The sequence below is a fragment of the Crotalus tigris genome, unplaced genomic scaffold, assembly GCF_016545835.1.
Source record: "Crotalus tigris isolate CLP2741 ecotype Arizona unplaced genomic scaffold, ASM1654583v1 scf7180000017663.5292952, whole genome shotgun sequence".
Lineage (NCBI taxonomy): Eukaryota > Metazoa > Chordata > Lepidosauria > Squamata > Viperidae > Crotalus > Crotalus tigris.
This window is the reverse complement of record NW_024096550.1, coordinates 1,898,448-2,016,147: the sequence shown is the minus strand read 5'-3', so window position 1 is coordinate 2,016,147 and position 117,700 is coordinate 1,898,448. Positions and strand designations below refer to the sequence as shown.

Here is a 117,700-nt window from a genome sequence, read left to right as displayed (position 1 = left end):
CCCAGTCGTTGGATAGTGTGCTTCTCTGACGGGAAGGTACCAGGGGTCATTGTGGAGTTTAACCTTCTTGCTGATAAATTTAGCGAGAACCGCGAAAGGGGGAATTTTGTTTTGACTGTCTTCCCCATAATTTTGAGAAAACTCGATCCATTGTTCACATATCAACTGTGTAGTTTTTGGATGATAGAAGTTTGTATTCTAAGCAGGTCGAGGCAAGCTAATCCCGGCAAGGTAGGGTCCTGTTGTGCTGACCGTAGTTGAGTAATGAGTGATGAGAAAGTCTTCAGCTGTTTGTGGTCATTGATTCTTATGTCGGGGAAATTAAGAACGCAGTCCAGAAGCGAGGACTCCGTCACTGAGGGATCACTGTAGTCCTCGTCAAGTGCGGCCCAAGCCTCTGCAAGGCTGATGTTGGGGTCGCCCAAATGAGATGCAAAGATGTCGTTCACAGTGTTTACAGATTCTGGGCCTAACCATGCTGTCAGCTGAACAAGTTCCTCGTCTGGCCCAGTCTTTTCTTCGTTGATGGCGTGCTTGAAGATATGTTTCCACAACAAGTAGTCTCTTCCAGCTTTGTCAGAGAATTTCCGTATCCCTCTGGCTGCTAAATCCAACCTTCTTCCAATATACATTGGGGGATACATCGATCCCGTGTGCGGGCTGTAGCTTGGTGGAGGTGGTGGATCCCTTCCATGAGTGGGGGTGTGCTCCATGGCTGGCTGACAACTTCCTTCGGCGTATTGTTGGCTGAGGGTATTTTGCCATGTCACATGCAAGGGACCTTGTTGGCTTGGTCTGAACTCCTCTGCTGTGGCATTGAGCTGAGGGAGCCCAGGCTCCTGCTTGCTTACGTGTTGGAAGATCTGTGTTTCTGGTAGAGTGTAGCTACTTCCTGGTAGGCTGGCAGAGCTGATGCTCGAGGCTGTCCTCTGTAGTCAGGACTGGTGGCAGTTCCTTCGGACGCTGCCTCCTGTTGGCGCAGCAGGGACTCTAGTGACTTTAGTGTGGCTCTAACTCTTTCAACCTCTTCCCTGAGCGATGGCTGGTTCTGCTGTAGGGCCGTTGGCGCTACAGGTGGATCCATCCGATTGCCATTAGTGGTATGGTTTGGTGGGTTCTGTGGGGTAATAATGGTGGAAAGATCTTGTGGCACTCCCTGCTGGGGTAATAATGGTGGAAAGATCTTGTGGCACTCCCCGCTGTGCAGTCATTGCCATTGCTGGTAATCCCATCAGGTTCATGTGGCAGCAATGGCGGGAGGATCTCGTGACCTAGGTGTCGTGACATCAACTCTGTGGTTGACCGGCGAATCAGGTTGTTGAGATTCCTCTGTTCATCTACTCGGTCTTGGGGGGCTTGTGGCTGGCTGTGGCACTCTCATCTGTGCATTCTGGAATGCGCTTTGGTTGTCCACATAGGCCTGTACACGGCTGTGAGAACTTTCCCTTCCTAGACTTTCCAACTTGGGCGTTGACATGGCATCTTCTAACTCTCTCTGCAGGATCGCTTCTATTGTGCCTCCTTTAACCACTAGGGGGCATCTGAAGAAAGGCCAGCCAAATTCTTCCTATTACCACGTTACTGCTAGTGGCCACTGAGAGAATGTAGAGGTACAAACTCCCACCTGGCACTGTACTGCTAGTGGCCGCTGAGAAAATGTAGAGGTACACACTCTCATCTGACTACCTTTGAGTGCAGGCTGTGATCCTGGGTCATCAGCTGTGATAATAAGCAAAGAGACGTGGCTTTGATTTCTTCTGCCTAAGTTCCCTCAAGCTGGAACAGCTTAGTGCTCAGCTTGAGTGAGTGAGTGAATGCTTCTGGTAAGTTCACTCTGTGCCCTCTAGGGGGTGTTGGTAGCTTGGGATAACTTTAAGTAGCTTGCACTTTAACTAACAGATTTGCTCTGTTGTGTGCTAAATTAATTGTGGCTGTTGTAACTCAGCTAAAAAAAAAATTGCATGACCACCAGGGGGTACTTCTGTGATGATTCCTCCTTATAACATTGGCTGAGATTCCGAGCATCCCTAGGGGCTGTGCCACTATGGCAACGGATGAGTTTATTGAAAGGCAATCAGCCTTCCTTGCTTTTGTCTGAACTTTAGAGGCAGTCATTAAACAGTTCTTTGTTTCAGGCTGTGTAATTCACTGGCAAAGAGGGGAGGGGGATAAAGCCCAAGCTCCTTTTGGTGTTAAAATTCAAACTTTTCATGCAAGGAACAAAAGTGTAGATTTTTTTTTCTTTCTCTTCGCTATAAACATTAACTTGTGAACAGGTCCAAGGTAATTTTGAATCAGATACAAGGTACTTTTTACTTTGAAGCGTTGGCTAGCAAGCGAATTAGCATAACAAAACCTCTGAATCATTCCTTGAAAGCTGTCTTTTACACAGACACGCTGGCTTTGCTTTGCAGGCTTTTAAAGGCATCAAGAGAATCTTTACTTTACTTCCTTGAGGGTTAATGTAGAGAAAAGGCTAACCGATTTGATTCTCTTTCTTCAAACTGTTGCAGCTTTGAGAGAAGAATTAATCTTTGCCAATTTACTATTTGCTTTGAAAAGATGGCACAAATTATGACAACACTTTCTTACTATTCTGACACAAACTTAAAGTGTTCTCTTTTAAATCCAGTCAGATAGTTAACTCAAAAGAAACGATCTTATAATAAACAAAATATATTTTAATGAGAAAGATTATTTGTGTTCACGTTGTGATTGGTGCTGCTGGAAATACATCTTTGTTCATCTTTTAGATCATCCCTTTAGGTAAGAAAGTGTTGTTGCTCTTCATACCATCTTTATGCTTATAGTGTGACCTTCCATGGCCCATGCTTCTTACAGACAAAGAGATTCCCATGTGGCTTGTGTCCAGGAAGTCTCCCAATGACCTTTGGAACTCCTCCCACTATCCCATCCACATACCTAGCATTTAACCCAATAACTGCCAGACACTCCAACATAGAACTATATGGTGCATAGAGCTATATGGCCCATAGAGCTTTATGGGCCAGAATAAGGAAGTTTGAGAAAGAGATTTTCCCCTTTGCTATTTTTATTTGATTAATTTAGTTTGTTTGACTATCAGTTATCTAGTGGAGACACTGATTCTCAGACTATTGTGGATCCTGTTAATATTTTAAGGGAAGATATGGCACCTGGATCCTAAAAAGTTATCTTGTATGTACCCGAACCTGCAACCTAAATGTTGGAGATGTGGTTGCTTGGATGCAACCTATTTTCATGTTTGGTGGACTTGTAAAAATATTAAAGCCTTCTGGATTATGATTTGGTGGAACATTCAAAAGGTTTTTAAAAGGAAGATTAAGTTTACTCCCCAGTTGTTTCTTTTGGGTATTTTTGTGGATTTTGATGCTAAAGAAACTATCTTAATGTTGAATTTAATAACAGCAGCAAGATTATTGGTGGGTCAATATTGGAAGAAGGATTCTCTGCCTTCTTTAGAAGAATGGGTATTTAAGGTTTCTAATTTAGCAGAAATGGCTAAAATTTCTGCTTATTTAAAGGACCATTTACAAGAGAAATATTTTAATGTATGGAGAAGATGGATAGAATATGTTCAGAAGAAGTATGGAACTACAAAGTTTCACTTATTTTATGAGTAATGAATTTGTTTATAAACTTATGATGTTAAAGTTTGAAGAAAGTTAAGGGTTAGTATGATTTTGGTTATTGTATAATTAGTAAACTTAAATAGATTATGTTTAATATGTTTGTATAACCCTGTACTTGGCTCTGGGAAGTCAGGGGGGAGGGGGAGGGGGGAGGGGGGTGGGGGGAGGATGGGTTCAAGTTTAAGTAGCTCAGATAAGTAGAAATAGTTTTATTGTATATAATATTGGTGTTTTAATTTGGAGAGAGGAATTGCTCAGGCATTTCCCCTGGACTACATCCGGAGCGAGAAGATAGGAAGAAGGGGAGAAGCAAGTAGGGAGGTTGAGGAGAAGGAGGAGAGGGGGAGAGTGAGGAAGAGGAAGAAGAGGGAAAGAGGGAAGTAGGTTAGAGGGTGGATGCAGTTGGGGGGGAAATGGGTGAGCAATACCGAAGGTTGTATGTATTAATTTGCTTTATTCTTTATCTGAAGTATTTTTATGAATGTAATGTATTGTAAAATTGAAAATAATTTTTTTATATAAAAGAAGATATTTTAAGGGAAGATGGAAACAGTATAAAGAATAAAATATATTTTGATATAAAACTTCTCACAAACTCTTGTAAACCAAATATCCTGAGTTTTGGGGGAAAACTTATCTCTATACTGCAGGTACTTGTGTTTGCAAGCCCTTCAGGTATTTGTGGGTCATTAGCCTGAGACAGGATAGTCAGTTCCTTCAAAAGAGATTAAGACCTCTAGCAACTGATATCTCTAAATTCAGAGATCTTAAGCATTGGATACAATAGATGGTCTTCAGGTAGAATTTTCTAGGGGCTAAAGGCATAACCAGGCATATTGGAAGGCTATGCCCACAGAGCAAAGTCACTTCTCCTAGCTTGTGAGAGAGGAAGTAGCAAATAGAGTTGCCATTGTTTATTAGCTAGTGCAGGCATGGGTAAAGCTTTCATGTTGAGGGTACAGTTGATTTAGAGAGAGGGGAAGACTGAAGGCTCCAAAGCATGGGGACACATCATACATTTGAATGATTCTGCTTCTTGTGGGACATTTGGACACTGTTGCTTTTTTCTTGTGCTTTTACACATGTAGGGTTGACCCCTATCAAAATATCCAGTAGAGGAAGTGACACTGTCAAACCACTCACAAAAAGTATGGCATTATCGTTTGCTAAACATAGTACAGAACATTGGGACAATGATTATATAAGTGCAGACAAAATGTTACCACCGTAATTGCATAAATTCCTATTTCTTCTAAGAAAATGGCATGACTGTTAGTCATTTGAACTAAAATGTGAGAATGAGGGTTTTTTTTTTTTTTTTGGTCTTATATAAGAGAGTTTTAAAATTATTTCCCAACTTAAGAAAGCTTAAGAGCAGTTGATGAGGTCATTATTTCTGCATGTTATGGTTATAATCTAAAATTGAGATTCTGGGGTTCTTCCATTAAAATATGAATTCTTCCAGTGATGTTAATGCAACAGTATGCATACATAGACTTTTCAATATAAGTAAGCTGAAACACACATTTTCCACTAAAATTATAAATCTTATTTCTAAACATTCCTGATAAAATACAATAGGATTCATTTTTTTTTTAAAAAAACCCACATACATATTTTTACCCCACCTCCCTCTGGGCATATACTATCTCTCAGAACCAAAAGAAATAGCTCCAATAAAACTGAATGCCAGTACAGAAACTAATTTCCCCCTTAGCTCAAACGAAGAAATATCTCTAAATAATGAATGAGAATTAACAGGGACTGAAATAACCTTTGCAAATGTGTAAATGGTCTTTCCTAAAGCCAAACCAAGAAATTAATCCAAATACATTCTAGAATATCAACCCAAGGATATCTTTCCTTAAAAATTTTAACCAAGCAATTTCTTTGTGCCCAATGCCCAAATGCGGTATTAGTCTTTTTCTGGCTTACTCATATATATTGTATTATAATTTTTAATGTTTGCTTTATAAATAAAGCAAAAATATAATGCCTCTTCACATTTCAAATTTCAGCAGTCTCTAAGTTGTACCCTCTAACACAAAATGGCATTTGTTAATTAAAGGAACAATAATGACCACTTTATAAGCTAACTGCCAAATGATCTTATATATTTAATGTATGTATCTATATGATCCCCTTCCCTCATGAAATAAAAAAAAATCATTCAAATATGTTAATGAAACCTTTCAACAACTCCACTTTACCTTTTCAAACTATGGCTAAGAATAAAACAGCAATAAAAGCACCATGACAATATCAGGTAGGAAGATAATTAGTTAATTTCAATAATGAATATATTTATTTTGTATAGTTTATATATTTGTATACACTATACAAAATAATAGTAGGCACCCAGTCTTCAGAACAGTTATTTTAAAGTGATTGAATTCTACCAGAAGATTGTGATAAGATGAGCTCTATTTAATATCATGGATTCCTTGTCTTGAAACATACTTTGCAATTATCGTATAATGACAGAATAATTACCACTCGAAGGAAAGGTTATTTTCCAATAATGATTTGGGTGATGAGAGAGGAAGTATGAGAAGATAGAATTTGACAAAGTCTGAAGATCTAATGGAACAATTTTCAAAATGGGAAGGGGAAATGTAGGAGTTCTACTTTTCACATGACAAAAACTCATGGCATTATGCTAGAAATAGATTTGATTTACAACAAAGGCACATGCTTTCACTTGTAACCCTGCTTCCTATTGTTTAATAATAGCCCTAAAATTTTAAAAAATATTGCTTAATATTTTAAAACAGAGTTCCCCAACCTTTCCAGCTTTGCAGACCAGCTGGGAGAAGGAGAAAGGATTAGTTTCACACTAGTGGTTGGCAAGCATGCACACCTGCCACTCGCACAAGTGGAGTGATACATGTGTGTTTGCCCACTGCTTGCCCAAGTGGAGATGCATACATGTGTGTTCCCCCGCCACTTCAACAGCCTGGTTCCAAATGGCTCAAAGCCCAGTAACGGGCTGTGACCCAAGGGTTGGGGACCCCTATTTTAAATCATTATAGGTATCCCCATATTTCTACCTGTCTGATTGTTCAAGTCCCTAATTATTGTTTATTATCACAATAAGTGGTGTACTTATGTTTGCCGCTCAGCAGAACATCCAACCATTTCTTTATCGAATGCCAACTTTTGGGTGGAAGACAAATGCTTGCTTTACTCTCTTTGCAGAACAATGAGTCTTGATGGGATCTTTGTAGTCATATGTTTGAATTAATTAATTAAATGTAATAAGGCTGTCCACTCTAAAACAATTCTAGGTGTTACATAGTTAAAAATACAGGTAGTCTTTGACTTACAATAATTCATTTAGGGACCAAAATTACAATGGCACTGAAACAGTGAGTTATTATTATTTTTTACATGACTGTGGCACCATCCCCATGGTCACATGATCAAAATTCAGATCCTTGGCAATTGGTTCATATTTATGATGGTTGCAATGTCCCAGGGTCAAGTGATCACCTTTTGTGACCTTCTGACCAGCAAAGTCAATGAGGAAGCCAGATTCACTTAGCAAGCATGCTACCAACTTAACAACTGCAATTATTCACTTAGCACATGTGGCAAGAAAGGTTGTAAAATGGGGCAAAACTAATTTAGCAACGGTTTTCCTCAGCAACAGAAATTTTGGGGCTCAGCTGTGATCATAAGTCGAGGACTACCTGTATTGATAAAATAGAGATGGGAGTACAGACAGGAAACTTTAAATATCCAAAAGTAATAATCATTCTGACCAAAAGAAATACAAGCCAAGTGTGCAAGGTTCTTTTAAGCCCAGTCAAGTTGGGGGTTGAATAAATCTGGGTAAGGGGAATGAAAAATGATGTTACCAAAAAGCAATTGCTGTAACAGAGAATGCACCTTCTTTATTAATCCAAATTTGTATTTGCAGATACATATGTAAATATACAGCAAACTATTGATTTACATAGACATCTTTATCAACTGAATTATTTTGAAGAACAAGCGTTCACGAGCATTGAGTCCCCAGATAAAATCCAAGTGGGTCCAGTCTGACCAAGAGCGATGATAAACCAGGTTAACAATATGAGAAATTAAGAGCTTTATATCTTCTGGGTCTGCAATTGGGTCCTGTCCTCCAGACCACACTGCAGTTGGTACCACCATGTCTTTTATTTGATATGAAGGAGGAACGTTCTAGAAAGTAAAATCATAATATTGATAATTGTAATGCAGAGTTGATATTGAGTCACAATCACAGACTTCTGGAAACAGTTACATTTTTCATATGGATCGGATGTTAATTGTCATTTAAATGGTATGATGGGGATGAGAGGAGACAAGAGAAAGAAGATGAGACTGAAAAGGTTATTTTTATTTACTCTTTCATTGTTATTTCCATTGTTTGTCATTGTTATCTTTCATGTCCAATGGAGGAATTCATAGTATCTCCTTCTTAAAAAACTATGTTTTTTTGAACATTGAGCGCTATCTAACAAGATGAAATTTAATGGTGAAAAGTAAGATTCTATATATAGACAAGAAAAACCAAAGGCACAGGTACAGTATCGGTGGTACATCATTCAATAGTAGTAACCAGTGCTTTTTTTCTTTAAAAAAAAAAAAAGGTGCCGGAACTCACACACATCATGCAACCCGCCTTGCCTACCCTACAAGATTCCATCCAAAAAAGGTACCGGAACTCCGTTCTGGGAGTTCTATGAGAAAAAAAGCCCTGGTAGTAACTATGAGAGGAATCTTAGAGTCCTAGTAGATAATCAGTTAAATATGAGCCAGCAGCATGCTGCCAAAAAAGCAACAAAGTTCTAGGCTGCATTAACAGAGGGATAGAATCAAGATCACATGAAGTATTAATACCACTTTACAATGCCTTGGTAAGGCCACACTTAGAATACTGCATCCAGTTTTGGTCACCATGATGTAAAAAAGATGTTGAGACTCTAGAAAGAGTACAGAGAAGAGCAACAAAGATGATTAGGGGACTGGAGACTAAAACATAAGGAACGGTTGCTGGAATTGGGTATGTCTAGTTTAACGAAGAGAAGGAGGAGGGGGTACATGATAGCAGTGTTCCAATATCTCAAGGGCTGCCACGAAGAAAAGGGAGTCAAGGCGCCTGAAGGCAGGATGAGAAGCAACAGATGGAAACTGATCAAGGAGAGAACCAGCCTAGAACTAAGAAGAAACTTCCTGATAGTCAGAACAATTAACCAGTGGAACAATTTGCCTCCAGAAGTTGTGAATATTATAACACTGGATGTTTTTAAGAAAAGATTGGACAACGATTTGTCTGAAATGGTATAGGGTTGAGATGTGTTTGAATATTAGTAGCTCGAGTTGGTAGTTGGGCTGTTGATTTGATCTTTGAGCTTGGCAATTTCGCTGCAAACATTTTCTTTCCATTTGGGGGGACATCTTCAAAGCGCACTAAAGATGTTCCCAAAATGGAGATGAAACATTTGCAGCCAAATTGCCAAGCTCGGAGATCAAACCAACAGCCCATGGTATAGGGTTTCCTGCCTGAGTAGAGAGTTGGACTAGAAGACCTCCAAGGTCCCTTACAGCTCTGCTATTCTATTCTATTCTATTCTATTCTGTTCTGTTCTGTTCTGTTCTGTTCTGTTCTGTTCTGTTCTGTTCCGTTCCGTTCCACCCCACTCCACTCCACTCCACTCCACTCCACTCCACTCCATTCCATTCCATTCCATTCCATTCCATTCTATTCTATTCTATTCTATTCTATTCTATTCTATTCTATTCTATTCTATTCTATTCTAGTATCATAGCTGGTTATATTTATGCATAGCTGTATGTGTGCATTCCTTTTAATAGAAAAGAGCAATAATAGGAATAGACACAGTGAAAATATTCCCTAAGAAGGAAAATATAAATCAAAGTCATAAATCAAAATACCTTTATCTAAGCAAATCACCTTTATATAAACAAAGTACCTTTACGTAATCAAAGAATCTTTTTTTAAAAAAAATGGGTATAACCATGTCAAAGTTAAAAACTATACCCATAGTGTTGGTTTTTAATTACTATATTTGGGGTATTTTTTACCCAAAATCTATTATAATACAGGCTCTTGATATAATATTCTAATTATTTTAAACCATTGTAATTATTTTCCAAAAGCTTTCCTACTTACCTGTTTATATATCATCTGATTTTTGTTCCCATAATCAAAATAGCGGAACATTTCTGTATCCAATATCTATCAAAAGCATCAGAGAAAGCATTAGATACTATATACAATATATCCCCATATCTATGATTATGATTATAGTAAATCCAAAGAACAAGAACTAAACAGTAAAAAGGAAAAAATACAGAAATACAATGATATATATTTTAATATTGGGACTGGGATCTAAAGAACTGTTATTTCTCATTTGTGATCTAAGAAACTTCAGAGGAAAAGGGAAATGTGCTTTAGGTAAAACAATAAAAATATTTATTGAAATCAAGAGAAGGTGTTTACCACTTGTAAGGGAAAAAAAAGATTGACCTTGATAAATAGAACTACAGCTTGCAGCCTTGGTCTTGATAAATAGATCTATATTTTAAATACTTTTAGCTGAAGACCACTTATAGGACAAACATAAAATTTAAGTGAATAATGCAGACATAACATTCCTTAATATGATAACCTTTCAAACTCTGGTGCTCTTCTACGGCATTGGACCATAAATCTCATAAAACTTTGAATAATATTTGTAGATTAGTACATCCAGAAAAATGCAAAGTTGGGACAGGCAGCCCTAGACAATCCTGAAAATTATCAACATCAGAGCCAATGTTATATTTCAGGGGACCTTGATGGTTAAAATGGCATACAATTTAACCAAATTTATTAAAGACATTATACCTGTTTCCAGTGTAAGACGGTTTTAACTGATGTTCTATCTGGATAGTGAGCTGCATATACATCAATTCGGCTCTGTAGAGATTTGACAAGTCAAGTGGATTATTGTTTTTTAAAGAAATCAGACAACTGATGAAAGGAAATATTTACTAGCATTGCTCATTTTTCAAAGAAGATATAACATCCTACCTTTAGCAGAGTAATAGTTTTGTCATCACCTTAGATAATCCTTAGGTTATGATGGCAATTTGTACTGAGAACTCTGTCAGTAAGTGTGATATTGTGTGACTGTACCATAAAAACACAGCTCACTTTACACTTGCATAAATCTCATTATCTCACACCCAACAATGAAACTCCTCCAGATTGCCCACAGGTTCTGGTGTTTAAAATAAGAAAGTGTATCAACCTCCATAAGCTAGGTAAGGTTTCGGGTTATGATCCACCTTACTTGGAATGCTAAAATCTTGGCTGAAATAGTTTCAGCTTTGAAATTAATCACATTTGTTTGTGGCTTTTCAGGGGTCAGAAATGTTTGAATGTTGTTGGACATGAATAAATCAAGAATACAGCATTCTAGAATTTTGGCTGCTGTATTCATTTGCCAAAAAGATTTCATTTACAACTCTGCTAAAAGACACATTAGACACATCATGAACTTTGCTGATTGCTTCATAAAATGACCATTTCCTGGCTGAATGCATGAGTAGGGAAATATTTATAAAATGCACAGTACAATCCAATATTATGTTTCCAGTCCAATGTACATTATCTTAATTTGGCTTATCATTCACAAAGGACTTCATTATTAAGTATTCTTATTTTATCTTTATGATTTATGGGGTTAGATCACTATCATGAATGTGTAACTGGGGGTGGGTGGAGGAGGAAGGATTTAAATTGTTAGCATATTCTTGATCTATATTGTCTTCATTGTTCCTTCTCCAGTGAAGTCAGAAAAAAGCAGAACAACTGCTTCACTATTATTTTTCATAGATTTGAGCTCCTAGTACAATGCTATATCCTGGCTGTTATAAACTGTAGTGGTTTTTAACTAAAACACCTCACTTCTCAGCCATTTCAGCTAGCAGTTCAAAAGCTGGGCTAGTTAACTAAAATAGCACCATACCCTAGAAATGTCAAAAACTGGGAAAGTTAGTCCTATTGGAAATTAAGTAGCCTTTAAGGAATGAAGGACTGAGCCAGATTGAAACATTTCAGAATGGGCTATTCTGAGCTTCCCATCTTTCATTGTACCCAAATTGTACACTGTAACGGAAATACTGAAATGCTAAAGTTACTTTGGGGAATATATTCTATAGGCCAGCTTTACTGATAGAATGAAATCTATGAGCCATCTGATTAATGCGAATACACATCCATGGATGGATGGCCCCCCTTTGTGGGGCCTACACAAATTATTTCTGTTGCCTTTTCCCTAAAATATTCTCATTTTTTTTTAAAAAGGCGTAGCATTTGAAAAGGGGGTGAGTGGGGGAAGCAAAGGATTCTATTCTTTGAAATCTTACTTTTTGCCTTGATGATGAAACCTTTGTAAAATTTAGAGAAACACAACCCAATACCATATTCAGAGAAATATATTTCATAGGAAGACTTACTTACCATGTTTAGATTTGTTGCATTATAAGTACCAGGTAAGAAAATGAGATGTGAACATAATTGATGCATAAATTCAATTGTGCATAAGTTCTTCATGAAATATTTCATAGGCTTATGAGTAAACATAAAATCTTTGTTGCCTAATATTTGCTGTAAAAATAAGAAGTAAATTAACCATAGATGATGATGATATGTAAGGCATGCTAAGCTCCTCTGGTTCCTACTGAGTTTTTAGCCAGCAATATTTAACTTATGCAAAAATTTCACTGACTATATATTACAACAGGTAATTGCAAACAAGAGCTAGGTCAGTGCAGCAGTTAAAGGTCCTGGACTGGGAGTAACAGACTTGAATTCTAGCCCTTTATGGAGCATGAAATCAGCTTTTTCTCAGTTTTTTTCTTCACCCTGGAAGAAAGATTTCCAACCCTCCCTTCCTCTCTTCCTCCCTCCCTCCCTCCCTCCCTCCCTCGCTCCCTTCCTTCCTTCCTTCCTTCCTTCCTTCCTTCCTTCCTTCCTTCCTTCCTTCCTTCCTTCCTTCCTTCCTTCCTTCCTCTATACTCCTGTAGAACTTGGGGATGTTTCAGATTTTGCCCATGATGCTCCATATCTCCCCAAAGTTCCAGGTTTCATCCACTTGAACAGGATTGGAATTGCCCAAATCACAGAATAACAGAGTTGGAAGGGACCTTGGAGGTCTTCTAGTCCAACCCCCTGCACAAGCAGGAGACCCTATATCAGGGATGTCAAACTGCTGGTCCACGGGCTGGATGTGTTATGCGGAGGCCGCGCCCACCCAGCTCCGGCAATGTGAAAAAAGTTGTGATATGTCGTGACATGTCAAGTGATGCAGCAAGTTTGACACCCATGCCCTATACCATTCCAGACAAGTGGTTGTCCAGTCTTTTCTTAAAAGCCTCCAGTGATGGAGCACCCACAACGTCTGAAAGCAAGCCATTTCCCTAGTTAATTGTTCTTACTTTAGAAAATGTCTTATTAGTTTTAAGCTGCTTTTCTCTTTGATTTGTTTCCATCCATTCTTTCTTGTCTTGCTTTCTGGTGCTTTGGAGAATAGCTTGACTCTTTCTTCTTTGTGGCAACCACTCAAATATTGGAACACTGCCATCAATTCAGCCTTCCTTCCTTTCACTAGACTAGACAAACCCAATTCCTGCAACTGTTCTTCATATGTTGTATACTCCAGCTCCCTAATCATTTTGATACTCCTTTTCTGCACTTCTTCAACATCTTTTTTATAATGTGGTGATCAAAACTGGGTGCAGTGTTCCAAGCGTGGTCTTACTAAAGCTTTATAAAATGGTACTAATATTTCATATGATCCCATGCTTCTGTTAATGCAACCCCATTTTAATAATCCCATTTTTTTAAAAAATCTGATACCCTAGAAGATATCATGTTTATTGAAGAAAGTTAGAAAGCCATAACCAGAAAAAATTGAGCAACTGCACTTTTTCAGATATCAGTATGATTTATATAGAGACAACATTCCAACTTTGTTGCTTTTCCTTTTCCTCCCTATCTTACATAAAGGACTATACAACTCCAGTTTTTGAGGTGGGCTGGTTTACACCTGGCCTTTTTGCATTGCTCAGAATTACTCTTATCTTGAATAAGCCTATATTTAACATGTAAATAAAACTCCATAGACAGGAGGATCAGACCAAATAAATAAACATCTTGTCTACTTCCCTATAATTCTTAGTAAACATAAGGCACCCTTCCTATTTCAAATGTATCTTTACTCAGTACAGACTAAATTTACAATACGCTACAACACAGAACAATCAAAATGTGTCAGTTGACTAATGATTTGTTGTGCTGTTAGTTGAATGAATGCATATACAAAGTTCATAAAATATGAGCCTATATCTAGCGTGGCTAGATACCATATTTATCTTTGTGTTTTGTGCAAAATAATATAATAAAAATGATAGGTGCCTACTCTAATTCTTATTGATGTGTGGCAGTTGGAACCATGGGAATGTCTTAATATTTTTTGTCATCTTTCCTTTTTCAGTTCCATCAGTCATAAAAGAATGATTAATGAATTAATACCTTGAATAGATGTTGAGGAAAAGAGGCCAACAATCTCAATAGAAGATCTGGGACATGTGTAACGTAGATCACAGGAGCTAAGGCAAGGAACATTTTGATTTTATGAGATAGTTCTGGCATGGCTGAAAATGCTATGAAACCTAAAAGGAAAAAACAAGAAAAAAAAGTGGCCATTTAGAGCTAAGTAGAATCTATTAGTAACCCATTGGCCTAATTTCATGTTGTATTCAGATTCATTCTGAAAGGTCTCTAGAAGTTGTAGGTTTCAGTCCTCTTATTTAAAAAGGTCTAATTCCAAGAAAGTATGAAGAAAAATAAAGGGAAGAGAGTACTGGAAGAAAGAAAATGGAGGAGGGAGGGAAGAAAGCCAGTATTGTCATATCTCAATATGTTATTGAGATATAGTCTCTTAGAATATATTATTCCAATGGAAATACAGCTCTAGTCAAAAATCAAGGGCTGTGCTTTCTTTTGCTACAATTTGTTGAGGGACTTACTGCATGATAATGGTTACTGGGATTGAAGCACATGGTGGCCCTGGAAATATCTTTCAGTTAACCCCCTTTCCCTGTGTTTCCATTTTAATTCATCTTTCTTGACAACCTAACTTAACAGGCTGTTGGGAAAACAACAGATTACCCTAATCAACCATCTGAATAAATCCCTTATAATTAGGTTTGGAAGGTCTCTGTGGAATTGTGAAGTAGTCTACACATTCCTTCAACTCCAGACTGCCATCATTGTCCTAAGTAACTTTAAGAGAGAGAGAAACTGGATTTATTTTGTTTTCAGGCTATTTTTAAACATTACCATATAAGATTGTAGATGTAGCTTCTTGTGATAATATGTAAGAACTTTTACATTATCACCAAGAGATAGACAGAGACAGAAAAGGAGAAAGAGAAAGAGGGGAATAAAATAGAGAAAGAGAAAAGGGTTTTCATTTCATCATACCAATAGTAGCACCTTGAGAATGGCCAACATAATACAATTGTTTCTTTTTAGTTTTCTTCAAAATAAAGTTTATTGTTGCTGGAAGATCATACATGGCCATTTCATGGAAACTGAAATGAAATAGTAAAAATTGAAATTGTTAATAAATAAGTAAACAAATTTCACTTACCGTGTTTCCAAACATTTCAATAAAAGCTGCCTTCCACCCCTAACTCTCAAAGCCAGTCCAGAAGGATACCATAAGCCACTGAGAGAATAAGGAGCATTATCCTTACCCAAATTAGCCTCAGGTTATCAACAAGCATGACAAATGCCATCTCCATACTTAACCTCACCCTAAAATCCAATTAAAATGACCCAAACAATCTGCTTTCTTCAGGGTTCTCAGTTTCCATCACTTTCCTTAAAATTAGAATACTGGCAACCACTGGATTCAGCGATCATGGATCCATCATCACTTCTTTAAGGGCTAATTGAATCACACCTTCAATGAAAGAGGTTAACACCCTCATATGGACCCAACCATAAGTTTATTTATTTATTTAATTTTATTTATATGTCGCCCAATCCCAAAGGACTCAGGGCAGCGTACAAAATTAAAACAATCATCTAACAATAAAATAATACAATCATACCGCAAGTCCGATCATATCCCGCCCCCCCCCCCCGGGGACATCAGCCCCAGGCCTGCCGGAACAGAAGAGTTTTAACGGCTTTCTTAAAGGCCGGCAGGGTGGGAGTTGTTCGAACCTCGGGGGGAAGTTGATTCCACCAGGTTGGAGCCACCACAGAAAAGGCCCTTCCCCAAGGGCCCACCAGCCGACATTGTCTGGCCGACGGGACCTGAAGGAGGCCCAATCTATGGGACCTCACCGGTCTCTGGGAACTGTGCGGCAGTATGCGGTCCTGTAAGTAACCTGGCCCTATGCCATGAAGGGCTTTAAAGGTGATAATCAACACCTTGAATTGGGTCTGGAGACCCACAGGAAGCCAGTGCAGCTCGCGGAGGATAGGTGACACGTGGGCGTACCTTGGCGCGCCCACAATCGCTCTCGCGGCTGCATTCTGAACCAACTGCAGCCTCCGAACGCTCCTCAAGGGTAGCCCCATGTAGAGCGCATTACAGTAATCCAGTCTTGAGGTGACAGGGCATGAGTGACTGTGAGTAAAGCCTCTTGGTCCAGATAAGGCCGCAACTGGTGCACCAGGTGAACCTGGGCAAAGGTCACCCTGGCCACAGCCGATAGATGTTGTTCCAAATTTAGCTGTGAGTCCAGGAGGACACCCAAGTTGCGTGCCTGCACTGAGGGAGGTAAATTTGCCTCCCCCAGGACTAATGATGGACCATCTAGTTGACCTTTGGGAGGCAAGACCCAGAGCCACTCGGTCTTGTCAGGGTTGAGTCTAAGCCTGTTCACCCCTATCCAGACCCTCACATCTTCCAGGCACTGCTTCACTGAAAGGACACGGGGTGGAGATATATAATTGGGTATCATCCGTGTACTGATGATACCTCACCCCGTGTCGCCGAATGATCTCACCCAGCGGTTTCATGTAGATGTTAAAAAGGAGGGGGGACAGGACCGAGCCCTGAGGCACCCCATGATCGAGGCACCTAGGGGTCGATCTCTGTCCGCCCCAACACCGACTCGACCTGTCAGAGAGGTAGGAGGAGAACCACCGCAATACGGTGCCGCCCACCCCCACCTCTCCGAGACGACGCAGAAGGATACCATGGTCGATGGTATCGAAAGCCGCTGAGAGGTCAAGAAGCACCAAGATAGAGGAATGACCCCTATCCCGGGCTCACCAGAGGTCATCGGTCAGTGCGACCAAAGCAGTCTCAGTGTTGTAGCCGGGCCTGAAACCAGATTGAAAAGGGTCCAGATAATTAGTTTCATCCAAGGATCGCAAGAGTTGGGACACCACCAACTTCTCTACAACCTTCTCCACAAAGGGGAGGTTGGAGACAGGACGAAAGTTCTTCAAAACAGCTGGGTCCAGGGAAGGCTTCTTGAGGAGGGGCCTCACCACCGCTTCATTTAAAGGTTGCGGGAAAGACCCCTCCATCAAGGAGGCATTGATTATTGCCTGGAGCCAGCCTCGTGTCACCTCCCTACTGGCAGAAACCAGCCAGGAGGGGCACGGGTCCAATAAACAGGTGGCGGCATTCATTGCCCTCACGGCCTTGTCCAAGTTAATTCTCATGCAGCTTTCACCATCCAGGAAGGAGCTGGATCTAACAAGCATGTGGTCAGGCTAGTAGACTCCCTTTTAGTGAGTCACAGGATCAAACTTTCTTCAGGCAACCATACAAGATTTTGCCTAGAATTGATCAATCAGAGTCCAACCCAGAGTTATCTTATCTGTCATATAGTAAGACTATTCCTCGCAGTGGATCTGGAGATGATCCTTCAGTCCTAGCAAAGACCAGGTCACCAGGTCATTGGGCAGCTACCAGCAGATGCAAAAAAAAAGCAAGAAAAAAAGAGCTTTCACTGGCCTTATTGCCATGATGCAATCTCTAATATGGATTATTACTTGTGCTCAGTTGGATTGCAATAGCTCAGCAGACCCTCGAGAAAAATTGTAAGCTCCCTTGGAAAGCCCTTTGGGTCCATCAGTCACCTGGAATTGGTTAATCTTTGTGTTGGGGAGCCAGTGTGATCTAGTGGTTAAGGTACCAGGCTAGAAACCAGGAGACTATGAATTTTATTTCTGCCTTAGGCAATAGGCATGAAATCTGGCAGGGTGACTTTGGTCCAGTGACTGTCTCTTAGCCCAGAGTTCCCAACCCCCAGGCTGCAGCCCACTACTGTGTCTTGAACCTTTCAGAACCAGACTGCAAAAGTGGTTGGGCAAGAGCACGCATGTGCTCCATTTGCAGTATTGGTAGGAGTGCATGTCTGTTGCTCGCCTAAATAGAGCTGCACATGCACACATGCTTGCGCACCGCATGCATAGATATATTATTTAAAAATCAAGCTCCTTAGCATTAACCCTGAAAACCATACATTAGCAACATGTAACTAATATAGCTCAGTATGGGAATAGAGTTTCAAACTGTGACTCATACTACCTGAAATTCCAAAAATCCTCTTGATCCACTGAGAAACTCCGGTGCCTTTGAGACCAGCTTGTTCCTCTGCTGTTTCCCAGCCAAACATCACAGTTTTCATCCGCAAGTATAAAACCAAGACTGTTGTTGGCCATGTTCTCCACCCAGTGACTGGCTTCTCCAAAAATGCCATGTTGCAAAAAGACAACAGGCTTTCCATCTGTAGGATTTGTGGATTATATTTTTAAAAAATAAAATGTTACAGAGTTGAAGTTTCAAGCCATGGCAACAAAACATTTTAAACAAATCTTACATTTTTCTCAAACATTCATAATACAGGTAATCCTCAAGTTATGAGAGTTCACTGACGACTGTTCAAAGTTAGGACATACCCCCCCCCCCCGAGTACTTATGACACAGTCCCGAAGTTATGAATGTTGCAGCACCACGGCAGTGGTTCACCCTTATGAACAACCACACAAGTGCTGCAACATTTGCCCTGCCTATTTCTCCCCCCCCCACACACACACACACACTGGGTCTGCACAGGCACTGGGCTGTGGATACTCACCTTGCAAAAACCTAGCAAGCCTTCAGTTTCTTGGCCTGTTTTGGTGCTTCAGGCCTTTGGTGCATTGGCAGAGAATGGAAGCCTAAAGTAACACAAGATCACGTGAGATCAGTAGCATGAGATCCCATGGTACTTTAGACCTTTATTTTCTGCAAACAGAGGCTATAAAAGGAGGAGCGGGAGTTGCACTATATGTAAGAGAACACTACATATTTGTAGAAATGCACATGATTCAAGACAAAATCTCTCCAGAAAGTATATGGGTAAATATAAAAGAAAACAAAAGTGACATTGCCATAGATGTTTATTACAGAACACCCAACCAACCAGATGAAATAGATGAACTCTTTACCAATCAACCAACAAATGCATGCAGGAAGCACACCACTGTAGTAATCGGAGACTTCAACTACTCAGATATCAACTGAGAGACAAACTCTGCAGTGAGCGGGAGATCAAACAGATTCCTAACCAACTTAACTGACAATTTTGTCACTCAAAAGGTGGAGGAGGGAACTAGACATAAAACTACACTGGACTTAATCCTTACAAACAGAGAAGAAGTGATAGAGGGAATCGAAATTACCAGAACCCTGGGCGAAAGTGACCACATCATAGTAGAATTTAATATAATGCAAACACCAGCAATAGAAATCAATCCAACCAAGGTCCCAAACTTCAAAAGAGCCAACTTTAACAAACTAAGAGAGAACCTAGAAAAAATCCCATGGATGAAAATCCTAAAGGGGAAAACAACCCAGGAAGCATGGGAAACCCTGAAAAATGTGATCACAAAAGTCCAGACCAGCACAATACCACTGAGAAAGAAAAACAAGAAATCCAAGAAGCCAATTACCAGCAGACAGACAGAGCATGCAAAGACGAAGTCAGGAAAGCAAAGGCTCAGAATGAACAAAGGCTAGCAACAGAAATCAAGGACAATAAAAAAAAGCTTCTTTCAACATATTAACAACAAGAAAAAAATCAAGGAAACTGTAGGCCCACTAAAGGGAGAAGATAGCAAAGAAATTACAGGCAACAGGGAGAAAGCAGAGCTGCTTAACTCATACTTTGTGTCAGTCTTCACACAAAAAGATACTACAGCCCAACACACACATACAAAAAAACCACTGCAAAAGACATACCAGAAACAAAAATTAAAACAAGCAAGAAAATGGTAAGGGAGCATTTATTCAGCCTTGATGAATATAAATCACCGGGACCCAACAGGCTACATCCCAGAGTTCTGAAAGAGCTGGCAGAGGTTATCTCAGAACCATTGCATCACATCCTCCATAAATCCTGGAGCACCGGGGAAGTACCAGAGGATTGGAAAAGGGCTAATGTGGTCTTCATCTTCAAGAAAGAAAGAAAAAACAGACCTAGGAAACTACAGACCAATCAGTTTAACATTAATACTTGGGAAAATCCTAGAAAACATTACCAAAAAAACAGATCTGTGAACAACTAGAGTCATAACTAGTAACCAGCATGGGTTTGTCAAAAATAGATCATGCCAAACCAATCTCATCTCATTCTTCAATAAAGTGACTAAACTAGTAGACCAGTGCAACTCAGTGGACATAGTATACTTGGACTTCAGTAAGGCATTTGACAAGGTTGACCACAACCTACTCCTTGGTAAACTAAGAAAATGTGGGACAGACAACATCACTACCAGATGGATCTGTAACTGGGTAACAAACTTATTCAACGAGTAGTCCTCAATAGCACTATATCCACATGGAGAGAAGTGGATCTTAGGCCCAGTACTCTTCAATATCTTCATTAATGACTTAGATGAGAGAATAGAAGGGGAACTCATCAAATTCGCAGATGACATCAAATGAGCAGGATTAGCCAACACCCCAGAAGACAAACTCAGGATCCAAAAAGATCTTGACCAACTTGAACAATGGGCCCTATCCAGCAAAATGAGTTTCAATATGTAGAAAAGCAAAGTCTTATATTTAGGCAGGAAAAATCAAAGGCACAAATACAGATTGGGCGAGATCTGGCTCAAAAACAGTAACTGTGAGAGGGACCTTGGAGTCCTAGTGCAGGGCTTTTCAACCTTTTCACAGATTGTACCACTTTTAGGACATGACAATATTTGAGTACCACCAATGATTAGCATGGTGTCAAAAATGTGATGACTTTAAAAAAGGGGGGGATTTTGGGTTTTACTGATTAGATTCATTTATTGTTATAGAAATGGCTAGTTTATAATATTATGGAAAAGTAAAAAGTTGAAGTTCAATGTTAATGCTTCCTTCTACTGCAGCAGAGGAAGTCTGTTCTTTTTCCCTTCTCCCCCTCACTTTCCCCCCCTTTTCCTCCCCATTGTGCCCTACTATTTGCTTTTGCATTTTTGTATTTTATTCTATAATCTAATAAAATATTACAAACTGTAGAAAAAAGGAAAAAAGTACCAGTTTTAATTTCTTCAGTGGTTGTTCCTTTGCTGAATCACTTTCCCTTTGCACTGACAAATGTATGATGAATTTATCCATGTTTATTAATATGCACCACTACCAGTTAGTTCAAGGGTCTTCAAACTTGGCACTTTGAAGACTTGTGGACTTCAATTCCCAGAATTCCTCAGTCCTCATGGCTGGTTGAGGAATTCTGGAAGTTGAAGTCCACAGGTCTTAAAATTGCTAAGTTTGTAGACTCCTGAGCTAGCTGGTTTGCCTGTCTGAGCTCTTCCACAGTGTGGTAAGAATGCACCCCCCCCCCAATCTCTTCCCTGTACTCTTAAAGACACAGGAATCAAGTGCAAAGCAAGAAAATAAAGAAACACAAATTCCGTTTTTTTTTTCTCTTTAAGCTGTCTCAGGCGTGTCACATGTCACAGTGTTGCAATTCTAGACTGAAAGGCTCCCACAATTGTGAAAAGCTTTAGCTTTACATTAAGCCAGTTTACCTTCAAAGAAAACTTTCTAAAAGTCACAGACAGACTCAATTAAAGGGGGTAAAACTAATTACATTTGTTTAAGGGATTAAACCTTTTATGTTGTCTTTTTCCCCTTCCCCCACCCAAACCACATTCTTTTATAGCCTCTCCTCTCTCCCCGCCCCCTTTTCTTCAGTTCACCTCCAGCTCCAGCTGCTTCCGGAAGCGTCAGTCAGTTGGAGCCAATCAGCTGGAGTCCTGCCAGCTCCTGGGGCTTCTGCCAAGCCCAGACAGTCCTGTAGCTGCATCTCCCTCAGGCTTGGCTCACTTCAGTCTTATTCCCCTCCCCTGCTATACTTGACTAGCAATCACATACCACCTGCCATGTGGCAAAGTACTACAAGTGGTATGCATACCATCGGTTGAAAAGTCCTGTCCTAGTGGACGATCACTTGACTATGAGCCAGCAGTGTGCAGCAGCAACCAAAACAGCTAACAAAATCCTGGGTTATATAAACAGAAGAATAGAATCAAGATCACAAGAAGTACTATTACCGCTTTATGAAGCCCGAGTAAGACCACACCTAGAATACTGTAGCCAATTTTGGTCACCATACCACCAAAAAGATGTTGAGAGTTTGGAAAAAATTCAAAGAAGAACAACTAAGATGATTAGGGCCTGAAGACTAAGACATACGAAGAATGGCTATGAGGTTTGGATCTGGCTAGTCTAAGGAAAAAAAGAAATAAGGGAGACATGATAGCAATGTTCCAGTATCTGAGGGGCTGCCACAAGGCAGAGGGGGGCAGGTTGTTCACCAAAGCACCAGATGGAAGGACGAGAAACAACGGTTGGAAATTGACCAAAGAGAGAAGCAGCCTGGAACTAAGGAGAAATTTCTGACAATGAGGACAATCAACCAGTTGGACAGATTACCCCCAGAAATCATGGGCGCTCCATCACTAGAGATTTTAAAGAAGAGACTGGATATCCACTTGTCTAAGACAATATAGGTTCCCCTGCTCAGGCAGGGGACTGGACTAGAAAACCTCTATGTGAAACCATAGTAGAGAGGCTGCAGAGGAGACAGCTCCCTTGATCATCAAAATCTATGTAAGGTAAATGACTCGGTGGAGCAGGATGGGGGGAAGGGGGAAACATGAGATATCTCAGTGGGGTGGGGGGGAAGGATTGGGTGGTCAGAAGCACTAGGCCTCCCCCTTGGCTTTCCCCATTCTGAGACACCTCGTTCACTTAATCACCCACACGTTTGATTAGCAAATGCCTGGGTGAAAGCAGGGAGTGATCACATTCAAGTTACATGATTCACTCCTACGAATCCTCAGGTTAGGAATATAATTGGCAGGCTCTATTACATTCGTAACTTGAGGATTATCTGTATTGTAATATTTATAATTAATAATTTTATTAAGCTTTGTTCATATATTATTGAATTCTAGACAACATTATCCAACCAAATTACCAAATTGCATGGATCTGACCATTCATTGCAAGAGAAGCTTATTTTCTAATATTACCCATGAGGTACGTATAATAATATGTTTTGGGACCCAGATGTTTCTGAAGTTGATTCCATTTTAATATGTTAAATCTTGGGAATGTACATGTATCCTTCTGCATTGGCATAGCTATTAAACATTTTATATCAGCTTCATAGATCCAAAATTGACTTTGACTTTAAAAAAAAAGAGATACCTATGTCTGCAATGTCTTTTCTTCCCCAGGGAATTCTGTTTATTGTCAGATAATAGCCATCCTCTGTCAAGACTTTATATTCTTCACTTGGGTAACCTTGATGAGAAATCATCTGACTCTGGGAGAAGAAAACAATTAATTCCTACAGTGCATAAGATTAAATATTTTTTTCTCTAAAGCTAAAACCAAGCATCAGTGGGTGGATCATGTACAACACAAGATCTCTCTCTCTCTCTCTCTCTCTCTCTCTCTCTCTCTCTCTCTCTCTCTCTCTCTTTCTCTCTCTCTCATGCACAAAAAGAGACACAGACAGACACAGACACACACGGTGATAAAGAGATGGAAAAGACCAGGTTCCATCAGGACCAGATCTGGATTTGTATTCACTGGGGAAGGACTACTGCTGTTTTCTGTTAAAATGAGCAATGCTGAAATAGTGATCCTTAACAACAAGTATGTAAATATGTGTGTTGATGTAGTATTAATGGTGATATAATTTTTCTTATACCAGTAACCTTGACTGCAGTTTTAACTAGGAATTCTGACCAGTGTGATATCAACATTACACAATGACCTAGCTCTTTGGAGAAGACTCGAGTACTTGGAAAGTTGGAAGGAAAGAGGAGGAGAAGATGATCAACAGTAGGGTAGATGGACTTAGTTACAATGGCAATAGGTGCACTGTTGGAAGACCTGAAGAACCAGTTTGTGACAAATCATTGTGGAGAAAATGTGGTTGCTAAATATCAACACTGATTTGATAGCACACAATCAATAAATTGGTATCAATATATTTTGAGGTTGGGAAAGAATTGTGTTGATTTAGCCATAAAGGAAAGAACAAGTGGTCAATATTGTTACTCAGGAGTATGTTTCAGACCCACTTCTACTTCATTATTTATAAAATATAGATCATATAACTTACAACATTCATATAAACTTCAGGATTCACACGTTTTTGTCCGATAAGTTCTTCATAGCCTGTCAATCCTCGTATTAGGTATGCTAATACAATAATCCTATACATTTTCTTTCTCTTTTTTTTAAAGAGGACAAGAGAAACAAAAGAAATGAATGTCAAAAAATCAATATAGTTGACAAAATACATACATTAATTTAAATCCTGACTGTAATTTTGAAGACACTGAGGACTATAGATGATCATGAACTTCTCTATTAGGACAACAATAAAAGCTATGAGCTGCCGCAATTCTTATCTTTCCATTTAACATCAGCATTCTGAAAACACCTCTCTCACAATATTTTCTTAGCTATCAAAACTACAGAACGTTTTGCTGAGAAATAACTAATGGATAGTTGATTTTCTCATAAAGCCTACCTACTCCAAGAAAATGAATCCCATCAGAAAACTCAACTGAAATGTGGAAGAAATAAATATATTACCACCCAAAATTGTACTGCTGCATTATGAAGGAGAAAAAAAATATTTGGAATAAATATTTGGAACCTCCTTAGAATAATAACTGCAAATAAATACCTTCTTAGTTGACACCAGCTTAGTTTGTTGCTAGAAGTATCTCATGTCATGTTTTACTACACTGTCATTTAAAACCACGGTAGCACAAACAAATACTGTGGGTGGTTTCTTCAGATGTGGGTGGTAAAGATGCCACACTTGTGAAGAGCTTCATTGGCAACACCCAGTTAATATAGGGCTCAAAAGGAAGAAGAGAAATGGATGGAATTGGTGCACAGATAAAATAGTATTGTGATGTTCCCATATTTTATCTTGTCATTCACAAAGACAAGCTCCATGCCAGGGAAAAGTGAATAATTGCTGGGGAAACTTTTTGTCCTGTTTTGATGTACAGTACATCTTGCTATACACTGAGAAATGCATGCTTTAAATCAACATGATTTAATTTTTGTAATTAATTCATGAAGGTGCTCTGACTGCATGGTGCACAACTTTGTACCTGCACAGATATAGTGGTTATAATCCAATCAAAATATATAAGAGCTTAAAGGTTTATGTTCTTTAACTTATGTCAGACTTCTTTGGATAGAACTGAGTTGTGTTTTCATAGAGGCCCAAATGAGAATTTATCATTTGTAATCTTGGCTAAAGCAAATTTTCTGGGGTGAGTTCCTGCCTCAATCTGTCTCGCTGATCAGTTTCTTTGGATAAGTAACATAACCTTCTCAAACTGTTCCATTGTGGCCTTTCAGTATTTGACTTCAGTCAAATCCTATTAAAGCTTAAATCAAAGAAAGCTATGTCAAAGATCAAACCAACTTACACCTGGAGAATAACAGGTGCTAAGTTTCCAATTGTTGTTATGGGGGCCTTTATGATAGACTTTTTACTATTTCTAATTAGTTTTCCTATCTTCTCCCCCTCTTACATAGAACAACATTTACCCTAGTGAGGTTTGATATCTTATCTTCAGGAATATTGGAATGGAGATTCAGCAACATCCTCTATTTGGAACGATTGTGTCTATTGTCAGGCAAGGCCATCAACAGAGCTTTGCACATCTTGTTGTGTGGCCCTTTTTATCACACTTCATACACTCAATTAATATTTACTCTTCTTACTAAAAGAAGATTGGCCCAAAATGGAAGTTGTGTTCTTTTCCTTAGCAGACTGAACAACTGAACTGGAAGTTGCTAAATTTTGGGTTTATATCTATTCCATATTCTCAATATGGCACTTTTAATATAGTAACTTTTAAAAGCAATATTAGCCTTAACTTTATTGTACTGTAGAAAGACATGCCATCCAAATTTCAGGTCTAAGATTCTTTTATTTCTCATCAGCAGGAACTACTCCTTCATCAAAACCAGACAGCAGGCTGATAAATATCTAATCCTCTTTGTTCCTTTATATTTTAAAGGTATTTAAATTTAATCCTTGCTTTTTTCCTTTGTCATACAAACATAGATATATCATTTTTTATTGATTAAATGGAACAAGAGTTGTAAAATAAATATTTGTTTTTGAAACATAAACATCATTTTAGGCAACATATTCATTTTTGTCATGGAAATTCTCCCCCCAAATGACGATTGTATTTTCTCCCTTCTTAGCGTAACATTCTTAAATTCATTCTATCTTATCATAATTGTTCTGAAATAATATACACTTTATATTAGTCATAGTAATAGTGAAGTTTTTCTCTTTTTTCTCGATTTTAAAACCATTTTTTTTTCATTGATTCTTTTTGCACTTCCAAGGAAAAAAAATCAATGATTTTGTATTTAAAGGCTGCTTATAAAAAGTAGAATTAAGAATATGGAAGCTAATGTGTGGCTTAAAAGTAATTTACTTTTTTATTGTACCTATGTATAATTAACCCTTTAAATTAATCCTTAATTTTAGTCCACATGTCATTATTGATTCCCACATATTGACATGTGGTATATTGTATGAGATATATGCTTAACATTAGGTCTCTAAATCATAGGTTTATTCTGCATTCATTCAGAGAACATCAGATAGACTATATTTACTCAGAAGACAAATATCCTCTTTGTTTTTATTTAGCTGGTGACATCAAATCTATCACAGGATCACAGGAATTCAACAACCAGCTGTTTAGCCACCTATATAAACAGCATGAACAGGAAAAATACACTCTGTTTTCTCACAGAAAATTTATAGCTTTCCACAGTACAGTAATTTTAAACTAGAAAGCACATGCCTACTAATGTGTTCATTGTAAACACACTAGTCAATACATTTTTCTTTCACTGTCAACTTATTTAGGAACTATTCAATAACTCTTTTGGAAGCAAGAAAGAGAGTTTTATGGATTTTACTATGATGTTGAGCTAATTTAGCTAATTTAGAATGGTTCTCCTAATGAGTTTCATCTCCCCACTTAATAGCTTTGCCCTATTTAAAATGCAGTATGGTAGAGATCATTTAGAATGGTTCTCCTAATGAGTTTCATCTCTCCACTTAATAGCTTTGCCCTATTTAAAATGCAGTATGGTAGAGATAATTTTCTTCTATTCTTACAACTCCTCCTTTCATCATTATTATTTATTTCTTTGCATTTTGGTCCACATAGTTGTTGGGGGTATTTATCAATTATTGTTTATACAATAGATTGTTGTTACTTTTGGCCAAGATTTTATGTGTGACCTCTTTCTTTTTTCATTTTTCTTCCTGTTTGCCCCTTAATGTACAAAATATGTATTTCACAAGATTGGGTATGCTTTGTGTGTATATCTAGACAGATAAATAAATAAACATATCCTTATCTTCATCTCCATTATATTGCTGGCAAACTAATATAGACATGTCTAAACTCAAGAACCTCAGCAAGTTGCATCCCATGGCTTACCTCAATTCCAGAAAAGTAAAAACCGTCAGGTCTGATTGTCGTTTGATGGAGATGATCAGAAGTTATAGAATTATAGGCTAGATTGATAGGATTGAAATCAGCTTGGAAGATGGAAATGGCAAACTGCTTCCATACTGCTACCAACAGGACTATATGTTTACCAGGATCTCAGCATGAGTCAATACTTTATATGGACACAGAATTCTGAACATATCTAACAATTTGTTATTAAAGCACAAGTTGATCTTGCAAAAATTATGGCTTTATCCACATGACCCACAGATAATAAAAAAGATAATTTATTTTTGAGAATAAAGAAAGAGAACTTTGTGAGGCAGGAACAGAACATTACTTGACATTAAGTTCTCTATTACTTGTTTTCCTCAAAGCCCAGAGCCCAATTCTTTGATTTTCTAAAGATAAAAAAGCATAGAATAAGTCCTTCATTTAATTTTGGAACAGGATTACCTTGCTGAAGGAAAGAGAATTTTTGAAACACTCCAGTGTTTCCTTGGTTATTTAATCAGACTGCAATTAAGAGGACGTGAAAAACAATTCCCTTCTTTTCTCTGAAAAGCAAGAACCTCAGAGGTACTTCGGATTCTTTCATGGACCTTTCATAAATCTCATAAAGAGTGTCCTAATTCCAATGTGTCTGGTGACTCTTTTGCTGTTATTTGCCATGTCTTTCTTCAAAAAAAATATTGTTTAGCCTCTTCATGAAGAGGAATAATACTTTGTCTGCATCAGAAGTAATAACACATGAATTCTAATGTCCTTCACGTGATAGCACACAAATGCTGATATGCAGACAGGACTGAGATATTTATCACATGCTACTGTAATTGCAAAACATGATACAGGTCATGTTATTAAGTGCTTAAGTTATGGACTATATTTACACAGAATGGTTTCTACCTTACAAAGATTCAGATGGAAGACATACTTCAAAAGCAAAAGCTACTTTATTAAAGTCAAGTGGCTATTCTCTACCATCCTTCAGCCAACTCACAATAAAACTGGAGACTGTAGTGCAGTGGTTCAAATAATCTGTATAACTTTTCCTTGTCTAGCGACAATCCTCCTGTTGAAAAAAGTGAACTAGTCCCATCAATAGGCAACAGAGTGAGAAATGGAAAGAATTGTTGGATGACAGAGATTAGCCTACTATATTCACTTAGGACTGTGTCACCCGGAGTAATGAAATAAAATTCAAAAATCAATTCTTCTTAGCTTCTTTATGAGAAGGACACCATCAAGTAGGGAGGCGGAACCGATTAGGTGGTTCCGCCCCAGGCAGTTAATGGACCCGGAGGGGTTCGGAATAGCGCTTGGGGGTTTTCCTGATTCCCTCCTCCACGAACCGGCTGAGTCCTTGGTTGCTGCTTGTAATAAGGCAGCATCAGGGGCATTAGGCCGGATCGCGCCTTTGCGACCTCTCCGTGATTGTGGATCCCGGAGGGCATCTTGGTTTACCGAGGAGCTACGGGAGATGAAGCATCAGAAGAGACGTCTAGAGCGACGCTGGAGGGCTAGTAACTCCGAACCCAACTGGACACTTTTAAGAACCTATATTAGGATTTATTTAGTGGTGATATGAGCGACAAAATGTTTGCATTTTGCTGCACTTATTGCGTCTGCAGAATCTCGCCCCGCCGCCCTGTTTAGGGTGACCCGTTCCCTACTTAACATTCGGTAAGCCGGGGAGCCCTTACAGGGTAGGGTGGAAGAATTTCTGCAGTTTCTATCAGACAAAATCGCTCGGATTCGGACAGACCTAGACTCCGATTGGGCAGGGCCTTCTGAGATGACCGGGGCAGGTCTTAGCTCGGTTTTATAGGATGAATTTGAGTCTGTGGACTGCTGAGGATGTTGACAGAGCGGTGGGAGCGATGACCGCCTCCACTTGTTTATTGGACCCATGTCCTTCCTGGTTGGTCTCGGACACCAAGGAGGTGACACGAGGCTGGCTCCAGGTGTTGATCAACACTTCGTTGAGGGAGGGGTCTTTCCCTCAACCCTTGAAGGAAGCGGTTGTGAGGCCTCTTCTCAAGAAGCCCACCCTGGACCCGGCTGATTTAAACAACTTCCACCCAGTCTCCAATCTCCCCTTTTTTGGGGAAGGTTGTAGAGAGAGTGGTGGCACTCCAGCTCCGACGGTCTCTGGATGAAGCGGATTACCTAGACCCTTTTCAATCTGGCCTCAGGCCCGGTTTCTGTACAGAAACTGCTTTGGTCGCGCTGATGGGTGATCTCTGGCGGGCCCGAGACAGGGGTTATTCCTCTGTCTTGGTGCTACTTGACCTCTCAGCGGCTTTTAATACCATCAATCATGGTAACCTTTTGCGACGACTTGGAGGGGTGGGAATGAGAGGCACCGTTTTATGGTGGTTTTCCTACCTCTCTGGCTGGTCGCAATCGGTACTGGTGGGGGGGCAGAGGTCAACCCTGAGGCCCCTTGAATGGGGGGTGCCGCAGAGGTCGGTCCTCTCCCCCCTCCTATTTAACATTTACATGAAGCCGCTGGGTGAGATCATCAGACAGCACGGGGTGAGGTTTCATCAGTATGCTACCCAGCTATATATCTCTTCCCCGAGCTCTCTCAGTGAAGCGGCTGATGTGATGGGCCGTTGCCTTGAAGCCGTGAGGGTCTGGATGGGGGTTAACAGACTCAGGCTCAATCCTGACAAGACCTAGTGGCTTTGGATGTTGCCTCCCAAGGATCATGTTAACTGTCCAGTGTTGACTCTAGCAGGGGAAAATATATCCCCTTCGGAGTGGGTTCGCAACTTGGGTGTCCTCCTTGATCCACAGCTGAAATTGGAACATCATTTGATGGCTGTGGCTGGGAGGACCTTTGCACAAGTTCATCTGCTGCACCAGTTGCGACCCTACCTGGACCGGGAGGCTCTCCTTACAGTCACTCATGCCCTTGTCACCTCACGTCTGGACTACTGCAACGCACTCTACATGGGGCTACCCTTGAAAAGTATTCTGAGACTACAGTTGGTCCAGAATGCAGCCGCGCGAGTGATAGTGGGTGCTCCTTGGTACACTCACATTACACCTATCCTCCGTGAGCTGCACTGGTTCCCTATTGGTCTCTGGGTCCAATTCAAGGTGTTGGTTATTACCTTTAAAGCTCTATATGGCTCAGGGCCAGGCTATTTGCGAGACCGCCTACTACCTCATAGTTCCCTTCGTCCAGTTAGATCCCACAGGCTGGGCCTCCTTCAGGTCCTGTCAGCCAAGCAGTGCCATATGGCGGGGCTGCAGGGGAGGGCTTTCTCTGTGATGAGGCCCACGTCTTGGAATCAGCTCCCCCCGGAGATTAGGACCGCTCCCACATGGTTGGTTTTCCGCAAGCTGCTTAAGACCTGGCTTTTCCGGCAGGCCTGGGGTTTATAAAATCTGACCCCTGGATGAATGTTATTGTATTGTTTGTTTGTTAAGTTATGTTGTGTTTTTATTCTAAACCGCCCAGAGTCCTGCGGGAGTGGGGCAGTCTATAAATTTTAATTAAAAAAGTAACAAAATGTCTTTGCACTGTGATTAAAAGCAGTACAGTTAACTATTGTAACCCTAAGTTTCCCATGTATTGTACAGATCCTTTATAAACTTTGGGTCATGTGTCTGATTAACGAAACACTTCAAAGAACTTTCAGGCATTTTTTTAGCCTAACAAGCCTTTATTAGTATTACAGAGATGTCAGCACGGCATGGTGGAAATGTTAAGATCTGAATTTCCATTCCTTTGCACATAACATTCCAGGCATTTCCCCTCCCCTATTTTGGGGTCATGATTCACATCTTCCAATTAACTTGGAGGGCAAAGATTCACTTCCATTTCTTTTTCCTGGGCTTTTCTTATATTCTCCTCCCCTTTCACTGTCAACTGATTTAACTCTAAAAATACCAAACAGTTCTGCATATATTGTCAAAGCAAGAATATTCAATATTAGCAGTGTTGACATCCGCCCCCCCTTACAAAAAGGACAGATCCTGTAATGTAGCCAAAGCATATGTTAATGACTAGTTCTCGGTTTGTTGGGGTATTTTGCATGAAACCTTTTGACGAGCCTGTCAGCTTTCACCTCACTGGATTTCACCCAGGTGGCTTCAGACAATGGGTATCCCTTCCGTTGTACTACGTACTGCAATTTCCCTTTAAAAACTCTAGAGTCAAGAATACATTTCACTTCATAGTGGGTCTCTCCTGCAACTATGATGGGCCCAGGTGCCTTCTTCGAGGGAGGTCTTAGAGTGGAGCCCTGATAAGGTTTCAACAAGCTACAATGAAAAACTGGGTGAATTTTCCCTAAAAGTCTAGGGAGTTTTAGTTCTACTGTGACCGAGTTGATGATCCTTACTATGGGGAAAGGCCCCAAGAATTTTGGTCCCAATTTCTTGCTGGGCAATCTGAGGCGTAGATATTTAGTTGACAAATAAACCTTTTCCCCAACTTGGAATGTTCTTTGGGGAGCTCTCTTTCTATCAGCCTGTTTTTTATAGGTTTCAAAAGTCTTTGTTAAAACAGTTTTCGTGTTTCTCCAAACTTCTTACCACCCTCTCACCCATTGGTCAAGTGTCTGGCACTCGGAGGGCACCTGAGGGTATTCAGGTATTGGGCTGAACTCTTTTCCTGTGGCCACTCTGAAAGACATGAAGCCAGTGCTGCTGTGCACACAATTATTGTATGCCACCTTCGCAAAAGGGAGGAGGTCAGTCCAGTTTTCTGCTGGTAAGAAACGTAGCATCTAAGATATTGCTCCACCATTTTGTTAGCAGATTCTGCAGTCCCATTCATGGAAGGATGAAAAGCAGATGATAAAGCTTGAGATGATCCAATTAATTTGAGGAAACTCCTCCAAAACTTCGCTGTGAACTGTACCCCCCTGTCCGAAATTATTCACTTAGGGGCACCATGCAGCCAGTAGATATGTTTCAGGAACAATTTGGTCAGTTATTGGGCAGATGAAAATGAGCAGGCAATGAAATGAGCCTGCTTTGAGAACAGGTCTATTACAGTCCAGATGACAGTGTTTCCACTACTTTCAGGTAGGTCTACTATGAAGTCCATAGCTATTTCTTCCCATGGTTGAGAAGGGTCTGCTATGGGTTGCAGTAACCTAGGGGTTTTCCTTGGGATTCTTTTTATTGTGGCACATACAGTACAACTTTTTACATAGTTTTCCACATCCCTTTTCAGCCCCGGCCACCAAAATTGCTGGCGGGTGAGGTGTAGGGTTTTCAAATATCCAAAGTGTCCAGCCTGTTTTACATCATGGCTGTGTTTGAGAGCATTAAGATGGAGGGCTTCTGGCAAATATAGTTTCCCCCCTTTGTAGGCCAAGCCATCCCTGCACGTTAGGGAGATGTGATTGTCTTTGAACTATTGGTCGGTGAGGAGCTCTCGTTTTATTTTCTTTACTCCAGGGTCATCGGGATTGGGGACTCTGCGAGGTGTAAGTTGAGCAGCAGTTTGTGGATTGGGGATAATTGCCTCGTCAACCTCCTCCTGTTCGCTTTTGCATTGGGGTAACCGGGATAGCGCATCAGCTAGGAATTCTTTCCTCCTGTATGTACTTTAGAGTGAAGGTGAAGCAGTTAAAGTACTGTGCCCAGCGTACTTGCTTTGGGGACAATTTGTGGGGAGTTTTCAGTGCTTCTAGATTTTTGTGATCTGTCCATACCTCAAATGGCACCTTGCTCCCTTCTAGATAGTGTCGCCAGTTTAATAGCATCCATCTAATCGTGAAGGCCTCTTTCTCCCAGATTACCATCTCTGCTCACTCTCAGTAAATTTGTTAGAGATGTAGGCACAGGGTTACAGGATCCCACTTTTGTTCTTTTGCAGTAACACAGCTCCGACTGCCACATCGCTGGTATCGGCTTGAATCACAAAGGGTTCCCCTGGGCAGGGGTGCTTTAGGACCGGTTCAACAGCAAATAGTCTCTTTAAATTCTCAAAAGCTGTTTGACAGCCCATTGTCCATGCTAGTGGTTGGTCCGGTCGTGGCTTCCCTCCTCCTTTGCCTGTTTTGAGTAGTTCTGTAAGGGGTAGGGCAATCTCGGCAAAAGAGGGGATGAATTGACAATAAAAGTTGGCAAAACCCAGAAAGCTCTGGAGTTGTTTGCGAGTCTTTGGGGGCTGCCATTCAATTATAGCTTTCACCTTGGTTGGATCCATTTCAATACCCTCACTTGAAATTCTGTAGCCAAGATAGTCTAATCAGGTTTGGTGAAATTCACATTTCGACAATTTGGCATAAAGCTTGGCATTCAATAGTTTCTTTAACATTTCTCTCACCAGCTTTATGTGATCAGTCATATTTGTGCTGTATATCAGGATATAAACAAGATACACCAAAACCCCTTTGTACAAGTGATCATATAGGACCTCATTAATCAACTGCATAAATACGGCTGGGCCCCCCTGTAGTCCAAATGGCATGACTTTGAACTGATAGCTCCCCACAGGACAGTTGAACGCAGTTTTCCACTTGTCTCCCTCATTTATTCTGACCCGGTAATATGCCTCTCTTAGGTCTAATTTAGTGAAGACACTCGCCTTAGCCAGATGGGTTAATAAATCCTTTAGCAGGGGGAGGGGGTATTTATTTTCCACACTTACAGCGTTGAGATCCTTATAGTCTACTTAGAGACGAAGAGACCCAACTTTTTTCTCTTTGAACAACACAGGGGCTCCCATGGTAGATTTGGCCCGTTCGATAAACCCCCTCGCTAGGTTTTTGTTCACGTATCGCTGCATCTCCTCCACTTCAAGGGGGGACATGGCATACATTCTCGGTCGTGGGAGTTTGGCTCCTGGCACCAGTTTGATGGAGCAGTCATTGGGTCTGTGAGGGGGCAGGGCATCACATTCTTTTTCACTAAATGCCTCCACCAGGTCCCAGTATTCATTGGGGATGACTGGTTCGCTTGGAGGCAGTGAGGCGGCCATGTGCGCTCGCTCATTGGGTGGCCGCAGATGCCCAGCAACATCTGTTGAATCAACGGGGAGATTAGGCCCTATAGGTAGTCTCACAGTTCTCATTCCTTTCTCCCACCAGATAAACGGCTTCCATTTGTCTAACCAAGGTAGCCCTAGGATCACCGCCTCAGTCATTTTTGGAGCCACCAGGAAGCGAATGAACTTCCAGTGTGCATCTATTTCTAGGCGTAAGGGCTTGGTTAGAGTCCCTCCCATCAGGGAGCCATCGGCTTGCTCAAACCTCACCGGTTTAGAAAGCTGTTTGCCCATATGCCCATTTTCGTGGCAAACGGCAGACTAATAATGCAGTCGGTGCATCCAGAATCAATTAGCATGTTTAAGTCCATTTGTGCCCCAGACCTAGGGATTATAATTTGGTGGCCAGTGAAAAAGGCAGGATTTATCAACTCACCATTGGGTCATTCTCTTCTTCATCATCACTGTCAAAGGAGGGTAGAGCAGGGACAGGCCCACCCAGAGTCCCAGCATCCTCCTGTGTGGGGGGTGTAATCTGGGTGACAGGTTCCTGTGTGAGCCAGTTGGATTTTTCTCTCGTTAGCCGCTGAGCAGGTTTCTTTTGCATTGCTGGTTCTGGTCTGCTCTGTAGTCGGGGGTAGGGGACTGGACAGGTGGCCGCTTGATGACCTTCTTGTCCACACTAGAAACACTTAAAGGAAGGGTGTGTAGGTGGCCTGGGTCTCTCAGTCATTGCAGTAGTTGAAGGCTTTCGTGGGGTTGATTGCTGTCCGGGTAGCTCTGGTTGCTGCTCGGGTTCATGTGGGGGAGGCTTCTTATAGTGAAAGAGCTTAACATCTAGCTTCACTGCTGTCTGGTACCACTCCTGTAACCGATCAGGTACTTCTTGATAGATGCAGGCCTGAGAGAGCTGATCGTCTAATCCCTTGATGAAGTATTGAATCAAGAATTGTTCGGGCCACCCCTCTATTTGGCCTGCTATCTTGTGGAACTCTCGCATGTACTCCAGGGCAGGCCTGCCAGCTTGTTTTGTTTTGTGGATTTGTTTTGCTGCTTTAAGGCCTATGGATGGGTCCTCAAATCTTTCTCTCAGTCCTAGGAGGAAAAGTGGGGATCTCCCAGTTCAGGGGCTTGCTCACTATATAGATTGTTCAGCCATTCAGATGCTTCTCCTTCTAGGTTGGACACAATGACATTGACCATGGCACCTGGTTCCAGGTAGAGATAGGCCCAGCGATTCAAGTGAGAACGCACTTCATTCAGAAAAAAAATCAGCTTCTCTGGGTCCCCATTGAAGGTTGCTCTGAAAGGTTGTGCCAATACAGGCTGTTGCAGCCACCACTGGGGCTGTTGGCCCCATCCTGGCTGCTGAGCTCTCTGCTGCTGGCCAGCGGGGGCTTATGGTGCCCCCTGCTGCTGTAGGCCTCTCAATGGCTGATTGATGAGTGGGATTTGTTGCTGGACCTTCCTCATCTGCGGGCCCACCAGCTGTCGCTCTCCTGGCTTTTCCACCACCCCAAGCTGCTGCAAGGCCTCTATTAGCTGTGGTATTCTCAACTACTGCTGATCATTCATCTGCTGGGCCATGGGAGGGGTATAGGCACCTATCTCCAGGAATTGAGTTCCGCTTTTCACTTCTGGGTTTTGAAATCTTTCTAGCGACTCACCCAAAACTTCATTATGTCTGCATTCTGCTTTTGAAGTCTTTGCTCTCAGCTGGGCGATCTGCCAAATTCTTTCTCCCTCAGCTGGCTGGCTGCCATTCCACTGATTTGTATTTGTCTGCCAAAATTCATCTTCCCACAGCATGCTGTCTTCAAGTAAACTCCCTTTTCTCATGATAGATTTTTTTTTCTGATTTTTTACCAGCAACTCTCAAGCTTAGAGGCAGTGGATGGAGTTCAGGACCCCAGGTCGTTTGAAAAGGATTTGAGATCTTAGCATGATGTCATGTGTCTGATTAACGAAACACTTCAAAGAACTTTCAGGCATTTTTTTAACCTAAAAAGCCTTTATTAGGATTACAGAGTGTCAGCACAGAATGGTGGAATGCTAAGATCTGAATTTCCCTTCCTTTGCACATAACATTCCAGGCATATCCCCCTTCCCTATTTTGGGGTCATGATTCACATCTTCCAATTAACTTGGAGGGCAAAGATTTACTTCTGTTTCTTTTTCCCAGGCTTTCCTTATATTCTCCTCCCCTTTCACTATCACCTGATTTAACTCTAAAAATACTAGACAGTTCTGCATATATTGTCAAAGCAAGAATATTCAATATTAGCAGTGTTGACATCGTGCTAACTCACCAGTTCTTGTACTTGCCAGAATGTGGCCCCACTCTTGGGAAGGAACATCCTTGGTAAACTGCAAAAGGGGGAAGATAGATGAAAATACCCCAAGAAGAAATATGGAGAGCAACTGCTTTAGTAATAAAGGAAGAAACACACACACACACACAATTCCACCAGAAATAGAACATGCTGTGAGGCAGCCAGGAAAGGCAGTTTTTGCTGAGCCAGTCACAGTTGCCTTAGCCCTGGGAGGACAAGTGGCCAATATAATGCAACATAATATTAAATGGGAGGCAAAGCAAGGTCTTCTGCCCATAAAAAAACTTCCTAGAATGGGGACTTATAACCCAAACATCTTCACCTTGGAACACCTCAGTGCTACTGTTAAGAAATCAGATGGGTCCTTCCATTTTGTACAGGTCCTGACGGGGTGAACAGGAATACCCTCTCCCTCTATGCAGTAGTACCCAACTCATGTACCTTGTTGGCACAAATTAACCCAAAAGGTAAGTGGCTTATGTTATTGGATTTGAAGGATGCCTTTTTCTGCATCCCATTGGCAAAAGAGAGCCAATCAATCTTTGTCTTTGAATGTCAAGGCCCAATATCAGGCACCCCCATACAATATACGTGGACTAGGTTACCACAAGGATTTAAGAATAGTCCCACCATCTTTGGCCAATACCTGGCTAAAGACCTGTATAACCATCATGGGTCAAGGAATATTTAATTTTACAGTATGTGGACGATTTACTTTTGGGTGTCGATATGAAAGACAAATGCATAGAGGGGACCATATTGCTCTTGAATTGGCTGGCAACTTGTGCTATAAAGTGTCTAAACCAAAAGCTCAACTAGTACAAAAGGCGGTTAAATATTTGGGGTATGGAATCTCTGAGGGACAGTGGAGTCTGTTAGCCCCAAGGAGAGAATCTATCTGTCAATTGAACCCCCTGGTTAACAAAAACAGCTAAGAGGGTTTCTGGGAATGCCCACTTATACAGAATTTGGATGCCCAATTTTGGACAAAACCCCTTTATGAAGCAGTCAAGGGAGGGGACAAGGAGATATTTGAATGGACTAGAGCAGGGGTCAGAATCTTAAACACTCAAAGAGCCACTTGGACCCATTTCCCAGAGAAAAGAAAACACCGAGAGTCACAAAACATCTGTGCGCGCACAAGGGGGGGAACTTGATTAATTAAAATGAAATAGAGGCTGCTGTGCATGAGAGAGTTCTCTCTCTCTCTCTCTCTCTCTCCCTCCCTCCCTCCCTCCCTCCCTCTCTTTGTCTCCCTCCCTCTCTCTCCCCTCTCTCCCTCTCTCCAATCTTCTGTTCACCTGGCAAGCTAGCTTCACACTGTTCTCTGACAAGTTGATACACATTCTTATTGGGCTGGCTCTCTCCTGCTCTTAGTCTGCCAGTCCTCTTTCCCCACTCAGTCTCTCTCTCTCTCTCTCTCTCTCTCTCTCTCTCTCTCTCTCTCTCTCTCTCTCTCCCTCTCTCTTTGTGTGTGTGTGTGTGTGTGTGAGAGAGAGAGAGAGAGAGAGTTGCTACTTCCTGCTTCCTGCTGAGATGCAGCAAAGACAGGAGCCCCACCCAATAAGCTTGTCAGCTTGTCCGAGAACAGCATGAGGCCACTCTCTTTTTTATACACACACACACACACACACACACACACAGAGAGAGAGAGAGAGAGAGAGAGAGAGAGAGAGAGAGAAGAGAAATGCAAGTGCTTCTCTCTTTCTCTCTTTCTCTGTCTCTCTCTCTCTCTGCAAATGGCAGAGGAGGCTGGGAGCTGCAGGAGAAGGTTCAAAGAGCCACATGCTGCTCTGGAACCATGGGTTGCCAACCCATGGACTAGAGAATGCCAAAAGGCATTTACAAAGGTTAAAAAAGAACTTATGAGATCACAGGTTTTGGGACTTCCAGACCCCACTAGACCCTTTACAGTTTTTGTACATCAAGGAAAGACATCACAGTAAGAGTTCCCACTCAAAAACTAGGCTCATGACAGAGACCCCTGGCATATTTCAGCAAGCAAATAGCTTTGGGGATGGCCCAGCTGTTTGTAAGTGGTGGTGGCAACAGCCCTACTAGTCGAACAACAACTCATAGTTAAGGTCCTATACGGGGTTCAACAAATTATGGAAGTAAAAGAAGCATTTTGGATGAACAGGGATCATCAAGCAAAATGCCAAACTCTCCTGTTTGACTCCCCTACTATACAATTGGAAGTGTGTAATACACTTAATCTGGCCACAATTTTACCCCAGATAAACACTGATCTCCACCATGATTGTGTATAGGTTGTAAACTCAGTCTACGCCAATAGACCTAACCTCAGTGATGACTGCGAATGGTTTGCAGATGGTAGTAACTTTATGGTGGAAGGCCACAGAAAGGCAGGGTATGCAGTGGGTATACCATGGGAAATTATAGAAGCTATGCCATTACCAGTCAATACTTCTGCCAATGGCTGAGATGATTGCTTTAAGTAAGGCCTTACTACTAGCCAAGTTTCACACAGTAAATAGCTATACTGATAGCAAGTATGCCTGTGGAGAGAAAGAGGATTACTAAATGCAAACATATTAACTATACTTAAGCAAAATACCTTAAGAATAGCTGCCAAATCTTAGAATTGTTGGAAGCAGTCTGGCAGCCAAAGCAACCGTTTACTGTCATTTACAGGAGACAATCAATTCCATGGCTTTTATAGTCTGTGCAATGCAAAATGAGATTGAGCAGCTGGACCAAATTACAGCCCAGCATTGGATGGCATAAGACTATCTGTTAGCATGATAGGGAGGCTACTGCCATGCCATTGGTCCAGCATATCATTTTTCTTTCCAATCCCTGAACAAAACAATAGAACAACATTTATGAGAGATGAAACAATCAGCTGGGAACAATCGTTTTGTCTCTCTGAGCAAAAGTTAGTGGGACTGGCTGATGGGATGGCTACCTGACCTCAGCTGGTTGAAAACTTCATTTATGGTATATCTCTTTTATTCTGTTAATCACCTGTTGTGGCTTGCAGTGTCTTCAGCTTTGCCTTTCTGCTTGTAGGCAGACAACACAGTTTCTCTGCATACAGATATTGGTATTAGATGAATCTTGAAAACGTAGCCATTTTCAGATTCAAAGGGGGGAAGGATGAGCCATTTGCTGTAGGGCCATTTGCTGTAAAATGCATGAACCCAGAAGAAAGTGAGGAGCTATGTATTTGCAAAGCCTGCATAACAAAGATAAGGGAAGAGGAAGTGTGGACAGGTGGGACCCTTTCAATGTGGAAAACAAGAGCTGACTGGCAGGCATATCATATAAGTCATATTGCTAAGATAAGGAATAGGGCTAAGGCAAAGCTAATAGAAGACTTGCTAAAAGTCTTTTAGGATGCCTATTAATTAACTATTAGGAATAGGGTTGAAGTAGAGCCAATAGAATACTTGTTAGATAACTTTTGAAGTGTTTATTAGTTAAGACTTAGAAATAGGGATAACGTGGAGCCAATAGAAGACCCTTTAGATAACTTTCAAAAAGCCTATTAGACAATGTTTCTTTATCCTGTCTTGAAAAACTATCAAAGCTTGTTGAATCCTTTGTTTTGGGTCCTAGCATTTTGCTGACTGGGACCCCTTTTGCTGAAGCACTTCAGTAAAAGGAAATCAATCCTGTACCTTGTGTCTGGTAGTCTTCATTGGCTAAGACCTTAAATTGGGGACAACGCATGATTCATTTGACATTCCTTGCTGGAAAGAAGATGCCCTACCACTAGCATTCCACAGCTGATCCTCTCCTCCACTGGTTCTCCTAGGTCAGTGGTGGTGAACCTATGGCATGCGTGCCAGAGGCGGCACCCAGAACCCTCTCTGTGGGCACATGTGCTGTTGCCCCAGCCTCACATCCCTCCCACAGACCCCTCCTCACCAGCATTCCCCCCAGAGGAGAGTCACCCCGGGCATTATCCACGTGGAGCAGCGCGGCCAAGGACATGGCAGCCAGGCAGCAGGGACAATACTCTGCCCTCATGCTGCATTGTGCGCAGATTATGCTGCAGGGCACGGGTGAAGGACATGGCTGCCATGGTGCTGCAGGGCTGCCTGGGCAATATGCGATGGGCCATGGATGTGGTGGGCAGTCCTGTGGGCGGATGGGGCAGAGTGGGGGGCAGAATAGGGAGGTGGGTGGGTCGGGTGGTTTTGGGGCACTCAGTCTCTAAAATGTTCGCCATCACTGTCCTAGCTGGAGAAGAGGAATGTCAGATGGGACATATTCTGGATTCTAGATGCAGGAGGGGGCATTTGGAATATTTAATTTACTGGAATGGATACTCTGATATTGAGCAATCCTAGAAAATGGCAAGAGGCATTCATGCATCATAATAAGTTGTCTACTTATTCCACTTGAAATACAAAGTCCATCCTAATGAACTGCCTCCAGACTTGCCAAATAATACTCTCTGGGAAGAAGAAAACATCTTGCTTCCTGCCACATTGGATTCCATGGAATAGTAAAGGAGAAAAGACACTTTTCAGCTCCATCTGGATCTTCGTTATCAGAATTATTGATTGACCTTAATGAGTTGCAAAGGCCATCTTTGTCCATGAGAGAAGGGGTGATTCTAATGGAAGGGTACAAAGGAATGGGATAAGGGAAAAACAATTAAGGAAGGAGTTTCAGAAAATATTACTCAGTTCTGGGAATGAAAGAAACATCTACCTTGGAGGCTGACATAACCATCACTGCTGACCAAAATGCATATAGATCTTACTAAATGTCTATGGAGATTCTCAGTCATCCAGATTATAATTATCCCAAAGATGCTTTTTCATAAGGCAACTGGACTTTCTTGTTTTTCTTTTTTCTTTTTCTTTTTCTTTTTCTTTTTTGACTGCAGGAATATAAATCTTTCCATTCCCCACCATCCAGTCAGAGCTGAAAAAGTTTCTTGGATGAGAAGTGAAAGGTCTTCAAAGAAAAAAAATCAGGACAAGAATCAGCAGTCCATCTGCATTTAAAAGATAAAGGCAATGTTATGGTTCCGACAGATTAAATACTTCAAAAGAATTTTGAGGTATTGTTTACCTTAAAGAATCTTTATTTTGAATAGCATAACATTGGCACTGCATAATCAAAGCCAAAAACTGAATTCCCCGCCCCTGAGCACATAGTATCAAAGCACAATTCCCTCCTCCAATTAACAGTCATAAATCACATTCCCCAATTAGCTCAAAGTGCGGGCTTCTTCTCCAGTTCTCCAGCCCACCAATTCCTTATCACAGCGGTTCTCAACCTGTGGGTCGCAACCCCATTTGGGGTCAAATGACCATTTCAAGGGGGTCGCCAAACAAGGCTGTCCGTCATTTTTTCCCCTTTTCTTTAGCTGTGCTACTCCCTCTTATTCTATTGGCTTTTGAAAGCCAATAGAATAGACTCTATTCAAGAGACTCTATTCTATTGGCGTTCGAAAGCCAACAGAATCTATTGGCTTTCGAAAGCCAATAGAATAGACTCTCTTGAATAGAGTCTAATTCTATTGGCTTTCAAAAGCCAATAGGAATTGTCCAGGCTGTATCTGCCCTGATGAGCCCGCCAAAAGCCCCAGTCTGCAAACAGTGCTGCAAGGTGAACTTTCTGGAAAGCTTCCCTCCCTGCTGAGCAACTACTAAAAGTAAGTAAAGGAGGGCCAGGAGTGGGAGGTGGGAGGCCAGCGGGTGCAGGGAGGGTTGCTGGCATGCGTGGGGCCTGGCGGGTGCCTTACCTGCCTTGGGCTTGGCCAGCTGGTGGCCCAGCCGGTGGTCGGCCTGCGCCGTCTCTGCCGCTTGCCAGCTATGCCTCAGTGGGCGCAGGGGGCGGCACCACGCATGTGCGGCGCTCCCGGTCAGGGAAATACAGGTAGTCCTCGACTTACGACCAGTTGCGGGGTCACGGCATTAGGAAGAGAACCACTGCCTTATCAGCTCCCGTTACAATAACCTTGTTTCTCATGCTAGGTTTAGTGTTGTTATGTCTAGTTGGACTCTTGTTCACATCTCCCTCCCAGCATCATCTAACTCTAAAAGCAAAAGGTAAAAGATGGCAACATTTCCATCTGTTGTCAATGCAAAAACATCCAATGGATATAAATCCTGTAATATAAACAGAAGCACAGGTTAGGGATTGCCTCTTAGTTTGTTAAGGTATTTCTTATAAAACTTAGTAATGAGTCTATCAACTTTCACATTGCTAGACTTCATCAAGTGGCTTCAGACAACGAATATCCATTCCATTGTACTAAATACTGTGATTTCCCTTTAAAAATTCTAGAATCAAGAATACGCTTTACTTCATAGTGAGTCTGTCCTACCACCACGATGGGTTCAGGTGCCTTCTTAGGGGGAGATCTTAAAGTGGAACCCTGATAAGGTTTCAACAGGCTGCAATGGAAAACAGGGTGAATTTTTCCTAAGAGCTTAGGGAGTTTTAATTCCACTATGACTGGATTAATGATCTTTACAATGGGGAAAGGTTCCAAGAACTTCAGCTCTAACTTCTTACTACGTAATTTGAGCCATAAATATTTAATCGACAGATAAACCTTTTTCCCATCTTGGAATGTTCTTTCAGGAGCCCCTTTTTATCTGCCTGATTTTTATATGTCTTGGAAGCCTTTTTTAAAGCAGTTTTTGTGATTTTCCAAACTTCTTCCCACCCCTTCACCCATTGATCAAGTGTCTGGTAAGCAGAGGGTGCTGGGGGGTATTTGGGTACCAGGTTGAACTCTTTTCCTATGGCCTCTTTAAAAGGCGTGAAGCCAGTGCTGCTGTGAACAGTTATTGTAAGCCACCTCTGTGAAAGGGAGGAGATCAGTCCAATTAGTTTGTTGGTAGCTGACATAGCATCTGAGATATTACTCCACCATTGAGTTTGCGGATTCAGCCACCCCATTAGTAGATGGATGAAAAGCAGATGATAGACCTTGAGATGAACCAATTAGTTTAAGAAAACTTCTCCAATACCTAGCTGTGAACTGCACTCCCCTGTCCAAGATTATTCATTTAGGTGCGCCATGCACCAGTAGATGTGTTTCAAAAACATTTTGGTCAGTCATTGGGCAGATGAGAGCCCTTTGCAGGCAATGAAATGAGCCTGCTTTGAGAACAGATGACTGTATTTCCTCTACTTTCAGGTAGATCTACTATAAAATCCATAGCAATTTCTTCCCATGGTTGGGAAGGGTCTGCCACTGGTTGCAACAATCCAGGGGTTTCCCCGGTGGCACATACAGCACAACTCCTGACATAGCTTTCCACATCCCATTTCAATCCCAGCCACCAGAATTGCTGGCGGATGAGGTGTAGTGTTTTTTTAAATATACAAAGTGTCCAGACTGTTTTATGTCATGGCCATATCAGAGAGCATTAAAAGGGAATGTCTCTGGCAAGTATAACTTTCCCCCCTTGTAAGCCAAACCATCCCTGCATGTTAGGGAGGTTTGATTGTCCTTGAACCATTGGTCAGTGAGGAGCTCTTGTTTTAATTTATTTACACCAGGGTCATCAGGGTTAGGGTTCTTGAAGGTGGGACTCTGCGTGGCATGAATTGAAAAGCTGTTGTGGATTTGAGATAATTGCCTCATTAACCTCTTCATGCTGGCTTTTGTATTGGGGAATCTGAATAGAGCATCAGTAAGAAGTTTTTTCCTCCTGGTATGTACTTTAGGGTAAAGTTAAAATGGTTAAAATTGGCAAATCCTAGGAAGCTCTGGAGCTATTTGCAAGTCTTTGGAGGCTGCCAATCAATTACAGCTTTCACTTTGGTTCGGTCCATTTCAATGCCCTCGCTGGAAATTCTGTAGCCAAGATAATCCAATCGGGTCTGGTGAAACTCACATTTTGAGAGTTTGACATAAAGTTTGGCATTCAACAGTTTCTTTAGCACTTCTCTTACTTCATTTCTACATGGTCAGTCATATTCATGCTGTATATCAGGATGTCATCAACATACACCAGAACCCCTTTGTATAAATGGTCATGTAGAACCTGATTAATCAGCTGCATGAAGACAGCTGGGTCCCCCTGTAGTCCATGACTTTAAATTGATAGCTCCCATGGGACAGTTAAAAGCAGTCTTCCACTCAACTCCCTTCTTTATCCTAACCCGGAAATATGCCTCTCTCAGGTCTAACTTAGTGAAGACACTTCCCTTTGCCAGGTGGGTTAGTAAGTCCTTCAGGAGGGGGAGGGGGTATTTATTTTCCACACTCACAGGTGTCAGACCTTATAATCTACGCAGAGATGAAGGGGCTAGTCTTTTTTTTTCTTTAAACAGCACCCGGGCTTCCACAGCAGACTTGGCTCATTCAATGAATCCCCTCTCTTGGTTTTTGTCCACATATCGCTGCATCTCCTCCATTTTAAGGGGGGACATAGCATACATCCTCCGTCATGGGAGTTTGGCTCCCGGTAATAGTTAGATGGAGCAATCATTGGGTCAGTGGGGAGGCAGGGTGTCACATTCTTTCTTACTAAATGCCTCCACTAGGTTCCGGTATTTGCTGGGGATGAGTGGTTCACCTGGTTGCAATAAGGCAGCCATATGCACTAGCTCATTGGGTGGGCTAAAATCTCCTGTAACGTCTGTTGAATTAGTGGGGGGCTTGCGTCCTATAGTTAGCCTTACAGTCTTCATTCCCTTCTCCCACCAGATTAACAGCTTCCGTTTGTCCAACCAGGCTAGCCCTAGGATCACAGCATCAATCATTTTTGGAGCCACCATGAAATGAATGAACTCCCAATGCTCACCTATTTCTAAGTGTTGGGGTTCAGTCAATTGTGTGATTAAAGTTCCTCCCATTAGAGAGCCATTGGCTTGCTCAAACCTCACGGGTTTGGACAGAAGTTTTGCTCATATGCCCATTTTCATATGAGGGCAAGTGACAAGCTAATAATGCACCTGGAGCATCCAGAGTTGACTAGTACTTTTAAATCTACCTGTGCCCCCATCTTAGGGATTATGAGTTTGGCAGGTAGTGAAAAAGATGGGACATGTCAACTCACCATCGGGTTGTTGTCCCCTTTGTCATTGCTGTTGTAGGAGGGTAGAATGACGGCCGGTCTGGCTTGGGTCTCAGCATTCTCCTGCATGAGGGATGTGACTTGAGCAACAAGTTCCTGTACGATCCAGTTGGATTTCTCTTTTGTTGGCTGCTGGGTTGGTTTCTTCCTCGCTGGTGGTCCCGGTTTATTCTGCTGCTGGGGGTAAGGGACTGGGCAATTCACTGCTCGGTGTCCCTGCTGTCCACATCTGAAACACTTGATTGACAGTCCAGCAGGTGGTCTGGGATTCTCTGCAGCCACAGCAATTGGAGACTTTTGGGGGGGTGTTTGTCGCTTGGGTTGATTTGGCCTCAACTCAGCTTCCTGTGGGGGTGGGGCTCTGATAACAGATAAGCTGAACATCTAGTCTTACTGCTGCCTGGTACCACTCTTACAGCTGATCAGGAACTGCTCAATAAATACAAGCCTGGGAGAGGTGGTTGTCTAGTCCCTCCCTGAAATGATGAACTAGGGATTGCTCAGGCCACATCTCTATTTGGCTGGCCATCTTCCAAAACTCTCATACATATTCCAGTGCAAACCTGCCTGCTTGATTTATTTTGTGGATTTGCTCTTCCACTTTGAGGGCAATGGATGGGTCCTCGAACCTTGCTCTCAGTCCTAGGAGGAAGAGATGGGAGTCTTCTAACTCGGGTGCTTGCCAATTATATAAATTGTTCAGCCACTTGGATGCTTCTCCTTCTAAGCTGGATGCAATCATGTCGACCATAGCGGCTGGGTTCAGATAGAAATAGGCACAGTGGTTCAAGTGAGAATGCATCTGATTGAGGAAAAAGATCAGCTTCTCCAGGTCCCCATCGAAGGTGGCTCTAAGAGGTGGTGCCATCTGTGGTTGCTGGCCTCCCCACTGTGGGTGTTGCATCCCCAACTGTTGCTACCCCCCATGATGGCTGCCACATTCCCAGTTGCTGCAAGCCTCCCAACGGTTGTTGCACGCCGGGGGATGTTGCCACCCCTCCTGCTGTTGTTGCATTGCCAGTGGCTGTGGCACTCCCAATTTTTCTACGACCCCCACCAATCCCAGCGGTTGCTGCATGTGTGGGGGCTGCTGCCATCCCCATTGCTGTTGGCCTGCATGGGTTTCTGGCACCCCCAGTTGCTGCAGGTCATCCTGCAGCCCCAGAGGCAGTTGTTGCTGGATCTCCATCAGTTATGGGGGCCTCAGCAGTTGTTGCATGTTCGGGGGCGGCTGCCAATCCCATTGCTGTTGCACTGCTCCCAACGGTTCCTGACCCCTTGGCAGCTGCATCATCCACGGTTGTTGCAAGGTCCCCATCTGCTGCTGCACTTTCAGGGGCTGTGGCCATCCTCAATTTGGCTGCGGCACCTCCAGCAACTGCTGGCTTCACAGGTGGGGAGGCTTTGACATTTTCCATTGTTGTATGGGTCCCTAGCTGGGTGGCTTTGAGGACTGGGAGGCTGCCCAAACTGTATGGGGGGGGGCTGGGGGTCTCCCTTGGTAGGAGTTGGTGGCTGCTTCTCTGATCATCATGATCACTCACATATGGGGAGCAGGAAGGTTGTTCTCCATTCTTAATTTCTAACTCCTCAAATCTTTCCACCAACTTATCCACTGATTGGCTATGTGCTGCAGACAGGTACTTCCACTCACCCGAGTCCTCAGCAGTAGACAGTTTTGTGGTTTTCTACTGGTCTGGGAAACATGAGGTATGGTAATCCCTTCATAGCAGCTCATCCCCATCTGCCTTTGAAGCACTTGAGGGTGGCAAGGCTGTCTCGAGGTGTCTGAAGTCTTTGCTGGGTAGGGTCCATTCTGACAACCAGATCAGTTGTCCTCATGGTTTGGGATTTGCCCCCAGCTGGGAGGCCTGAAAAAGTTCCTTCTCCTCCAGCGGGCTGGCTGTTGCTCCTCCCTCTAGGGTAGCAGCTGCTGCTGGGGTGCTGCTTTCAGACGTTCTTTCTTTCTCCATGCTGAGATTTTACCCGAATCTTTGTCAGCTTACCCCTCCTTTCTAGGGATAGTGACTGGGGCTCAGGACCCCAGGATAGTTAAGAAAAGTTGGAGGTTTTTGGCTTAATGTCATGGTTCCAACAGATGAACTCTTCAAAAGAACTTTGAGGCATTGTTTACCTTAAAGAATCTTTATTTTGAGTAGCATAACATTGGCACTGCATAATTGAAGCCAAAAACTGAATTCCCTCCCCTGAGCACATAGTATTAAAGCACAATTCCCTTCTCCAATTAACAGCAATAAATCACATTCCCCAATTAGCTTGAAGCGCGGGCTTCCTCTCCACTTCTCCAGCCCACCAATTCCTTATCAACTCCAGTTACAATAACCTGGTTTCCCATGCTAGGTTTAGTGTTGTTATGTCTAGTTGGACTCTCATTCACATTCCCCCTCCCAGAATCATCTAACTCTAAAAGCAAAAGTTAAAAGATGGCTACATTTCCATCTGTTGTCAATTCAAAAACGTCTGATGTTAGCAGCATTTACAGGTGACTGTTTCGAAGACAGCAAAGTCCACATTTTGGACAGAGAGGACCACTAGGTTGAAAGAGGGGTCAAAGAGTCCATCTATATAAAAACTGAACAGCCCTCTCTCAACAGAGGGGGAGGGATCCAATATCATCTATCTCCAGTCTACAACACAGTCCTTTCAACAGTTCCAAGAAGGCTCCACATCAATTTGCGCTACTCAGGTGATCCTGAAGACATAGATAAGCCTCCAGCTAGCTTTAATGATTCACTAAAGAAATGTAAATGATCAGATGTCTGCAGGAGTATAAATCTTTCCATTTCCCTATCCAGTCAGAGCTGAAGAAACCTCTTGGATGAGAAGCAAGATGTCTTCAAAGAAAAACAAGAAAGTCCAGTTGCTTCATGAAAAAGCATCTTTGGGATACAGATCTTACTACATAGCTGAAGTTGGCCTTATTTAAAGTATGTTGAAAGCCAGCATCCATGAAAGAGACAGTTTGGTCTCTTTGCATATATATGCATAGTTTTGCAGCTCTTTCATTTCTTTCTTTCATCACTTCTAATATGATGCAACTTACTGTTACAAAGATTTTAATTTTCCTGGTTATCATTACAAGAAATAATTCTGTTTCTATTCCAGTGGAAACTATTGAATCTTGTGAATTTTAAAAGTTTTCTCACTCACAAATCCAACTAATGTCATAGACTCTATATTTCAAAAGATCAAGCCTCAAATACTTTAGAATTTGGGAATCAATAGCAATATTGAGAACAGCAACAGAGAGAATAGAAAGAATGACATCATTGAAATCCACTCCCTATAATAACAAGTTGGGACACCAAAGGGTGAAAGGACTTTAAAGGCAGCGTTCACTCAATCTTCTCACTTTTACTTATAGCTGTGAACATTTCAACTTTTCCAGACCCGGAAATTCCATCCAGGACAGCAAATAGATTCTGGTAAAGATTTCTTATTTCCTTGGGGTGTTGATTATTGTAGAACAAAACACTTACAATGTTATGTCTACTCAGCAACATTTTGAGGATCTGAGAGCAAATTTAGCTATGATACTGTAGATTGTTGGCTTCTCAATAGGTGCCAATATTGCAATTGTTTGCTTTCATTTAAAGTAGTATTTTGGCACGTTTAAGATAGTGGACTGCAAGTCCCAGAATATCCTAGTCAGCCTAGCTGGCTAATTGGGGAGTTCTGGGACTTGAGGTTTACACATCTTAAACTTGCCAAGTTTGAGAAATACTACTTTAAAAGGAACAAAGATTCCATTTTATTGGAAATACAGAATATGTTTTTAACTCAGGTTGTGAGCCTTTGGCATACAAGGGAATACTGTTTTTATATTTTTAGAAAGTTTTTTTCATGTCATCTACCTGTCAGAATCCATTAAAAGGTCAACAAAAACCCTCCAGGGGAACATGGAATAACAAGTGAAGAAAATCCTTTGTCAGAGAAGATGGGTAATGACTCCCCTCTTCAAGCCGCCTCCTCTGACAAATGGCCACCAATTGTTTATCTAAATTCTTCTATGGATGCATCAGAAATGTTTTTTTTTTTTTAAAAAAAAAATAATTTAATTCAAGAAGCTGTGATACTCCTAAAATAATCTATTAAATGGACGTATGCCAGATTTATACTAACATCACTGACAGCATTTTTATTCTCTCAAGTTTATTTTGCTTAAAAAAATCATTGCACAGAGTTTTAGCAAAAGAATATTCACTGAATCAGTAATAAACACCGGTTTATGTTACTGTTGCATGTATTTGCTTAATTTTATTGCATCAGCCCTAATATGAATTCATCCCTCCCCTAAACGTAAGTCCTTATTACAGTGCTGAATTTCTTGGAGAATTTACATTTCCAAATGCCAAATTTAAATCAAAGTAAAAAAGAAAAAAAAAAGAAACATAAAACTAAAAAGAAATTGGTACACCTTTTCAAGCCCAAAGAAAGACTGATCTGTATAAGGGTGGGGTGGGGTGGGGTGGGGTGGGATAGAACTGGACAACTTGGAATGATGTGTCCAAAGAGTAGCCAAGTTTCCTGCCAGAGAATTTTTTTTAAGACGGTAAATAAAAATAATCTGGAATTTTCTGTAGGAAGAGTGTTTGGCTTAAGGACAAACCACAGCAGTTTTAAGATTCCATTGTAAAGCAAAGGAATGTTTTAGCAATCTTTGGATTGCTACACATTTGATATTATATAGAATGGTTCTGAGATTTTGTTTTACTTCATAAACAGTTTGAATCAAGAGGTTCTATGCTTGTTCCTCACTTTCCCCAATTAAAAAACTTATCTCATGGTAATTTGAATGTTTTTTGGGAGCTGGGGATATAGAGTAAATGCTCCTCCAGTCTCAATGCTTGTAAAAGTATGTGGGAACCACCATGAGAGGCAGGAAGAAGAGCCATAGCCTAGAAAAGCTTTAGCACATGGCAGGTGGTACGTGACTCCTAGCCAGGTGTAGCAGGGGAGGGAATGAGCTAAAGTGGTGCCACACAAACCTGCAGGAGATCAGCTGGAGCCGCAGGGTTTGGCAGAAGCCCCAAGTTCTGCGCATATGGCTACCTGCTGATTGGAGCTTTCGGTGAACCTGGAAGAGAAAATGAGGAGGCAGGCAGAGAGAGGAGGAGCTATAAAAGGAGCAGGTTTTGGCAGGAGAGGAAGAGAAAAAAACACATGGAGAAAAAGAGAGAAGAGAAGAGACTTTTGTTAGTGAAGCAGTGAGGAGAGAGAGAGAGTGGCCTTTGCGAGGAAAGTATGAGTGATTGAGAGAGCAAAAGAGAAAGTTTTGCGAGCAAAGTGTGAGTGAATGAGAGAGCAGGAGAGAAGCTTTTGCGAGCAAAGTGTGAGTGATTGAGAGAGCAGAAGAGAAGCTTTTGTGAGCAAAGTAAGTGAATGAGAGAGAGAGAGAGAGAGGTTTTCACTAGCAAAGGGTGGGGGGGGTTAGAGCAAAGAGTGAAAGAAAAAGGGGGAAGGGAGGGGAGAAGGGAAAAAGAAAAGAAAAGGCATTGACCTATTGCAATAGGAAGGAAGTATTAACACTGAACCTCAACATTTTACTTTTCCATAGTATTATAAACCAGCTATTTCTATAACAACAAATGAATCTAACCAGTAAAGCCCCAAATCACCCCCTTTTTTTAGTCATCAAGTGTTTGACACCTTGCTAAGCACTGGTAGTACTCAAATATTGTCATGTCCTAAAGGTGGTACAATCTGTGAAAAGGTTGAAAAGCGCTGGCCTGGATAACAAATTTGAATCCAAAGGATGGGTGAGGGTGGAGAAAGTATTTCAGAAGAGACCCTCCCAAATTTTCAAGATAGTAAAAGTGAGGGACAGGAGAGGTGCTTTCAGACTTGCAAGATTATGTTAATGTAACTGTAAGGACCCACCCCACTCTACATCTTAAGAAGACAGAACTCTTGAAATATCTCTTCCAACAGGCATCTTTATTAAGATAAGATGGTTGCAGGCATTCTAGACAGGATCTGGGGCCCAAGCCCTACCATTCAAGGTTTTAAGTGTTCCCAAGCAGCCCCCACCCCACTGTCCTTCCAGCGACAATCCCAGGATCACATTTCCACCCCCTTTTCCTCTCGACTGGCTGAAGGGAGACTTCAGAGAGTAGTAGATGAAAGCTGATGGGCCATATTGTTATGGTCAGTCCTCTTGGTGAGATCAACATTCAGTCCCTTTGAAGTTTTAATGAAGGAAGTGAGAGCCATAAAACCACTTTGCTCATCCCCCTTCCCCTTCATAGTATAACAGAATCCAGAGAGGGCAGAAATGGGGTTTTCCATAGTCGATAACTAGAAATGAAATATAATTGGATTCTGTCAGTAACCTTAGAATAAAGACAGAGCTAGTGCCTCTGACTGTGCTTCTCGATTGAATTACCTCACAATGTTAACATCAATCTTACACATCTGAAAGTTCCCCTCCCATCTCGCACTTTTACCTTCCCTTCTTGTAAAACTAGGAAAGATCGTCTCAACTGTCCTATGTAGCCAAAGAAACTCCTGGGACATTATTTTACCAAGATTATATTACTGATACATCCATATAGGCACAGTAGAAGCAAAACCAGTTCTGAAATTTTCATGCAAAAAACTGCATAGTTAAAATCCCCCTTCCCCCCCCCCGGCCACCCACTGTCCATTGTCCACCAATCCAATGCAATCTCTTTGTTTAGGAAACAGTCTGCTCGGTTCAGAAGGCTCTTGTTGTTCAACTTTGAAGTATTGAGATTCTCCCAGACCACAGATGTGAACATGAATTCTTCAATTCCCTCTCAACTATCCATACATTCCAATCCCGCCCCTGTCCCTCCATGGTTTCTGTTGTCTGGCTGCGAGCAAAAGTGCATAGCAAGTAAGCCATGACAGATCCCTTCTGAGGTATTTTCATTACCCTCATCCCTTCTTCTGATTCAAATTTTTTTATCAAACCATTGTCTAGGCCAGGGGCCGGCAACCTTAAACACTCAAAGAGCCACTTGGACCCATTTTCCAGAGGAAAGCAAACACTGGGAGCCGGAAAACTTGCGCGCGCAGGAGGGGGGGGAGCTTGATTGAAGAGTTTAATTAAAAAGAAATAGAGGCTGCTGTGCATGAGTTCTCTCTCTCTCTCTCTCTCTCCCTCTCTTTGTCTCCCTCTCTTCCTGCCTCCCTCTCTCTCCCCCCTCTCTCCGATCTTCTGCTCACCTGTCAAGGTGGCTTCATGCTGTTCTCCGGCAAGCTGACATACATTTTTATCGGGCTGGCTCTGTCCTGCCCTTGGTCTGCCAGTCTTCTTCTCCCACTCAGTGTGTGTGTGTGTGTGTGTGTGTGTATGTGTGTAAGAGAGAGAGAGAGAGAGCAAGAGAGAGAGCCCAAGAGAGAGAGAGAGAGAGAGCTGCTGCTTCCTGCTGCTTCCTGCTTCCTACAGAGACGCAGCAAAGGCAGGAGCCCTGCTTAATAAGCTTGTCGGTTTGTCAGAGAACAGCATGAGGCCACTCTCTTTTTTACACACACACAGAGAGAGAGAGAGAGAGACAGAGAGAGAGAGGGAGGGAGGGAGGGAGGGAGGGAGACGAGGGAAGCACAAGTGCCTCTCTCTGTGTGTGTGTGTCTCTCTCTCTCTGCAAATGGCAGAGGAGGCTGGGAGCTGCAGGATAAGGCTCAAAGAGCCACATGCGGCTCCGGAGAAATGGGTTGCCGACCCGTGGTCTAGGCTGTAACTCTTTTTCCTGTCTCCCAGAGTTGTTCTCACATATCACAAACCATTATACTGTAGTGCTCTAATCAAATGTATGACCCCCCAAAAGCTACTTACAATTAAAAGACAGGTATTTGCAGATAATAATAATCATCATCATGCATTAAATTTATATGCCATTTGACTCCCAGCAGTCCAGTCCTGGAATTCTTACAGATTTCATCCTCAAACTCTTATGAATAGGCATAAGACTGCAATAATCGTAAATATCAGTGCACTTTAAATTGCTCTTTTTAAGAGGGACATCCCCAGAATACTAAGCCCTTAATTCTAGTAGTTAGTTACATAATGATTACTTAAAAGATTCTGTTCTCATAGCTTACAACAATAAATAACATTCCTGAACAATCCTGTTGCTTCTATTTCTTGACCTTCTCTTCCTCAAAGGGCTAATGGAAGCTGAAAATGACTAGAAAAAAATACAAATAAATTATAAAATTTATTTATTTATAAATAAATAAAACTAAGTCTTTCCAGGGACATTAGTTATTTCCATTACGGATCACTAATGATTTTCCAGGTTAAAAAGGGCTAGGCGTTTTATTGATAATACATACATGTTCTCACTTTTAAGGTAATACAAACACATGAATTCTTTCAATCCTTTTCACGTGTGATATTCCATATTTGTTAAGAAAACAAAGAATCCTTTAGATATTTCCAGACTTCTTTTAGGTGATTCTACACATTAATAATGCACCAGTTGACAAGTAACATAAAAACATGATGCAGTTATACTGAAATTTCCTTCAACAGAGTGAAATCATTCACCATAAAGGATACCAAGTTGAAGAATATGAAATAGCAACTTCTGATGGTTACATTCTCACTCTTAACAGAATTCCACATGGAAGAAAACAACATTGGAGCCTATGTAAGTAAAAATAAATAAGACTATACATTTTAAAAAAATCTTGGGAGATATTTATGAAAAGTTTGTTTAGAAGATTTTGCAAAAAACCTGTTCACATATGTCTACCTTATCCCATTATATAACCAATTGTCTTCCTATCTCAGAAAAGACACAATTTTCAAATGTGCTTTCAAATGATCATAAATCATAGGGTTGGAAGGCAGCAGGGAGTTCTTCTAGCCATCACCTTTCCCAGGGCAGGAATAAGACATACTTCCCAATTCCTATGATTCTTCCATACCCTTTTGAAGATTGAAGGATCAAGGTAGAACTCAGAAATGTACAAAGGTAGGCATATAAATTTATCCCTAGGTATTTAGGAGGCATTTTTTTCAATTTTAGGTTGATATGTTTTGACACCTTGATTGGAGTTGACCTGAGGTAAATTAAATTGATTGGGCATGATTTGAAAGGGCACACATCTCTCTATAAAAGGCCTCACGGCTATCAATGCATACTATAGCAGAGCAAAAGCCATGAGGTCAAAGGAACTGCCTGTAAAGCTCAGAGACAGGGTTTAATTTAATTTACCACAGACTGACACCAATCAAGGTGTATAAGCAACAATCAAGAAAAATGGGAGGCAGCAGAGCTAAATTTCATGGGTTGTTGCAAAGAGTCTGAATACTTACACCAATGTGATATTTCAGTTTTTCTTTTTAATAAATTTACAGACGCTTCTAGAATTCTGTTTTCACTTTGTCATTATGGGGGTACGGAGTGTAGATTAATGAGAAAAAAATGAATTTCACCAACTGTAGAATGAGGTTGCAGCATAACAAAATTAACAAAAGTGAAGGGGGTCTGAATATTTTCTGAATGCATTGTAGTGATGATGGACACAGGGTGGAGTAATATGCCTGCAGATAAAAGAAAACTACAGATCTATTCTCAAAAGGAACAGGAAAGAGATTATACAGAAAGGAAAAGGTTCTGTTCAGAATTTTGACAAATAAAGTTGCAGTTGAGGACAGCTTCCCCAGAACTATTAAACAAGTTTTCAGTCCAAGATGAAAGGCAGAGTTCTATTTTTAGAAGAAGGAATCCGATATATGATTGTCTTTTCACTTCCCCACAGGTCTATAATGCCAGATATTTTTAAGATCACTTTATAAGCCTCAAGGTCTTTTCAATTAATCCTCCAATAATGAATCTATTTATTTCTCCTCATTGTTAATGTGAGGAATAATCCCACTCCCCAAAGGAACAAATTGTAACAGTTCTTGATCTTATTCTTTCTGTCTTCCTCCAAGGGGATGCTTATAAGCATAGAGAAGCAACCTAGAACTAAGGAGAAACTTCCTGACAGTGAGAACAATTAATCAGTGGAACAGCTTGCCTCCAGAAGCAGTAAATGCTCCAACACTGGAAGTTTTTAAGAAGAGACTGGACAGCCATTTGTCCGAAATGGTGTAGGGTTTCCTGCCCGAGCAGGGGGTTGGACTAGATGACCTCCAAGGTCCCTTCCAACTTTACTATTATTATTATTATTATTATTATTATTATTATTATTATTATTATTATTATAGAGGTTGAGTTACTCAATCATGCCTGCTATCTTGACTTTTTTTGCTTCCACTCCAATACTTTTGTTTACCTCTATAGGAATGAATTGTTGTCAAGGCATCCAGGAACCAAGAAAGACATGCAAAATAACTTCTGAATACTTTCCCTCATTGTTCCCCACCTACGCACAGAAAACTTGCCAAATGAAAGCAACTGTTTTCTTCATTATAGATATAGTCTGAGAAATGTTTAGAGAGGAGTTGTTAAAATCCTCTTCATCCCAACCAAACTTTCCCTGCTTCACTGCCTCTTTGCCCTCTGTAATGCAGCCCCTCCCTCCTGGGAATCCAGAATCCATTCTACCACCTTTGTCACAAGCATGCTGACCAATGCTTGGTATTTATTTATTATTAGTATTTGCAGTGGATAAGAAAATTAAAATCCTGAATCCTGGGGGGGGGGATATCATTTTTTGTGGGATATCATTTAAATACAGTTGTATTTTCTCTTCTACTTCTGTGAAGATTTGGTAAGAAGAAATCAGAAGAAGCCTGGGAGTTTTTCTAGTAGAACAGAAGCATACAAGTTTAGTTTCTTTCTTAAACAAGGTGTCATTCTGCTCTGAATGAGATCTCCCCTTTCAAGTAACAGCGGTCAAGCCTCTTTGGAAAGACAACTGTAATGCAACTTCAGACTTTCCATTAAGTTGCTTTCCATGATAGAAGAACTGGAAAATCTGGAAACTGAGCTAGAATGAAAATTGCCCAGCATCTGGTATCCTTAACTCTAGGCTGTAGTTGAACCCTACAATGAAATTCAAGCAAGCTAATCATCAAAGAAAAAATTATCACTGTGATTAGAACTATGTTTTAAAAAACTAAAATTCAATTTAAACTACACCTTCACCCACTTTTATGGATCTCAGTGACATCTAAAACGCCTTTTTAAAGTGATCAGTTCAATTGGGGGAGGACAAGCAACAGAGAAAAAGAGAGAGAAGGAAAGTAAGGGGAGAAAGAGGAAAAAGAAACAACCTCTGACCATTTTGGATTCTAGCTTCATCATGAATTGCCTTTAATATCTTTTATCCTAACATGTAACCCCTAACAGATTTTGGGAATATGATCCTCACTGGAAAAATAAATTCCATTTCATGATGGACAAGTGTTATTTTGTATTACTATTTAAAGGAATGATAAATAATGGATTGAACAGAGTGAATCATTAATATAATGACCAATTGATGAACTGTTCCCATGACCCCTTAATGATAAGCAGCAATCCTTTTATAGATACATGTACTATTGGCCATGGAAGACTAAAATCACATAAATAATTTGTACTTTTCAGCAAATTATGAATATTTTGCTCGGTTTTGAGTAGCAGCCTAGATTCTAATATTCATTTGGGATTAGGGATGAAGAACTAAGGACCTACGTTAGTACCGAATCTAGAATTGCTCCATATGCACAAGATAAACAAAATTGGGTAGTCCACAAAATTTCAGGAACTGATATGAACCATTATCTTTGTGGTATCTTTTTACAGCAGGAAAACCAGTTGTGCTTTTGCAGCATGGCTTATGTCTAGAAGGAAGGGTATGGGTTGCAAACATGCCCAATCAAAGCCTTGCATTCATGCTAGCAGATGCAGGTTATGATGTCTGGATAGGGAACAACAGAGGCAATTCCTGGTCTCGAAAACACTAGCACCTTACATTCAAGCAAGACCAGTATCATGCTTACAGGTAATTTAAAACAAAATGCATAGACAGTATCAGGATATATATTTTTTGTTTGCTTTTAATTACATTTTTTAGACTTCTTGTGGAACAGCTTTTTACTAGATTGCAATTCTATTCACAAATCCATGTGATTTAGCTGCATTTCCTATTTCTTAGTTCAAAATACATGTTATTAAAATTTAAGCCTATAGTATGAAGGAGAAATGTTTGGCTTTTTACTGTAAAATACAAGATTTAAACATTCAATGCCAAGAATGGAAGAGAAAAAATTTGAAAACAAACATTGACAAACATTATGATATGGGATTCAATATATCAACTTAAAATATTTTCTAGGAGTCATTTTAGGGATGTGTTACAATTTTTACCTGGAATCAGTGGAATGAAAAGTTCCATGTACATGTGGAGACTGATAGTGATATGAACTATTTCCCTGCCCATGAATGTATGTGCAGAGTTCACAGCAGAGGTGCTCACAAGGAAGATTAAAAAAATGACAGTTGCAACAGCATCTGATCCCTCTTTTATTATATGCATCACATATACGATACATGTAAAAAACAACAACACAGGACTTCAGTCATGATTGTGACCATCCTATCATCTTTTTAGAATATCCCAGACACCTTTCGTTCAGAGTATGTTTATTTCTACATTGGCTCTCAATACTTATTGTCATCCATCTTCGCAAGGGCCAGATTCAATCTACCTATATTATGTTGAAATTCTGTTGATTAAATTAGAGAGTTCATAAAAACAGTGCCAATTATCTTATTTAATATCAATTCTCTATTATATTTTACAGTTTTGATGAAATGGGCAGATATGACCTCCCAGCAATGATTTCTTTTATTGTGGAAAAAACAAAAAATTCAAAGATACATTTAGTGGGCTACTCTCAAGGTGCTGCTCAAGGTATATTATAGAAACCACTACTATATAAACTGTAGTTGTGTAGCATGTATGTTAAAGAATTTTAATTTCTCTATTGGTGAAAAAATAAATCAGAAGCTCTCACAGCTGACTGCATTTAGCTAATTCAAAATAACTTCTTTATATTCATATAAAAATATTTATAATACCATACATTCTTCTTTACAGCAACATAGTTCAATTGAAGACTTCTTACAGAGAGATACAGAGAGAAATCTGAGACTGGAAATCCAGCTCCTAACTCAATACCCTTTTTTGCACAGACTCAGTAGCACATCCTTCACATTGGCTGACTGAGTTACCACATGACTCTTCCTGCTCATGAATATTCCAACACTCCTCCCTTTAATGACAGGAAGAGACATCAGGCCTATTGACTTAACACATTGTCCATAGTAAACACTACCCAATGGTTTAGTCATCATGTCTGCCAAATTATCCTCCGAAAAACAATGATGTAAACTAATCTATTTTCCTTTTACAGCTTCCCTGACGTTACAATACTTAATGTCTACATGTTTACTTCTGTTCTTCACCCTGTCATCAGTTGCCATTTTTTATACAGGCAGCATTGTCTTCAAATACCTTTACAGAATCTTTTACATTAATATTTAAATCTTGCAACAACTGTACATACTTATTTGGCAATATCTTTTTCTTATATTCCCACTTACAACCCACAGCTTTGGTTCCCTGTGGCAAAGTCACTGATTTAAATACTTCATGGTCTCCCATGGATTTCATCTCTTTATCCATGACCTCCTTCCATCTTTCCTGTTCAGCTTTTGGTAATGCCAACACTCCTTTATAACTTCTTGGCTCATACCACACATTGCAAACCTTTATCTTGCTGGCAGAATAACTGTCAGGCAGAATTCCTTTGTTACATCTCTCTGACCTACATGGTAATAACTGCTCCTGTGTCTCAAGTCTTTCTGGTTTCATGTCTTGTTCAGCCTCTCCTCCCTGAACATTGACATCTTCAATAATCATTTTTTATCATTAGATGAGTTATTGTCATTAAATAGATCACCATCATTAAGTGAGACATACCCAGAATTTGCATTAATTCTGTCCCAATTTTGTTCTACAAAATTAGCAGACCTTGAAATTACAATTACACTTTTTGTCTGTACCTTCTCTCTACAAAACATACCCACTGTTTGAATTATTGTAGCACCTCTGTCTTTGCTCTAAGTAAGTAGCAAAATGAATACCTGCTATAATCATCAACAATTACCAGTGCATATTTTGCTCCTCCCAAACTGGCTTGCATAGGTCCTACCAGATCTGCATGGACCAGCTCTAGAACTCTTTTTGTTTGTCTTGTGCTATATTTACTAACTGGGAATGCCTTTGACTTCGATGCTTTGCATACTGCACAGTCCAAATATGTTTTGCATCTCTTCAAATTTAGCCCTTCTGCAAAATTTTGCATTTGCTGCAAAACTTTAAAGCTTGCATAGCCAAGTCTTCTATATAGAAGATGAACACATGAATCATGCTCTGCAACATTCTTAAATATATGGGAACATTGAATCTTTTGTCCCTGCAATACATATAGATTATCTTCCTTTATGCCTTCTGCACAAATATTCCCATTCCTTTTGATGAGACACTTCCCATTTACAAAAATGATCTCAAAACCTTGTTTGTCTAAATTAGACACACTTAACAAATTATGTTCCATCTCAGGTACACAAAGCACATTGGTAAACTCTGATTCCAAATATGGAATTTTTACATCGCCTCTTCCAATGACTTTTGCTTTCTGGCCATTTGCCGAAGCCACAGCTTCTTGTGTTACTGGAACAAACCTGCAAAATAATTCAGAGTCATTAACAATTGTTTGACTTGCCCCACTATCTATTAGCCACTTGTCTCTGTTGTTGCTATAGCAAACTTTTGCAACACCAAAATGTTCCTTTTGCAAATCAGTCCTTTTTGGTTGCACAAATGTCCTTTGCTGCAAATTGTTCCTTTGCAAACAGTTCCTTTCCAGATGATTTTTTGCTCCACAAATGTAGCAATTCTTTTCTTGATTAGCTCTCTGCCTGCAAAATGTTTCTTCTTCAGAGACTTGCAGTCTGGACCCCCTCCTCAGGAATTTCACCTCCTCGTGGCTGCTTCTAAAATGGTGCTTTTCTTGTTCATTAAGCAAACATACCTTTAAAGCCTCAAAATTTAATTCTTGCTCTTCTTTACACTCAAATATGGCAGTAACTGTGTCCCAGGTTTTATCTAAACTGTTCAACACCAATAAAACCTTCTGGGATTCAGGGAATTTAATCCCACGTTGTTCTAAGTCCAAAACTAAACTTTGCATTTTATTTAAATGCTATTCCACAGATTCACCTGGTTGCAAACAGGCCCTGTAAAGTTTTCTTGACAATTGCACTATATTGCATGTAGAAACATTCACGTGCACAGCTCTCAACTTCAACCAAATCTCCTTTACAGTCTTTAAATTTGCAACATTTAGAAATTGTTCATCATCTAAATTCAAGATGAGATAAGCCATTGCTTGATCATGACTCTTCTGATCAGCAGCTGCAAATACTTGTGGTGGATTTTCTACAAAGCTCTTTAGCTTTCAGCAAACATTCCATTTTTTACAGCCCATATAATGTAATTCTTCTGGCCCAAACAAGGCACACAGCTTTCCTTAAATTCCATTGCAGCCATTCTGCTAATTCTGCCTTGTTCTTATACTTTCTAAACACAGGCAATTTCTTCCAGCTTTCAATTACAATGCAGTCCTTAGTAAGCTCTGGGCCCATAACCTTTTAGATAATTTTAATTTCTCTATTGGTGAAAAACAAATCAGAAGTCTTCAATTGAGCTATGTTGCTGTAAAGAAGAATGGTTGGTATTGTAAATATTTTGATATAAATATAAAGAAGATATTTTGAATCAGCTAAATGCAGTCAACTGTGAGAGCTTCTGATTTGTTTTTCACCAATAGAGAAATTAAAATTATCTAATAATGTATCTATGGCTTCCATATGGGCAGAATGGTAGGAGATAGACAGAGATGGAGATATTATAAAATTAGAATGACATTAATCTATGCTTATTTCACACATGCCTTTAGATACATTGCCACTGAAAATCCAGAGTAGAACAAGTTAATTTCTTTAACACAGGATAAAAGCTTAACCACGCCTTTCTGATTTGGATTTAAAAACAATCTGCTTATTAGTCTTCAGGAGGACACTTAAAAATGCTTGATTTTTAATGCAACTTTCTGAGATTAAATAATATTATGCTGCTAAAAACTGTACTTATAAAGAAGATGGTAATTGCAGAACAATTCAGTGGGTAGCAACATATTGCCCTGGTAACCCTACAATATCCTCAAGTAGCACTAGCAGAATTCCATAACCAAGTCATTTTAATGTGGCCTAAATCTCACGAGAGATTGCTAAACAATATTTTAGACAAAAATGTCCCAGTCTTATGTATTGAATTCTCAGAGTGCCATTGCACAAGGTACATAAACTTGTGCAATCTCACCAATTTTAATGATCTCACGAACTGCTGAGTTATTTTTACATTTTTTTTAAATTTTCATTTCTAGTTTCTGTGTCATTGAGCAATGTTACATAATAGTATTTGCTGCCTGAAAAGTATTTGCGGAGGCTAGAATAGTTGAATTACATTGGAGTGGTTTTGAAATAACATTTCCATTTTTAAAGAATTCTGCTATAGATTATGCTGTAAGCAAATCTGGGCATTTAATGCCAGTGATTCCTTGGCAGGAGAAATGCAAGCTAATCTTTGTCCTATTCTAAAGGATGAGAGAGAGTATGCTTAAGAAGTGATGGAAGGAACTTTTCATTAATAAGTAAAAATATCCCTGCCTTTCTAGATTAGGCATGTGATCATATTGCAATATTCCATGTTTCATTAGCCTTTTTTCATCCTAAGAATTTTTAATTTAAAAAACCTGCATATGAATGTCAAGAATCTATTCCCCCAAATAAATCTGTCCTGGTTCTTTTACTTCTATTAATTGTACTTAGAATTTCATCTAAAATATGGACTCTGGAAAAATATGGTTTCTTTAGGATAATATTTTGTGTCTGTATTCTCAGGTTTCATTGCACTTTCATCCATGCCACATATGGCTGAAAAGATAAAAATGTTCCATGCCTTGTCTCCAGCAACCACACTGAAAAATTCTCAAAACCCACTAATCAAATTATTATTCCTGCCAGATGCTGCAATAAAGGTATTTGACATATAATGTGATGGTAGTAGCAAAGAAGAGGATTTCAATAGATTCAACTTAGGGCACATAACTTTTTGATTTTGGATTCTTTTAATATCTGTTGTCTGGTCCCCTTGCTACATAAGATGGTCACTCAATCCTGGATCATTCTTCTAGAAATAGTGAGCTTACTGGTCAAAAACTAAAATGTGGAAATGCATTTTAATACTCTCCTATACTTTTGCTGCTCTGAATTTTCTTGAAATACAATATTGGCATAGATGGGCCTATATTAAGAATTACCAACATCAAGAGTTAGCTACTAACATTAGAATGGCAACACATTTTATAAGTTCACATCTGAATATACTTTTCTCTAACTTTGCATTTTTTGACTAATAGAAGAAACACAACTTATTTGTCATTCAATATGTCCATCCTTCTAGATTTTGCACTATAACAAATTCACATTAAAATATCTTGAAGAAAGAGCTATTAAATGCTTTGTATGGGGAAACCTTGCTTGCAAAAATGCCAGAGGCTTAAAATGCTTCCCTTTCAAGAAATGGAAACCAAAATGCACCCAAATTCTCAAGGCTGAGGGACCAAATTTAACAGATCTATAGAAATGAGAAACTAATAAAAACCAACACAATTATAACCCGCAAACAAACCATAGATGCAAACAGCTTTTCTCTTAGAAGGAAGGAGACCAGCCTATGCTCATATGGAAAGTGGATAGCTATTTGTTATCCTTCTTGTAGATAACTCTTACTCAAGTAGGCTGGAAGGCTGACTTGTTTATTTGGCCTAGATGGTATTCTTCCTCCTTCTCTTATATGGTATTATCTGGTAGATCAAGGGTGGCAGAATTATTCTACTGATAAGATTATTACAACATCAGCCTTCCTAGAAGAGGAAGCTGGCAGCTCTTGTCTCCCAAGCTGTGGATAAGTCTTCTCATTTGTCCTAAGGAGGGGAAAACAAGGCCAGTGGAATTACTGAGCACTGAAGAGCTATTATCAAGAATAGTCAATCTTTAACTGGCCATAAAAAGCCTTTGGCAACAGCAGATCAGCCTCATAAGGTAGTCGGGACAGGAAGTGCAACCAGATAGACTAATTCTACTTTACTTTAAGGGTTAAATTAACAGAATCTTACAGGTCTGAAAGTACGTTTTCCTCCCATCATCTTTACAAGAAACTAGGTAAAGTTACTTCTGAGATGTTTGCCATGCCCACATTCCTTTTGTGGGACCTTTTCTGTTCCCCTGAATGTAGGTCTTCTCCCATCTCCCAAGGTCATTCCCGTGAACTATTGCACAGAATGTTGATAACTACTTCAGTCTGGTGCTGACTGTGTTCAGCGTACATGCATCTGAAACAGCTTCCTTTCAGGAAAATGAAAGGAAAATGCATTTTTGGAAGGTGCATTTAAACTTCTCCAGGTGAAATCCTGAGAGATTAAGGTGCATTCACTTAATTATTTCTAATGGTTAGAGTGAAACTTGACATCAAATATTTCTCTCGTACCCAGCTTTTCCAAGCTATTTGCTTTGAAACAAAATCCTGACACTCAAATCGTCATCAATATGAGAAGTCAAACTCTAGAACATTGATTGATCCATTGATCCATATTAATGAGACCACATATAATATTAATATATTTGCAGGGTTTGTTGGGCAGAAGGGACTTTTTCCTAAGAAATGAAATTTTAAGAAAAATGGTCATCCGCAAATGCAGCTGCATAATGTACAACAAACTCTGCTCCCAATTTATTTCATTTATTGGAGGATATAATGAGAAGAATCTAAATTTGGTATGTATCAAGAAAAATATATTTTAGCTGTCTGAAATTTCTTCTGAACATCTCACAGAGATTAAAAAAACCCTGTTTTTATGAACATCCATGTTTTAAATAATAGGAATTGAGCTATCCTAATTGACAGGCAGCATAAACTTCACCACAGCTTTAGCAATCTTGTACATTTATAATGAATATACTGTATTCTGCAGGAGTGGCACCTTTTAGTTTGCTCCTTGCACAATTCATATAGGAGGAAGGAAAGAGGTTTTACCATAAACTGAACTGAATTGAACTAAACTAGACTAAATAAACTAAACTGCAGCTCAGAAGGATTATTATCAAATCTATCCTGATGTGTTACCATTAAGAAAGATGGAAAGTTATTTCATTGCTCTACTTCAGTGATCAAAATATCTGTTGCAGAGCCGCATGGATGTTTACATGTCCTACTTTCCAGATTCAACATCGATTCAAAATATACTCCACTGGGGACAGGTAAAGTATCTGAAAATCCAATATTGTTTTTCAGGACTGATTTTATACAATGTGATTAAACTTTACAGGAACTGTACAGGCCTGAATTGAGGGAAGGAGAAACAGGTTTGATTGCAGAGGTGCCAGGAGGTGCCTAGGGAGTATACTGAGTGTTTGTCAGGCCCCAGGAACCAAGAATGTTACATGGAGTTACTTAAGAGTGGTTTCCTTTATTGTTCTTCACCTACAGACAGAATCTTGCCAGACTAATGCAACTATTTGCATAACTACAGATGTACTCTGGGAACAGCTAGAGAAAAGCCACTTTAATCCTCCTACTGCTGACCAAAGTTTCCAAAATCTGCTGCCTCTTCACCCTCTGGAAAGCAGCTCTTCGTCCTGGGAATCCAGACTACATACCACCATAGTTTTACAATGATAGACAGGAGATGATACAACCCACAGTATGGCTTGATTCTTTGATGTGTGGGATTATTGTTGTGCACTCCATTACTGACATTACCATCCATTAGAGCAGCAGTTCTCAACCTGTGGGTCGCGACCCCATTTGGGGTCGAATGACCATTTCACGGGGGTCGCCAAACAAGGCTATCCGCCATTTTTCTCCCTTTTCTTTAGCTGTGCTACTCCCTCTTATTCTATTGGCTTTCGAAAGCCAATAGAATAGAGTCTCTTGAATAGGGTCTAATTCTATTGGCTTTCAAAAGCCAATAGGAATTGTCCAGGCTGTCTCTGCCCTGATGAGCCCGCCAAAAGCCCCAGTCTGCAAATGGTGCTGCAAGGTGAACTTTCTGGAAAACTTCCCTCCCTGCTGAGCAGGGAGTAAAATAAAAGTAAGTAAAAGAGTAAAGTAAAGTAAGTAAAAGAGGGCCAGGGGTGGGAGGTGGGAGGCCGGCGAGCGCAGGGAGGGTTGCTGGCGCGCGTGGGGCCCGGCGGGTGCCTTACCTGAATTGGGCTGGGCCAGCTGGTGGCTCAGCCGTTGGTCGGCCTGCGTCGTCTCTCCTGCTTGCCAGCTACACCTCGGCTGGCGCAGGGGGTGTCACCACGCATGCGCGGCACTCCCGGGCAGGGAAATACAGGTAGTCCTCGACTTACGACCGGTTGCGGGGTCGCGGCATTAGGAAGGTTGAGAACCACTGCATTAGAGCATTGTTGGTGTTACTTGTAATAGAAAATTCTACTGATCTTGGGTCTGACACATTACATCATTTGCATAAAGTCTTTGTTCAGTGTTTAAAGCTACATTTTCAGTGTTTAATATAATAAAATAGAAGAATTTTGAAGTTTCTGTCATTTAGAAATCATATCTCTCTCTCTCTCTCTCTCTCTCACACACACACACACACACACACACATGCACACACACACACACACACACACACACACACATCTAGATATACAAAACAGGAAAATTTAGAGCTTTTGATTATGGGAATGGAAACAAGGAGAGATACAATCAGGTAAGTTTATGGACTACTTAAAATTCTCTGTCTCTATAGCAAGTACACCAGGAACCCAGCTACAACTGTTTTTGTGCATATTGCCAAGAAAAAAAATGAGGGGAACTCACATACAATATAATATACAGGGTTCAATGTATAGCTATTAAAACCCAACAGTCATTGGGGAGCCAAGCATTCACAGCCAAATGATAAATCTGTTTCCCTTTTTGCTTAATTCTTTGAAAAAGTCTCAAGCTGTTTTCAGCCCAATAAACTTCAGATAAGCATGTTATCTGTGCAGATCCAAGTCCTATTCTTGTATTACACATTTATATTATACCCCTTAACATTTATTTATATATGAATTTTATTTATTTGATTTGGTTGTCACCCAACTCCAATCAATTCTGGCAGCTCACAGCATAAAAACAAAATAACAAATATGAAGTCAGAATGGAACACATAGAAATAAACAGAATGGTGATTCCAATCAATAATACCAAGGATATCATACCCCCAACAAGGGACTCCAATCATCTTAATCCAATGTCTGGAAGAAGGACAGGTCTTTAAGCCCTGGAGGGTCACTAAAATTATTATTGTTTCATTCCTATTTTCTCAGGATACCTCACACATTGTGCAAAGATTTCTATCACTGAAAATATTTGTTCTAACTAAATTACCATTATTAAATGTTAAGATATTAACTTCCTCTCATACCTAGAAAGATTCATACTAGTTTCTCAATAGACAGTTTGTATTTAGTATGCTATTTTGTGTGTAAAACCTCTCAGTTTGTTTATTTTTGTCTTTTTAGGATCAGCCACCATCTTACAATGTAGAACGCATTACAGTACCAATAAGCATATGGTTTGGTGAGAATGACCAGTTAGTGACACACGACAATGTCAAAGGATTAATTGACCAACTCCATAGTGTTGTCTACAAAACTAGCTTATCTGATTGGACTCACTTTGATTTTATTTGGGGCCTTGATGCCTCTAAGAGAGTTTATGGTCCTCTTATTAAATTGATATCCTTACATACATAATTCTATAAATTTGTATAAATGTATAAATTTAAAAAACTACTTTTCCTTTATGTTTGTCAGAAGTCAGTGATATAAAAATATAACTGTTATTATTATTACTAACAACAAAAGGGATTTTGAAAATCATGGGATATTGCTTACTTAATGTTGCTTGCAATCATATTTTGTTGTGGGTCTGTGCTTATATCCAGGCTGGCAAATGCTCTAAAAGAGTCAAAGTGTCAATGCTGCTAATATTGAATATTCTTGCTTTGACAATATATGCAGAACTGTCTGGCATTTTTAGAGTTAAATCAGTTGACAGTGAAAGGGGAGGAGAATATAAGGAAAGCCCGTGAAAAAGAAACGGAAGTGAATCTTTACACTCCAAGTTAATTGGAAGATGTGAATCATGACCCCAAAATTGTTGTTGTTAATTGCGAAGTCATGTCCGACCCATCGCGACCCCATGGACAATGTTCCTCCAGGTCTTCCTGTCCTCTACCATCTTCTGGAGTCCATTTAAGTTCACACCTACTGCTTCAGTGACTCCATCCAGCCATCTCATTCTCTGTCGTCCCCTTCTTCTATTGCCCTCAATCTTTCCCAGCATTAGGCCCTTCTCCAGTGAGTCCTTCCTTCTCATTAGGTGGCCAAAGTATTTGAGTTTCAACTTCAGGATCTGGCCTTCTAAAGAGCAGTCGGGGTTGATCTCTTCTAGGACTGACCGGTTTGAATGCCTTGCAGTCCAAGGGACTCGCAGGAGTCTTCTCCAGCACCATAGTTCAAAGGCCTCAATTCTTTTGCGCTCAGCCTTTCTTATGGTCCAACTTTCACAGCCATACATTGCAACTGGGAAAACCATGGCCTGGACTATACGCACTTTTGTTGGCAGGGTGATGTCTCTGCTTTTTAGTATGCTGTCTAGATTTGCCATAGCTTTCCTCCCCAGGAGCAAGCGTCTTTTAATTTCTTGGCTGCAGTCCCCATCTGAGGTGATCTTGGAGCCCAGAAAAATAAAATCTGTCACTACCTCCATTTCTTCCCCATCTATTTGCCAGGAATTGAGAGGGCCGGATGCCATGATTTTGGTTTTCTTAATGTTGAGTTTCAAGCCAACTTTTGCACTCTCCTTCTTCACCCGCATCAAGAGGCTCTTTAGTTCCTCTTCACTTTCTGCCATTAGAGTGGTATCATCTGCATATCTTAGGTTGTTGATATTTCTCCCGGCAATCTTTTCCAACTTTTCATCTAGCCCTGCCTTTCTCATGATGTGCTTTGCATATAAGTTAAATAGGCAGGGCAACAGTATACAGCCTTGCCAGACTCCTTTTCCAATTTTGAACCAATCAGTGGTTCCGTGTCCGGTTCTCACTGTTGCTTCTTGACCCGCATATAGGTTTCTCAAGAGACAAATGAGATGGTCTGGTACTCCCATCTCTTTAAGAACTTGCCACAATTTGTTGTGATCCACACAATCAAAGGCTTTTGCATAGTCAATGAAGCAGAAGTAGATGTTTTTCTGGAACTCCCTAGCTTTCTCCATGATCCAGCGTATGTTGGCAATTTGATCTCTAGTTCCTCTGCCTCTTCGAAATCCTGCCTGTACTTCTGGTAGTTCTCGATCCACATACTGCTGGAGTCTAGCTTGTAGGATTTTAAGCATAACTTTACTAGCATGTGAAATGAGTGCAATTGTGCAATAGTTTGAACATTCTAGGATGTCTGGTTCGAGGTCAGTGACCATCGCATTGTGGTTATCTGGGACGTTAAGCTCATTCTTGTATAGTTCTTCTGTGTAGTTTTGCCATCTCTTCTTAATCTCTTCTGCCTCTGTTAGGTCCCTGCCATTTTGGTCCTTTATCATGCCCATCTTTGCATGAAACGTTCCCTTCATATCTCCAATTTTCTTGAAGAGATCTCTGGTCCTCCCTATTCTGTTGTTTTCTTCTATTTCTTTGCACTGTTCATTTAAGAAGGCATTCTTATCTCTTCTAGCTATTCTCTGGAATTCTGCATTCAATTGGGTGTATCTTTCTCCTTTGCCTTTCCGCTTCCCTTCTTTCCTCAGCTATTTGCAAAGCTTCCTCAGACAGCCATTTTGCTTTCTTGCATTTCTTTTTCTTTGGGATGGTTTTAGTTGCTACCTCTTGTACAATGTTGCGAACTTCCATCCATAGTTCTTCAGGCACTCTGTCTAATTCCTTAAATCTATTTGTCACCTCTACTGTATATTCATCAGGAATATGATTTAGTTCATACCTGAGTGGCCTAGTGCTTTTCCCTACTTTTTTCAATTTAAGCCTAAATTTTGCAACAAGAAGCTCATGATCTGAGCCACAGTCAGCTCCTGGTCTTATTTTTACTGACTGTATAGAGCTTCTCCATCTTTGGCTGCAGAGCACATAGTCAATCTAATTTCTATGTTGACCGTCTGGTGATGTCCATGTGTAGAGCCGTCTCTTGGGTTGTTGGAAAAAAGAGTTTGTTATGACCATCGTATTCTCTTGACAAAATTCTATCAGCCTGTGCCCTGCTTCATTTTGTACTCTGAGGCCAAACTTGCCTGTTATTCCGGTTATCTTTTGGCTTCCTACCTTAGCATTCCAATCCCCCATGATGATAAGGACATCATTTTTTGGTGTTAATTCTATAAGGTGCTGTAGGGCTTTATAGAACTGGTCAATTTCATCCTCTTCAGCACTAGTGGTTGGGGCATAGATTTGGATTATTGTGATATTGAATCGTTTGCCTTGGATTCGAATTGAGATTATTCTGTCATTTTGGGGACTGTATCCCAGTATTGCTTTTCCTATTCTTTTATTGACTATGAAGGCTACTCCATTTCTTCTGAGGGATTCTTGCCCACAGTAGTATGCCTGATGGTCATCTGAGTTAAATTCACCCATTCCTGTCCATTTTAGTTCGCTGATTCCTAAGATGTCGATGTTCAGTCTTGTCATCTCTTTTTTGACTACGTCTAGCTTGCCTTGATTCATGGATCTTACATTCCAGGTTCCTATGGAGAAAAAATCTTTACAGCATCGGACTTTCCTTTCACCACCAGATATATCCACAGCTGAGCGTCCTTTCGGCTTTGGCCCAGTTGCTTCATTCTTTCTGGCGCTACTAGTACTAGCCCTCTGCTCTTCCCCAGTAGCATATTGGACTCCTTCCGACCTGAGGGGCTCATCTTCCAGCATCATATCTTTTTGCCTTTTAGTACTGTCCATAGTGTTTTCATGGCAAAGATACTGGAGTGGTTTGCCATTTCCTTCTCCAGTGGATCACATTTTGTCAGAACTCTCTGCTATGACTTGTCCATCTTGGGTGGCCCTGCACGGCATAGCTTATAGCTTCATTGAGTTACACAAGCCCCTTCGCCACGACAAGGCAGTAATCCATAAAGGGGGACCCCAAAATAGGGGAGGGGAAATGCCTGGAATGTTATGTGCAAAGGAAGGGAAATTCAGATCTTAGCATTTCCACCATGCCATGCTGACATCTCTAAAATATTAATAACGGTTTGTTAGAATAAAAAAATGCCTGAAAGTTCTTTGAAGTGTTTCGTTAATCACACACATGACATCATGCTAAGATCTCAAATCCTTTTCAAATGACCTGGGGTCCTGAACTTTGTCCACTGCCTCTAAGCTTGAGAGGAGCTGGTAAAGATTCAGGAAAAAAAAATCTCTATCATGAGAAAAGGGAGTTTACTTGAAGACAGCATGCTGAGGGGAGATGAATTTTGGCAGACACATACAAATCAGTGGAACGGCAGCCAGCCAGCCGAGGGAGAAAGAATTTGCAGATCGCCCAGCCGAGAGCAAAGTCTTCAAAAGCAGAATGTAGAGATAACAAAGTTTTGGGTGAGTCGCTAGAAAGATTTCAAACCCCAGATGTGAAAAGCAGAAATCAATTCCTGCAGAGAGAAGCATACAGCCCCTCCCTCATAGATCAGACCCTGGGTTCCCCAACCAGGGACTGCAGTCCTGAAGACAGAGGGAATCCCAAACTGAGGCCTCGGCAGCAATGGGCAGATTGGCACCCCCCACAGATAAATGATCAGCAGCAACTGAGCTTGCCACAGCTAATAGAGGCCATGCAGCAGCTTGGGGTGGTGCAAAAGCCAGGAGAGGTCCAACAGATGAGGGAGGCCCAGCAACTACCCCCACTTGCACAGCCACCATTGGGAGGCCTACAGTAGCAGGGGGGACCACCAGCCCCCACTGGCCAGCAGCAAAGAGCCCAGCAACCATTGGATCAGCAGGCAGGATGGGGCCAACAGCAACTGGGGGCACCATGTCAACAGCAGAGAGCCCAGAAACCATTGGATCAGCAGGCAGGATGGGGCCAACAGCAACTGGGGGCACCACAAGCACGGAGACTAGTCCAGCAGCTGTGGAACCAGCAACCAGGGTGGGGCCAGCAGCAACAGCCTGTATTGGCACCACCTTTCAGAGCAACCCTCGATGGGGACCCAGAAGCTGATGTTTTTTCTCAACTAAGGGCGCTCTCACTTGGACCGCTGAGCCTATCACTATCTGGACCCAGGTGCCATGGTCGATGTTATTGCGTCCAACCTAAAGGGAGAAGCATCTTAATGGCTGAACAATCTATATAGTGAGCAAGCCCCCAAACTGGGAGATCCCCACCTTTTCCTCCTAGGACTGAGAGAAAGATTTGAGGACCCATCCATAGGCCTCAAAGCAGCAGAACAGATCCACAAAATAAAACAAGACGGCAGGCCTGCCCTGGAGTATGTGCGAGAGTTCCACAAGATAGCAGGCCGAATAGAGGGGCGGTCGGAACAATCCCTGATTCAATACTTCATCGAGGGATTAGACGATCACCTCTCTCAGGCCTGCATCTATCAAGAAGTACCTGATCAGCTATAGGAGTGGTATCAGACAGCAGTGAAGCTAGATGTTAAGCTCTCTTGCTATAAGAAGCCTCCCCCACATGAACCCGAGCAGCAACCAGAGCTACCCGGACAGCAATCACTCCCATGAAAGCCTTCAACTACTGCAATGGCTGAGAGACCCAGGCCACCTACACATCCTTCCTTTAAGTTTTTCCGGTGTGGACAAGAAGGACATCGAGTGGCCACCTGTCCAGTCCCCTACCCCCGACTACAGAGCAGACCAGAACCAGCAATACGAAAGAAACCTGCTCAGTGGCTAACGAGAGAAAAATCCAACCAGCTCACGCAGGAACCTGTTGCCCAGATTACACCCCACACACAAGAGGATGCCAGGACTCCGGGTGGACCCACCCCTGCTTTCCCCTCCCTTGACAGCAATGATGAAGGAAAGAATGACCCAATGGTGAGTTGACAAATCCCACCTTTTTCACTGGCTGCCAAACTTATAATCCCTAAGTCTGGGGCACAAATGGACTTAAACATGCTGATTGATTCTGGATGCACCCTCTGCATTATTAGTCTGCAATTTGCCATGAAAATGGGCATACGGGCAAAACAGAATTCCAAACTGGTGAGGTTTGAGCAAGCTGATGGCTCCCTGCTGGGAGGGACTCTTGTCACACAATTAACCGAGCCCTTATACCTAGAAATAGCGGGAGTTCATTCGCTTCCTGGTGGCTCCAAAAATGACTGAGACAGTGATCCTAGGGCTAGCCTGGTTAGACAAATGGAAGCCGTTTATCTGGTGGGAGAAAGGAATGAGAACTGTGAGAAAGGAATGAGAACTGTACCTATAGGGCCTAATCTCCCTGTTGATTCAACAGATGTTGCTGGGCATCTTAGGCCACCCAATGAGCGAGCACACATGGCCGCCTCACTGCCTCCAAGCGAACCAGTCATCCCCAATGAATACTGGGACCTGGTGAAGGCATTTAGTGAAAAGAATGTGATGCCCTGCCCCCTCACAGACCCAATGACTGCTCCATCAAACTGGTGCCAGGAGCCAAACTCCCACGACCAAGAATGTATGCCATGTCCCCCCCTCAAAATGGAGGAGATGCAGCGATATGTGAACAAAAACCTAGCGAGGGGGTTTATCGAACGGGCCAAATCTACCATGGGAACCCTGTGTTGTTCAAAGAGAAAAAAGATAGGTCTCTTCATCTCTGTGTAGACTAATACCTGAATACCCTCAGGTGCCCTCCGATTCCCAGACACTTGACCAATGGGTGAGAGGGTGGGAAGAAGTTTGGAGAAACACAAAAACTGCTTTAACAAAGACTTTTGAAACCTATAAAAAACAGGCTGATAGAAAGAGAGCTCCCCAAAGAAAATCCGAGTTGGGGAAAAGGTTTATTTGTCAACTAAGTATCTACGCCTCAAATTGCCCAGCAAGAAATTGGGACCAAAATTTTTGGGGCCTTTCCCCATAGTAAGGATCATCAACCCGGTCACAGTAGAACTAAAACTCCCTAGACTTTTAGGGAAAATTCACCCAGTTTTTCATTGTAGCTTGTTGAAACCTTATCGGGGCTCCACTCTAAGACCTCCTCTGAAGAAGGCACCTGGGCCCATCGTAATTGCAGGACAGACCCACTATGAAGTGAAATGTATTCTTGACTCTAGAATTTTTAAAGGGAAATTGCAGTACCTAGTACAATGGAAAGGATACCCGTTGTCTGAAGCCACCTGGGGTGAAATCCAGTGAGGTGAAAGCTGACAGGCTCGTCAAAAGGTTTCATGAGAAATACCCCAACAAACCGAGAACTTAGTCATTAACATATGCTTTGGCTACATTACAGGATCTGTCCTTTTTGTAAGGGGGTCCGGATGTCAACGTTGCTAATATTGAATATTCTTGCTTTGACAATATATGTAGAATTGTCTGGTATTTTTAGAGTTAAATCAGTTGACAATGAAAGGGGAGGAGAATATAAGGAAAGCACAGGAAAAAGAAACGGAAGTAAATCTTTGTCCTCCAAGTTAATTGGAAGATGTGAATCATGACCCCTAAATAAGGGAGGTGAAATGCCTGGAATGTTATGTGCAAAGGAAGGGAAATTCAGATCTTAGCATTCCACCATGCTGTGTTGACACTCTGTAATACTAATAAAGACTTTTTAGGTTAAAAAAATGCCTGAAAGTTCTTTGAAGTGTTTCGTTAATCAGACACATGACACACAGTTTTTACATTTCAAGGGTTGCAAAAATGGGGCTGGCTGACAAAGCTTTTCCTGATACCCCAACAATGGGTATCTCATCAGTAGTCTGGGGAGCAATAGGTTTATTAAGGGCTGATTTGCTTGCTCCTGTGTCTGTTAGCATTTGGTGTTTTGTTCCCCTGATTTGGACTTCCACCAGGGGTTTGGGGGTAGGAGGCCCCTTCATTCTTCTACCTGCATGGCTGTAGTCAGTGGGCATTCATTCATTATTCCAATGTCCTTCCTTTTGCAAATAGCACATTAGTGGGGTCCCAAGAGGACCATCCCTCTTCCAAGCCCTTTATCATAGATAAGGTTGTGTGCCCCATCTTGGGTTCTCTGAACTCCCCCTCCTCACTTACCTCTTCCACATTGTTGCCCTATTCTTTCCCCCTCTCCTGCTTAAGGCTATGAAGATGGCATTTTGGTGGGCTTTTTGCACTGTTTTCCTATCTTCTTCTTATCCTCTGCTGGTGAAGACTTTGTAAGCTATCTCAACTAATTCTGAAAATCTGTTCCTTAGGCCTCCTTCCACTTTCTGTAACTTTCTCCTAATAACTTCTGCTGATCGTCCTACAAAGATCATATTCACCATTCTCTAATTTTTGGGGACCTCTAATTTAGATCAGTATATTGCCTGAAAACCTGATATACTTTCTCAAGAAAGTCTGCAGGACTCTCGTCCTTTTTTTTTTTTTTTGCCTAATTTCATAAATCTTTGAGAGGTTCTTGATCTTTGGAATTTCATTTTGGATTCCATGTAGGACCAAGGACTGATAATTTTGAAGCCTTTCAGCATGTCTGGTGTTATCCAGATTCCACTCCGGCTCTTTGATGAGACATTCCCAACTAGGATCATTTTCATGTTCTTTCTCTAATTTCTGCTCCATTGCCCCCCTCATCAACCTCCATTCTTCTGGTGTTAGAATAATATCCATCAATGTCTGAATATCTACCCAGGTGGGGTTATGTGTTCTAAAGATAGAACATTTGGTGTAGTCTGTTCCCTGCTCCTGCCACTATAATTTCTCTCAGTGGAGCTTGAATCTCAGGTTCTTGTTCAGTTTGGGACTGAGTGTTATAGGAATGTCTCATTTCCCGATAACTTTGTTCTCTAGTTGCCACACTTCTCCAGAATTCTCCTGCCAGCAACAGTCTGCAAGCAGTTTTAGAAGCTATGCTTCAAAATAGCTGGTGAGCTGAAGCTAGGAGGTGGGCTGAAATCACATCATTGTTGGATAAAATAGAGTCAGTAGAGGTATATATTATTCCCTACAACAAAGAGAAGCAGAGATGGTCAAACTGATTCTTTTATCCAAAGAAGAGAATATATCTAACCTTGTTTCGATTCTGAAATTGCTTCCAGATTATGTGCTTGCAATGAAAAAATAAATGAAATCTTGATTTTGTTTTTGCTAATTAGACTGTTGTGCAAAAGTAAAAAGTTGTGATTGTAATGTTATCTTCTACTTTGCTAAAGAGAGTCGGTGCCTTTTTCTTTTTTCTCTCTCTCTTTACACTATCTTTTTCTTTTCCTTCTCCCTTCTCCTAGTTTTCTATTACTTTTTTCAATTTCTCTTTGTATTTTACAATTTCTCTTTGTATTTTACCAATAAAACTATTATGTAAAACAGAATTCTCTTGCCATTTGGCACATCTGGGGTAGTTCAGCCCATGGATAAACAGGGAATGGTAAGTTTTTCCCAGGTTCCTTTGGCAAAACTGGTGGAGCACTGGGCTTTTCTAACTTAGGATCCTGCACTTTACATATACAAGTTCCTTCACAATTGCAATCTTGCAACAGAAATGGACTATTTGCCAATTTCACAAAGAGTTCCAAGAACTGAATTTCAGCATGTTGTTTCTGTTCCAAGAGGGCAGTTCTTACTTCATCAATTAGTTGGAGATTAATTGATTCTTGTGGCAGCCATATGTCTCTTGGTTGATGTCCCCAAATTCAGATCTTTTTATAGCAAATGGCCCATCACATGGGTGAATCCTTACTGAAGCAAAACAAGTTTGTGTTCAATACTTTTTACTGAATGCATGAAAAAGGAAAAATGTTTCAGACAAACTCCTGTTTGGAACAGTGATGCATGCAATACATGAACAAACATATCTGCAGAGAGGCAATTGACCGGATAGCAACACACGCTGAAAGCAAGTTTTGATAAACAAGCAAGTTAATAACAACTGGAAGCTGACTTCTGGTTTGCTGAGGCAGCTGTCATGGATGTTTGGAAAGCGAGCTCCATCTTCTGTGCCCAATTTTGCATCGCTGGGGGACCCTGGAAAGGGTCAAAAGTTGCTCTGTAGGGGCAACCAGCAAGGAGGGATACCCATGATCACAAAAGGGCAGTAGCCCTTCCGTTTGATCCAGGGCAGCCCTCCAAACTGGCAGATGAAAGACCGGCCATAGAAATATGGCTCATCACTAGGCTGCAGACAGCTGAAGTCACACTTACCATCAAGCAACTTTAAAGCAGCGCGGAAGAGACTGGGTGAGATCTACCTCTCTTAAATCCTATCTATCTTTTTTAACAGCATAAGCTGGTTAAGTACTTTCCTCCCTGTGGAGAGGGAAGGGAGATTTTATCTCTCTCTCTAAAAATAGCGGCGACTGACTATCCAGGGGAGTTTAAAAATGTTGCAAGAATAACTTGATCCTAATTGGAATTTTACTTCTTAAAGTTTGTGGACTAAAAGACTTTCTACTTTTACTGAAGATCTGGGTTTTTACTTATAAAAAAAGAAGTAAAACTGAAAAGATTATAAAAACTTCGGACCTAAAGAAAAATTTTAAATATAAGGGCGACATCTTGTGGCTAAACCTGATATTACAACCTGTTGTTGTTCAAAATAGACTTGGCTGGCAGCCTAGACAATAGATAAGACTTATAACCTTGAAATATCAGCTGTGAAACCCAGCTGCATTCCATATTTACTGATTTTTTTTTTTACATTTTCTGATTGCAAAGCTTTTAACCTAATATACTACTAAGAGAATATGGAGGAAGATCAGGAATGGATTCTTTTTATGCTGAAAGCAATTTACCAAACTATTCTTACAGCTACTGATGAAATAAGAGGTTGCAGAAAAGAGTGGGATGTCAGTCCAGATATACGAACTCAAATTTTGATTACAACTGAAAAATCAACTACACAGAATATAACAGAAAAAATGGACCAGTTAAATACTATGACAGAGGATTCAACTGATCAACAAAAACAATCAATGGAAAACTGAGAAAAGGGACTGACAATATGGAAAAGGAAAAAGATTTTTTACATAAATCAGAAAAAAAACCTGATGATCAAGAAAAACAACAGACTGAAGAGAAGATAAACAGTTCAAGACAACTATATCAAGATGGAAAAATAGAGAGACAAATTGTTAGTCCTCTCAAATAAATGGCGATTGGATGGTTTTTTCCACATCAAACAACATACATAACACTACAGGGAGATCTATTTGATGACCCAAAAGCACGGACATGGAAGATGATTTGGCAAAGAAAGAAAGCTAGAATAAGACTGAAGAAAATTGGGGTTTTGACTTACTAGTGAGAATTAAAATAGAATATTCTCATATAGATAAGATGTGTAGTTTGAATATTAGAAATTGTTATGAGTTGAGTTAAAGGATACTCTGGTCATTCAAGACTTGGAAATATAAACATTAATAGCTAAATCTGAATATTGAATATAAAGCCAATTAAAATATATATAAACTAAAGAAATATTGATGAATGCAATAAATGTTTTTATTTGGTGGTAATAACAAAAAATATTAGCTTAAATATGAGATAGTAGAGTGAGAGAAAAAAGAGGAAGTATTAAATGTTGAAATAAGAGAAATTTTGGTTATTAAGTTTAGGAAATTACTAGAAAACAAGAATATTATATTGTATTATTAACTAGCTGATGTAAGATCTTGGGATGAGTTGTGATAAAGGAAATTGGGGTCATTTAAAACTTGGAAACTATAAATATTAAACGTTAAATTTAAATATTAATGGGAAACTAAAAATTGGGGAAAATTTAATAGAACAATGATTGTCTGAAAAAATTGAATGTTAAAATGACTAAGATATGTATAAACTAAAAATTATTGATAAATGTAAGAAAGTTATTTGTAGTAAATTGATATAATAAGAATTGCACTAATTTAAATGTGAGACAGTAAATACTAAGGGGAAAAGAGAGGAAATATTTAATGTAATAGTTTGTAATTTGTACTAAAGAAATTTGTATGTTATTGAATTATGAACCAACCCAGCCACCACATTGCTTTTCAAATATTTAAATGTAAAACTGGAAAATCAATAAAAATTAAAAAAAAAAATAGCTGGAGGCTTGCTGAAGGCATAAATTAAGATCTATTTGGCTGATAACTAAAACATCCAAAAATCATGAAGCTCCTTTTACACATACAACAGTGTCAGGTTAAGGTCTCACAATATACCTCTTCTTAATCCCCACTTGAAGTGTAGACTGAACACCAGGGTATTCCATAGGTAAGTCATGGAGTAGTCCATTTGTGGCACCTGATGGGTTTTGGTACAATCTAGCAATTACAAAGGTTTGATATAACAGAGTATTTTTTTCAGCCTAAGCCTTATATTTCAAACCAATTTCCCCAATATATGTACAGTGTTATCAATTCAGAGCACATCTGGGGAAGGGGGGGGGAAGACTTGAAAAAAATGTTAGATTGTCTCCATGGTGGCCTCTTCCTGACTCTGGGTTATGTTTTGTTTCACAGTAGGTCAAGGAGTTATTATAAGTCCTGTTAAATCTTCATGCAGATGTAACTGTGAAATATATCTTTATTATTTGCCATAATATACCATAAGAATTCTGATAGAAGAGAACATGTGTATCTCAGGGTTGAACTGTGGGGTCCTTGATAATGAAACATCTGCAAGAAAGCACCTAAGTTCAGAGAGAACTTGGTTGTTTTTTTTGCAGATGTTTCATTATCAAGCTAGATAACTTCATCAGTGATATTACCTGGTTTGTTAATGAAACATCTGCAACAAAAAAAAGCTCAGAGTCATCAAGGACCCCACATAAGAATTCTTTTTGAACCCTTGACTTGAGCCAGACTAACTTCTGCCTGAATTTACTTAGGTTTTGTGCCTGAGTTAGAGCTTGCATATAAACAGATTGTTGTCTGTGAGCTACATAGGAATTGTAAGTAAGTGAAGACAAGCTTGGACTAGCTTTGCTTACCTGGAAAGTTAACATGTAAGACTGACTGATGTAACAGCAAAATGGAAATTAGTTACTGTAATAAGATTATTGTTTGCACAAAGATGAAAAGATTTGGCACTCCGACAATGGAGGAATGGTTGGTGAAAATGATGCAATTTGATGAGGTAACTAAATTGACTTATCAGACAAAAGACAATATCTAGTATTCATTGTTGAGTTAAAACCCTTATGGACTTTTTGCATGAAACAGAAAAAAAATGAACTTATAATTTATGGTTTTGATAATTAGACAGGATAGATCATAGAAAAAGAGATTTCAGCTGTACCCTTAGACTAGAGCAGTGGTGGTGAACCTATGACACGTGTGCCAGAGGCGGCACTCAGAGCCCTCTCTGTTGGCATGCACACCACCACTGCTAGCAGCAGGTCACTACCGTCACCCGGAGCAGAAGCCCCACCCAGCACAAAGGAGGCAAAGCATCTGACTAGCAAGTTTGAGTAGAGATGGTAGAGCAGACGTCACCAACCATTGTTGATTGGTGGACTGGAAGAAAAGGGAAGGGGAAGCATTTTACATGTGTGCATGTGCACACAGGGATGCAAGCATGCACATGCTGCAAATGGGGTGGGGCTAGTGCCTATGTGATACTCACTAGTCCTGCCCCATTCTTGCGTGGTGCAGCGCCTTGTATCTGCACCCCATGGCATGGTGGCAGCAGTTTTTTCACCTTGCAGCACGGTGGCCCATTTTTGCACTACCAGTTTTTGCGTGTCAGAGATGGCACTCCGGCACTCAGAGGCACCTCCCTGCCCCCCCCCAAGGGCACCACAATGCTGATGCGGTCCTGGCACTTTGCGATAAATAAGTGGATTTTGGGTTGCGGTTTGGGCACTTGGTCTCTAAAAGGTTCACCATCACTGGACTAGAGTAAAAGGTGAATTTATAATCATATTTATAACTGTTGTAAAGAAGATCAGAAGCTACTTCTCTGTATCTTTTTTCTATTTTTCTATTATTTCCCCTTTCACTTTTAGCTTTTTTGTACTTTATATTAGTTTGTATTAGTTTTTATCTTCCTTCTTAAAAAAGTTAATAAAATTATTTGAAAAACAGCAAAATGGCAATGAATTGTCTTTCTAAACATGATCCATTGACAATAGTATATGTGTTACTGTGGAAATGTTGATGTAGTATATAAATTTCAGTGCATACTCTGTTGTGTATATGGAAGACTCTTCAGAAGAGATATCTGAATTGAATGAATAGTCACCTCTTTAATAATGACATCACAGGCAAAATATTGTGGTGTGGACTTAGCATAATCCCTAAATATGGCTTTTAAATAAATGTAAAACTCTGTCTAATTGAATGTTCTATGCTTGAGGTCACACATAACACTCTAAGGCAGTATTTCTCAACCTTGGGAACTTTAACATGACTAGACCTTAGCTCCCAGAATTGTCAGCCACCATGGTGGCTGGAGAATTCTGGAAGTTTACACACTTTAAATTTGCGAAGATTGAGAAACATTGCTTTAAGTCTTCATTGTCAAAACAATTATCAGAAGTAACTGCTCAGTGCAATGCACAAATAATGATGGCTCTTTCATATAGAAACATGCTTTTTAACATCCCCTCAGCTAAACAAGAAAAACCATAAACATTGGGGATGAAATTTTGTAATCTGTCATGGTTCCGACAGATGAAATTTTTCAAAAGAACTTCGAGGCATTATTTACCTTAAACAATGTTTTATTCGAGAAACAAAGTATTGGCACATAGTTAAAGCCAAAAACTGAATTCCCCTCCCCTGGGCACAAAGTACAAAGCACAATTCCCTCCTCCAATAAACAGCAATAAATCACATTCCCCAATTAGCTTGAAGTGTGGGCTTTCTCCCAAGCTCTCCAGCCTGCCAAATTTTTATCAAATCTGGATGCAATAATCTTGATTCCCATGGCTGAGTTATTATTGTTATGACTAAGTAGACTCTCATCCACATCCTCCCTCCCAGCATCAACTAACTCTAAAAGCGAAAGAAAAAAGATGGCTACATTTCCATCTGTTGTCAAAGCAAGAACATCCAATGTTAGCAGCTTTGACATACAGAGTGTAAATAAGGGAGGTATAAGAGCAAAGGGACATTTTCTGACAAAAGAGGATGGTAACATTTCAAAACTAATGTGGAAAATATGTACTGTTTATTTTCTACATCAAATTCAAAATGCTGTTATCCTCTATTGCCAGAGAAAACTTCCACCTATATTTATTTGTAATTCTGCATTAGATGAAAAATATCCTCATGCAAGTATTTTGGGGCATCAAGGCCCCAGATAAAATCAGCATGGTGCCAGCTAGGAATATACTTATGGAAAATTAAGTTAGTAAGTCGCTGGAGCAGGTGATTTATGTTCTCTGGAGTCACAATGAAGTCATTCCCACCACTCCAAACAGCTGTTGGCACAGTTATATCTTCTAATTTATAAAAAGGGGGCTTGGTCTGTGGAAGAAGAGATGCAAAATATGAAATAGTCTTCAGTTTTTCTATTTCCAGATATTTCATCTTTCAGTAATATCAACATTCTTGTTCCATGCATCCAGATCTGAAAAAAATACCCATTCTTTGACAAATCCTTTTCTCTTATATTCTATGATAAATAATTCTTATTTTGTGACAGATAAGTTAAAAAGCTCTCACATTAAAGGTTTAATCAAGCAGTAGCTCAGGATGAATCACCTCTGTATATTTTGTATCAGCCACAAGTGCTCCAGACAGCTTTGTAGACTCTAGCAGGTACAGAGCTCCATGAGACAAGGGAATAGCCATCTTATCAAACCACAGTCTATGCTTTGACAGGATACTATGTCTGCAAACTTCTAATTATTTTTGGAAATTATTTGTTAACTGTTTTTCAGCTATTAGGAATCTTTGGATTGACAATACCAGGTGAGTTTCCTTGAAATCTTAGCAAACAAAGTTTTGACTACAAGTTTAAGAACTTAAAAATACTTTTTGGAATAAACATAAAAGTTATTAAAACTTTGATTTTTAGAAAGTTACAAATTAAAGGGCCAGATAAATTTGAAATTAGATTTTAGAATTAATTATAAAGAATACTGTCTATCGAAAATGCTTTTCTTTTGATTTTAAAAAAATGTATAGTAAGAATTTCAAATCTAGACACTAGAGGGAATTAAAGGGAACCAAAGATTACAATTAAACAAGAATACAAACTCAATTTACAATTATAGAATGAAGCAAAATATTTTAACATTGGATAAGAAAGGATATTTTTGAAAACTAGACCCAAAAGTTAATTTTAATAGTGCCTTTATAAATAAACTGTCTAAAAGATGTTAGGGAAGAGGAACAAGTTCTACCTGATAAAATTGAGACTGCAGTGGAGGCATACAAAAGAAATTGGCTGAAAGTGCTACAGCTTTAATTTAGCACATTGTTCCTCCCAGTTAGACTTTGATTAATCCAGTGAGGAAAGTGCTCTAAAACAGAATGGATGGTAGTAGTATGCAGAGTAGGCTGTCACCAAGATTGTGGGAAGTAGGAAGTTGTGTGGGGAAGATGGATGCCAGGAAATCATACCTCTTTGTGTATGTATGCAATCACATGTCTCATTACAAGCACTGTAACAATATTTTCCTCACCATGTTGTATATAGCTTTGTTCTGGTTTCCAAAGTCGAAATGTTTAAATTCATTTGATTCAAAAATCTAAATTGAGAAGAAAGAGTTGCATATACTTAACATGTTTATTTTTTTAAATCTGAAATTAGAGACAAATATAAGTTCAAAATTAAAGGATTTTAATTATCACACCCTCTCTCCAGTTTGCAAAAAAATTCATAAAATGGGGGATGGTCTATAAAGAATATTTGGATCTTTGACTCCATTGCATGTTACATTGTATCCAATCTAAGGGAGCCTCAAGCTATGTAGATTTAGAAGTTCCCCCCTCCCCATCACCTCATTTGGCTTGGGTCTTTCACAGGATTCTATCAGCTCAAACCCAAATTCTGCACCTTATTAATCAGAGATACCATAGGCAAAACAAGTACAATTCATTTGCCTATTGTGGGGGACATTTGCTACTCTTTATCCAGATTCTATGTCACTAGATTTCTCTTATATTCTTGATGGTTCAGTGTGGGCTTGGATTGAAGTTTTTGATGCCAACTGATTTTTCTGTGATCATAATTTAATTTCTACCCTTTCTTAGAACATCAAGGCAGAAAGTAAAGAATCTTGATGTCTCACTCCTGGATTATATTACTATTCTGATATCCTCCCCTTTCAAGAAAATATGGGTAAGTCACCTATGTTTCCTTTATTCAAGAAATAAAGTGGTGGGTATAGTTTCCATTTAGTATTCTCATAAATATGCTAGAACCAGTTCTGCCTTAGATTGTCTTCTTTAATTTACCTTGCAATATTTTGTTTATAAATATTTATATAACCCTTCCCCCATTGCATTATTCTTATTAGTAATCCCTGGGACCTTCTATTACTAATTTACTAAAATTCATACTCAGAACTTCAAATAGTATTTGCTTATCAATTTGATCAGACACGTTGGAGGCAAGTCCTTTTTAATGGTTCTCTCCCAAAAGAGAGAGTTCATTATGTCCAGACTCAACTATCTAGGAACAAGCATTGTTACATGGCAAGCTTTCAACCTGTCGATTTGACAGATAGTTTGGGCACTGTCACTCACAAAACTGAGATATTACTATTATCTTTGTCCTGATAAGTATGAATAGGTTGTACCACTTCTATTGGAAAACATACTTTTAGTGGGAATATAATTTGGCTTAATGCTTTAATCATTTTAAATTGCACGGAGGAGGCTTTAGGAAGCCACTATAGCCGTGGTGGCGAACCTATGGCATGCGTGCCACAGGTGGCATGCAGAGCCCTCTTTGTGGGCACATGCGCCATCTCCCCAGTCCTAGGGTTTTATAAAACCTTTTTGCTTTAGGCCTCCATTGCATTGTGCAAAAAAAAAAAAAAAGGTTCATTCAATCAATCAATTTCAACTTCTCATGGGGAAAAAAAATCTTGCAAAGTTGGAATTGATTGATTGAACTTTTTAGTCACACCCAGTCTGCCATTACCATTGAAGCCACACCCACCCAATGGGCCACACCCACCCAGTGGGTCACACTCAGCCAATGGGCCATGCCCACCCAACACCCAACAATAAGTGGGTTTTGGTTTGCAGTTTGGGCACTCTGTCTCTAAAAGGTTTGCTATCATTGCACTATAGGGTCTTTAGCACAATTGTACTATGCATCAATGAGTGTTGGAGAATGCACTGGCTGATGCATTTTGGCCTGACTGAAGGTTCTGAGGTTTTCCTTTAGAGCAGTCCCACGTAGAGAACATAGTAGTGTTCTAGGAGAGTGGTGATGGGGTATAAGTCAATGTAACAACATCCTGTCACCCTGGTAGGGCCACAATTGCCAAAGGATCCCTGGCCACAGCTTCCACTTGCTGTTCAAGCAGGAAATGCAAGTCCAGGAGGATCCCATAGCAGTGACCTACTCCCTAATGGTCGTGTTTCCCCACCAAGGCATACTATTGGAGCTATCAAGTACTCCAAAAGAAACAGTAACTGTGTCTTAGGATAAAAGGATCAATATTTGTTGTGGATCCTCAGAAAAATCACAGGGAGACATCAATTGCAACGGTCCAGGAAATGATCTGACCATGTTCAAATCACATGACAAGTGCTCTGAAGTGAATCTAAGGTCTAATACATGGTCACTAATGTGTGTTGGTCTTGAAATTATTGTGGACAAGCCCAGAGTTATGATGAAGGTCTTGAACTAGAGCCATACTCCATCAACAGGCCAGATACATCATGCCCACCCCATTGCCAGCAATGGCAAAACTGGTCCAATACGTTGTGCGAAGTCATGTGACATCGCGAGTTTGACATGCCTGATCAACAACAACACTACAATATTTTAACAAATAATTTTAGAATTAAGGACAATGATATAGAATTTAGTTTTCAAAGAAGTAGTTGAGGAACAGAGACTTGTACATTTGTTTGGTATATGCTCAGTGGTGGGATTCAAATATGCGAACAACCAGTTTTCTGTGTGGATGCTGCTTCTGGAAGTCCATTCTGGGCCCGGGCAACAAAAAAGTAGCTACCAGTTCTGCTGAACTGATGCAAACTGGTTGAATCCCACCACTGTGTATGCCTGATATTAAACATTTAATCTAATGGTAGCAAATAGTACCATTGTATTTTGACTTGCAAAGAAAATTGGAAAATGGAACTTTACCTGGGTCCAATGAAATACAGTTTTCACAGAAGCAAAATCAGGGTAACTTCCCAAAAAAAGATCGGCTCGACTCTGAAAAAAAATAAACACAAAATAATTAAAACATTTGAGAGTTTGAAAGCTACATCAATTAAGCTTCTTAAAGCCAAAAAGAGAGGCAGGTAGATTTCTTTAAATCCTCTGTCAGAGAAAGCCTATTCAATTCCTACTGAAGGTAACCTTGAAATTTTCAAGCCAAGGAAAAATTATTCTGTCTCATTATTGGCCAACAGTCACCAAGCAAAATAAGATAAGATCAGATAAGATAAGATAACCTTTATTGTCATTTTTATACTGTGGGCCCAATGGCACACATCAAAAATGAAATTTAGTTGCCTGCTCTCAAAGTGAAACACATACATGACACACACCTAAACATACTATGAACAACATATGTATACACCCACACCCCTACATATATGTAGCAAATAAATATTGAATATTATCCATCTTGAATATATAATGGAAGGAGGAAGCTTGAGAATTCATAAGGTTAATGCTGTATGGAATGAAACTCTGGCTGAATCTGGATGTTCTGCTTCAGATACCACGAAGCCTCCTCCTAGAAGGTAACAAGGAAAACAGGTCATAAAGAGGATATGTAGTGTCCCAGATAATCTTATGGACCCTGCTCAAGCAGCGCTTCTGTGCTTTGTCCTGGATGGGAGGGAGGGAGCTGCCAATGAACTGTTTGGCCATTCTCACCACTCTCTGCACCACCTTCCTGTCTGAAGCAGTGATGCCTCCAAACCAGACTGTGATGCTTTATGACAGGATGCTCTCGATTGTCCCCCTGTAGAAAGTGTTCAGGACAGGGGAAGGAAGATGTGCTTTTCTCATGCAGTGCAGAAAATGCAGGTGCTGCTGTGCCTGCTTCGCCAGTTTCTCACTGTTGAGCGACCAAGTCAGCCTACTCGTTAGCTGCACACCCAGGAATTTGATGCTGGTAACCATCTCCACAGGTGAATCATTTATGCACAGAGAAGTGCGGCTGTGCCTGCCTTTTCTGAAATCAACAATGATCTCTTTGGTTTTTCTGGTATTTAAAACTAGGCTGTTTTCCTTACACCAGTTCACCAACCCTTCAATCTCCTTGCAGTAAGCTTCCACATTGTCATCCTGAATAAGGCCCACTACTGTGGTACCATCTGCAAACTGTCATGTGTCTGATTAACGAAACACTTCAAAGAACTTTCAGGCATTTCTTTTAACCTAAAAAGCCTTTATTAGTGTTACAGAGATGTCAGCACGGCATGGTGGAATGCTAAGATCTGAATTTCCCTTCCCTTTGCACATAACATTCCAGGCATTTCCCCTCCCCTATTTTGGGGTCATGATTCACATCTTCCAATTACCTTGGAGGGCAAAGATTAACTTCCATTTCTTCCCCCCCCCCCCGCTTTCCTTATATTCTCCTCCCCTTTCTCTGTCACCTGATTTAACTCTAAAAATACCAGACAGTTCTGCATATATTGTCAAAGCAAGAATATTCAATATTAGCAGCATTGACATCCAGCCCCCCTTACACAAAGGACAGATCCTTACTATGGGGAAAGGCCCCAAGAATTTTGGTCCCAATTTCTTGCTGGGCACTTTGAAGCGTAGATATTTAGTTGACAAATAAACCTTTTCCCCAACTTGGAATGTTCTTTGGGGAGCCCTCTTCCTATCAGCCTGCTTTTTTTTATTTAAAAGTTTTACAAATTTATTACAATATAAACCCCCCCACCCCTTCCCCCCTCCCCCACTTCCCAGAGCTGATTACAGGATAAAAAATAAAATAAACAAACATAATCTAACTAACATAAACCGACTATACTATCAAACAAAACCATAACACACTTTAACTCCTTCTCCAAACAAATATTAACAAATTAAATCAAAGATAAGATAATTATAATTATTAATAATTATCTAAAATCTACTCAAAAGCAAGATAATACTTTTCAATGTCATATTTCTTCTGAATATAATCAATCCATCTTCTCCAAACCATAATATATTTTTCTTGTGATTGATCCTTCAAATGGGTGGAGATTTTTGCCATTTCTGGTAAATTAGAAACTTTAAGTATCCATTCTTCCAAAGTAGGCAATAATTTTTTCTTCCAATATTGCCCCACCAATAGTCTTGCAGCTGTTATAAGGTTCAACATCAAATTAGTTTCTCTAACATCAAAATCTACAATAATACCCAACAAAAATAATTGCAGAGTAAACTTATCTTTTTCTTAAAAATCTTTTGAATATTCCACCAAATCTTAATCCAAAAAGCTTTAATATCTCTACAAGTCCACCAAATATGAAAATAAGTTGCATCTAAATTTCCACATCTCCAACATTTGGGCTGTAAATTCGGATACATGTGGGACAACTTTTGGGGATCCAAATGCCATCTATAAAATATTTTATAAAAATCTTCTCTAAAATTTTGTGCCTGAGTAAATTTTACATTTCTAACTCAAATTGTCTCCCATGTATCCAATAAAATCGGTTCTTGAATATTTTGTGCCCATTTAATCATACAATCTTTAATTAATTCTGTTTCAGAATCCAATTCTATTAAAACATTATAAATTCTTTTTATATGAGTTTGACTTTGATCTTTAATCTGTTTTACCAAATTAACATCCTATCAGCCTGCTTTTTATAGGTTTCAAAAGTCTTATTTAAAGCAATTTTTGTGTTTCTCCAAACCTCTTCCCACACCCTCACCCACTGGTCATGTGTCTGGAAAGCTCTCGCTTTATTTTCTTTACTCCAGGGTCATCAGGATTGGGGACCCTGTGAGGTGTAAGTTGAGTGGCAATTTGTGGATTGAGTATAATTGCCTTGTTAACCTCCTCCCATTTGCTTTTGTATTGGGGTAACTGGGATAGCACATCAGCTAGGAAGTTCTTTCCTCCTGGTATGTACTATATGGTTGGTGGCAAACCTAGCACAACAGTCATGGGTCAACAGGGTGAACAGCAGCGGACTTAAGACACAGCCCTGAGGAGAACCTGTGCTCAAGAAAATGGTATTAGAGGTATTTGTTCCAACTCGCACATATTGGGGCCTGTTAGTAAGAAAATCAAGAATCCAGTTACACAAAGGAGTGTTTAAGCCTAAAAGGCCCAGTTTGTCTACTAGATGCTGGGAATGATTGTGTTAAACACTGAACTGAAGTTGACAAACAGCAAATGCACATGAGTATTTCTTTCCACTAAGTGCTTCAGCCCCTTTATGGATTACTGCCTTGTTGTGGCGAAGGGGCTTGTGTAACTCAATGAAGCTATAAGCTATGCCGTGAAGGGCCACCCAAGATGGACAGGTCATAGCAGAGAGTTCTGACAAAATGTGATCCACTGGAGAAGGAAATGGCAAACCACTCCAGTATCTTTGCCATGAAAACCCCATGGACAGTACTAAAAGGCAAAAAGATATGACGCTGGAAGATGAGCCCCTCAGGTCGGAAGGTGTCCAATATGCTACTGGGGAAGAGCAGAGGGCTAGTACTAGTAGCGCCAGAAAGAATGAAGCGACTGGGCCAAAGCCGAAAGGACGCTCAGCTGTGGATATATCTAGTGGTGAAAGGAAAGTCCGATGCTGTAAAGATTTTTTCTCCATAGGAACCTGGAATGTAAGATCCATGAATCAAGGCAAGCTAAACGTAGTCAAAAAAGAGATGACAAGACTGAACATCGACATCTTAGGAATCAGCAAACTAAAATGGACAGGAATGGGTGAATTTAACTCAGATGACCATCAGGCATACTACTGTGGGCAAGAATCCCTCAGAAGAAATGGAGTAGCCTTCATAGTCAATAAAAGAATAGGAAAAGCAATACTGGGATACAATTCCCAAAATGACAGAATGATCTCAATTCGAATCCAAGGCAAACTATTCAATATCACAATAATCCAAATCTATGCCCCAACCACTGGTGCTGAAGAGGATGAAATTGACCAGTTCTATGAAGCCCTACAGCACCTTATAGAATTAACACCAAAAAATGATGTCCTTATCATCATGGGGGATTGGAATGCTAAGGTAAGAAGCCAAAAGATAACCGGAATAACAGGCAAGTTTGGCCTTGGAGTACAAAATGAAGCAGGGCCCAGGCTGATAGAATTTTGTCAAGAGAATACAATGGTCATAACAAACACTCTTTTCCAACAACCCAAGAGATGGCTCTACACATGGACATTACCAGACAGTCAACATAGAAATCAGATTGACTATGTGCTCTGCAGCCAAAGATGGAGAAGCTCTATACAGTCAGTAAAAACAAAACCAGGAGCTGACTGTGGCTCAGATCATGAGCTTCTTGTTGCAAAATTTAGGCTTAAATTGAAAAAAGTAGGTAAAAGCACTAGGCCATTCAGGTATGAACTAAATCATATTCCTGATGAATATACAGTAGAGGTGACAAATAGATTTAAGGAATTAGATCTGATAGACAGAGTGCCTGAAGAACTATGGATGGAAGTTCGCAACATTGTACAAGAGGTAGCAACTAAAACCATCCCAAAGAAAAAGAAATGCAAGAAAGCAAAATGGCTGTCTGAGGAAGCTTTGCAAATAGCTGAGGAAAGAAGGGAAGCGAAAGGCAAAAGAGAAAGAGAAAAATACACCCAATTGAATGCAGAATTCCAGAGAATAGCTAGAAGAGATAAGAATGCCTCCTTAAATGAACAGTGCAAAGAAATAGAAGAAAACAACAGAATAGGGAGGACCAGAGATCTCTTCAAGAAAATTGGAGATATGAAGGGAACATTTCATGCAAAGATGGGCATGATAAAGGACCAAAATGGCAGGACCTAACAGAGGCAGAAGAGATTAAGAAGAGATGGCAAAACTACACAGAAGAACTATACAAGAATGAGCTTAACATCCCAGATAACCACAATGAGATGGTCACTGACCTCGAACCAGACATCCTAGAATGTGAAGTGAAATGGGCCTTAGAAAATCTGAGCAACAACAAAGCTAGTGAGGTGACAGTATTCCAGCTGAGCTATTCAAAATCTTAAAAGACGATGCAGTAAAAGTGCTACACTCAATTTGCCAGCAAATTTGGAAAACTCAACAGTGGCCACAGGATTGGAAAAGGTCAGTTTACATTCCAATTCCAAAGAAAGGCAATGCCAAAGAATGTTCAAACTATCGCACCATTGCACTCATTTCACATGCTAGTAAAGTTATGCTTAAAATCCTACAAGCTAGACTCCAGCAGTATGTGGATCGAGAACTACCAGAAGTACAGGCAGGATTTCGAAGAGGCAGAGGAACTAGAGATCAAATTGCCAACATACGCTGGATCATGGAGAAAGCTAGGGAGTTCCAGAAAAACATCTACTTCTGCTTCATTGACTATGCAAAAGCCTTTGATTGTGTGGATCACAACAAATTGTGGCAAGTTCTTAAAGAGATGGGAATACCAGACCATCTTATTTGTCTCTTGAGAAACCTATATGCGGGTCAAGAAGCAACAGTGAGAACTGGACACGGAACCACTGATTGGTTCAAAATTGGAAAAGGAGTCCAGCAAGGCTGTATACTGTCACCCTGCCTATTTAACTTATATGCAGAGCACATCATGAGAAAGGCAGGGCTAGATGAAACAAAAGTTGGAATTAAGACTGCCGGGAGAAATATCAACAACCTAAGATATGCAGATGATACCACTCTAATGGCAGAAAGTGAAGAGGAACTAAAGAGCCTCTTGATGCAGTTGAAGAAGGAGAGTGCAAAAGTTGGCTTGAAACTCAACATTAAGAAAGTGACAGATTTTATTTTTCTGGGCTCCAAGATCATCTCAGATGGGGACTGCAGCCAAGAAATTAAAAGACGCTTGCTCCTGGGGAGGAAAGCTATGGCAAATCTAGACAGCATACTAAAAAGCAGAGACATCACCCTGCCAACAAAAATGCATATAGTCCAGGCCATGGTTTTCCCAGTTGCAATGTATGGCTGTGAAAGTTGGACCATAAGAAAGGCTGAGCGCCAAAGAATTGAGGCCTTTGAACTATGGTGCTGGAGAAGACTCCTGCGAGTCCCTTGGACTGCAAGGCGTTCAAACCGGTCAGTCCTAGAAGAGATCAACCCCGACTGCTCTTTAGAAGGCCAGATCCTGAAGTTGAAACTCAAATACTTTGGCCACCTAAGGAGAAGGAAGGACTCACTGGAGAAGTTCTAATGCTGGGAAAGATTGAGGGCAATAAAAGAAGGGGACGACAGAGAATGAGATGGCTGGATGGAGTCACTGAAGCAGTAGGTGTGAACTTAAATGGACTCCAGAAGATGGTAGAGGACAGGAAGACCTGGAGGAACATTGTCCATGGTGTCACGATGGGTCAGACACGAGTTCACAATTAAGAACAACAACAACAACAACAACAACAAGTGCTTCAGGTTCAGATGGAGAACAGAAGAAATAGCATCCTCCATAGAGCGATTTGGTCAGTAGGCAAACAGAAGCAGGTCAAATGCTGGTGGGAAGCTAGATACAATAGTGTCCTTTATCAGTTTCTCAAAGCATTTCATGATGGTGGATGTCAGTGCAACTGGACGGTAATCATTGAGGCCTGTAATTGTGGACTTTTTTGGCACTGGCAAGATGATGGCCGTCTTAAAACATGATGGGACCACTGCCTGTTGCAATCAGAGGTTGAAAATATCTGTGAGAACACAAACCAGCTCTTCTACGCATTCCCTGAGGACACATCCGGGGATGTTATCTGATCCTGCTGCTTTCCGAATGTTAACTGTCTACAGTGTTTTCTGGACAGAGATGACATCAAAGCTTGGCACTTGCTCATCAGGATGGGGCACTGCTTTCCTAGCAGGAATGCTGTTTGATGCCTCAAATCTACAAAAAAATGCATTCAGTTTGTTTAGTCTGTGTAATCCTTGCATCTCGATGGAGCCACCTTGTAATCCATAATGGCCTGGATCCCTTGCCACATTCGCCTGGTGTTTGTTGGGTCCTGAAAAAAGTTCTGAATTTTCTGGCAATGGGATTGCTTTGCACCTTTTATGGCATTTTTCTGATTTGCTCTGGCTGTTCTAAGTGCCAGCATGTCACCAGATTTAAAAGCCACATTCTGTGCTTTCAGCATTTTACAAGGTGTCCACAGGAAAGGGGGGGGGAATCAAGATGGCAACTGCAACTGTTCAATCAGTACTACACAGGATTAATGAATGAAAACAAACTAATTGAAAAAAATGGTGCATCAACTAAATTTTGAACTGTTGTAAAAAAAATAATCACTTGCAGAAATAATACATACTATTATTGCAAAGTTATCCATAAAATTCATATTAAAAATAAATACTTTGATTTATCTAAAGAAAAAAAAATCCACAATCCACTTACCACATTTATATTGTTTTGATTAAAACCCACAACAGAGAAAATTATTTGGATGCAAATCTTGTTTATTTCTGGGTAGCTGCATAGATGGGCATTGATGTTTTTTGCTCTGTTGCTTAGAAGACGAAAGTCTTTATTGCCCCATAAATACTGCCAAATACAAATACAAATATATTGCAAATTTCTATAGAAGCACCTCTAACTGAATAGTTTCTTATCAGTTCCTCATTTAATTCAGCCATTGATTCTCTGCATTATTTTAACAATATTTTGAAATACATGCAATCTTTCTTTATTCCTTACTTATGGGATTTACCCTCTATAATTAGTGGGTATTAATTACAACATTCATTAATATAAAGCATGCCAACAACCACTTCATCCATGACAAAAAACAACAATACAATAATGCAATAGATGAAGCCTAACATACACAAAACTGTTACTATGATAACAACTCATAATTCAAAGGTTTTTTAAAAAAGTTATATTTTTAAGGGACAAATCAAATTTCTGTGGCAAAGCTAACATGTAGGATCACTACCCAAAACCAAGACTTGTAAAATCTGCTCTCCTCACTTTTTGAACATGGGGAACTGCAAATAGGTTTTCTGGAGTGAGAATAAATTCCTAGTCTGATCCAGGATTTGAAAAGAACACAGGAAAATTGCTGGAAGCAGAGATAAAATTTATTCAACAGCAAAATAGCAAGAGAGTTAGCAATCAAAGAAGGCCGTCACAAAGAAAAACTAGTTACTTTTATAGAGTGTCTTTTGTTCCTAGGAAGTACATGAATTTAGCCTGCTTTCTAAGGATTATTAGAGGGTGCACCAGGTTCGGTACAGAGGAAATGCAGTTTCCTGCACTTCAAAGTTTTGTAATCTTTATTTTTTGTAAGTCAAGGTGATGACCTCTGGGTGATGGATTAGAGTAGGAAAGCCTATTATGGGTGTGAGAAATTTTCATTTCTAAAGGGCATTCTCCCTAGTTTTTAATTAAGTTGTGGATATTTGTCAATATTTTATCTAAAGATGTGCTTAGTCAATTTCATCCTACCTAGGTGTTAGAATCAATGAAAAAGCTTAAGCAGGCCTTTCTTTTATTGTCTGGGGTTCGCTGGTAGGTCAGGGATGGATGGCATAAATGAGTGGCATGGAGGGTTTTTCTTTTCACACTGGGATACATGTATTAGGTAGGTTAAAACCTGTAGGAGGATGCAGAGCAAAACTTTTAAAGAAAACGTGATGCTTATCCTTTCTCATTTCTATTTGTTTAATCAGTTTTATCAAATCATTTTAGAAGAGAAAGTGAAGTTAAACCCTGTAATTGTATCAAGCAAATGTGACATACACTGAGGGGGTACAGGAAATAGATATTTTTAAAAACTGAAAAATAACTGGAGGTGAATGAAAAAATGGCCTTTTAAAAATTTTTACACTATTTATGGAAACAGCAGACTGGTTTCTAAATGTTTTCCAGGAATTATTCAAGAATTTGGGAATTATAAGTTGGAGAGTTTTTTTAAAGATAAAAAAAATCTTCTCAAAATTTCATCCTAAGTGAAAATGTATTGTCCAATCAGAGTAGATGAAACAACTAACTTAAAAAACTGGACAGAAAAAAAAATAAAATAAATACAAGTCTGTTTCTTCAGCAGTACTTCTTTTAAAAAACAAATATTGTGTATGTAGCTTCATGTGAAATTCTCCACCATCCTTATAAACGATAAAATAAGGAAAGCAACATTTTGCTAAATATTCTGTCAATGAACATCTCTAATAATGTAGGAGGGACCCTTTAAAAGCAAGCATTTGTACAAAACAAAATTAGTTTTAAAAAATTATGTCCAGTTTTGTAGTCACATTTATGCTCATTACATAAATGTGACTACACATTACATACACATTTATGCTCATTACATCTTAGGCAAAATGAGGAACAGAAGTAATTTTTTGTGTTTAAGTGCAGAAAAAAAAATCCATACAAATTCTGAGAAAAAAAGGAGTTGAATATTAAATAGATATTTAAACCCTACTTCCAAATTATATGAACTGCAGGAGATGATAATATACAGGGCTTTTTTTCTCATAGAATGCCCAGAACGGAGTTCTGGCACTTTTTTGGATGGAACCTTGTAGGCAAGGCAGGTTGTCTGACTTGTGTGAGTTCTGGCACCTTTTTCTTTTTAGAGAAAAAGCACTGATAATATATATTTCTATACTGAATCAAATAGCATAAGAATGTAAACCTATGGGAAATACCTACCCTTTTAACTTTGTAGGGAAGTTGTAAAATATATTTTGCTGGTCCCTTGAGGTCCTTCATTGTGTAGGGAGGTGCAAGGCATACTAAAAGTTTCGTTTTCAGAGCAAGCTGTGGAAAGGCTGAAAAAGTAATAAGACCTGAAAGAAAGATAAGTTTTAAAAAATTGAAAGTCAAGCTAAATGTAGAGTAAAACATGGTGTCAGTATTTGTATTGATATTTATTAATTTTTTTAATGTTTTATTGATTTTTAACAATTTCAATCTTTAATGCTTAGTTGTAAAGCTCCGCGGGCTTGACACTAACCGGGAGGGGGGAGGGGCACGGGTGCATCTGGAGGCAGCAGCAGTAACAGCCCTCCCCCCTTCACCTAGTTGTTGACTGGGTGGGCGTTTGAAGTGCAGCAATCGTCGAGGAGCCGGTAGCTGACTGGCTGTCATGATGGTGAATGGCTGGCAGTCACAAATTTCCAGGTTTTACCAGCTCAGCTGTTCAGTACTCTGCTGAACAGCTGATCAGTACAGAGAAATGGTGGGGACTTTGAAATCAGCCCTCACTTGCTTTGCTGCCTTGCTGCCCTGGACCAAAGCCCAAGCCAGGCTGACTGCTAAGAGCAGGGGCCAGCTGGGAGCTCACAATCATCATTCTGGATGCTGGTTAGGTAGGTGGGGGTGGGCCTGGGTGGGATCCATCTATTTAGTGCACTGGGAGGCAGTTGCTCCCAGCGCTGACTTTGTTTGCAACTGCTTTGAGCTCGCAAGCCAGAGTGTACCCGAATAAACCTGGTTTCCTTTGATCCCAATGTCCTGTTTTCTTTTGGGCTTAGGTCTGTGGTTGGGACCTCTGATAACATGTTGTCTGGATTCACATATTTAACATTAACTTCTTCAATATAAATCTGTTCAGTATTGCACAATCCAGTGTTTTTTCTCTGATCCTCTTTTCCTCCCCATATTTTTTTCCATTTTCCACTCATTACACAATTACAATTCTTGCTATTGTTGATGCATGCAAAGTTAAATATAAATATCCTATTTTATTATTATACAAATAATAATATCAATTCATAAATCAATATCCTGTTTTTCATGCTCTTATTAAAGTTTGATTTTCCATCAATATTTGAAATATCTTTGTCAGATTTTTTCAATATTAATTACATTTATATAGCTAAGAGTTTTGTTCATACCAACCATCCTCTTATTTTCATATTTCCCATATCAAAAAAGAAAAAAAATGCTATTTTAATTCTAAATCATACCTTTTATTATAAAAGTCTAATTATATCTAAGGGTCATCTGTTAATCACATTCAAACAGATATTTAATCATATAATGCCCCCTCTAATAGGCCAAATATTCTGTTTTTTAAGTCTAACTCTCACTTTCTTTCTTTGCCAAGTAGCTTTCCAAGCCAAAGCAATTAAATCGCCCAGGAATTTTCTTTCTATTTTTGTAAAAAATTGCTTGGCATGAGGAAGACAATTTAGGTAGGGTATTTTTTGGGGGGGGGGAATTCCGCCCATTTATATTATTTAAGCAACTCCACTGTCCTTCTCTCTCAATTTCTCTTTTCTTTTTTTGTCTCCCAGGTTGTGTCATTTCCCCTGACATTTATATTCCATTTTTGAAGATCTTCTTCCTTATCATCAGATATATTTTGCAGACTTAAGGGGTAAAGTGCCTTTTCCTTTTTTGTGTTATGGCTAAGTCTTACAGTATTTTATTTGTATATGGTAATTTATATGTCCCTACTTTTATCTCTTCCATCACTGGGTCAATTTCCTCTGCTTCATCTTCTGATTTCTGGTTTATTTGTTCATACTTTGTAGTCATTGTCTGAGAATTTTCTAGCTGTAGATTTAATTTGGAGATTTGCTCATTTATATTATCTAAATTATTTTTAGTCTCATTATGATTCCTTTTTGTGTCTTCTTTGTGTGCAACAATTGTTGGGTGAATTAGTTGTAGCATAGGGTATGTTTCCTTCTAAAAGGTGTTTATTTTTTCTTGAGGCATCATTCTTGGAGATCCTTGATTTGCCTGGATGGGGGCTTCAAATGGAGGTACAAGGTATATTTTCTTACCACTTTTAGCTGGGTATAAAACATCCATTTTTGTTTCCCCCCTCCAGATAGTCTGTCAAAACTTTTATGATTAGTGTTACCAATCTTAATAAGAGTAGAACAAAGTTTCATCTAGTTTGTGGTCTTAATGTGTAGCCTTTATAGTCCAATAGGTTCCAGAATATGGGTCCAGTCCTAAAAGCACTATTTTGTAGTGATTCTTTGTTTCAGGCATCCAAGAATTGTGAATCAGGCAAAGTTGTAATTCACAATATTCAAAGTGTTCAAAATGTTCAACCATCCTGAAAGCAGTTCAAAAGTCTCTCCCTGCCAGACATAGTCAAAAGACAATTTTTTCTTTCTCTCCCAGTAGTTCTGAGCTTGGAAAAATCCAAGCTTAGTAGGTATTTATAGTACAAGAAGGTCAGGGTGATAAGTATGCCAAAATATTTTCCTTTATTGCCAGCTCTTCTCCATTAAGCTACGAGTCACCAAGCAGCCAAGCAGCCAGGAAGCTAGTTATGGTGCTATACTCAAATCCACCACTAGATGTCATTCAAAATCCATTTTCCATTCTTAAGACAAAGGGCTGATTTTTTTATATTTCATCTCAATGTTTTTTTCCTCAAAGAGAAAATGTTAACAATTATCTCAGTTCTCAAATTTGTCAAAACTGTAGCTTTATGTTACTTCCATTTCAGATTTCTGTCTCCCATAAAAGAAATTAAAATGCCACTTCTGTTCTTCTGGAAGGGTGGGGCTAGAATCCCCTTCCTTCTCACGTTTGGAGGTTTTTAGCTTCTTGGGAGTCTTTCCCAGGAAATTCAGTTGTAAAATAGTAAAGAAAGAATCTATATTCTCACCCAGTTCCAAACATGCCGTTTACGATCTGCTAATTGGTGCTTTTCTTCTTCAGTTGTCAGTGGCTAGTGGCTGGCCACAGGAATGTAGCCAGTCCTTCTCCTGCCAGTTTGGAGGGCTTTCTTCGGATCGAATGGAAAGACCGCCATCTCTCCATGATCGATGAGGCACCCTCCTTCTTCACTGCCTCTTCAGGGTGACTTTAGGGCCTTTTAGGGTCCCAGTAGGGTGAAACTGGGCGCAGAAGGCCAAACCGGAAGCCCCTGTATTTGTATTGATATTTAAGAGACGGTGTTTGCTATACTTGTTTTGTTTCAAGATTGATAGATACATAAAGGATAAACTTGCAAGAAAGTGTCAGCTATCCTCCTCCTCTTCCTCCTCCTCCTGATCTTATTGTTGTTTTTATAAAAGTGACTTTCTTTTCTGTGCAGCAGAATATCCAAATTGGATTGATTTACTTTGAAGATTGAAGATTGGGAATGTGAAGGAATTCTGGATTAGAAGAGTTGTGAATTAATGGGATATAACTAAAATAGGACAGGGTTGGAAAGGTGAGATATTTGCTCTTAGACAATCGATAGAGAGAAGGCTAATAAAAGGATATGAGAAGGCTTTGCTTGCACCCATGTATCTCATAGTTAAATGCTAAAGATAATCTCATTATCTTCAGCAAGGACCAAGGGCCACCAAATTCTATTTGGTTGGGTGGTTAATATCAGAAGACCAAATGCAATGTTTGTGATTAGTCTCACAAAGCTATCCACATTTTGCCTAACTCAAAGGTTAAATTTTCAATCCCCATCCTTTCCCTACATTTCTGCCATGCCTCTAATAGGCCCTAAAGCCTATATTCATGACTGGCTTAGTTTCTTCACTACTGCAGCATCTTTCAGGGGGAAAAAGAGAAAGAAAGAAATCAGTTATTTGCATTTATCATTTTCTCTAACTCTGTTCCCTGTCTATGTTTCAAGAATTCAAGACAGACTTCTTCCTGTCAAGAGACTATTATATTTTAACCTCTGGCATATTCTTTTGGGCATATATTTCACAATAGATTAGTAAATATATTATTGATCATTAAACAGCTATGATTCCATAATACATTAATTATTGACTGATGCAAAGAAAGATGCAAAGATGAAATATGATTATCATTCTTAACTTACCCAATGAAGCTCCTTGAGAATGACCAATGTAATATAAACTATCCTGCTTTGTCTTATGTAGTATAAAGTTTATAGTTGCAGGAATATCATAAATTGCCATTTCATGAAAACTGTAATAGAGGGACACAAGCAAAGGCACAAAATACTGTTGAGATTTATTTTGGTTAAGGGTAAAAAAAATCAGAAGCCTGTAAGGTTTTTTTTTTTATCTTGCCTTTATTGTTTTTTAAAAAATAATTTAAGATGGTGAACTCCTTCCTCTTCTTATTTTGCAATATCAACTACTACTACTACAACTCAAGTTGGGTTGAGAGAGAATGACTGGCCCAAAGTCACTCAGCCAGCTTTCATGGCTAAGGTGGGATTGAATCTCCTGGTTTCTGACCTGTTTGTATTGCATAGACAGCATAGGAGTGAAGAAAACTAATTTTTAATTACATGTTTGGCACTTTACTTAAACTAACCCCATTAGATTTGCAAAGTAGTAGCTGTTTTTTTAATTGTTTCATTATCAAATTGCTCATTTGTTAAAATGATACATGGCAGAGTCTTCCTTATGCTACACTTTAGCAAAAACTGAGGGCTCTAAATTCTCCATGCTGTATAGGATTTGCCTTAATAATTAAGAACAAGTCAGGGATCAGTCTTACTTCCATTTAAGATATTGTACTCTCTTCTGTTCTCTCTCCTTCCTCATTTTCTATTTGCTTTGCCAGAATTTTGTAATTGAGTTTGTTGAACCTGTATGAATTTTTTTCTGTTTATTTCTCTTAATCTGTTTCTTCCTAAAAATGTACTTCTTCAAACAGCTAATTTTTTTAGGCACACCTTCCTCTTTTGTATACATGATGCAATTTTGGCTTCATAGAATTTATTGTGGTCTTTCAAACCAACTTTGACTACTGATGACTACAGCTAGTCCTTGACTTATGACCACAATTGAGCCCAAAATTGAGACATTTGTTAAGTGAATTTTGCCCGATTTTATCACCTTTCTTGACACAGTTGTTAAGTGAATCGCTGCAATAATTAAATTAGTAATACAAGTGTTAAGTGAACCTAGCTTCTACATTGACTTTGTTTGTCAGAAGGTTATAAAAGGTGATCACATGACCCCAGGATCCTGCAGCCATCATAAATATGAGTCAGTTGCCAAGTGTCTGAATTTTGATCAAATACCCTTGGGGATCAAAGGTTGTAATGTGCAAAATGGTTATAAGTCACTTTTTTCAGTGTTGTAACATCAAACGGTCACTAAACATACTGTTGTAACTGTTGAGGACTACTTGTACATGGACCATTTTCTTTGCAACAGTTCACAAGTGATTTCCCATTAACTTCTTCCCAGTGGACTTTTGTGCCTAAGGAAGAACTAGAACTCATGATCTTCCAACTTCTAGTCCAGAGCTGTTCATCCCTAAACCAAGCTGCGTCTCATATACTAATTGCAATTTAATATTTCATTTGCTATTAATATACATTAAAGTTTAATTTATTGGCACTAGGAGGCAAAGTGCTCCCATGCATTTTGATCTTCATAGCACCTGGAACACCTTTTCCTTTCCTGGGAAAAAATGCAGGCACGTGCAATGCAGATACTTTAAAGTGTTGCAGATAGGCAGTACATCCACATTCTGCATGCTTCAAATGACATTTTAATGATAAAGTCTGGATTACTGATAAACCTTAATGAATAACTGATATTGAAACTGGAGGAAAATATCTTTATGTTCTGATGGGCTCCCTAAATTAGTGTCATAAATCCAATGAATTTGATAATTCATTATGAATATATAATACAATCTGAAAAGTTACTAAAGGATACATCTCTCATTCTACAAAACCTGACCCATTTCTCTGGCAAAAAACTGCTTTTATTTATTTACTATATAAGCTGATCTGAGTTTACCTAAAATTCCAGAATTCTTCTTGGTCAATTGTTAAATTCTGATGTCTTCTAGACCAGGTAGTTCCTCTGTTATTTATTATCCAAACATCATAGCCAGCATCTGCTAAAACAAATCCCAGGCTATTTCTGGGAAGATTGATGAGCCAACTTCTTCCTTCAGTCACAAAACCAGATACCAGTAACACAGCTGGTTTAGGCCCTTGAAAATAAGCAATCTTAAATATTATATCATTTAAGGATCATTCTAATAAGGAACATTGTCTTTTTATATACATGGAACATCACAATTCTATCTTTATAATATCTATGAAACCTTGAGGCTGAATATGAGCATAAATGTATGAAGGCTGAATGAAAAGTAATGCTTGCAATTTTATAAATTGCCAATAGATGGCTAGAAGCTCAGATGTATTCTTTAGTACCTATTGTTTCACTTCAGTTATTGGAAAGTTGTTATGAGAAAAGTTAATGTTGCTATTGTTTGTGCAATGGAAGCCTTAGTGAGATTCTTCAGTACATTTTAAGCAACGTGCCGTGACTAAATTTTTAACTGCCAAAGGAGTCTGTTCAAATGAGATTAATAGTTGATTGCAGGTTGTTTATGATGATGACTATACTGACAGGAGCAATGTGCATGGATCAAAAAAAAAAATACAAAGATGGCAAATAATAAAGAACTTATTTGCATGAGCCAGAGCAAAGTGAACTTGTGACTTTCAAGTGAGAAAAAATTAATAAAGTGGTTAAGGACAATCAGCAGATCACTTAAAACTTGGGATTTCACAGGAAATCATACATCTGGTCATATTATTGATATTCTTCAACATTAGACAGTTTGTGCAGGATGGGTTTTTCACATGCTGAACACAGAGGTGAAAGCTTCAGCAGTTGAAATTTGCGAGCAGTTGTCATGTTGTGGGGCTCACTATATTACCCAAACAAGATTAGTCCAGGAAATATGATCACAAAGTTTCACCTGCAGGGAAAAAGGATGGATGTTCTGCCCCAGACAGAACAGACGGCTTTAGTCCCATCCAGGACAGACATATAACTCAGAGGAATAAATAGAAAGTATTGCTTTACTTCTGGGAATCCTAAACAATAACTCACTGTTATCTAGAGATACATCCAGAAGCGTATTTAGTGGCATTGGTTCATTCCACAGGTAATTTGATTATGGATTTTCCCCTCTTCTTCTGCATAAGCATCACATGTTGGCATAGGACCTCCAAGCCATGTGGCTAGGAGACATGAGGCTGGATGAAACAAAGGAAACTTCCCCAACAGGGTTGTGGCTAGGATATCCTCTAATATACTTTGGTGCCTCCTCCCACTGACCTACTAACATGATAGGACTGACTAGCTGAAACTACCTTACCCATAAGCCATCTCTTAAGGAGACAGCACTTAACCCAATAAATGCCAAACATTCTTACGTACAAATCTACATGCTCTAGTCAGGGTTACATAGAGTTACATGATCCAGAATAATGGAAGGAATACTTTTGTGGACATCTCTATCTGATTCAAATGAAGAATTGGAAAGGACTATTATAGGATCTGGTTGAAGAAACAAAATGTGGAGGTCTTTTCTGTATGTTTTAAGAAACTTGTCTTTTATTGGCAGGAGTATTTGATGATTATGTGGAGAAATAAGTACATGGTATTAAGGTACATTTCAAGGATTTTCCCCTTTCTTGTTCATGAAAATATCCTATTTAAACTACAACTAGGTGAACACATTACTTTTCATTCAACCCTTACATACCATTCACAGAGGAGCTTACAATGGAATTGAGCTCAAGTAGAGGTCACAATAAAAATAATCTATAACAAAATATGCTGTAAAAAGTGCTGTTTAGAAGTTAGAAAATAGGAACAGCTGTTTCAGTCATTGCAAAATAATCAGATTGTGAAGCAAGACCAAAAGCAGTGATAATATCTCTAGGAAAGAATTCCAAAAATGGAGAGGACCTTAGTGCCACCCAAACCCACAAAACAAAATGCAGTAGGACCTCCCTAGCTAATTGTAAGTAATATATTATTCAATAGTCAATGTTCAATACTAAATTGGTGCTAGATAAGAATCAGTGGAATTCAAGAGGTGTTAGGCTGTGGAAATCTAATGATTCTAAGCTAATGACTCACTTAATTCTGCTTTCTGGCTCTTCCTGCTGTTCTTTTTCACATGCATACAAACAAACAAAACAAAACATACAAACAAAACTATTCCATGGAGATGTATTCTGAAAATGAAGTAACTGAAATACAGCATCTATAGGGTCTTCGTGCTTTCATCAGGATAAAGCATGTTTTTCCCTCTATGTGGATACTCCCTTGTCATGGAAGAAGAGCTTGTGTGTTCTATTAAGGTTGAAAGCTATGCTGGGTGTATCCCACCAGAAAGTATACTGGAAAGCCAAATAGGTCTCAGCTGAGGAACCAGACTAAGAGTAGCCACAAACCCATTAACTATGATAAGACAACAGAAAAAGAATCTCATACCAGGTTAACAAGGACTGTGGCAGTTGCTGTCCCTGGGCAGCTGTTGAAAAGTGAGTTACTGGGTTGGAGAAAACATTCTCCAAGAAAATTTCATGAAAAAGGTTTCAAACATGTCAGATAGGGTGCCCAATGGACAGGAATCCAAGATGCTAACATAGCCAGTGACATAAACAAATATCTGCATTATACAGAGATAGATTGGATAGCCATGTGAAATGTCAAAGGAATGAGCCAGGAAAATTAAATATTGTCAAAGATAATCAGGTTGGAAATTGATATCCTGGATGTCAATGAACTACACTGGTTGGACAATGGCTTTTTGCAATCTGAGAACTTCATTGTCTATTATTCAGGACATAATACAGGAAAACAAATGGAGTAGTCTTTATTGTAAGCAAGAAACTAGAGCAGTGAAAAGCTTCTTAAAAAGTCAGTGACTGAAAAATAACCATCAGAATTTACATCAAGCCACTCAGCATCACAATTATCCAAATCTATGCCCCAATGACTGCTGCAACAGAGCTTGAAATAGAGGGATTTTATGCTATGGTCCAAGAAACTATGGAACAAGTTCAAAAATACATAGTTTACATTCTGAGCGACTTCAGTGCAAATGTCTGCAAACAAGTGGAGACAGGAATCACTGGTCATTTGGATTAATGACAGATTAAGTTCTAATAGAAGGATACCAAATTAAATATACCAGAATATAATTAAAGGACATCAGACCTGACCTTGTCCACACTATTCCTTCTCTTTCTTATATTTTTACTTCTCATTTCATGACATTGAAAACGTTTTTCCCTGACTGCCTGACTTGTATTAGTACAGTGAATCTAGCAGACATTTGCCTTAGAAATATAACCATACTAATAATTCATCTCCAAAATACCTGTCTTTTCAGGACTGTGTATTCCATTAGGAATTCTGTTTGCTTTGAGATAATAGCCGTCACTTGTCAGGATTTCATACTCTTCACTAGGGTATCCCCAATACTGAATGATTTCACTCTGCAGAAAAAAAATGAATCAACAATGCCTTGAAAAAGCTAAGTAGTATTCAGGAGCATTACTACTCTAACTATTCATAATGTGACAAATGTTTTTTTTTTAAAAATAACTGGTCGCTATCTAAGTATTGTCTCTGTTTTTTTACTAGATGAAAGTACTCCTTCTCTTCCTTGCCCAATACTTTCCCATTATGTAGAAATAGGAAGGTATAATCTAATGTTTTTCAAACTTGGCAACTTGTACATGTATGAACCTTCCCACGGTGGCTGGGGACTTCTGGAAGCTGAAGTCCACATATCTTAAATACTGGTATAATTTTTCCCTTTGTGCACAGTGGGATCTCCCTGAACTAGAAGATAATGCCAAGCCAGCAACATATTTTCTATACTCCAAAGTAGTTGTGCCCTGTCTAGCTAAACATAAAGTGTTTGGATAGATAGGGCAGACAATTTTGTTTTCACAAACAGAATTGTAAAAGAAACACAATTTACAGTGGGTGTTTCAGTACTATTGCCATGATGATGATATGCCCTTTTAAGATGGTCAGTATGATTTAATCAAGTAGCATGGTTGCCTAGTGGTGAAGACACTCACTTCCCCACTCGAAAGTTTGAGAGTTCAATCTTAGGTAGTGGCGGATGTTTGGAAAAAATATCTGCTGTGAACTCTGTGTGGCGTCAGGAAGGACATCCAGACAATGTAAGGACCCACCCCACTTTGCATCTTAAGAAGACAGAACTCTTGGAATAATTCTTCCAACAGGAATCCTTTATTAAGAGAAAATGGTTGCAGGCGTTCTAGACAGGACTTCGGTCCAAGCTCTCCCATTCAAGGTTTTAAGGGGTTTCCCAGTAGCCCCACCCAATCCCCCCCTACTTCCAGTAACAGTCTCAGGCATTACATTTCCCACCCCTTTTCCTTACTGCCGGCTGGATGGAGACTTCAGAGAAAACTACATGAAAGGTAATTAGCCCCCTTTGTTATGATTAGGCCTTTTTGGTGCTATCCACATTCAATCCCTTTGAAGTTGTACCGAAGGAAGTGAGGGCCATAAAGCCCCTTTGTTCCCCCCCTTCCCTTCCTTGTATGACAGAATCCAGAGAAGGCAGAAATGGGGTTTTCTATAATTGATAACTAGAGATGAAATATAATTGGATTCTGACAGACAATAAACACTTAGCTCCATCCAGTCACCCTGAATCTACCCTGAATTAAGGGATTACATTCATATGTTGTGGAGACTATAACATGCTGGGATTAAATGGTTTCAAAAGCAGTAATAGAGCATTGATTATGTATCTTGCAAAAGAGCCAGTTTGGTGTAGTGCTTAAGGTGTTTAAGGGCCATAAAAAGAAGGGCTTTTTTTAGTGTTAGTTACTCAATTAATCTGGAAATGGAAGTTGAATAATACATTTCAAAACTGTCTCCCAAAATAACCAAAAAGTCAGGAACTTCTGTCAATTCAATTCTTTTTCTTAAGAATCTGGCTGAATAAATCATGAGGACCCCTTCCTCTTTACTACCACCTAGATGAGCAATTTACTATGTTCATCCAATGTTCAGGATTCAAATGTCTTCCATTTATAGATTTTTCTGAGGTCACTTCTTGTTGGATTAAGCATATCACCACCCAAACCAGCCACATTGTGGGTCTCTGCAAAGCAAGAACATGCAGATCAGTTGTAAAGCTTTGTCAGTAAAAGTCCTTTTCAATACAAGCCCTCTAACTAATCAATTAATAGAGCAGAAAAATCAAACTACCATCTTAATTGATCTTTGCATAAGTACAAAGAAACCATCAAAGGGCTTATAAAAATAATGTCTGTGATCCAAACCAACAAAATAATATTGCAATGCCATTTGTTTATTGTATCTTATTTAGATAAGAGATGCATAACAGCTTTTTAAGGACCAATAGCAGGGAAGTGTTCTTCACAGTCATTGGGAGCCCAATACAATGAATAATATAAATAAATTCCAATCAAGAAAGTGGATCTGAATTTAAGTATTAATAGAAATGAAAGGCTGATCAGGTGACTGTGATGGGCTTACAACTCCATTTTCCTTTGGTCATTAAGCAAATCACTATGGTTTTAAAGCAAGACATCATGTGAACATGATATACAATTTTATTTCTGCTTTCTCTATTAACTCTACTTGTCATAAGCCAGTTATGAAGCACTTGAATGTTAGACTCATGGTCATGAAATACCACAATGCCACTGTGATACTCATAAAGGCATTCTGCAAGGATCGGTAGCAAAACTATTTTCTTTTTACAGTGTTGTAGCTTTAATCACTAAACAAGGTAGTAGGTAAGTAAGGACTACTTGTACGCTAATTAAATGTTACATTTCTGGGCTAATCCTACCATCATGGCAAAATAATGCAACAAAATGCAAAGATTGTTTTATTACTCTAAAGTTTGGAGGTTACGAGTCACTGCTCTCTTTCAATTAAAAAATCCCAGGACCTAGAGATGTGAGTTTACATAGCTCTCACATAATATTGTTATATTGATTGTATGGAATGTATTTATTACAGTTTGAATATGTGCACATACTAGCAGCAGATCCCCAATACAGAATCAATTGCTTTATAATAAGGTGACCAACTTTTTTACAATGAAAAGGAGGACACAAATAAATTGAAGAAAAAAATATCGTAAAAGCTGGCTCAGCCCATGGAAGGTCAACCGCCTGCTGCGCCCCCACCCACAGCTGCCCTGCCAGCACCGCTGCACCACTGTGTGGAGCGGGCCCCGCGGCTCCCAAAGCACCAGCCGCGCAAGTTCCGGTCCTGGGGGGCAGCCCGCCATCAACCCTGCACAGCCCCGTGTAGAGAGCGCCCCGCGGCTCCCACAGCACAGTATCTTCGGAACTAACTAGGAGATGGTGTAGTTGGTTAGCAGGCAGGGGTGCTAAATTCCTGCCAATTCGCCTTCGCTGCAGACAACTTGCATGTGCAAAGTTTGCCGGTTGGGTGTTTTGGCGTGCTCAGCAGCAATTCCTATTGGCTTTCGAAAGTCAATAGTGGGAGTAGCACAGCTCATGCAAAAGTTGAAAAAAAAAATCAAAAAAAGGTGCTGGAATGCCGTTCTGAGCGTTCTATGAGAAAAAAAAAGCCCTGCAGATTAGTCTTCAAATATCGAAAAGGAGGACATGTAAGAGGACACTTTTCAAGGGAGGACAGAACCTACAAAAGGAGGACTGTCCTCCCTAAAGGAGGACGGTTGGTCACCTTATTTATAAGTGATAAAGACACAAGAAAGTCACAAAGGGAGACATTACAGTATAGACATATAACCAAGTTTTGATATCTTTGTTGAGTTTCTACTGTTATTATAACAGGATGATCCTGTGTTTGATAAGTGGTAGAAATAAGGAGCCCTGATTATAATTAGTACTTAATAGCCCAAAATAAGCAATAATAAAACTCCATTTTTAAGGATGTTACAGGAGAGGCACATCTATGAAGGACATCTATGAAGCCAAAGAAACAATACATACTTACATAAATTAACATACAAATTGATTCAACTTGAGTTTGTAGGAAGTCAGCCCCCCAGAGAAGGAAATATTAAAAGGGCAGAAAAATATATTTCCTAAAAGGATCTTAAAGAGGCAGAAAAGCATGCCCAGTTTTTCTTAATAGCCTCAGGTCTGCTTCCCCCAAGCAGAAACCAGCTCTATAGAAATGCAGATGCAGACCATTCAGGAAAGTTGGAGCTAGAAGCTTAGGAAGACAAAGTCACCTAAAATCTACATACCCCACCCAAAGTCAAAGACAAGACATAATAGGATTAACTCACAGATGCCAAAGGGACACAGGTCAAAATACATGACACAGGAAATACAAAGCCTCAAACAGGAACAGGAAATAACCTCAAAACAAAAGGCTCCAGAGGGTATAAAAACCCACTCCCTAATGTGCTGAGCCCCTTTTTCCTCTTTTCTGCCGAGCCATCTTTCTGTCTGGCTCTCCTCTTCAATAAACTGCAACCTTCTTTCTAAAGCAATGGCCATGTTGTTTATCCCCAGCTTGGACTGAACCATAATGAAGACTTTTCTTCCAACAAGTTGGCACCCCAGAATGGGACTCCAAGCTAATCTCTGCAATGGACTGAGACTGGTAAGCCCCATCTTGCTGGCAGCAGACCCCTTGTGTCTGTGGATGAAGTGGAGCCTGAGTAGTAAAGGGAGTTTTGAGTTTGCGCTCAGGGGCTGCTTTGGAAAGAAGGTGAAGGTGAGTACCTCTAAATTTTAACTTTAAAGCCTAGGGTAACAAAGGAAATGTGTGTATATCTGTGTGTGAGAGTGAGAAGACCCTTTTTTCTCCAATCACAGTTGGATTTTGCTCCTTCTGGTCTTTCCTAACCACAGAAAGGATCTGTTCAAGTGGCAGACCCTGGAAAGCATGGGGGTTTGGCCAGAGCGCAGGACCTTTTGTTAGGGAAAAGGGAGAGGCTATGTGAAAATGGAATGGAATGAGTGAATGAGAGAATTGGATTTGGGCAACCAGCTGGTAAGGCCCTGGAAGCAAAGCCTAGTTCAGAAGGTGCCTGTACTCACTGTGTAGGGGGCAGCAGGTCCTTCCAGATCCGCAAGGGGTCTGAAAACGGTGGCAGGAAAGGAGGTGCTCGTACTCACCTTTTAAAAAAAAAAAAAAAGAGGTGGCAGGTCCTCCTGGACTCACGAGGAGTCTGAAAACCAGTAGTTGGAAAGGAGGTAACAGTACTCACTGCTTTTTTTAAAAAAAGTGGCAGGTCCTCTCAGACTCACTAGGAGTCTGAAAACCATGATAGGTAATTCTCAGGGAAAGATATGAGGGTACTTCATCAGGGAAACAAAGTCCTCCTGGATGCTTTTTGTCCCAAAACCCAGAAGTTTTTTTTCCTTTTGTACCTGACTGAGCCAAAGTGAGCCCCACATCTGAGAGGAAACATGGGAAGCAGCAGTTCAAAGGTGACAAATAGGACTCCCCTAGGAGAATTGTTCAAAATAAAGAGCAAGAGAAATATATTAAAAAATGGACTTTGCTCGAGGCTTTGCTGGGAACCCAATTTAGCTAAATAAAGGTACTTAAAGGGAAAATAAAGTATAAGAAATAGTGATTCTCTCTTCTTCTTCTTCTTCTATACAACCATGTGGTATGTTTAAGATTTGTGCCTTCCCTAACTTGAGTTAACTGAGATTTGTGGTGGGAATGACTAGGATGTGTAGAACTAAAAGTTCTGTTTCCTTTTCTGTTCTCTTGTCTTTGTGTATATATGTGTGTCAAAGTCTTTGTGTGTGAGGTAAATGTGACTGTTAATTGTTTCTAATACAAAGAGAAAAGAATTTTAAAATTCTGCTAGAACTTTTGCTTAAAATAAGCCATCAAAAGAAAAATATCTTGCTCTGTTTGTCTGGCCAACAAACAGAGTGAAGAAAAATATGTTTGTTTGTTTGTTTGTTTTTCTTTTTCCTTTCTCTCTCTGTACTCTTAAGAATAGCCCAAAGTTACCAGGAGGAAATGTTTTAAGTTTATCTGCTGGGAAACCTTTACTGTATGTGTTATAAATGGGTTTTATCTGCCTATCCTTTTCCTGAAACATGAGGTGTGTCTAGCTACAAGAGCCTCCTGAAGCTCAAGTTTGCTTGAGTGGGGAAATAATCTTCTTCTTAAGTTACTTTTTTTTATCCTATCATTAATTGGTGAAATTACTATGAAGCTAATCCTGGAACATATAAGCATTTCTCAATCTCTAAAGTAATGTGGTCTATTTTAGAATAAATGTTAAAGGTAGATCCTCCTGCCCCTGGCAAATTGCACACTTTAAAATATTAGGCTTTTAAAAATTATTTGGATCTTTCAGCATTTTCAAGCTGCCCAGCATTTTTTTTCAAGTTGCAAATCCTTAAGTCTTTAATATGTTACAAATGTCCAGTTCAGAAGTGAGACCTTTTATTTATGTTCTCTTACCAGAATCCAGCCTTTCTTTTGTCCTCACCTGTGATTTCCTCATTTTGTCTGTCTATCTGTTTCTTTAACAAGTGCAGTATTAATGCCTTCTGAAACTCTGCCTGTAAGTTACCCCCCACCCTCATGTACTTCTCCTTTTCTTATCTCTGTTCTCCATTCCTTTGTCTGCCTCTCCTGGGAGAGTCCACCCCGAAAGGGGGGAGGAGCTCTTGTTCTCATGTCTTTCAGCCCTACACAGATGACCCCACCCAACTTTTGGAAGCAGAGCACACTGAACCAGACACTGCCTCCATCCATTTGAGCCATGGAATTGGGTTTTGAATCCAGTCATCCACTAAAAAGCCACCATGCAACCAGAGTGGAATGCATCTTCCCAAGTTCTACCTGCCTGCAAAAGCTGCAAAAGAAGGAAGGAGTCCTGGAGCCATTGGTCCCCTTGTAAAGCCTCAGAAGAAAATTAGGAAGACTATCGGGGGAGAGTGGAAACACATTGTAAGGTTTTCTTTCTTGTCCCATTTGAATTGTAATAAGCCAGTTGAATGTATTTATGGAGTGATGGCATTTGGGAGTAGCTGGCACAGCAAGTCTTGAACACCTTGGATTTCTGTCTAGTGGGAGGGAAAATTTATCCTGGATGGTTGTATTGCCTGTTTGTATTAGTAGCTGCACATACATACATGCACACACACCATTCAGAATCACATTGAGTCTATCTCTTTCACTTACCTTCAGTAAAACTCCAGCCTGATTCTTGCCCTGTGTCATTAAAACTTTGTAGGAACAATTTCCAGCAAATTCCAAGGGGAGAGAAACAGCCCTCCTCAGGTGATTTGCAATTCATATGCCCTGACTGAGGAAGTAGCAGAAAAGATATCTCCAAACCTAAGCCCTGCATATCTTGCATTGGTGGATTCAGATTGGGAGTCCTAGGGCTCATGATGTGCAATTTAAAGAAAATGTAACAGCCTGGCTTGCATACCGGCTAAACTTAATTGGACATTACAAACCTGGATGCACTGAACTAAGCTAAGGCAGGAAACAACCATTGAAAATGGGCAGCCAGTGGTTATGTACTGAGGCAAACCATGGCTGTGAAGAATTTTGGGAGGAATGTGCAAACCTGACTGGAAGCTCAAAGTGACATCCAACATATGAAAATAATTGGCACAGAATATTGGAAACTATAAGTTTCTTTTCCACCTAACAAAATTTTTGCCCTGACTTTTAGAACTTTATGGGTTGGAAGCTCTCCTTTTGGGAGCAGGGATCTTTATCTGCTTGCCTCCATTAGTGTCTTCTTCTTTTTTGACTTAACAATTTAAAGCTTGTTTACCAAGTATCACTGATCAGATCAATTTTAATCTTGTGCCAGTAAAAGTGTGTCAATCACACTATTATGGTACAAAGGGGGATTGTGGGAAGTCAGCCCACCAGAGAAGGAAATATTAAAAGGGCAGAAAAATATATTTCCTCAAAGGATTTTAAAGAGGCAGAAAAGCATGCCCAGTTTTTCTTAATAGCCTCAAGTCTGCCTCCCCCAAGCAGCAACCAGCTCTATAGAAATGCAGATGCAGACCATTCAGGAAAGTTGGAGCTAGAAGCTTAGGAAGACAAAGACGCCTAAAGTCTACATACCCCACCCAAAGTCAAAGACAAGACATAATAGGATTAACTCACAGATGCCAAAGGGACACAGGTCAAAATACATGACACAGGAAATACAAAGCCTCAAACAGGAATAGGAAATAACCTCAAAACAAAAGGCTCCAGGGAGTATAAAAACCCACTCCCTACATGTGCTGAGCCCCTTTTTCCTCTTTTCTGCCAGAGCCATCTTTCTGTCTGGCTGTCCTCTTCAATAAACTGCAACCTTCTTTCTAAAGCAGTGGCCATGTTGTTTATCCCCAGCTTGGACTGAACCATGATGAAGACTTTTCTTCCAATAAGTTCTTACTTAGCTCCCGATGTTATGCATGTAGGCTCAAGAATAACCAGTAATTTCATTCTTGTATGAATTAACTTTCTAATTGCACTACAAAAAAAATTTGGCCAAATATTAAAAATGGAGGAGTTGGCTTTGATATGACTTCATTGAAAATTTGTTTGAATTGTACATTGGTCATGATACACTGAAAAAGGGAAGAGTGATAGTTCCATCTTATGGATATATCTGTGTTTCATAAAAATAAGTGTTTTAAATTTATTATGGGAAATAAAATATAAAATTCATATGGTGTGGACACTATAAAATGCCATTTAGCTTGGATTAAATGGTTTCAAAAGCAATAGATTAGATACAAAGTATCATTAATTAGGTGTCTTACAAAAGAGCCAATTTGGTGTAGTATTAATTTTGTGAATTAGAAACCAGAGGACTGGTTTCACCAGCCTAAGAACAACCCTCCTTATCTTAAGATTGTGCTACTGTTCAATGAATACCTGATGAAAACAATACTGTTTACACCTACACAATTTGGGTTTGTTGCCTAAATAAAGTGCACTTGGGAGCCACCCAGAATTGTCTGAAAGTTGGAGGGATATATAAACATTTTAAACAAACAAACCAAAAAAAGTAGACAATCATTTCCTACTGTGGGAAAAGCCTCTTTAGTCCTAAAACAATGGGAAAGTCTTAACTTGCCACTCAATGTTTAGTCTCTTTGAACATAGCTAAATTTTGTTATACAGCCTGTAAAATTAGACAAATTTTGACAATCTAGTGATGAATCCAATACAAATTGTAACATTTCATTTTGTTTGGTTTTTATTTTTTATTTTTAATGTTTTGTTTGCATATCTGGTAGGGGACTGTAATAAAAATATTGATTTATTAAAGTTCATTTAAAGGGCATCCTTACAAGGAAACTTTGTTAACAAAGTGAGAAACTGCCAGCATTTCCTTGTCCACAAGCAGGCTGGCTATCTCAATGTTTTATCCTTGTTAAAAATGGAATCTTCTGCACTGCTTTTGTTTTACAATAGAGACATATTTTTTCCATTATCTGCAACACATTCCATTTCCTTAAATCTTGTTAATGAATCAAATCCCGCAGATTTCCCACCTCTCAACATCAAAGTTTGTTAGTTTATAATTTTCCTTTCTGTTGTTCAGGGTCCCTTTCCTTGAAAAGCAAGTATCTAATGATCTGGCAATCTCACTTGGTGTTATGCTCTTTCTTGTGGTGAATTTCTACCACATACATGTAAGTGATATTGAAGTTTTAGCACTATATGTAGAACATATATTTTTTAAAAAACTAATGGTAACTAATCACAATTTAACTAGTCATATGTTAATTTTGAAATTGGCCTGGAGGGCTTGGAAAATTGTTATTAGAATAATTGAATGATTATGGGATAGTCACTGTAAATGTACCCTATCTCTCTTTACCCATATTTATATAATGTATTAAAATAAAGAATTTCCAGCAGGAACTAGAAAACATTATTGTTTAGCTATGACTTCTGTTACAGGTAGGGATTTTACTATTTGATCTATGGTATTTGCAATATTTTTATGAAGACACGAGAAGACCCAGGTGGGCTTTCAGATCTTTAGATATCAGTTGTTTTACTTTGAAAGTCCAAACAATATTTTTACCTATAATGTTTTCTCAACTATTGGATTAGCTTTTCATTTTTCATAGTAAATTGTACCAGTTAAAATATGATTTAAATACTAGTGGCATTATTTGTGTAATGTGATTAGATGTGCCTTCATTCTAAAGGATTATACTTCAGGGAATGAATGTTAAGATTCTTTTGGGAAAAACTAATTAACATCTAAAACAGTATTGCAAAATAAAAATATTTCCCCATACAAATTAAGGACAAAAATTAAAGAATGTACTTTACCTTATATTGTTGTGTCGTCTGAAAAAACTTGATACTGAATAGATCCTACAGAAAGCTTGCAATGGAATATAATTTGAATATATATGCAAAAATAGATAGATCATAATTACAAGTTACATAAACAAAAAGATCCGTATACGCCCAATCATAATCCATCACCTGATTACCTGTATTGCAGCTTCAGTAGTCCACAGATTGATTAATGTCTATGGACATTGATTTTTTAGTTGCTCTTTCAGTGTGATCTCTGTCAATAATGTATTCCACCAAACAATTTTAAAGAGCAGGATAAAGAGGCAGAAGTTGAAATGTGAGTCTGATGTAAAGGTCAGATAAATTGGTACTGATGGTCTGACCAAACATTTATGTATTTGTGTAATATATTGTAAAAATTGGAAGGAGAGCAGAAGAGAAGAATCAACAGCCAGATGAATAGACTGTTACAATGCTGATGAGTGTGCCACTGGAAGGTTTGAAGGACAGATTGTTATGGAAAATCATTTTGCAAAGTCATTTTGTGGCACATAAAGGCTGGTCTGATTGCAATGGTGCTTAACTGATCAAAGGCAGATACAGGTTTCATTGTTCTTTTTCCATTCCCATTGTTTCACCTGAATAGTCTTTGAGACCCAGTGTGATATAAATGGTTAAGGTACCAGCCTATAAACCAGGAGCCACTAGTTCTAGTCCTTCCTTTGACATGGAAACCAGTTGGATCACTTTGAATCAGTCACTGACTCTCAGCAGAATTCACTTCATAGGATTGTTGTAGGGAAAATAGGAGGAGGAAAGCGCATTATCTATGTTTGCTACCTTGAATTATATATAAAGTAATAAAGGTGGGATAAAAAAATCTTATAAATAAATAATCAATCAATTTAGAAATCCTAGAGTACGGGTAAAAGAAGGATTTGGGAAAATACAGGTGAGTCACCCTGACACTGACAGCTAATAAAATAGCAGATGGAGATATTCTGAAATCACCCAACAACGTGGCTATTACCAAAACTACAGTTATAGGTAGAAGGATACTCTAATGATATGTTATTAATATATTATTATTACTACCAGAATTGGTAATAGTACTTATCAAAAAGATCTTGAAATAGCAATTCATTGCAAATGGAACATACTGTAAATAGCAATATAATGTGGCTCTTAAAAGTCAAAATATTTTGGGCTGTATTAACATAAGTATGTTTTTTCAAATTATACAAGCTAATTGTTTCACTTTATTCCACTTTGGTCAGTAATGTGTCCAGTTTGAGGACCCTATTTAAAAGGAGGATTTTTAGAAACTAGAATATTCTAGTACTAAGCAGGGTGTTGAATTCAATGGCCTAAACTGTCATGGGCCAGGACTCAGACAATGATTTTAACTTTGAAGAAGAGGTTCCAGCAGAACCTGTGGCCTCAGAAGACATAAAATAAGAACCACATGAGGCTGATTAAAACCAGGCACCATCTGAGTGATGGAACAGTCAGATGAAATGACATAAAGTCTCCCAGCCCCTGCAACTGGTGAGTAAAGATAACACAGCAGATAATTCTTGCCAAACAAAGGAATAAATCTCTTGAACAGTGACAGCTGGCTGCAGCCTGATTTAACAGGAAGCACTGATCCATATTACTTTGCTGGAAAGAACCATCTGATCTCTCGATTTTATATGGTAATTCACGTGAATTCTGCTTCTGGACTGGCTAACAACTCTAACCCAACTCTTGGAACTTTGGACTGATTTTGGACTATTCTTCTGCATGCACCTGTTACAAAGCTCAGAATTTAGGCAGGTGTTTATTAAAGATTCTGTTTATTGCTTTTTAATATTGTTACCTCTTTGATCTTGAATAAATTGTGAATTACATAGCAATTGTGTGTGAGACAGTATTTGAAACTTAAAACAGGCCAGTTTGTTTCCAGCCTCATTAACTCTTGGTTGACTGGAAATTGATATTTTTGATAATGGCCATGCTGCAGAAAAGCAAACAGCATGGAGCAACTTGCATGTAAAGTTTCAAGCTTTGGAAACCAACCCACAAGCTCAGAGAACAAACCTTCACCCTTGCCTATACCTATGCTTGAGAAAACCTCTCCAAAAGAACCTATGTAGATTGAGGGTGCGTGTCCTCAACTGACTGATACATTTCTTTTAGTTCA

At 39.7% G+C, this 117,700-nt stretch overlaps 2 protein-coding genes and 1 pseudogene across 8 annotated transcripts; 1 reads left to right on the top strand and 2 right to left on the bottom strand.

The window, feature by feature from the left end:
- Positions 1-7,506: 7,506 nt before the first annotated feature.
- On the bottom strand, positions 7,507-27,834 carry LOC120304884 (lysosomal acid lipase/cholesteryl ester hydrolase-like). 2 transcript variants are annotated; one of them, XM_039335937.1, is made up of 11 exons: positions 27,718-27,834; positions 24,903-25,080; positions 24,330-24,440; positions 23,405-23,522; positions 18,242-18,440; positions 15,163-15,272; positions 14,209-14,348; positions 12,136-12,282; positions 10,516-10,587; positions 9,796-9,861; positions 7,507-7,820 (listed from the first exon to the last, which is right to left on the bottom strand). In XM_039335937.1, the coding sequence occupies exons 3-11, from the start codon at positions 24,429-24,431 to the stop codon at positions 7,587-7,589; spliced, it is 1,188 nt and encodes a 395-aa protein (XP_039191871.1). In that variant the 5' UTR covers positions 24,432-24,440; positions 24,903-25,080; positions 27,718-27,834; the 3' UTR covers positions 7,507-7,586. The 2 variants fall into 2 exon arrangements, with proteins under 2 accessions (XP_039191871.1, XP_039191872.1); XM_039335938.1 differs by having other exon boundaries at positions 15,175-15,272.
- Positions 27,835-47,237: 19,403 nt separating this feature from the next.
- On the top strand, positions 47,238-67,912 carry LOC120304845 (annotated as a pseudogene).
- A 14,129-nt stretch (positions 67,913-82,041) lies between these two features.
- Positions 82,042-115,601, bottom strand: LOC120304882 (lipase member M-like). 6 transcript variants are annotated; one of them, XM_039335928.1, is made up of 10 exons: positions 115,543-115,601; positions 107,267-107,377; positions 105,605-105,722; positions 102,208-102,406; positions 100,299-100,408; positions 96,206-96,342; positions 93,944-94,090; positions 86,545-86,616; positions 83,897-83,962; positions 82,042-82,733 (listed from the first exon to the last, which is right to left on the bottom strand). In XM_039335928.1, exons 2-10 carry the CDS (start codon positions 107,366-107,368, stop codon positions 82,500-82,502), a joined length of 1,185 nt encoding a protein of 394 aa, XP_039191862.1. In that variant the 5' UTR covers positions 107,369-107,377; positions 115,543-115,601; the 3' UTR covers positions 82,042-82,499. The 6 variants fall into 6 exon arrangements, with proteins under 6 accessions (XP_039191862.1, XP_039191864.1, XP_039191863.1 ...); XM_039335930.1 differs by having other exon boundaries at positions 102,208-102,307; XM_039335929.1 differs by lacking the exon at positions 115,543-115,601 and adding an exon at positions 110,295-110,881.
- Positions 115,602-117,700: the final 2,099 nt, after the last annotated feature.

Coding starts and splice junctions, on each gene's coding strand:
- LOC120304884 (XM_039335937.1), bottom strand. CDS start 24,431: ATGTATAGGATTATTGTATTAGCATACCTAATACGAGGATTGACAGGC. Junction 15,273..18,241: donor GAGGATTTTTGGAATTTCAG/GTAGTATGAGTC, acceptor ATTTCATTTCAG/TTTCCATGAAATGGCCATGT. Junction 12,283..14,208: donor TTCCTCAACATCTATTCAAG/GTATTAATTCAT, acceptor TTATTTTTACAG/CAAATATTAGGCAACAAAGA.
- LOC120304882 (XM_039335928.1), bottom strand. CDS start 107,368: ATGTGGCTGGTTTGGGTGGTGATATGCTTAATCCAACAAGAAGTGACC. Junction 100,409..102,207: donor GAAGAATTCTGGAATTTTAG/GTAAACTCAGAT, acceptor CCTCTATTACAG/TTTTCATGAAATGGCAATTT. Junction 82,734..83,896: donor ACAAAGCTATATACAACATG/GTGAGGAAAATA, acceptor CTTCTTCCACAG/ACCAAGCCCCCTTTTTATAA.